General features: G+C 40.9%; 6 protein-coding genes, 2 long non-coding RNA genes and 3 pseudogenes across 10 annotated transcripts; 6 read left to right on the top strand and 5 right to left on the bottom strand.

Moving 5' to 3' along the window:
* Positions 1-8339: 8339 nt before the first annotated feature.
* LOC143138529 (histone H4-like) lies at positions 8340-8651 on the top strand. The gene has a single exon (XM_076299009.1). The coding sequence runs from the start codon at positions 8340-8342 to the stop codon at positions 8649-8651; it is 312 nt and encodes a 103-aa protein (XP_076155124.1).
* Positions 8652-11675: 3024 nt separating this feature from the next.
* On the bottom strand, positions 11676-28516 carry LOC143118805 (cytosolic phospholipase A2 zeta-like; annotated as a pseudogene).
* A 1921-nt stretch (positions 28517-30437) lies between these two features.
* LOC143138275 (hydroperoxide isomerase ALOXE3-like) lies at positions 30438-42266 on the top strand. 3 transcript variants are annotated; one of them, XM_076298916.1, is made up of 15 exons: positions 30438-30532; positions 31334-31488; positions 32094-32295; positions 32784-32865; positions 32960-33082; positions 33278-33381; positions 33474-33643; positions 34045-34188; positions 36247-36453; positions 37228-37314; positions 37546-37715; positions 37907-38028; positions 38371-38471; positions 41436-41606; positions 42004-42266. In XM_076298916.1, the coding sequence occupies exons 2-15, from the start codon at positions 31336-31338 to the stop codon at positions 42181-42183; spliced, it is 2016 nt and encodes a 671-aa protein (XP_076155031.1). In that variant the 5' UTR covers positions 30438-30532; positions 31334-31335; the 3' UTR covers positions 42184-42266. The 3 variants fall into 3 exon arrangements, with proteins under 3 accessions (XP_076155031.1, XP_076154921.1, XP_076154979.1); XM_076298806.1 differs by having other exon boundaries at positions 31329-31488; XM_076298864.1 differs by having other exon boundaries at positions 30438-30536; positions 31329-31488.
* Positions 42267-44646: 2380 nt separating this feature from the next.
* On the top strand, positions 44647-46927 carry LOC143118796 (polyunsaturated fatty acid lipoxygenase ALOX15B-like). The gene is made up of 5 exons (XM_076279909.1): positions 44647-44851; positions 45131-45217; positions 45939-46108; positions 46301-46422; positions 46752-46927. Exons 1-5 carry the CDS (start codon positions 44654-44656, stop codon positions 46925-46927), a joined length of 753 nt encoding a protein of 250 aa, XP_076136024.1. The 5' UTR covers positions 44647-44653.
* Positions 46928-55512: 8585 nt separating this feature from the next.
* LOC143118788 (hydroperoxide isomerase ALOXE3-like) lies at positions 55513-66601 on the bottom strand. The gene is made up of 15 exons (XM_076279896.1): positions 66483-66601; positions 65548-65707; positions 64730-64931; positions 64160-64241; positions 63943-64065; positions 63638-63741; positions 63374-63543; positions 62829-62972; positions 60606-60812; positions 60240-60326; positions 59839-60008; positions 59521-59642; positions 59078-59178; positions 55942-56112; positions 55513-55551 (listed from the first exon to the last, which is right to left on the bottom strand). Exons 2-15 carry the CDS (start codon positions 65698-65700, stop codon positions 55513-55515), a joined length of 1875 nt encoding a protein of 624 aa, XP_076136011.1. The 5' UTR covers positions 65701-65707; positions 66483-66601.
* Positions 66602-68502: 1901 nt separating this feature from the next.
* Positions 68503-82342, top strand: LOC143118781 (cytosolic phospholipase A2 zeta-like; annotated as a pseudogene).
* Positions 82343-83013: 671 nt separating this feature from the next.
* LOC143127631 (uncharacterized) lies at positions 83014-83755 on the bottom strand. Its single transcript, XR_012987662.1, has 3 exons — positions 83712-83755; positions 83508-83559; positions 83014-83076 (listed from the first exon to the last, which is right to left on the bottom strand). It is a non-coding gene; the product is annotated as an uncharacterized LOC143127631 (long non-coding RNA).
* A 1434-nt stretch (positions 83756-85189) lies between these two features.
* On the bottom strand, positions 85190-91836 carry LOC143118773 (polyunsaturated fatty acid lipoxygenase ALOX15B-like). The gene is made up of 8 exons (XM_076279873.1): positions 91729-91836; positions 90509-90662; positions 90103-90225; positions 88176-88298; positions 87594-87779; positions 86979-87118; positions 85538-85741; positions 85190-85419 (listed from the first exon to the last, which is right to left on the bottom strand). The coding sequence occupies exons 1-8, from the start codon at positions 91834-91836 to the stop codon at positions 85267-85269; spliced, it is 1191 nt and encodes a 396-aa protein (XP_076135988.1). The 3' UTR covers positions 85190-85266.
* A 5687-nt stretch (positions 91837-97523) lies between these two features.
* Positions 97524-108674, bottom strand: LOC143118764 (polyunsaturated fatty acid lipoxygenase ALOX15B-like). Its single transcript, XM_076279861.1, has 14 exons — positions 108522-108674; positions 107220-107421; positions 106664-106745; positions 106080-106202; positions 105789-105892; positions 105526-105695; positions 104962-105105; positions 103832-104038; positions 103481-103567; positions 103008-103177; positions 102692-102813; positions 102250-102350; positions 98463-98633; positions 97524-98072 (listed from the first exon to the last, which is right to left on the bottom strand). Exons 1-14 carry the CDS (start codon positions 108672-108674, stop codon positions 97893-97895), a joined length of 2016 nt encoding a protein of 671 aa, XP_076135976.1. The 3' UTR covers positions 97524-97892.
* Positions 108675-114224: 5550 nt separating this feature from the next.
* LOC143118757 (cytosolic phospholipase A2 zeta-like) overlaps positions 114225-120135 on the top strand; it is a 10865-nt pseudogene continuing 4954 nt past the window's right edge.
* Positions 116319-117233, top strand: LOC143138205 (uncharacterized). Its single transcript, XR_012990168.1, has 3 exons — positions 116319-116359; positions 116867-116909; positions 117127-117233. It is a non-coding gene; the product is annotated as an uncharacterized LOC143138205 (long non-coding RNA).

Raw genomic sequence — 120135 nt, 5'->3', positions numbered from 1 at the left:
ATAACTTGAGAATCCAAATTATTCCTAAACACTGAACATTTTTATCCTCCAAAAATCCGTCTAAATCGCCCCCAAAAACTCAGCAAAATCAGCTTAATGAGAGTAAAAACGTGACCAAACCAAGTTTAAATAGTGATTTTGAATCTTGAAAATGTCAGATATGGACTCAGCATCTCCAGTAACCCCTAAAAACATACTAACATGGTCCATTTTGGCCAAGCAGCTCTTATAATATGATCAATATAGGTGATTATGCTAATTTATGCTAATTAGCTCAATTACACAAATTGCCCAACATATGCAAATTAGCATCCCGCAGTTTCTGCATGCTGGGAACCCATACTATATATTTCCATTCCAAAACTTTGATGTACTCAACATTTCCGGTTTCACCTTTCTGTCCACTGGACTAATGTGGAGACACAGCAGAGACTTTCTAATGTGGAGACACAGCACTCAAAAAATACTCGATAGAAATGCATGGGGCTAGTTTGTCACGCCAATATGGCCGTTGTCTACATATCCCACCCCTTCCTCGGCAAAACGTCGACATGTGAATACATTGAGCCAATCATGTGGTGTGATGTGAATACATTGAGCCAATAATATGGTGTGTTGTGAAGACATCGTGCCAATCATGTGTTGTGATCTCGCCGCTGGAGCAAGATTGGTGTCGTGAAGCCTTGCGCACGCGCAGTTCGACCCAAAGACTGTGCCCGATGAGTGCCCATAAAACGTTGGTATATGGCCGCCGAGTGGAGGGACTTGCCTAAAAGGACTTTGACACTGCTTCGAAACGTGGTTCAAAACAGCCATGTCATGTGACCACTGCTTCGAAACATCGTTCAAAATCCCCATGTCATGTGACCAAAGTCAGAGACTTTCTAATGAGGAGACACAGCACTCAAAAAATACTCCATAGAAATGCATGGGGATAGTTTGTCACGCCAATATGGCCGTTGTCTACACATATCCTATCCCTTCCTTGGCAAAACGTCGACATGTGAATACATTGAGCCAATCACGTGGTGTGATGTGAATACATTGAGCCAACCATATGGTTTGTTGTGAAGACATCGTGCCAATCATGTGTTGTGATCTCGCCGCTGGAGCAAGATTGGTGTCGTGAAGCCTTGCGCACGCGCAGTTCGACCCAAAGACTGTGCCCGATGAGTGCCCAAAAAACGTTGGTATATGGCCGCCCAGTGGAGGGACTTGCCTAAAAGGACTTTGCCAAAGTTAAGTGAACCGTCGGTGCATTTCACCGGTGTCGGCAGGCGTGCCCGCGCGTTCAATTAACAGTGTAGCTTTCTCTTAAACTATAACCATGATGGTGTAGTGGTTAGTGAGGGTGTTTTTTGCACGGTAGCCCAGGCTGCTCAAATGTGGTTCGATCCCCGTTTGATTTGTAAGGTATTGTTTCAGATCGTATCTGTTTATGTTTTCTTACTTCACCAACCACTCAGTTTCAACTAAACTCTAAGAGTTTTTATAAGAAGAAAGTGATTTAGAGAATACATAGTGGCAGCAATAAGATTCTCTTTATTGTGACTTCATGTGGTCTCCCATCCAGTAATTGACCAAGGGCATGCTGCTTAGTTTTTGACAAAGACTGAACACAGGTAACACAACGAGCCACGAACTTTAAAGACTACATCTCCAATACGAAGCATTTGACAGATTTGTTTCACCCTAAACAGCTCTGAGGTGTCGGAATTGTTTCAAAGCTTCGGAACAATTCGGCACAATTGCTTCGAACGTTTCAGTGTTTCATAAAGCCTCGCTTTGCCCATCCCTAGATGAAGACTGCACTATAAGCGTTTCATGAGATGGCAATGCCTAGCCTATTCTTTAAAATCGTGTGACTACTTACTGGTTGCAGTCAGGCAACTGCATGGAAGTGGTTTGTGTATAGCTTTTTCAATATTCAAATTACCCTATACAGGAACACAACCTTTTTATGAGAATCTGGGAGGCTCTTAAAAGAGCCTTTGAGTATTTAAGTCAAGAGAGAGATTTGATCTTTAACCACCAAAACCGTACAGTGTACGACCCTGGCGTTTCAGAGCATAGACGACGTCCATGGCGGTCACAGTCTTTCTCTTGGCGTGCTCGGTGTAGGTGACGGCATCGCGAATCACGTTCTCCAGGAAAACCTTTAGCACACCACGGGTCTCCTTGTAGATGAGACCAGAGATACGCTTCACACCACCACGGCGGGCCAGACGCCTAATTGCAGGCTTGGTAATTCCCTGAATGTTATCACGAAGAACTTTACGGTGACGCTTTGCGCCTCCTTTTCTTTTTTTATTTTTATTTTATTTTATTTTAAATCAATCAGAATGGGATCATAGCGAGAATAAATTCACAATCTTAAAGCAAACCATTCATCATTTTGATACATATATTTTTTGTTTTTTGTTTTTTTTTTACCAAATTCAGAACCCCATATTTCTCTCTTTTTTTTCTTTCTTCTTTTCCTTTTTTTCAATAAAATACATGGGTACATGCAGATATATGTGAAGAGTAATATTCACCCACTATCACCAAAAAAAAATCAAGAAACAAGAACAAGACATACAAGAACATCTGGTTTTCCAAATTTGTGCATTTACTAAGAAAATAATTTGTTTGTACAATTTCCTTTGTTTGTTTGACATATTTCTTTTAATTTCACCAACAACTATTGTCTTACTATCTAAATATATCTGTACACCAATTGAGATAATTTTTGTCCATATTTCTTTTGATCTTCTACAACCTAATAATAAATGTTCAAGAGTTTCTTCTTCACTACAGTTTCTCATAGGGCGTTCTGTGGTGGTTACATAACAGCTCCACCTCACCACTGCTCTAACAGGGAGCCTCCTTACAGAAATTAACCAGGTTGTGTCTCTGATTTTCTCAGGTAAATTCTTTGACCATAGGAACTTGGCAAATTTTTCACATTCTTTCAAATTTAGATCCAAGACCTTTCCCTCCTTTGCCTCTGCCGGACATTTTTCAGACATCTTGTGGCTGGCTGAGTTGTACGAATATGAAGTAGTAATGGCTCGCAACTCGTACTTGTTTCCTCAGAGAGGACCTTGTTGAAAACTACTAAGCACTGCCCCTTTACTCCCTCCTTTTCCTTTCATGCATGGAGAGTGCGCGGGCATTTAATGCAAAAATACGTCACCAACAAACGCCCACATCTTAGCTTCACCCACCTCACAACGAAACAAAGTAGGACCGACATTGTTACTTTGCACAACTGTTTTCCTTTTTTTTTTTTTAAATCACAATTCGACACAGGACAGGCACTCTTAACCCTTGTATGATGTTCGGGTCATATTGACCCTTTTTAAAAAATAAATAAATAAATAAATAATAATTTGATAGGCATGCCAACATAGCCCTACACATTTACAACCTTCACAAGATGTTTGGGTCTTGAATTTCCCCTTGGGGATCAATAAAGTATCTATCTATCTATCTATCTATCTATCTATCTGGGTCAACACTAACACAAATATCTAAAGAAAGACACAACAATACAATAGTCACACACACACACACTCTCTCTCACTCACTCACTCACTTACATGCTACAATTTTTAAAACCTAGCCCAAGAAGTTCCTGTTGTCCTGCAGTCTTTACACTTTAGTCACTTTCTCACTCACTTTCACTCTCTTGTTGTTTCGAAGTTACCCTCAGTTTCTGAATAATCCTCTTCCACTTATCTCACTCTCGTCCAGTCCTTGCTCCATGGTTCTCTGAACAGATACTTGATATTTTCTCAATCTGTAGTCTCTTGCTCAAGATGGTGGTGAATTACTGCATTGAAGGGCCTGTATACAGGGAATTGATCTATACACTGTCAGGTAGAGCGATTATGCAGACTTGAGGGTGTTTAGAATGTTTTGAAATAACATTAGTCAGGGGGGCAATTCTGAAAAGGGCTCCTGTTAAGACTTTTGCGGACATGTTTTGGTACAAGCTGTCACCCTATTTTTTTTTTAGTTAGAAGACACCCACAGGTAAGATATTAGGGTGGTTGTCAAGCTGATTTTTCATCCGCACCAAATCGTATTCTTATTCATCTTCTCCACAACTTTGGTGCGGATGAAGTATCAAGTCCAGCTATTCTATCCTCAGCAGAACAGTTTGTTTGCAAACTGTATGATCCAAAAACGACCAGCACTTCAATCCATGATGTTTGCTGTGCCCTGTTTCGGAAAAGTGAAAGCCAATGTGGATACTTTACCACCAATTCAGGATGCCTTGTCTCTGCAACTCATGAGGGCCCATTATCAAACAAAGGTTTGGAGCTGACAATATGTGAACGCAAGGAAAGTGGAAGTCAGTGCAGAACCAGGCAGTGTCGATGTCAAAAAAGTGGAATATTTTGCAGTGGGGCCTGTGCAGCTTGGTGCAAGAATACTCAGGTACTCACATAATTATTATTGGCCGCGTTTACATGCACTTCGGTATCCCGGTTATTATCAGGATTTTAATTGATAATAATGGTCCCTTCTGTTGGCTGCCTAGGTGCCACTGCTTGGATGGGGGAAAACATATCCCTTCTACTGTCCTTATTGCTTAGTTGTGTTTTTTTTATATACTTGTATTACTTTACTGCTGTTAGTGAATGTTGTGTGTGATGTCTGTATGCTATTGAGACCTTGAATTAATCAATACAGTATCTATCTATCTATCTATCTATCTATCTATCTTTGCCATGGCTATTACATAGTTATTACTACTAACTAGTTACTAACCCCTAACCCTAAAGAAGTGAGAGAGTAGTTATGTAGGATGGAATTAATAATTATAGTGATATGTGAAATATAATTTGTGTTACAACCTGGTACATTAATGAACTCAAATAGCACCATAGACTACCAGTTCAACATTTCCGCCTGGACATTAAAGTATTATAACTTGTGCAGCATTGCACTCTCTCTCCTTACAAGCGTTACAGTTTTTCTCAGTCACTTTGGTGCTTTTCTCAGATCAGAATGAAAATTCTCATAGCTATTAGTTCAACCTCCACAACATTTAGTCATTTGTGCACATCATAGTAGCAATTTCTCCTTCCTCTGAACAAATTGCAAATGCTTTTGAACATGTATCAGTTGCTTTGTCATGTCAGTCAAAATGAACTGTACTTATGGATGCTGAATAGTCGTTCCCAATAAAACTAATAGTCTTCATTTCATTGCTTGAGTCATTACATACAAAATTTGTGAACTAGTTATCAAATTCTGTCACAATGCTGTAGAATTGCAAAGAGCATACAGTAAAACTGTGAAATGTACATATTCAGTGTCTTGTACTCACTTACTCCCCTAAATACAGCAATTTATAACTTTACTGTAGTTTTCAAATGGCTGTACAAGTATAGTGCTGTCTTGAGCATTTTCAGGTAGTGTCACCGAGTTCTGACCTTTTTTGCATGGGAAATCACTGAGAGCATAAACTGTCGTAATGAAAACATGACAAAGCCATTTGACTGTCTTGTTCATAAACGATGATGTCAAGACTTCTCATTTTGATGACACTGGCCGTTTCATTGACATAAATATTTGCTTTTGAGGAATGTACTATCCATTTTGAGCAAGTGACGTGCTTTTGCAGGTTATCCACTAGGTTTTGCAGTTTGCACTAATTGTTGGGAGAAATGCACTAACTGCTGTGCAAATGTTAATAGTGATGTGAGAAAATCACCAAAGCGACTGAGAAAAACTGTAAACTTGGCTTGACTCATTCCCATACATAGGGGTACTGATTGATAGAGGTTTTGGGATACATATGCTATGTTTCCAAGCTGATATTCACTTTGAGAGCTGGTTCTCTTTAGGCAGAGATTGTTTTTTTTTCATGTTCTAGTTCTGTTGTCTCTTACACTGTAATACAATTCTACAGACACCCCATGAATGTTAGCTTTCATTTGATACCATTTTTATATGGTCCTTGTGGTTGTGGATATACTCAACCTTTATTGTTGGCATGTCGTGTTGGGCAGGAAACTAAAAAAATGGCCTGAAATTGCTTGTACAAGTCACACACACACAAAAAAAAATCAGCTTGACCACCACCCTAATATCTTACCTGTGGGTGTCGTCTAACTAAAAAAATAGGGTGACAGCTTGTACCAAAACATGTCCGCAAAAGTCTTAACGGGACCTTTTCAGAATTGGCCCCACTAGTACTACTTGGGGGCAGCCGTGGCCTACTGGTTAGCGCTTTGGACTTCTAACCGGAGGGTTGCCGGTTCAAACCCCAACCAGTAGGCACGGCTGAAGTGCCTTTGAGCAAGGCACCTAACCCCTCACTGCTCCCCGAGCGCCGCTGTTGTTGCAGGCAGCTCACTGTGCCGGGATTAGTGTGTGCTTCACCTCACTGTGTGCTCACGGTGTGCTGAGTGTGTTTCACTAATATAATACTTTAATGTCCAGGCGGAAATGTTGAACTGGTAGTCTATGGTGCTATTTGAGTTCATTAATGTACCAGGTTGTAACACAAATTATATTTGACATATCACTATAATTATTAATTCCATCCTAACATAACTGCTCTCTCACTTCTTTAGGGTTAGGGGTTAGTAACTAGTTAGTAGTAATAACTATGTAATAGCCATGGCATAGATAGATAGATAGATAGATACTTTATTGATCCCCAAGGGGAAATTCAAGGTCTCAGTAGCATACAGACATCACACACAACATTCACTAACAGCAGTAAAGTAATAAAAGTATATAAAAAAAACACAACTAAGCAATAAGGACAGTAGAAGGGATATGTTTTCCCCCATCCAAGCAGTGGCACCTAGGCAGCCAACAGAAGGCACCCAGGGACCATTATTATCAATTAAAATCCTGATAATAACCGGGATACTGAAGTGCATGTAAACGCGGCCAATAATAATTATGTGAGTACCTGAGTATTCTTGCACCAAGCTGCACAGGCCCCACTGCAAAATATTCCACTTTTTTGACATCGACACTGCCTGGTTCTGCACTGACTTCCACTTTCCTTGCGTTCACATATTGTCAGCTCCAAACCTTTGTTTGATAATGGGCCCTCATGAGTTGCAGAGACAAGGCATCCTGAGTTGGTGGTAAAGTATCCACATTGGCTTTCACTTTTCCGAAACAGGGCACAGCAAATATCATGGATTGAAGTGCTGGTCGTTTTTGGATCATACAGTTTGCAAACAAACTGTTCTGCTGAGGATAGAATAGCTGGACTTGATACTTCATCCGCACCAAAGTTGTGGAGAAGATGAATAAGAATATGATTTGGTGCGGATGAAAAATCAGCTTGACAACCACCCTAATATCTTACCTGTGGGTGTCTTCTAACTAAAAAAAAAAATAGGGTGACAGAAACATGTCCGCAAAAGTCTTAACAGGAGCCCTTTTCAGAATTGCCCCCCTGACTAATGTTATTTCAAAACATTCTAAACACCCTCAAGTCTGCATAATCGCTCTACCTGACAGTGTATAGATCAATTCCCTGTATACAGGCCCTTCAATGCAGTAATTCACCACCATCTTGAGCAAGAGACTACAGATTGAGAAAATATCAAGTATCTGTTCAGAGAACCATGGAGCAAGGACTGGACGAGAGTGAGATAAGTGGAAGAGGATTATTCAGAAACTGAGGGTAACTTCGAAACAACAAGAGAGTGAAAGTGAGTGAGAAAGTGACTAAAGTGTAAAGACTGCAGGACAACAGGAACTTCTTGGGCTAGGTTTTAAAAATTGTAGCATGTAAGTGAGTGAGTGAGTGAGAGAGAGTGTGTGTGTGTGTGACTATTGTATTGTTGTGTCTTTCTTTAGATATTTGTGTTAGTGTTGACCCAGATAGATAGATAGATAGATAGATAGATAGATACTTTATTGATCCCCAAGGGGAAATTCAAGACCCAAACATCTTGTGAAGGTTGTAAATGTGTAGGGCTATGTTGGCATGCCTATCAAATTATTATTTATTTATTTATTTATTTTTTAAAAAGGGTCAATATGACCCGAACATCATACAAGGGTTAAGAGTGCCTGTCCTGTGTCGAATTGGGATTTAAAAAAAAAAGGAAAACAGTTGTGCAAAGTAACAATGTCGGTCCTACTTTGTTTCGTTGTGAGGTGGGTGAAGCTAAGATGTGGGCGTTTCTTGGTGACGTATTTTTGCATTAAATGCCCGCGCACTCTCCATGCATGAAAGGAAAAGGAGGGAGTAAAGGGGCAGTGCTTAGTAGTTTTCAACAAGGTCCTCTCTGAGGAAACAATTACGAGTTGCGAGCCATTACTACTTCATATTCGTACAACTCAGCCAGCCACAAGAAGTCTGAAAGATGTCCGGCAGAGGCAAAGGAGGGAAAGGTCTTGGAAAAGGAGGCGCAAAGCGTCACCGTAAAGTTCTTCGTGATAACATTCAGGGAATTACCAAGCCTGCAATTAGGCGTCTGGCCCGCCGTGGTGGTGTGAAGCGTATATCTGGTCTCATCTACGAGGAGACCCGTGGTGTGCTGAAGGTTTTCCTGGAGAACGTGATTCGCGATACCGTCACCTACACCGAGCACGCCAAGAGAAAGACTGTGACCGCCATGGACGTCGTCTATGCTCTGAAACGCCAGGGTCGTACACTGTACGGTTTTGGTGGTTAAAGATCAAATCTCTCTCTTGACTTAAATACTCAGACTCTTTTAAAGGAGAATTCCGGTGTGATATTGACCTAAAGTGTGTTGAAACATGATACCGAGTGTGAAGGTATGTCTCATAGCCCATCTCGGCTTGTCCCCTGCACTCCAAAAGTAGCAGCTGGTAGCATCGGCTAACTAGCGCCATATTTTGGAGTGCAGGGGACAAGCCGAGATGGGCTATGAGACATACGTTCACACTCGGTATCATGTTTCAACACACTTTAGGTCAATATCACACCGGAATTCTCCTTTAAGAGACACCCAGATTCTCATAAAAAGGTTGTGTTCCTGTATAGGGTAATTTGAATATTGAAAAAGCTATACCAAAGTCCTTTTAGGCAAGTCCCTCCACTCGGCGGCCATATACCAACGTTTTATGGGCACTCATCGGGCACAGTCTTTGGGTCGAACTGCGCGTGCGCTAGGCTTCACGACACCAATCTTGCTCCAGCGGCGAGATCACAACACATGATTGGCACGATGTCCTCACAACACACCATATGATTGGCTCAATGTATTTACATCACACCACATGATTGGCTCAATGTATTCACATGTCGACGTTTTGCCGAGGAAGGGGTGGGATATGTGTAGACAACGGCCATATTGGCGTTACAAACTAGCCCCATGCATTTCTATGGAGTATTTTTTGAGTGCTGTGTCTCCACATTAGAAAGTCTCTGGCTATACACAAACCACTTCCATACAGTTGCCTGACCGCAACAAGTAGTCACACGATTTTAAAGAAGAGGCATTGCCATCTCATGAAACGCTTATAGTGCAGTCTTCATCTAGGGATGGGCAAAGCGAGGCTTTATGAAACACTGAAACGTTCGAAGCAATTGTGCCGAATTGTTCCGAAACTTTGGAACAATTCCGACACCTCAGAGCTGTTTAGGGTGAAACAAATCTGTCAAATGCTTCGTATTGGAGATGTAGTCTTTAAAGTTCGTGGCTCGTTGTGATACCTGTGTTCAGTCTTTGTCAAAAGCTAAGCAGCATGCCCTTGGTCAATTACTGGATGGGAGACCACATGAAGTCACAATAAAGAGAATCTTATTGCTGCCACTATGTATTCTCTAAATCACTTTCTTCTTATAAAAACTCTCGATTTTTGACCATTCTGAGAGTTTAGTTGAAACTGAGTGGTTGGTGAAGTAAGAAAACATAAACAGATACGATCTGAAACAATACCTTACAAACCAAACGGGATCGAACCACATTTGAGCAGCCTGGGCTACCGTGCAAAAAACACCCTCACTAACCACTACACCATCATGGTTATTGCTTTAAGCCAGAGACTTTCTAATGTATAGACACAGCACTCAAAAAATACTCCATAGAAATGCATGGGGCTAGTTTGTCACGCCAATATGGCCGTTGTCTACACATATCCCACCCCTTCCTCGGCAAAACGTCGACATGTGAATAAATTGAGCCAATCATGTGGTGTGATGTGAATACATTGAGCCAATCATATGGTGTGTTGTGAAGACATCGTGCCAATCATGTGTTGTGATCTCGCCGCTGGAGCAAGATTGGAATCGTGAAGCCTTGCACACGCGCAGTTCGACCCAAAGACTGTGCCCGATGAGTGCCCATAAAACGTTGGTATATGGCCGCCGAGTGGAGGGACTTGCCTAAAAGGACTTTGTTTAAGCTACACTGTTAATTGAACGCGCGGGCACACCTGCCGACACCGGTGAAATGCACCGAAGGTTCACTTAACTTTGGTCACATGACATGGGGATTTTGAACGATGTTTCGAAGCAGTGGTCACATGACATGGCTGTTTTGAACCACGTTTCGAAGCAGTGTCAAAGTCCTTTTAGGCAAGTCCCTCCACTCGGCGGCCATATACCAACGTTTTATGGGCACTCATCGGGCACAGTCTTTGGGTCGAACTGCGCGTGCGCAAGGCTTCACGACACCAATCTTGCTCCAGCGGCGAGATCACAACATATGATTGGCACGATGTCTTCACAACACACCATATTATTGGCTCAATGTATTCACATCACACCACATGATTGGCTCAATGTATTCACATGTCGACGTTTTGCCGAGGAAGGGGTGGGATATGTGTAGAAAACGGCCATACTGGCGTGACAAACTAGCCCCATGCATTTCTATGGAGTATTTTTTGAGTGCTGTGTCTCCACATTAGTCCAGTGGACAGAAAGGTGAACCCGGAAATGTTGAGTACACCAAAGTTTTATGATGGAAATATATAGTATGGGTTCCCAGCATGCAGAAACTGCCGGATGCTAATTTGCATATGTTGGGCAATTTGTGTAAATGAGCTAATTAGCATAAATTAGCATAATCACCTATATTGATCGTATTATAAGAGCTGCTTGGCCAAAATGGACCATGTTAGTATGTTTTTAGGGGTTACTGGAGATGCTGAGTCCATATCTGACACTTCAAGATTCAAAATCACTATTTAAACTTGGTTTGGTCACGTTTTTACTCTCATTAAGCTGATTTTGCTGAGTTTTTGGGGGCGATTTAGACGGATTTTTGGAGGATAAAAATGTTCAGTGTTTAGGAATAATTTGGATTCTCAAGTTATTTCTGAATTACACAATCATTTTAGAAATAGCTATTCACTGGCCCTCTGCTGTGACTCACAATTGAGTAACAAAGGGAAGAACTAGCCTCTACTACTCCTCACTGTCCTCATCCGTTGTCCTGTCGCCATCTTCTCCAGACTCTTCATCCCTGTCCTTCTGCTGTTTTTGCTGTGTAAATATATTGCCACATGTAACATTACTGCCTTTGCAGAAACAATAATTAGTACAGGCCAGGCCTGCAGCTGCACAGCTGCACTTTCCAGATACATGTATACACAGTTTTAACCCAGCTTTGCAGTTACAGCTGATAACATCTAACAAATCAGGAGGAGCAACAGGACAGGACAGAATCAAGGGTGGGCAAGTTCCTCTCCTTTCTTCATACCTTTCTTCTTACTCCCTCCAAACGCGGTTATATCCACAGCCGGTGGATCAGTACGGTCTGCTGCTTTCCAAAGCAGCACCTGTAGATGGGCACGTTTTCCACGGAGGAGCAAGACCTCACCGCCAGGGATGAATTACTGCACAGGCCTACCGGGCCAGGCCCAGGGGCCCAAGGGGTCAGAGGACCCTGAAGCCCAAGCCTTTGCATGAAATCATTGCCTCAATATCAACACATCAGGATGTAGGCTATGAATCTGATTGAATTTAGAATTGGCCACCCCCAAAATGCACCAGAATACAGGAAATCACATCAAACAGATTAAAACATTTCTGAGGAAGGACCCCCAAACCCCCCTTCCACATATGCGACAATTATGGGGGGCCCTTAATACATCTGGGCCCAGGGGCCCGAAAGTTCATAATCCGTCCATGCTCACCGCTAGGTGGAGGCCCAAGCAAAAGGATCCGAAGAGAACCCTTGTAAGGGGTACTGAAAAGCTTACAGAGGCCTTCAGACCTTGAGCCCCTGCCCCCGCCGGACAGCTTTAGGCTGGAGTTGGCGGTGGCCCTGGCTGCGGAGCAGAGCAGAGGTGGAGCGGCAAGGAGGTGGTGCCTTGAGGACGGACGGTTGGCGGAGCCTGTTCGAGTCGGCCTGTTCGCCGGTGCTTTTTAGAAAAATAAGGGGGAAAAAAGTTTGTTGTGTGAAATCCGATGGCACGAGCCAGAGAGAAGGTCTAGGCCTTGGCGCGATCGTGGCGGTGTGGAGCGGCCGGAACAGCGGAGGACAGCTCTGCGACAAGGCAGCAGAGGAGGGACGCCAACGTCGGTAGCTGTAGCCTGATTGCGCAGCGTGGTCCGGCTGCGATGGAACTGGAGTCTGCTGCCCCGACTGGCGAGACGACGGAGTGGAGCATCGGAGGTGCAGTGCCAGTTACGGTGCTCAGCGCCGGGGAGTCTGTGGCAGTGGAGCTAGGCCCCGCCAGGTGTTGGAGGAACGTTGCGGTGGCGCACACTGCGAAAGTGCGACCTGAGGGCGTTCTCTGAAGGGAGCTGGGGACGAGAGGCGATAGACCAGGTGACTGCTAGCACGCCCCGCATTGGGCCGCTGGTGGTTGTGGTTCCCCAGGGTGAGTAGGGCTCTTGCGGTGTGTGCACCTCACCTGCTGTGTGACATTGAGCCCAGCCCCGATCTGCAAGCTGCAGCCAGGGGTACTTGTTTCTATGGAGTATTTTTTGAGTGCTGTGTCTCCTCATTAGAAAGTCTCTGGCACAGCCTACACGTTAAAATGAATATATGGGGGCCTGTGGTTGCCCTTTATAACTTTTGCAACGAACTGAGAACGTCGGACATCTAGGTGGAGAGGTTGCAGTCAGTCTTAGTTTTGTGAGGAAAACATGCAGACAATCATAGTAAAACCGTGCAATGCGTCGACAAAGAAGTGCCTTAGACCAAAACATGAGTCTCTGTCACTGCTTTAACGTGTTACAATGTGGTTTTTGCGAATGTGTACTTTCCAATCGGGAGCTTTTTGGACACTGCGAAACACAATTGACCAACACGAAACACACGGATACATACCACATTAAATACCACTAAATTATAGTACAAAGTTATGGGAGCATAAGTGGTGTGGCAATATTAGCTAAGGCTGCTTATGCAGACATATGACCAAGAATGAATTATAATATAATATATGTTTCTAACACACTGGCTGGCATAGACTATTCTTTGGACTGCCCATATGCTGTAAGTGATTGTGGGGAGGACATTACGCAGTTGCATTTTGCCTGCTCATTATGAGTAGGCAATCTATTTATCGGGTTTAGATAACATCTTGTACCATCTCTACTGGACCCAAAGTAACTCTTTCATTACCGAAGAACTCCTGATACAATATATGTGTGTGTGGGTGTGAGAGAGAGAATGTGTGTGAATGTACAGAAGCACAGATACTGTCCATCTGATCAATAGGTATGTGACTGGAGTCAATTATATACACTGACCAATTTCTCACCCATTAATTTCTAATGGCTGGCCATTTTTGGCCAGGAATACACATGGGTGTTCTGAACTTAAACAAAACACCAACATTGTTATTAAAATGATCAAAATTGTGTTGTGTGTTCAGATGCCCTGTGTTAACAGAGTCATGGAGCCTCATGATAGTCAGAATAAATTAACAATATTTCTGAGTATGAGTCTCTGGTCATTATGAGTAGGCAATCTATTTATCGGGTTTAGATAACATCTTGTACCATCTCTCCTGGACCCAAAGTAACTCTTTCATTACCGAAGAACTCCTAGCTGGTACAATATTTTCAATTTCAATTTCAATTTAATTTCACTTATAGAGCGCCAAAACATTACACATGTTTATGGCGCTTTACAGAGAGACTTTAGAGATACATATAGAAAGAAACCTCGAGGAGATCCACGACTCAAGGGCCTGACCCATCTGCCTAGGGTAAGTTACAGAACAGTAAGGTCTGTACACATGATAAATGCAAAAGTTAGTCAGATGTAGAGAATAGAACATGGTGTTTAAAGCCACCTGAGGTGTATGTTACAAGAGGTGGGATGGTTGCATATCCGGTATGATAATGCATGAATCCTATTTAGTGTCAAAATTCAAATAGTCCATGGTAGGAAATGGAATTGTTCAGGGGGATTAGGAGTTGTTATAGGGCAAGTGGTGGGTCGCTAGGCTGTACGAGCCAGGAATCCGGGCAGGGTTGTCATAGGGCAAGTGGTGGGTCGTAAAAGTCATAAATGAGAGACTATGAACTCATTCCTGATGATTCATAAGATATAAAAGAATGAAGTAATGCACAAATCAAATTAATTCATGCATGAATTCATGATAATTCATGTACCGTTACCGTAAAGTGTTACCGAAGTCTGTTTAGAGGTTTCATTGTAATGTAAAGAACATAAAGAACAGTTGAATGAGTCTCACCTCCTGAGAACAACATACAACTATTTGGTGTTTGCATATTACATTTTGTTGTTATATATTCAGGTAAGATTGAGTTATGACTGAGATCTATGAAATATATCAGAAAAAAAAAAACTTGCAGCATATCTCTGTAATTGTTCACAGTTGCTCCAAAGATCACCATAGCATCAATCATTCCCACTTCTGAAGTGGGAAGTTTGGTGATTTTGACCTGCAGCAGTGATGCCAACCCACCTGTGCCTGTGAGGAATGAAGCTGGCTCTCAGAAATCGACGACAGTGGAATTAACTTGAGCAGGTTGGTCTAAATGGGAAGATGAGGTGGTTCTTACACCTTCCCATGTTTCCCTAATAAAACCATCCCGGTGGACCACAGGAGAACTCGCAGCGATTATAATTGTACCCGTATGGGCTCTCCTGGTTTTGGCAACTGTGGTCGTTATGTGCTGGTTGTGAGTGACAATCAGAAGCACTTAATGCATTTGTCCACCTCAACAAAAATGAAAGTAACACATCCAAAATAAGTAGATTGTCTTCTATATCGAGTGATTTTAATGTCACCACCTCACACATTATTGCTGTCTTTTTGTGGGTTTCCTTAAACAGGAGGAAGAAGGCAATTGTAAATGAGGACCATGTGATTAAAGAGGATGTCAAGGTATTTGAAATCATTTAGTGTGTAACATGACAAATATGTATTTGATATATAATTTCTATTATTCCTTTTATACATAAGCCTGTAAACCAGAGTTACTTATCTGTTCTATTGACATGTAGTGGTGGCTTTTATAGAGGTTATTCTAGTTCTATTTATTTGACTAGCCACTGTAATGCTACTTTTTAAAGGTTTCACAGGATAGGTGGCATGTTTTTTTCCCTTTAATAATACTTTTAATAAAACAAAATTATAAGTGGTTGTCAACTCTTTATAAGGGAATCCACATTGTAAAGTAGTAGGCTACAATAACAATGAATCAATAAAAAAAGCATACACAGATATCAGAGTAACATAACCAAGGTAAAACCAGCAACAAATCAATCGAGTACAGGCCACACCTCACTTCAGACATATGTGATCTCCCCTCACCATCAATGCACTAGTAATGTTTACTGCAGCACTGTAGCAACCATCTCTGACCCTGCATGCTTCAAGATGACCCCTGACCCCCATGTCAGCGTTCAACATGATGAACACTACGCCACCCTTCACTTCACTCCCAGCTGGCAAGAGGCGTCTCTGAGCAGCAGCATAGTGAAGGAGCATCAGTTCAAATAGCCATAGGAGGAGTGGTTCGACACCTTTTCCAAACAACAATCATATCACTAGCAAAAAAATGAGCACTAATCACAAGCACGAGTGTGAATGTTTATTTGAAGTATATTTTATTAATGTGCAAGCAAATGCTACATGTACACCACCCGAGAAAAACACATGAAGAGTAGTCAATTAATTTTTAGTTTGTATGCATTTTTTTATATATTGATACTGTAACATCGGTGTGTTGGACTAGCGCTATTGGTTCCCACAATGCATTGCGGCTGGGGTTCAGGGGGGGGTTATTGTGTGTGTGTCTTTACCTTTGTTTACTGATTATGGATGTGTTTTAGTGTAGCTTGTATCCCTCTTTAGTTTTGCCTCTTGTGTGACCCTTCTTGCTCGAGTCATTGCAATACATTTTCTGACACAATGGGGGGCAACATTCTAATTTCAAAGCCTTTCAGTAGAACAGACTGTTTTTCACTCACCCTGTCATGTAGTATTGTGTGAAGTAAGTGTGAATCCTCTGTTTTTTTATTTTCTTTTTTCATATGCATGTACACGATAAACATGCTTGAATAAGTATATCACGATTATAAACATGCAATTAAAGTAAATGAGATACAGTATGCTTAACCCACCTTGGTCTCCATAAAAACATGCTTATCATTTTATATTCTCAGAGAGTATGTCTGGCTCCAAATAATCAAAATGAAAACAAAGAGGGATCCATTAAGGCAGTGATTCTTAAACTAGGGGTCGCGACCCCAAATGGGGTCGCCAAAAACTTCCGTGGGGTCGCCAATTATTTTCTGTATTCAGTCTGAAATTATTATTAGGTGAAACAAAGGAAAATAATATTGCCCTTTTCTGCCTTTTTCTTATTTACACGCAGTTAAGAGAAGAGAGAGATTTTTTTTTGTCTTTCAACGAGATCTGGTTCAGCCTATGGGCTACTGGTCCGCTGATAGAAACAATGTAACTATCTGCTCCCACTATGCAAACTCAACTTGTTCCCGCTATTTTAAGTAAAACAAAACAAAAGACATAGGTAGCCTACTAGCCAAAATGGACAGGTGGCTGCTTAAAAAATTGAACAAAAGCTCGGAAGTGCCATCTACCAGTGCGTCTACTCCTCCGTGATCCTCAGATGGGACAAGTCTAACGGCCGGTGAGAATAAAAAAGAACAAACGGCGCGTCGGCTTTATCAGAAAGAATTTCTGAAATATGCATTCACTTGCCAAGTTAAAGATAACCTCAACCACCCACAATGTGTGATTTGCGTCGATGTTCTGGCGAATGAGATCTTAAAACCTGTCAAAATGAAACGACATCTCAAAATACAGATGTCGGCTCAGCACCGTGGAGGAAAATCTCTGTGTCGCCGTATGCAGTATTCCTCCTAGAATTAACTTGCTATGTTCAGCATGCCCACCCTTCCCATTGAAATTGTTAAAGATAGTAAACCAGAAAAGGGAAATAAAAAAAATATTGTTATTGTTATCGCCATAAATATAATTAATGTAACGTTGTAGGCCTAATGCTGTATGTGTATGTGTGTGTGCGTGCTTGTGTGTGCGCGCGCTACGCACATATCGCTCTGATCTGATATGGCGGCAGCCTACACTTGTTTAATCGTGATTGTTTGGTTTTCTCGGTTCTTGTTCACATGGAGTAAATAAAACAAATGACTTTGCTTTTTAGTTTTTGCTTGATTTAGTTGTTAACGTTTGAGGGGGGTATTTGAGTAAGGCAAAAAGTTTAAGAACCACTGCATTAAGGGACAGGAGTGTTCGTCCTCGTGTTCGTCCTCGTCTTCGTGGACTCTCTCTCTCTCTAACGCCCGACGCAAAGCCGACAGGAGTGTGTCGCGGTTGTTCAGGATGTTGTAGTGCATGAGATCCATCAGCTTCTGGAAGTCCTCCGGCTGATAGGCCAGGTTGCTAGTGACGTACGGCGAGTCTTTGGTGCTGACATCCACGTCCCCTTGTTTCAGTTCCTCCACCCCCTCGCGCCTGACACCTTAGTGCAACAACAAACAGGAAGTATAGGGTTGATAACAATATGCGATTTTCCCCGCAGGATTGTTGAGGCAAAAATAATTAAAATGAAATCACCACAATGTCTGTAAAACTTGATACTATATAATATATAATATCATTATAATTTGATGTATTATTAATAGTGAAATTAATTTATATTTGATTGCTTGGTGCTTTTTAACTAATTTGGGAAAATAAATTACACTCAAAATACGAGTGAAGTGGTGGTGAGTATGTAACCACACCCAAAAGCATTCAAATGGAACAATGGATGACTGAAAAGATGGTTAATATGTTTTATCAATATGACATTAATTATTGCATTTATAAACATCACAATATTGACGGTTAATGCCTGTATTCTGTGACACATCCTGGCCCCTGGGATTTGAAACGATGAAAGGACTGAGCTGAAATAATCACAAGCATGGCGTATTGTGGAGAATGAAAGATTTCTGAGGGGTCGGGGCTTGCACCTACTCACCTGGGGCTTTGAACTCCCTGAAGGTGAGATTGACCATGGGGAAGTGAACCACGATGGGTGCTTTGGGGTTCTCCTCGTCCTCGAAGACGTACACCTCTTTCATGGGCTCGTTCTCCACGTGGCAGAAATCGATGTGGGGGAACGGGATCCTGTGGTCAGCACAGTGCTGCTGGGTTTCCTTTAACACCTGAGGAGTACATTGACAGGGCAAACAGGTCAAACGTGCCTCAGAGAAGATGAGTAATGTACCTGGCTTAGTGCTCAAGCTCAAGCATGACCATGATAAATGGATAGGTTGTGGTTTAGTGTCAAGCATGACCACCATGATAACTAGGTAGGTCATTGTTTAGTGTCAAGCATGACCGTGATAACTAGGTAGGTATTGTTTATCCACAACTACATTTATTGGGGTCAGAAGAGTGTCAAGAGAAAAGGCAGTTTGCTCTATTTTAATCAATAAGAAATGGTGTCAGGCATGACAGGTGCACGGTCCCTTCAAATTAAGAGCCTCAGATATGAGCACCATGCTGGCCAGGGTGTCACAACATGGCTGATTTGAGAATAACATACATTGCTCACACTGATGTACTACCTCATGTAAAACAATTATTAATACATAGCATAACATAACATAACATAACATAGTAAACCTTAAACTGATCCAAATCCCAGGAGTAGTTGAGGGACAGGACGAGGTCCATGCACCTGTGGGCTTGCAGCACTGGGATGAAACCTGTGTTACAGGCGAAGCCCGCGTCCACCAGGTTCAGGGTGGCGTCCGCTGGGGTCAGCTGGTTTGGGAACGCATCAGGGTGAGTGTCTGGACAGGAAGCCCAAAGGTTGGATTTATTATAACAATGGCAGCTGGTTCCAAATCGTGTCATATTTCACACACAGACACACACACACACACACACTCATACGGTTATTCAGTATATCACACATACTGTATATGACACACGTGTGTGACATATGTAATAAGCAGAACATATACAACATATATAATTGATTATGTAAATATATTAAGATATATAATAAACATGTGATACAACAGCATAATACACAACAGCTGTATAATATGTGACATGAAGTGGCATTATTCTTACCATTTCCCGCAATGAATCCACTTGTCTTGTTGTAGTCCCAGTGTAAATTTAGGCCTCGCATGAAGTTGTAAATGTGGCTGGAGATCGGTCGGCTGGTGAAGAAGCCGGTAATCCTTTGTGCCATGTCGGTGGCCGGCTTGATGATGACGGTGTCGAGCGTGGACGGCCTGTTGTCCGACTCTGTGGGGGACAGAACACCTCACGAATCTCACAGGGTCCAACATGACAACACACACCAACAGCACAGTCATCAGACAGCTGGTTGAAGCTGCTGGGGCAAACTACTGGACTGATACTGTAGTTTGTCAAAATTGCTAAGAATGTGCCTACCCACTTTTAAGATGCTTGACTTCCACATTTCCCTGTGCTACCAATTACATACACGTTAGAAATCATAGGAAGAGTTTGGTTCCAAAAGGCTATATCCTCCATTTTAATGAATTTTCATTAATCTTATTTTTATTATTATTTTGTTTTACATGTAATTTTAGTGGATCTTTATTGGGTTATTGTTATTCAATTAATCTGTACTCAATCAAAACGACACATTTGCAATTTTGTTGATATTATCTGAAATACACAATGACATAACATTACTTATTAATGTTTTTAAAAATGGAGATATAGTGTTTTGGAACCAAACTCTTCATATGCATGTACTGTATACAACATGTATGGATGCATTTATGTGTACAATATATAGCCTACATATTTAATCATGTATGGATGCATTTATGTGTACAATATATAGCCTACATATTTAATCATGTATGGATGCATTTATGTGTACAATATATAGCCTACATATTTATCATGTATGGATGCATTTATGTGTACAATATATAGCCTACATATTTATCATGTATGGATGCATTTATGTGTACAATATACAACCAGCCAGGTATTGAAAGCACAACTTTTAGGCTCCTGCAGTGTAGTGGTAACTTTCCTTACCACTACACTTACACAGTGCTGTCTTCAGAGCACCAATACCTGTCTTGATGACATCACCAGGAAGCCAGGCTGGTTTGTTGCCAGTGACATAGTTCCACACATCGTTAAGGCTGATGGACATGGCACTGCTCCAGATTCCTACAGAACACACACACAGGATGGATGGATGGAGAGGGGGCTGTACTGCATGATCAGGGATCCCCTCACACATACCCTCACACACACACACACACACACACACACATTCACATTCAAACACACACACACACACACACACACTCAAACACACACTTATACACTCAAACACACACACACACACACACACACACACACACTCCTTCTCTCTTGCTTCCTTCATCTCTTACCTATCAGGAATGGCAGCCGAGCCTCTGGAAGGTTCTTGACCATGCACCCCAGGAAGTACTCGCTACCAAAGTTCTCCGTGGGGATGGACGCACCGTATTTTGGAATGCCCACCTCATAGGGGCTGAACTCACACCACTCTGCAAACACAACAAAGGAACAATCTGAAGCTATGACCCAAACATGCTTTAGTCTGTAGAATCACAACATCTTAGCTACACCGGATACAGTAACATTCACTGACTACAATTAGCAAATTCCACTTTAATCAGTAGAGCTGGACGAATGTGTATGCACTGCAGTGTGTATGCTCTATTTTTTTTTTTTTTTGCACAGCACTTGCCATGTGCTCCATTTTGTACGGGATTTGAGTTTAATATCTTAATTTAATTAATAGAAGAAGAAAGGGATGTTTGGAATAAAACTGAAAACTCTTACCAGCATCAGTGACGTTGCCCTTCTGGCTGGTCTTCATGTTCACTGCTGTGTAGATGGGCAGAGGATTTTGTCCCTCAGATACTGCCCTCCTCTGGTCAGACAGGGTACTGTCCCATTTCTGCACAGGCAAAAGTGCACATTCAGCAATTGGCTCTGCAGAATCTATTGCTTACGTGTAATATGCAATCTGATTGCAGTTTGCAAATACATTTTGAACAAAGTTAAGGGTGTGTGTATATGTCTGTGTGTGTTGTATTGCTTGTGTGAGAGATGAACAAGAGAGAGATTAAGAGAAAGAGAGATGTGTGCGTGTGTGTGTGCGTGCGTGCGTGCGTGCATGTGTGTGTGTGTCTGTGTGAGTATGCATGTGTGTGTGTGTGTGTGTGTGTGTGTGTGTGTGTGTAATGTAAAACCGTGCCTTTTATGGTTTTGTTGCTTTCTGTTTCTGTGTCCATTTCTGTGCTTTTATGTACTATTTCTCTGGGCCATTGCTTATGCAGCACACTGAATGACCCCTGTGCTATTTAAATAAACTTGACTTGAATTGACTTGACTGTATTCAGCACCTTGCCATAGATGAGGTGTTCGATGGCCAGACCCCACTTGTCGATGTAGGTGACTGGGACCCCCTCCTTCTCCCTCAGATCCATCTCCTCCCTGTAGCCACGGAGCTGCTCAGTGGACATAATGTCCTGGTACCTCTTAATCATCTCAACCTTCATGGGCTCGGCGACCACACTTATGTCCTTTTGCGACCAATCGGAAGTATCATAGAGTGTGGATATGGCCCTGTAACATGCAATAATGCCATGTTATATGAGACAGAACATTATATGGAAATCATACAGGTAAGACTGGTTATGATGTGGTATATTCACACTATATATTATCTCTCTCTCTCTCTCTCTCTCTCATACACACACACACACACAGAGCATTTCAGAAAAGGTCACACTGCACTGAAAGTCAGATGTGTGAGTGAGGTGTGTGTGTGTGTGTGTGTGTGTGTGTGTGTGTGTGTGTCGTCTAATCTTGTCTGAGGGGCTGGTCTCTCACCATGTGGCTCCTGAGACTCCCGTGATGTAGCTGACAGCATCCAGGATGCCCAGAGCTTGGAGACCCTTCAGACTCCCAAAGGTGCCAGTCATCGCCCTGGTCCCGCCCCCCGAGCAAACCACACCCACCAGCGGGACCTGGAAGGAGATGTGTCAATAGCAAAGATCCTAGAGCGGAGCTCTGTTCTAGAATCTTTGGTCAATAAGCTTCCAAAACGGTTCTAAACAGTACAGCCATTACCATGAAATAGGAACAATGCAGCAAAATTACTTTTGTATTGTTGTACATTTTTGTCGGCATATTTGTACATCTGCCATTGTCAGTCCTGGAGACAAGTGTAATAACTACACACCTGTTGTCCTTTATCATCTCTCTATCTCTCTCTCTTTCTAGACCCTTTCAATCTGTTCCTAGATTGTTTCCGTTTTCTGTATTGAAACATTCAAAACCACATATACTTTGAAATTAAAATGTAAAATCTATTGGACTTTAGCGTAATGCTCTACAAATTGTTGATTTTAACTTTTTTTGTGTCCCCAAGTTACTATAAAAACTACTAAATGTTGTTTTATGTGCCACCAGAAATGCCTTATGTTAGTTTATGCAGTTGAAATGGTCAATAATGAGTACAACTGTTTATGAACATTATGCCTTCAATAGGGAGTGATTCAGAATGTAGCATCATGTACGAGCATTCTGGGAAATGTAGGCAGTGGAGGTACTGTATGTATTGTGTTACTGTATGTCTGAGTGTGTCTGGCCCAGGCCTTCACTCTCTCTATTTGCATCCCAGGTCATTAGCCAAGGAGCTGGCCAATGTAGTGGAACACATATTTGGACCAAATTTGTACATTGAGGTGAGTCATCTCTCCGTGGGCATGTTTGTGTGTGTGCGTGTGTGTGTGTGCGTGCGTGCATGTGTGCGTGCGTGCCTTTCCCCCTTCCTTAGCCCCCAAAAGAGCATTCTTGTTTTTAATGTTCCACTTGGTTTGTAGAGTTGGAAAAATTAAAGCCTCTATCCACTGATGAACAAAAGTGATTATCAAGCAAAATGAAATACCATCTCTGGCTAATTTGATCTACACAAACAAGACAAATTCCTTGTATGCAAAAAACCTGCTTGGCAAGAAACCAAACTCTGATCTGTATCTTCCCTTCAATGCACCCCCCACCCCCCTATCCCTCTGGTTTACTCCCTTATCTATCTATTTCTCTCTCTCTCACACACACACACACACACACACACACACACCACACATACACACCACACATACACACCACACACACACACACACACACATACACACTGAGTGTGAGCTGAGTCCTAGCAGCTTTTGCAGAGCATGCCCCACCACCGCCTTCCTCTTCTCCAGGAAGTCCCTCTCAGCCGACGGGATGTTAAAGTCCAGACGCAACGCCAGATTCTCCTCTGAGCTGCAGTGTCACAGTCACCAAACAACAGTGAAGAGGGAAACAGTAACAGCATATTTATGTCAGTTACACTTTGATCACGAAAAGGACCTCAAGAAATGTAATCGATCAAATAAAATAATAGAAACTATTACACAGAGCCTTACTCACCGTGGCGATATGGCTCATTTAAAATCATAATGTCGTACTGTGATGAATAGCTGGTGGTAATGGCACATGTGTTCATGTCTCCTTCACGTAACCATACACCATAGACATAATAGAAACCGTACACTACCAGAATGTGAAAATGATGACCAAAACATCTGTTGTCTCGTGTTAATTGTTGGATTTAGGTCAGAGGTTGGATTTAGCCTAAATCATTTAGGTCAGAGGTCATGATGGTGTGTGTATGCGTTACCCCAACCAGAGTGTGCTTTGCAGTTCTAGTTTAAAACAAGACTATGAAACAATTTGCTACTTTCTTTGAGGTTTTTTTTTTATCAAGGAAGACATTTTGGTTATCATCTTCAAATTCTGGTTGTGTACGTTTACATGAAGGACAGATGAACACATGTGCCATTACCACCAGCCATTCATCACAGTACGACATTCCTGTCTTCAAAGGACACAGTTAGCATGTTAGCAAGCTTCTAGCAGTGCCAACAAGGCTCTGAATCAGGGCTGTATGTTAACTTTTTTTGCTGAGGTTGACTTTCTAACATCGGTATCTAGTTACAAACACCTCATTAAAATAATGTGTCACCGGTGCTAAGCTGGATAATCATCCAAAACTGTTTTTTTTGTAGCATGTGCTACCTTATACGTTGCACTGTGCACTCCTGCTCTGGGTGGTGACTGCAAGGTTTTGTATGTCTTTGGTTAGCTCACTAGGAAATGTTGAATAAGGAGTGGACCTACAATGTATACCGGTAAGTGATTTACATACAGTTACAAACATGTTGTGTATACAATGAAGCACATTACCAAGGTATGCCTGTGTGGAGAATTGAGAGTGTATTAAGTTTTTAGGTAGAGGGAGGTTTTACCTTTCCCTTGTTTTCAGTTCCAGGTTAACAAAATCCTGTGGGAAATAAAATGGTGTTGTTTGATAACTGGGCATTTACTTTTTTATTATTCAAATGTGTTCAAATTGAGCAATAGATGAATGTTAGAGTTTGTGTACTACCTCTCCAAGAGGCACTTTCATTTCCTGATTAGCACTGACTGGCCGCAAAGAATCTGGTGAAAGATTGATTGACTGAATGGCATCGTCAACCTGTTGACAGCAGATTATGAAATAATAAAATTAATGAAAAATAAATAGAAATAAAATGTATGGCATAGTCTCAAATTCTCAATAGTATAGTCTATTGGTTTGCAATGAGTATCTTCCTTTTTGTTACCTGAAAATTATTGTCTTTTCTAAATGAATCAGTAGTTTTTAAAATGTCAAAAAAGGTGGAGGATGTCAATCTGTGCTTTTCCTGAGACAACAATGACATCTTCCAATGCTTTGCTTTGTCTACACCCAAAAGATTATTCAGAATGTGGTTTGACAATACTGAAGATTATAACAATTCCCTATCAAAATAGTTCACAATTAATTCATATATAAATTGCTGCAGTTCTAGTTGAGTCCACCACACCTAAAATGAGAACATGTTCCTTCAGGACTAAGTGTGTGTGTGTGTGTGTGTGTGTGTGTGTGTGCCTGCGTGTATGCATGCATGCATTTATGTGTGTGTGTGTGTGTGTGTGTGTGTGTGTGTGTGTGTGTGTGTGTGTGTGTGTGCGTGTGTGTGTGTGTGTGTGTGTGTGTGTGTGTGTACCTGCACAGAGAGTTCTGTCTCCAAGTCTCTGTTGATGTAGTAACGTAAAGAGTCCATCAGGTCCGAGGTGAGAACATGTTCCTCTCTATAAGCTCCTTTCAGCTTCAGTATTAAGCTCTGTATTTCTGCAACACACACACACACACACACACACACACACACACACACACACACAGAGAGAGAGAACATATACCTAAGTGAACTGAAAAAGTGTTTCCCCCCTGAACAAAAATTGACAGCTGTACTAAAGCTGGTGATTTATTTTCTTTCTTTGATCCTTCAATGTGTTCTACTGCTTACCTGGGTGTTTTACCGTGATGTCAAGAGTTGAGAATGGTGGTGCCTAGAAGCAGAAGAATCAGGACGAATGTGAGCCATAATTCATAATTTATCCTTTATCTCGACTGAAAGTGTTACGCTTTACTTGACGGTATCGATATAAGAGTGACATGACACTGTCATGAACGTGTCATAAACATTATAAACAACCCATAAAAGTTTATGACATAACGCTTCTGTTATTAAGTGTCATTCGGTTTTTGTCACGACAAGTTAGGGTTAGGTTTAGGGTAAGGGTTAGGGTCAGAGTTATGGTTCATGTGTCATGACAGTGTCATGTCACTCCTATGTAGATAGCGTCAAGTATTACCAAAGTGATATTTTATTACATGTTTATGCTAACATTTTTTATAGAATTGACACTGCCTATTTATAAATTGCAATTATTACGTATACTACATATTAATATCACTGCAATATGCACACTGCAAACAGAATTCTGTAACATCATACTCATATCAACAAATATTATTCTGAATCATTTAAGTAGACTACACAAAGTGACACCTACCACCAAGATTCCATTGGACAGGTAAGAACCTGGTGCTTCAGCGCTAAAAACAAGAAGGACAAGTGTGAGGCGTTTAATAGGCATCTGATGGTTATGCAGTCTATAGAGCTACTGTAACACTCTAAAAAACACAGATGAAAAAAAGGAGCATATGATAAAATATGCAGGGCAGCAATCAGCCTATTATAAATAATTGAAGCCAATGCTTTTTTCAACCTACAGTTGCTTTCACAGTCCTAACAGTTCAATGTTTCCAGGACAACAGTTTATCTTTTCCATTTCAGTGTTTTAATGCAATAAAAGTGTATGTATGTATGTACGTATGTATTCAGTTATGTATTTATTTATTAACTTGTCTGTTCTCTTACCTCTCAACCATCTCAAATTCGACCCATAACTTATCACTTGTCTGAGCATAGACAAAAAACAAAACAAAAAAAAGATGTCAGTTGACCACATTTTGTTATTAACATGGTAAAATGTCATAATGTCTCTTCAAGAGAGCTTTACCTGTGCATTTGTTAAGAACACTTTGGTCTGTTTTTGGCCCATGGTGAGGTTACTTAGATCAAACAAGATAGCCGTGCAAATATCATCTCCAAAGGATGTGTCATCATCGAACATTTGCAATTCTAGAACATTCTGTAAGAGAAGGATAGTTGTGTAAAAAAGGATAGATTGAGAAAGGAAAGCACTTTTAAAAGTTATTCAACTTTGAGTAGGTGGACCCTCAAACTGATGAATTTGAGACACACCAACCTGGTATCTTAACCAAGGGGGAGGCAATAAGTATAGTTGATAACATCAACAGTTAATAACAATTTGTCTGTAAAGTTTTACATCAGATGTTTGTAAATATGGTTTTAAAGGGTCTATAAGCAGGATCAGCACAACATTGAGACGTCTGTGTGGGTCAGACCTTGACATGGCTGTTCACGCGGAAGTGGAACGTTTCGTTCCACTCAGGGCTGTCGCTGTTGGGAACTGTCCTGGTGCGGTGCAGGCGGGCGGAAGACGTGGGGAGCTTCAGAGTCACATAGCAGTCCGACTTCGACCCTGAAGAGAACCACCAAGAGGGGGTTAGGGTTAGTACTAGCAATCAGTTCAGTTCAATTCATTTCAGTTTCTCTGCCGCTATCTGGGAAAAAAGTTGTTTTATCTTCAAGAACAACTGTGTACACATTGAATTCATGCACATATTGTACAAAACTCTGCACATTATTTAGTTAGTTAGAGGATTTCAATTCCATCCACATATTTTCTGCTATACCTAACAATAGTTGAAGCATGGCAATAGAAGACACTGAAATATCTTCCATATCTGGCAATCTATTGCGTTAGTAAAAAAAAACAGAAAAAAAAACAGTGAAAAGAGACAATTAACAGTCAAGCGGACAGAACACAGATTGATTGAAGGGACTTACAGTAGTCATGGGAGTGCTGAAGTTCTGCTCGCAGGACGGTAACAGAGAGCTTCCAATAGGGGACCAATTCCAGCTGAGAAAGATAAATAAACAAATAACATTAATCACAGCAGCACCAGTCTCATCACCATTATTGTCAAATTATCTTCTCAGTATCTTCACATTATCTCCACAATATCTTCTCATTATCTTCACATTGTCTTCTCAAAATCTTCTCAATGTTTGATCAATATCTTCACATTATCTTCTCAATATCTTCTCAATGTTTTATCAATATCTTCACATTATCTTCACATTATCTCCATCCTCCATATAACAGCTTGCTATAGTACACCATCCAGAGTGAGGTCTGTTTTTTTTCTGCTTTCATTTGAGCTTTGAGGTGTTTTCATAAAACAGAACATGGAATTCACCATGTAATTTATTCACACATTGTCCTGTAATATAAGGCACGCAATCTGATGAGACACAAGCATGAGTTGTAAACTTTTGACAGTTTTAAAATTGTGATGACCTAGAAAACAAGACTGGACAAAATTATGTTTTCAGAAAAAAATGGGTTAAAATAAGGACCAGCTGCATTAAAACTGAAGTAATACATTGCCCATATCGGACCAGACTGACCAGTGGTCCTGAGGAAATTATTTATACAACCCAACACATTTAGAACGTAACAGTTTGCTTACCTTGGCCATGGTTGTTTCTGCAGTGAGCTCAGCTCAGTCAACTTGAAGGCAAATATCTTGAGTGACTGAGGGCGGAGCAGTTTTTGCTTTTGTGGACTTTAGAATGTGTTCTGTTTTCATGCTGACCCATGGAACTGGACAGCACCAGGTAGGCCATTCCACTGTTCCAGTTCAACTGGTTATTGTAGTTCAGTTGGTTATTGGAGGAGTATCATGAAATAATTTGGTCTCACTTACCACATGTCCTGCCAATTGCCTGAATGCTCCACCAAAGACAAACAAAAATAAAAATCACCAACAGCTTTCGTGCACCAATAACATCACCAACAAAACAGCCTTTGAGAGCATTTCATTATCACTGGTTAGCAAGCAGGCATCCGTCATCATCTTCAATGTCCCCCCACCCTACACACGCACACACACAGACGCCACGTCGTCTTCAATGCGATGCAATCAAAAACATAATCAGACACACCACAAGCCCTTGATAAAGGCACCAACAAATACCAAGAACCAGCAACAAATTCTTTGGTCATTCTTCTTAGTTTATGATCCGATCAGCAAAATATAACAATAGCAGTGCATGTGAGACATGCTAAGATTCTCACAAAGCTACAAACATGGGATGTTCGATATAAGCTCCACCATTGGTCCACAGAGCCATCTGAGAGGGATAACCGGAAGCAGTTGGACGTCTAATTATCCTCAAAACGGTTTTGACAAGACCAACAAGGGGCCTGCAGGGTATGGAACTGCCAGACTATAAAACCATGCAAATTATGATTCTTTATACAAACGAACATCCTCTGTGCTCCTTCCAGCAAATTGCAAAATTCCTGTTTCACTTCCCCAATGACACATTTGAAAACAATCTTTTTGAGACTTCATTAAAACTGATGTTAAGGCAACTGGCCGATAATCATTTAAAACTGGGACGCCAGATACCTGTTGAGGTTTCTGGAGAAGCCGTGGGCCTATGAAACACCTGAAGGAAGGTGCCTGCCTGATAACTCCAGTTAAATGGTCTTAGAGGCTGTTCTGTTGGTGGGTTAGCTTGTTAAGTGCTTTGTGATTTGTTATTGATTTTGGCTTTGATAGTAAATAGGCTTGGTTGTTGATTGGCCGCTGTGTGAAATCCCCTACCTATAGCACTTGGATTTAATATCTCTCCTGTGTATATGAAAAAAAATAAAACAGTACCCATACTGGTACTACGAGTGAGGGGTTTCAATGCCCTGGAAATATAATGTGTAGACTGCAGTGACATGAAACAAACAAACAAACAAACAAAAAAACTTTGCAACACAAAGACAAATCCTGGTATTGTTGATTGGCTCTGGCTCTGTATAAGGGGCCGTGCACACGACGCCGGTTTTTGTGAAACCGGTGAGGTTTTGTTAACGGTTACGCCTTACACGACGCCGGCAGTTTAGGAGACTGAAATCGATAGCTTTTGAAACCGGCTTCCGAAGTGGGAACTTTTGAGACCGCCGGCTAGACAGTGCCGTGTAGACGGCCTGTAGGTGCGAAGCCGGCAACTTTATGACGACATAGACCCACCTCTCAACTCAGCCACAGCACTTGACCTGACATGCTGCTTGTCAAAACAAACCAAACCATTTATTTATCATATTAAAATGTCTTTCTTTCCCACTATGCACTACAGCACACTTAGCCGGTTACACCTCTGTGTGTACACGCAAGGTTTTTTCTTGCCGGAGTCGTTAAAGGTGTGAAAGCGGTAAGAGAAAATCCACCCGGCGGTTTCGTGTACACGGCCCCTAAGTATATTAACATAATGAGGGGGGTCTGGCTTGGCAAGATGGTACAAAGGCTCAATCCTGTTCAACCGGTTGAAGAACTGTCATGAAGTTGTATATTACGCAATCGTTGAGAGGTAGTTATGTGTGGCATCTGAGTATTTAAGAAGGAAAGCTACATGTGATTGTGCAGAGCTCTTCTCAGACGGCATCTCTTCCTCTTGGTCTGTGTGTACTCCACAACAGCACACATTATTTTTTAAAGGTAGGTGAGTCTCTTCCTCTGTCTCTGTCTGTCCGCCTGCCTGCCTGTACTGAAACAAAGTCAAGACATCTAATTGCTTATCAAACACCGTGGTATGATGCATGTGAATGATGAGTACCCGGCACCATTTTTCCCACTTCAAGCACTGGTTTCACCTTGTAGTGGCGCTCGACCGACCTTAATACAGCCCTCTGGAGCGCGTAGCTGAAAAGGTGCTTAGTCCAGTGCTTAAGCCAGTGGCAGAATGCTCGCAAGAGTTGTATAGCCTACATAAGAATCAGCTAGATTGGGTTTGCACCTCTCAAAACGTGTAACTCCCTCGCGCAAAAAATGATGGGAGAATTCCTGAAGTTTGAAAAGCGCTTAGTTACACGTTTTTTTTTTTTTTACTTACACAGCTTACGCACATGGGAGAATTCCTCCCATTGTGCACACACAGCACAATACCGTCAGGATATCCATGGTGGGAAATCCTCCCATCCCATTGCAAATGTATTTTGTGAATGTGAGAAAATATTTGTTTTGGCAACCACAGATTACTCTTTCTTTACTGCTCAATTTAGCAACAAAGATCATCATGCATCTTACAACAGCAACATTGTGAAAGAATGAGAATAGAGACTCACACCAACACACACACACAAACATAAATACTCACTCTCTCTCTCTCTCTCTCTCTCTCTCTCTCTCTCTCTCTCTCTAATTCTCTTTGGACTTTAATGTGGGGTTCTGTTTGGTGTTTCCATCACATCTGTATTTTCTCTAAGTAGGCTAATCTGTGTCCACTCATTTGCAGAATAGCCATGGCGAGCTACACAGTGACGACACACACAGGAACCCGCCTCTTTTCTGGCACCACAAGCTACGTTTACATCCAGCTGCGTGGTGCTGATGCTGAGAGCCAGGAGGAGAATCTACACAAGCGCTTTTTCTCTCATGACTTTTGCAATGGATCGGTAAGTGCATTTAAAGCAACAGAAAAACAGAAAATCCAGAGGCATGATTTTAAAGATGTCCCCATATAGTGTCACACTGTAGCTATCTGGATGCTAGCTGTTAGCCGCAACAACTAACTGGGTAGCACAGATTTTGTTTGTTCATTTTGAGAGAATGAAATAAATTAATTTTCTGAAATTATTTTTTTTTAATTGTGAATTTCAAGCAATATCAACCAATGTGAAGTTATTATGACCGCCGCGCAGCGAAGCGTATAGGTTTAGTCAGAATGTTTTTTTTTTTTTTTTTTTTTCTCGCATGCCCAAATTTCCGTCAATGATTCCCGGGACACTGAAAGACCGGGGTACACGAAACTTAGCTAGCTGGATAGCATGGAACCATCGTTTTTCGTTTTGATTTTTGTGGAAAAAATGTGCTGGACTGGGCGGCGGTCATATTTTGTACCGCTCTGCGGTACATCTAGTTTTGATTAGATTAATTCTGCCTATTCAAAAAATCCATGGTTTATTGTTTATCTGTATCTGTGTATGTGTTTTTGCAAGCAAACTCATAAATCAAACTTAATATATTTACTTCAAAACTCCATCTCCATATGTTTATACAGGAGCGGACATTTACATTGGAGTGTGAAGCGTCCCTAGGCGAACTCATCTATTTAAAGCTCCGCACCCAGGCATTTTTGGGCCTTGACAACCAATGGTTTTGTGATAAGATCACTGTGAAGACGCCTGAGGGGGATGCCATTTTGTTTCCTTGTTACCGCTGGCTTGGCAGTGGTGAGACTGTTGTGTTAAGACCTGCCAAAGGTAGGCACTCCTGTTTCAGGGCATGGCCTCAATTCACATATTACTGGTGCACCTGAAAGTTCAGTGGTGAAATCTTGGAAATGTTCTGTGTAAACACATTTTATATACTTTATTTGATTCCACTTTACTAGTCAAGTTACATTAGGAATCAAATCTTCGGAATAATCCAGTAGATTAAAGCAGTTCTATCTATCTATCATGAGTTTACAGATTCAGGGGTACACACACACACACACACACACACACACACACACACACAGAGACACACATTTTGTGTGTTACACACGTTGGTGTATTGTTTGGAAGAAAACAGACTTCTGTATAAAAACAAAAAGAAGGGGGGAAAAGCACAATAGTGAGTACTTACTCTTTCTGGCTCTAGTCTATGTCATTCACACACATGTAACACCTTCATTCAGTCAAAATTTGGACAAAGCAGTCAGTCAGTTAATATTGACCTGTATACTGAGATTACATTTCTATTTCAGCTTCGCTTGTGTTCCAGGACACCAACCCAGTTGCCCAAAAGACAAGGGAGAGTCAGTTAGAAGGACGACAGAAATTAATTAGGTATGTGGGCAACACACCAAAACTAACTGTGTGTGACAGCAAAGTGTCTAAGTTAAAATACCCTTTGCATTTCTCCTGTATATTCTTTTTACAGGTGGAGTGTGTATGCTGAAAGCCTGCCCCGGATTAGCAATTATGAATCTGCCCTTCTTCTGCCAGAGGAACTCCAATTCTCTTTCTCGAAGGAAACAGAGTTATCTTATACGGCAGGAAAGCAGTAAGTGTCTAAGTGTTTTTTTTTACCTTTTCTATATTTTTATATTTTTCTTACATTTTGATTGTGGATGGGTGTGCTGCCTCCTTCAACATTAGTAATAATATATATTTTATAACTACAAAGACGCTCACAATTGTCAATTGTAATTATGGATCATTATTGTTTGTGTGTGTGTGTGTTTGTGTGTATGTATAGGTTAATTTATCTGAAGCTCAATGGATTAGCTGACAACAGAGAATCCTGGGAAAGCATCGACCAGCTGCATATGGTCCTTTGTGACATCACAAACAAAACCATTGGTACTCGTCGTTATTCAGAATTGCATAATGAGAACATAGCACTGGCTGTAGGCCTACCTGTTTCAAATGTTCTGACATGGAATGCATTGCAGAATACGTTGAGGACCACTGGGACGAGGACGAGTTCTTTGGCTACCAGTTCCTGAATGGCCTAAACCCCATGCTGATCCAGCGCTGCTCAAAGCTACCCGAGAATTTCCTCGTCACAGAGGAGATGGTCAAAGGCCTTCTAGGAGAAACCACCTTGGAGGCGGAGATAGCGGTAGGCAACGCATTGGTCAACAGTCTTGCTTAGGAAAGAATCAGTAGATTTGAGCACAGTATAGCCTTGTGCAAATTAACTGAGAATACTATCTAATTACATTTAATTTGCTGAAAAGCCCATTGATAGGAAACATTTCTCTTTCTTTAAAATGTACAGGCCATGAATAAAAAGAACATTGGTCCAATATTCATTAAAGTTGGTGGAAAGGTAGCATGGCCCAATAAAGACCCCATTATACTTTGGACTGGACTGATTGAAGTGTAGCTTCAGTCATGAATTGAAGATCAACACAAATATGTTTTTTTTTCATCTGTGTGAAGTTAGTTCATGTTATGTCTGATGCTAAACTCTTTTCTGTCTATGTATTGTTTGCCCTCCACTTCACCTAAACCACTCAGAAAGGGAACATCTTCCTGTGTGACTACAAGATCTTGGATGGGCTTGTGGGAAATGTAGTTGCTGGCAGGCAGCAGTACCTCACCGCTCCCCTGGTCCTGCTCTACTGCAACCCTCAGGGTCTGATGCTGCCCATAGCCATACAGGTAAACACATTACACTTTTGAAATGTAGCAAAATAAAAAGAAAATGTATCATTTCAAAATGTTGTGATGTTTTTCTAGTGACCAAAATGGAGGAATGCATACATGCACTAGAAATAGAAGTGGACACTGATATAAATTGTTATTCATTTTAATTCATGTTACAGTCAAAGCCTGTCTTGATTTGGTTTCCATTGAGCTCAATTGTTTAGGAGAAACTGAGCTCAGTTATATTTAGGCAAGACCAACAAAACATCTTATTTTTCAATTGATCTTTTCCTCTGGAACACACTTATGCTAGGGGGCCTGTCTCACACTTCAGGAGCCTAAATAACTAAACATGCCACAGTGATTATCATACACATCTGGCTTCATGACCTGAGGGGTATTTCACAAAGGCAGAAATCCAAGATAAGTGATAAAGCAAGGCTTGACATATACGTTGTCTAGTCATCCTATAGCTCAACTAATTTCATTAACACCAATCCAGGATGAGTAGGAGCGACTATGTTAAGCCAGGTGCCAAATAATTCAGATGCTAATTCAAGCGTCATTCAGACAAAGTGAACAACCGCTTTTGATATAGACTAACAAGTAAAGTTCTCCTTTTTTGAATGGGGAAACATGGCTTCATATTGTCATATTAAGGCATAATATTATCATATTAATTCATATTGTCTTAATAACCGAGTTTGTTGAAAAAATTGCCCTGCATTTGCAATCATCTACTACAGTAGGCTATATATCAAACGTATATCAACAAAAGAAGCAAACAATGAGTATGTTAATAATTATAAGGCTATCACAATTAAAGTAACTAGATGTACCGCAGAGCGGTACAAAATATGACCGCCGCCCAGTCCAGCACATTTTTTCCACAAAAATAAATCACGCTGAAAGGCCTATATGATTCTAACTGTCTCACTAAATTGCATTATCCACACTCAATTCTCACTGGTATCTGCTAGACAACAAGTACCAAAACATGATTAGTTCATAGATTTCACATGTAAAATTCATTTTACACAACCCCACCTCCATCTTGCCTGTTCATAATTCTGAGAAATTCTTGAATTTTGTGCATGTGTGCATGTACATGTTTATGTTATGTGTGTGTGTGTGTGTGTGTGTGTGTGTGTGTGTGTGTGTGTGTGTGTGTGTGTGTGTGTGTGTGTGTGTGTGTGTGCTTGTGTGTGTGCCTGCGTATGTGCCTGTGCATGCAAGCGTACATATGTCTACTTTGTGAGTATGTGTCATACGTATGATTACTGTGAATGTATGTTTGTGTGTGTGTATCTGTTTGTGCACATGTGTGCACATGAAATGGGTTAACATGACCCCTGGAGGCAAACATACGGAAAAAAATGGTCATCCTATTCCCTACAGTTCTCAAGATATTCACAGAGAACTGTGTCTGCCCTACCCTCATTTCGGGGGGTCCAGTCCAGCGGGGGGGCTACAGATCAAAACGAAAAACGATGATTCCATGCTATCTATATGGGGTTACATGCCCACCAAGTTTCGTGTACCCCGGCCTTTCAGTGTCCCGGGAATCCTTGACGGAAATTTGGGCATGCGAAAAAGAAAAAAAAAAAAATCTGACTAAACCTTCGCTGCGCGGCGGTTATAATAACCATACAGTATGGTAGTAGGTAGACAGTCTCTTTTGTTTTGCAAGCAAATACATTTAACAAATAGTATATAAATGGAATAAAGCTCCTTAAAAATTCACACAGAGGTCTGATTTGAATGACAGCTAGCCAAACCAATAAGACAACATAATTACCATTAGAATTAACTTGCTGAACAGCTTGGCTGTTAGCCTAGTCGGGAGCAGGCTAGGTGCAGAGAATAAATCCCCATGGTAACTTATGTGCCACCTCTTGTCTTTTGTGAAACCAAGTCAATGCTAAATTCATCCAGGATAGTCAAAAATCCCAGCTTAATCCCTTTTCTAGGTTTTGTGAAATACCCCTGTTAGTTTAGAGTTTAAAACAGTTTTTTGCACTGTGTATAAATGTCTCCCTGTTCTAGTTTCATGGATTTGTCATTTCTCCACAGTTAGGGCAAAACGCTGGACCCCATCAAAACCCCATCTTCCTGCCCACCGACCCCAAGCATGACTGGCTGCTGGCTAAGATCTTTGTGCGGGCCGCAGAGTTCAGCATGCAAGCGCTCGACTCTCACCTGCTGAGAACTCACATGCTGTCTGAGGTGTTTGCCATGGCAACGTTGCGGAACCTCCCATCCCCGCACCCTCTTTTCAAGGTATTGAATCTGCGGGTGTAATCTCACATGCATTAGCTGGTGTGAGGCCTATTACCAAACAATTCAGTGTTCCAGGAAGAACAAAAAATATCCAAGAATGATTAGAAAAATAGAGCATCACATGGGCTGATCATTTGAATTTGGAGATACAAGGATACAAGGATACAAGGAAGTTTATTGTCACATGCATATAGTTACTGGAAGTAAGAAATGCAGTGAAATTAAGTATGGTGTCAGCCTATTTGTGCATTTATGGGGGGGTAAAAAGTGCAGTAGAAGAGGGGTTTAGTAGATTAAGTGGCAAGGGCTGCATAAGAAAGGTGGGGGAGGATTGCGATTGGGGGGGGGGCACCAACAAGGAGCACCCAAGAGCAACAGGGGCAAGGAAAAACTCCCTTACCAAGGAAGAAACCTTGGGCATATCCACGGCTCAAGGGGCTAACCCAACTGCCAAGGGTCTTGGTGTGTGTGTTGGGGGGATGACAAGGGAGATGGGATAGTGTGCTGTGTATGTGGGGAGAGGGCAGTGTGCAATATGTGTGTTGGAGAAGCTTCCTCATGAGACAATGTGCTGTGTATTGGGGGGCGGGGGCAGTGTGCTGTAAGTATGTTGGGGATGTGTGTTGGAGAAGCTTCTGAAGATGCTGTCTATACTGTCTGAATCTATCTATCTAATTAGTTCCAAGTATATTATTATTTTAATTTGTCTTTAGGAACTGTCCGTATACCACATGCTGAACTTTCTCTTTACTGTTTTTACTGTTTTCCTTGTAGCTCCTCATTCCCCACACCCGCTACACACTCCACATCAACATCCTGGCAAGAAGTGGCTTGATTTCCGACGATGGATCCATTACCTTGGTACTCATACAGCTTTACATAATGAAACCGTAAAAAATGGATGTTGATATGATTCCTACTGTCAGGTAATGAGTAAGGAGTTACTAGGTTTCCATCCGACAGCAGCAATATTATAGAGATATACTATACAAGTATATTTGTATACAAGGACCATTTTAATTTGATTATGATTTCAGATAAACTGTGGTATTTTATACTTTATCCTTATGAATTCATTATGTATAATCCTAGTATGCCGGCATTGGTGGAGAGTCATTGCCTGAGTTGCTGAAGCGTGGAACCTCCTCCCTGACCTACAGCTCCCTCTGTCTGCCTGAGAACATCTCTGAGAGAGGCCTGGAGGACGTCCCCAACTACTACTACAGAGATGATGGCACACAACTGTGGAACATCATCAACAAGTATGCTTACCGTTTGAGTCAGAGTAGGGTTGCCAATTGTACCCCCCCCCCCCTCTTTATTTGTGTGTGTGTGTGTGTGCGTGTTTAAAAAAGAGTCAAACTATTTAAATATGATTTCACTGTTCACTTTCACAATGACTTCATGTATACAGACAACTATATAAGACACTGAATCATGTGGTCATTTGCAGGTATGTAAAAGGAGTCTTGCAACATTACTACACATCTGATGAGCATGTGCAGAAGGACACAGAACTGCAGAGCTGGATCAGAGAGATCTTCACCAATGGATTCCTGGAAAGGAGCAGCACAGGTGTGTGCAGTAATACTGTCTTTTAGGAATAAAAAAAAGAATTACCAATAAAAAAGACCAAACTCTAAAATATATTTTCAAATATATTTTAGTAAATGTCACCCAACACTTTCATGGGAAAATTTGGGGAATTTTTATGGTATTTCATGAGGAATTTAGAATGTCAGAACACACACGGATCAATGGCCGCCAATTCCTTGTGCTGTCATGACTGCATGGTGTTCAGTTCATTTTGTCGTCATCTGATGTTTCACAGATGTGAATGCACTTTTATGCTGATGCAGTTGTTTTGTGTTTTGTGCAGATTTTTTATTTACATGTCGATGTCTTATTCCTCCACAGGCGTGCCTGAGTCTTTTCAGACAGTGAGCGATCTCATCAAGTTTGTTACCATGGTGATCTTCACTGCATCCGCTCAACATGCTGCTGTCAACAATGGACAGGTAAACTTTTAAAAAAGGGTCTGTGTATCTATTTGGTTCAGATTCTAAAATGATCGCCCCTTTTAAAGTGAACTGAGATTTAGTAGACACTTTTATCCAAAAGCGCCATGGGCTCTCATCAGTGTGTTCAGAATCAAACCCAGGCCGACCCTTTTCAGTTTAACACTAGCAGTTGGATGCCCAGAATCAAACCCAGGCCGACCCTTTTCAGTTAAACACTAGCAGTTGGATGCCTAGTTAATCTATTGCATTCAGAAAGCCCCCATTGACTTGAGATAGAGCAGACCATTGCCTTGTTGTCTTTTATTGTCAGGGCCAGTTGGCCAGGATAGCAGATTGGACCCAAACGCAGATTCAGTGGAACCAAAGTGGTATTAAACTAGATTTTAACGTGTCTTCTTTCACACATAAACTTTACAGAAAACTTAACGAGAATACAAACTCTTAGACTGACAATAGACAAGAACATGGCACGAACCTGACAAGAGACGAAATAATCCAGCAAAGCACACAAGACTTAACAAGACTAACAAGGCACAGGTGGAAAGCAATGAAGGCAATAATTAGGGATGCATGCAGGCATTGTCAAGAGTGTGCAGATTAGCTTTGGCATGTTAGCATACGCCATTTTCAAGTATGGCGCCGCATGGAACATTTGGAACCAGCTCCGTGCACAAAAGTCTGTGTTGAGCACTTGCTCTCATGCCCGTACATGTTGGTGGGTGGGTACCTATCCGGCGGCTACAGCAGAGACTTTCTAATGAGAAGACACAGCACTCAAAAAATCCTCCATAGAAATGCATGGGGTTAGTTTGTAACACAGTTGTCTACACATATCACACCCTTTCTGCGGCAAAACGTTGACATGTGAATACATTGAGCCAATCACGTGCTGTGTTATGAATACATTGAGCCAATAATGTGGTGTGTTGTGAAGACATCGTGCCAATCATATGTTGTGATCTTGCCGCTGGAGCGAGATTAGTGTCGTGAAGCCTTGCGCAAGTGCATTTCTGCCGAAATAGATGCCCAATAAGTGCCCAAAAAGTGTTGCAATATGGCCGCCGAGAGGAGGGACTTGCCTAAAAAGACTTTGGCTTCAGCCAAACGGGTGACTCCACTCGGACTCCAAGCGTTCCCAAGCAACTTTTTCTTCTTCTTGTTAGGTGGCAAGCAAGGTATGTGCATTATCGCCACCCTGTGAACTAGAGGACGATTCTCTTTTCACAGAACATCCAATAAAAATCAACGTTGGTCCATGCGTCATTTCCAGCTTTGGAACTTGCCGCATCGTCAGAGCCGACTGGCGCTGGATCCTAGCCCCATTGTTCAATATGGTGTTGACTATGAAATGGCTGGATTTACTAGCCTAGCCTCCGCCATTCATTTGTATGGAGGGCGGGACTTAATCCTTAAATACCTCCACATTGTATAATAACTATTCATCCATGTCTCCAGAACTATCAAACATTATCTCATTATCAGGGTCAATAAGTAGGAAGAGTCTATGTACATTTTTAGGCTTTGGTATAAGCTCATATTCTCTGCAATTTGCGTGTCTGTTTATTCTAGCCTAAGAGGTGCTGCGCCGTATCATCAGTAATTGATATCTCTTAAAAGTGATGTGTGAGTGAGCAGGACATCTCAACCATAGATATTAGAAAGCTAGATAGCGCATTGGGCTCGAGTTCTATTAGGTGGCATACGTAAACGCGGCCGCCATATTGCGGGGGCAACACGTTCACTGTCTATGGACAACACTTGCCAGCAATCAGAGACACCTGTTTGATTTCCTGTTAGAGTTAGAGAAGGAAGGAAGGAAGGGAGGATAGACAAAAAGACAGATGAGAACCTCATAGAAGCCTACAGGACACAGGAAGTGACAAGGAGCAGGAGACATGACAAAATCCAAAGACATCAATACAGGGCAGGAACATAATACAGTACACATGATACACAAGAAACATGAACGTGGATCTAGAGATCCAGGGCAGGATTGTGACATTTATGAATCAACATTATGCGAAGATGCTCTACACATAAGCTCAGAGGCCACAATGGAAATTCTGAAACGGATTGTTCCGGTCCTTGATTATGATTGGCTGAATCGCGTTTGATGCCGTTGTAAAATCCAGCACCAACATACACCATGACCGAATTTTGTTCTATTCTTTCACACAAACTCGCGTCACAGACCTACGTCACCGTCCATTTGGAGGTGCAAACAATTTTTGGTTATTTAGCCATCAGTTAACTTTAGGAGTGATTAACGTCAAATAATGTAGACTGGAGTAACTCAACATTTGACATGTTTAGTGTTCTAAAGACGTCAAATAGCCCGTTATCGTTACCAAATTGATAGCCAAGGAGCCAAAAGTGAACACGCATGTATGGCTATAAAAACTGTGCCTTCATTTTCATTAGATAGATAGATAGATACTTTTTTGATCCCCAAGGGGAAATTCAAGAACAGCTTTATTAGAATATAATATATTAATTAGAACAGCTAAGGGGGGTTTTAGGCACTCTGCTTGCGTGTCGTGACTAACAACGCTACTACAGTAAGCTTTTCTAAAGTCAGTGTAACCTACGGCCTCTAGGGGCTTACTGCTGAAATGGAAAACCTCCCTTTATGCTTCCTGACCACTCTCCAAACCAAGCAATGTTATTTTATGAATCAACATTTTGCAAAGATGATCAACACCTTAGTCCATAACACATGAGCTCAGAGACCCCAATGGGCAAAGGAAAACCTCCCTACCATAAACACAGGCCATACACACTGTCCATGTTATAACTTAGGATAGTGGTGCACTGGACTTCCTTGTTTTAAATATCTGACCCAAATGTGACATGTACGCCTCATTTGGACTTAGGCGGACAGGTAATTTAACAACGTCCACATTCCATTTTTCTTTTTTTAACTCGTGTCTAAACGCTCTTGCGTCCAATTGGCCCATGCAGTTTGACTTTGGCGGCTGGATGCCCAACTACCCCACTGCCCTCAGAAAGCCCCCTCCCAAGGAGAAAGGCCAGACCACAATGGACACCATTCTGGAGACTTTACCTGATATAGGTACGACAGTGAATGCCATGGCTGGCCAGAGCCTGCTGAGCCAAACATTTTCAGATCAGGTGAGTTTTTGTTCATAATCAAACTGCATGTTTTCACTGAAACTGCAAATTCAATTTAACAAAAGTGAAAAAAATCCATCTTTTTAAAATTCTGAATATCTTTCTTGTGTGTTCCATTTTATTATACTGCTTGACTGTGTTTTCCATTGTCTTATTGTTACATGATAACAAAAACAAACTATGTTAATTATGTTCCAAGAAAATCTTCAAAAAAAATTCATGTCAGACATTTTGCAAACTGTTGCCTTAGTGCCATATAGTGTTGCTGCTGGGACTGATATAATATTAACTATTGCCTACATTTTTATGTCTGTTGCTTTTTATGTCATACATGTCATTATCAACTTTTTTATTAGTAACTTTTTTTTTGTTTTACACCACACTCTAAACATTCCAGCACATATTGGGAAGTTTCCCAGAAGATCTGTTTGATGAAGAAGTCCCTTGCAAGATCATTGCAGATTTTCAGAAGGATCTGAGAGAGCTCTCTGATCTTATTGAGGAGCGGAACAAGAAGCAGGAGTTTCCGTACACCTCTCTGAGCCCCCGAAATGTGGAAAATAGTGTTGCCATTTAAAAAGATGTATTTTTTATAACTGTAATAGCCTTATCAATACATAGTAAGTGAATACCAAATCATAAGTAAATATAACTGAAAGTGAGGTCATGGATAAAGCCGTTCAATACCTTTCAAAATGAAAAGCTTGTATGCATAATATGCCTTATCATATAATGTGGTTACACATGAATATTGTGAAGAATTTTGGGAAGATGTCCTAGAGTGACTATGATTTGTCTTTGTGCTGCTTGTGTTGATACAAGTCACTGCGTAAGGATTGTGTAAAGTGATGCAAGTGGTGTGTGTGTAATGTACACCGTTGAAGTTGGTCAAGTAAAGGCGTGTGTGTGTGTGCTAACCTGAGAGTGGACATTCTTTATTATCCATGAGAAGGATTACTAATATGTGTGGAGAGATTATACTGAGATTCCGATGTATACTGTAAACTGTAAACAAGATGTACCGCAGAGCGGTACAAAATATGACCGCCGCCCAGTCCAGCACATTTTTTCCACAAAAAGAAATCACGCTGAAAGGCCTATATGATTCTAACTGTCTCACTAAATTGCATTATCCACACTCAATTCTCACTGGTATCTGCTAGACAACAAGTACCAAAACATGATTAGTTCATAGATTTCACATGTAAAATTAATTTTATACAACCCCACCTCCATCTTGCCTGTTCATAATTCTGAGAAATTCTTGATTATTTGTGTTATGTTTATGTTATGTGTGTGGGTGTGTGTTTGTGTGAGTGTGTGTGTGTGTGTGTGGGTGTGTGTGTGTGTGTGTGTGCTTGCTTATGTGTGTGCCTGCGTATGTGCCTGTGCATGCAAGCGTACATATGTCTACTGTGTGAGTATGTGTCATATGATTACTGTGAATGTATGTGTGTGTGTGTGTGTATCTGTTTGTGCACATGTGTGCACATGAAATGGGTTAACATGACCCCTGGAGGCAAACATACGGAAAAAAATGGTCATCCTAGGCCCTACAGTTCTCAAGATATTCACAGAGAACTGTGTCTGCCCTACCCTCCTTTCGGGGGGTCCAGTCCAACGGGGGGGCTACAGATCAAAACGAAAAATGACGGTTCCATGCTATCCATGTGGGGTTACATGCCCACCAAGTTTTGTGTACCCCGGTCTTTCAGTGTCCCGGGAATCCTTGTTGGTGTACGTCACTAAATGTACACATACATTATTTTATTGTAAGGCCCCCCATGAACGAAAGTACACAAAACTTGGCATGCATTCGGAGGGTGTCATAATGATCCTACACTTTTAATTTCGTGCAGTTTTGACCTTGTCAGCCAGAGATATTGTGATGAAAACACCTAATTTTTTGCTTTTTAATTTTTAACTAGGTGGCGCTATACATGAAATAAGTGGAAATGGTATGGGTTGACATGCCCCCTTAAGACCAACATACATAAAAAAGGTGGACCTCATAGGCCCTACGGTTATCGAGATATTCACAGAAAACTGTCTCCGGCCACCTACAGGCCAGTTGGTGTATAGTAACATAAATGAATTTATTGTGTGGCCCCCCATGAACGGAATTCCACGAAACTTGGCGTGCATACAGAGGGTGTCATAATGATCCTACACTTCCAATTTTGTACAGTTTTGACTTTGTTAGGTCACAGATACCTTCAATTACAACACCTCATTTTTACTTTTTTGTGTTTAACTAGGTGGCGCTATACATGAAATGAGTGGTTATGGAATGGGTTGACATGACATGGCCCCTTGAGATCAACATACCAAAAAATGGTCCTCCTAAACCCTACGGTTTTCGAGATATTCACAGAAAACTGTGTCTGCCCTACCCTCCTTTCGGGGGGTCCAGTCCAGCGGGGGGGCTACAGATCAAAACGAAAAACGATGGTTCCATGCTATCCATGTGGGGTTACATGCCCACCAAGTTTCGTGTACCCCGGTCTTTCAGTGTCCCGGGAATCATTGACAGAAATTTGGGCATGCGAAAAATAAATTAAAAAAAAAAAAAAAAAAAAAATCTGACTAAACCTATATGACCGCCGCTTCGCTGCGCGGCGGTCATAATAAATTAACACTCCCCTCAATGTCAACACTATTTCTTTGCATTGATGTGTGACTTTAGAGTTGACAAACTCTGGTAAAATGCAAATTCCTTGCTGCAGACATTGCAGAGGACTTTATTTTAATCAACACTTTATTTTTATCAACACCATCAGACCGTTTTTTAAAAGCAAATGTTCCAATCTATGATCTAGGGCAGCACATTTTCTTCTCTCTCCTTCATTTTACAGGGTAATGGTTACTGACTAGAATGGCTCGGGGTCAAAGGTCATACGGAATCGATTAATCTGCGCTATTTTTTTTAATCAGTTATTTTTTCTCAAATTAATTAATCAAAATTAATCAGTTATTTTGACAGCTCTAGTATAAACGTCACACTGTTCTAGTTTCATGGATTTGTCATTTCTCCACAGTTAGGGCAAATGGCTGGACCCCATCAAACCCCCATCTTCCTGCCCACTGACCCCAAGCATGACTGGCTGCTGGCTAAGATCTTTGTGCGGGCAGCAGAGTTCAGCATGCAAGAGCTCGACTCTCACCTGCTGAGAACTCACTTTCTGTCTGAGGTGTTTGCCATGGCAACATTGCGGAACCTCCCATCCCCGCACCCTCTTTTCAAGGTATTGAATCTGCGGGTGTAATCTCACATGCATTAGCTGGTGTGAGGCCTATTACCAAACAATTCAGTGTTCCAGGAAGAACAAAAAATATCCAAGAATGATTAGAAAAATAGAGCATCACATGGGCTGATCATTTGAATTTGGAGATGCTGTCTATACTGTCTGAATCTATCTATCTAATTAGTTCCAAGTATATTATTATTTTAATTTGTCTTTAGGAACTGTCCGTATACCACATGCTGAACTTTCTCTTTACTGTTTTTACTGTTTTTCTTGTAGCTCCTCATTCCCCACACCCGCTACACACTTCACATCAACATCCTGGCAAGAAGTCGCTTGATTTCCGACGATGGATCCATTACCTTGGTACTCATTAGGGATGTCCGATATTGGCTTTTTTGCCGATATCTGATATGCCGATATTGTCCAACTCTCAAATTTCGATTCCGATATCAGCCGATACCGATGTCGATATGTGGGTTATTTTTCCTCAAAACTAATTTAGGTAACATCACATATCTCCTGTTGTGGAATTAACACAACATGCTTAATGTTATTGTGATGCCCCACTGGATGCATTCTTGAATGCAACAAGGCTTTCCAAATGTTAACATTGTCTGTGCAAAATAAGAAAAATACTTCAACTTAATTTAGGGAAAAAGTGCCACGTTTATTTTTTATTTTTTAATTGTCTCAAACAACAGTTTGGATTACACTCTCCCTGAGATAATCTTGACAATGCCCACAACAAATAGGGCAAATTTGACTTCTTCACAAATGATAAAACATTGTACCTGAACAACTATGTGCAACATAGCAGAATGTAAAGCCAACTAAAATAACAGGCATAGTGTATGACAGCCTACAGCTTTACATAATGAAACCGTAACAAATGGATGTTGATATGATCCCTACTGTCAGGTAATGAGTAAGAAGTTACTAGGTTTCCATCCGACAGCAGCAATATTATAGAGATATACTATACAAGTATATTTGTATACAAGGACCATTTTAATTTGATTATGATTTCAGATAAACTGTGGTATTTTATACTTTATCCTTATGAATTCATTATGTATAATCCTAGTATGCCGGCATTGGTGGAGAGTCATTGCCTGAGTTGCTGAAGCGTGGAACCTCCTCCCTGACCTACAGCTCCCTCTGTCTGCCTGAGAACATCTCTGAGAGAGGCCTGGAGGACATCCCCAACTACTACTACAGAGATGATGGCACACAACTGTGGAACATCATCAACAAGTATGCTTACCATTTGAGTCAGAGTAGGGTTGCCAATTGTACCCCCCCCCCCCCCCTTTATTTGTGTGTGTGTGTGTGTGCGTGTTTAAAAAAGAGTCAAACTATTTAAATATGATTTCACTGTTCACTTTCACAATGACTTCATGTATACAGACAACTATATAAGACACTGAATCATGTGGTCATTTGCAGGTATGTAACAGGAGTCTTGCAACATTACTACACATCTGATGAGCATGTGCAGAAGGACACAGAACTGCAGAGCTGGATCAGAGAGATCTTCACCAATGGATTCCTAGGAAGGAGCAACACAGGTGTGTGCAGTAATACTGTCTTTTAGGAATAAAAAAAAATGGAATTACAAATAAAAAAGACCTAACTCTAAAATCTATTTTAAGACACTTTAATAAATGTCACCCAACAGTTCCCTGGGAACAACAGGATTTCATGAGGAATTTAGAATGTCAGAACACACACGGATCAATGGCCGCCAATTCCTTGTGCTGTCATGACTGCATGGAGTTCAGTTCATTTTGTCGTCATCTGATGTTTCACAGATGTGAATGCACTTTTATGCTGATGGAGTTGTTTTGTGTTTTGTGCAGATTTTTTATTTACATGTCGATGTCTTATTCCTCCACAGGCGTACCTGAGTCTTTTCAGACAGTGAGCGATCTCATCAAGTTTGTTACCATGGTGATCTTCACTGCATCCGCTCAACATGCTGCTGTCAACAACGGACAGGTAAACTTTTATAAAGGGTCTGTGTATCTATTTGGTTCAGAATCTAAAATGATCGCCCCTTTTAAAGTGAACTGAGATTTAGCAGACGCTTTTATCCAAAAGCGCCATGGGCTCTCATCAGTGTGTTCAGAATCAAACCCAGGCCGACTCTTTTCAGTTTAACACTAGCAGTTGGATGCCCAGAATCAAACCCAGGCCGACCCTTTTCAGTTAAACACTAGCAGTTGGATGCTTAGTTAATCTATTGCATTCAGAAAGCCCCCATTGACTTGAGATAGAGCAGACCATTGCCTTGTTGTCTTTTATGAATCAACATTATCTGAAGTTGCTCTACACATAACATAAGCTCATAGTTCCGGTCCTTCATTATGATTGGCTGAATCGCATTTGATGCCGTTGTAAAATCCAGCACCAACATACTAGAGGGAGAGCAGATAGCTAACAAACGTTCAGAAAAAGTCCTGTTGGCAAATTTGAGGAAAAGTCGGTAAAGGGGCTATTTCACACAATTTGAGGGTGCTGAATTCAAATATTTTGTTCACCAAGCTCAATTTTGAGTTTTAAGCTTGCTAATTAGCATAATTAGCATAATTCACATACTTTTTGGTTTTGCCATCAGATATCATAGGAATTGCCAAAAATAAGGCATTAATATACTCTTTATGTATCAGATATGTTGTAGGACAGGACAGGAATTACCCCAATGACCCTCAAGTAGCAAATGAAAATAAGATAAAATTAAAATATAAATTGAAAATATAGCCGCAAGCGGCAATGGCGGGCCCGAGCACCTGCGGGCCGCAAACCCGTGACATGTCGGAATCCAACAAAGCACCGACGTGGTGCGTTTGTGAAATGTACATATTTGATGCGTGTGCTATTTGTTTTCGTATTTTATTTTCTGCCACATTTACTCGCTTGGCCAGGTGGGGGCGTAATGCAAGGCAGGCCCATTGGGTGTCATCATAATCATAATATATATTAACCTGAGAAATTTCAGACCATTCATTTTAAGCAAAGAACATTTCTGATACACTTTTTGGTTGGCCAGATGGTGGCGCTATGTTAGGCATGAAAATTACACATGTGAATATCATCACAATAATGATATCCAAAATGTTTGTAAACTTTCAGATCAATCACTTAAGGCATTGTCCATTTCTGGCACATTTCCTGCTTGACCAGGTGGTGGCGCTATGCCAGGCAGGCCCATTGGGTGTCTGGATATCATCATAATCATAATATCTAACTCTTACTGTTTCTCTGTACAAGCCAATAAGGTAAAATTGTGTACCTGACAAGTTTCGGCTACCTTGCCTCTGTAGCCTTCATCAGAGGTGTCACGTGATGTTGGTGTGACGTCGTCTGAGCTGTGTTATATGGAGTTTTCCATCCCACCTGATGTGGTGGGATGGCCTTGTCCCCTGGGGTGCTCCAGGGGTGGGGGGGTGGGGCGCCCTCTGCTGTCTGGTGGTTTTTCATACAGCCGGGGGCGGCCCTGCAAGACTGTGTCCCAGGTGTGGGATAGCTGGTAGGCTCCTTCATCCCGGTTCACAGTCTTTGGGGCCCGCTTCCTGATTTCAACCGCCTCTTTGATCCATCGATGGAATTTGTTGCTTTCCGTTCTGATGACCTTGGCTTCGTCCCAGTTCATAAGATGGTTTTCCCTCTTACAGTGGTCTGAAATGGCAGATTTCAGATTCTCCTGTGTTGCTTTCATTCTTGTTGCACGGGTGAGCGTTCCAGATGTTTCCTTTTCACATTCTTTCTGGTGTTCCTTTTTTCGTGTGCTGAATTGCCGGCCTGTCTCTCCTATATACGTTTTATTGCATGTTAGGCAAGGGATCTCGTATATCACATCACACTTTTTCTCAGGGGGAATCTGATCCTTAGGGTGTACTAGGATTTGGCGAAGCTTGATGTGTGGCTTCACTGGTGTGATGATGTGGTGTTTTCTCATCGCTCGCTGTACGCGTTCTGTGACCCCCCTGACGTATGGGAGGGTGACCATGCCTAGGTTCTCAGGCCTAGAACCTTTTTTCTTTTTCTCCTCCTTGTTATTTCTCTGGACCTCTCTCTTGCCTTTGTTGATGGCCCAGTTTGGTATATAATATCTATTAACCTGAAAAGTTTCAGACCATTTATTCAAAGCATAGAGCATTTCTGGCACATTTCCAACTTGGCCAGAAGGTGGCGCTATGTTAGGCCTGTGAATTACGCATGTGAATATCATCACAATAATGATATCCGATATTTTATAAAGTTTCAGATCAATCACTTAAGGCATTGTCCATTGTCCATTTCACATTTCCTGCTTGGCCAGGTGGTGGCGCTATGTCAGGCACCATGGGGTGTCTGGATATCATCATAATCATGATATCTATTAACCTGAGAAGTTTCAGACAATTCATTCAATGCACTGTGATTTATGACACATTTCCTGTTTATCTGGTGAGATATTAAAATAATATCAAATATATGAGTTATCAAAAATCCCTTTACAATTTAACATCAGCGACATCTTGGCATAATATTTGCCAAATTTCAAATGAATCTGACAAACCGTCTAGGAGGAGTATGTTCAAATTGATCATATGGCATCAGTATAATTGTCATTCTTTCTGTTGCCAGTTGGTGGCGCTATGCCAAACATGCATTATGGGCATGTGAATATTATCATTAACATGGTCTTCAATGACCTGTGAAATTTAAAACATTTCAAGCCATGCATGGTGAATTATGACACATTTATTGTTTATGTGGAAGGGTATTAAAATTAATAATTTCGCCATTTCGTCAAATTACAACATATAAAAAAAAAGCTTCACAATTTATAATCAGGAACATCTCGGCGTCATGTATACCAACTTTGACATGAATCGGATCAACCGTCTAGGAGGAGTATGTTAAAATTGATCATGTCCACAACGCACAAAATCTCAATTACCTCACTTCCTGTGGGCGTGGCTAATGGCATGTTAATACAAAAGTTTTTTTTTTTTGGGAGTTACATACACCCACACCCAACCACAAGTCACAGTGACATAAGGGGGCGCTATGGAGTTCCTGGGCAACGCCCGGTGCCAAGCTTTTATCCCTGTCTATTCACTGTATCACTTAATGTGTGTGCCAAATTTCATGCGTTTTCACCCATGGGAAGAACCTCTTTTGGCATCATGATTCATCACATATTTCATCACATATTAGTCTGCACAAAATCCCAAATACCTCACTTCCTGTTGGGCATGCATTGTACATACGAAAGTCGTTCATCTTGGGGAGATACAGACACCTACCAAACAGAATACAGGGGATGGCTTGTGTCTTGATATATTTGTATCGCTTTGTTGAACACCTGCTTATTAAAATATTCGGTGAGACTAACAAACTTCACTCCCACTATCTTACTGGCCATATTTACAATCTTGGAAAGTGCATTTTTGTCTCTGATGGTGACATTTCCATACCAGCAGATAATGGAGAATGTGAGGAGTGACTCAATAAAAGCTTTGTAAAACAATGGCATCAATGTTTTGTCCACCTGAAACTTAGCCAGTTTCCTAAGTGCAGAGAGTCTTTGTTGCCCTCTCTTGCACACCGAGGTGGTGTTCAGGTCAAATTTAAGCCGGTCATCAACAGAGATGGCAAAAGTACTCACTTCCCATACTCAAGTAGAAGTATAAATATTTGTGTTAAAAAATACTCTGGTAAAAGTAGAAGTACTGATTTAACTTCTTTACTCAAGTAAAAGTAACAAAGTATAGGCTTAGAAATGTACATAAAGTATAAAAGTAAAAGTAGAGAATTGTGAATAACAGCCATTTTATTTTTTATGCAACGGTACCTAGACCATACAAATGTTACTACAGTGCAAGAGTGCCAGTGTCTCTTTTTAAATCTTCCCGTAACATGTTGGGGCATTTCTGGGTTTTGCCAGACAAATAGGTCCAACACCACAGTATGAGAAACATCCCAATAACATGCACCACCATGCTTTACTGTCTTCAGTGTACTGTGGCTTGAATACAGTGCATGTGCAAGGGTCCGGTGCCATGTGATCCTTTGTTTGTTCCCCATGTGCTTTGTGTTTACCTGCCTGTCACCTGTCTTTGTCTCCGCCCCATCTCCTTATTTGGTCTGTGCTTAATTTTCCCTCCTTTTCTGTTTTCACACCTGTTTTCTGTTATTGTCTTGTTGGTCTCGTCCAGTCCTTTGTCTTTCTGTTAATTAGTCTGTTAGTTTAATTATGGTTTCCACCTGTCTTGTTTTACCCTGATCATTGTCCTGTACCCTGTTACCCCTGTGTATGTAAACCCTCTGTCTCCTCTCAGTCTCAGTCTTTGTCGGTTATTAGTCTTATTGTGTTGTATTACACACGGTTTGTCCAAGTACAGAATAAAGAATCTTGTAAATTCCAAGGTTGTGGTGCCTTGCATTGCGTTTCGGCTCAGCTCTCCCCAGCTTACCGTGACAGCATGCGGGTCGTTGGACAAACTGTCTGCGGCCAGAACGCTATACAGTTGAGAAGAGAGAGAGAGAGAGAGAGAGAGAGAGAGAGAGAGAGAGAGAGAGGGAGAGGAGAGAGGAGGGGTTGTATGGTGTGGCAGATGAAAAGTCCATGACAGCACTATGCTATAGCATAAGGCATGGTGAAGGGTAGTCAACACTAGCACAGGTATGGTCAGTGACCACCGTCACACGCATGACTGGGGTGCCAGTCACAAGAGGACACAGCAGGGTGGTACATTCCAAAAATCCCTGAGGTGGTTGAAGTTTTTGAGATTCTTGGGATTACAAGAAGTCCAATATTCTGTGATCGTAGCGGTCTAGGTGGGTTGTATGGGACTAGGAGACCTTTAATATATTCAGGTGTCCGGCCATTCATGGCTTTGTATATTGAAAGTAATATTTTTAAGTCAATGTGACTTTTAACAGGTAGCCAGTTTAAAGATGCTAGGATGGGGGAAGTATGTTGTAATATGTCTAATCATGCAGGTGACTCCATGTCATATCCATTGCACTGCTTCACTGGGGGACCTTGTCATGGTGGAAGTGCACTCTGACGACAGGCTCTTTGAAGACCAGTGGTTCTGTGACAAGATCTCTGTTAAGGCACCAGAGGGTGAAGAACTTCTGTTCCCGTGTTACCGCTGGCTTAGCTCCAAGGCAGGGCTGAGACCCATGTTTATTCTTTATTGCCATGTTATCATGTTATGGTATTTTGTTGCACTATAGAATATAGTGCTGAATCACTGCTGAATGTTCCATATAAGATGATGTGCTTAACCCTTGTAAGGTACACCCCCCCCCCCCCCAACACATATTACATATGAGGTCAGGTCTGCAAGTGTAATAATTGTAGGTGCTATCTTAACTGTGTCCTCATCCTAACTGGGCCTGGTATGTGTGTGTGTGTGTGTCTGTGTGCGGAAGTGTTCTCTTTCTGCACCTGCTATTCCCACACAAAGTCACAAAATTGTTACATTTAAATCACTTTCACCTGTTCTGATTAAGTTCTAAGAAATAGTCACCCATAATTATCAATCAAGTTTTCTATTTTTTCACCTTTTTATAATGGAATTTCCTAATTGTCTCTCAAAAAACAAAAATGATCATATGATAATAAATGTGATTATTACCATATGTAAATGGCAAATACGAACCATAAATGATGTCTATATCATTGGTAATTGAGGTAAAGTAAACATATGTTAAGTATTTTTACATGCATTCTTATCCACCAGACCTGGGAACATGTGCTGTGTAACAAAAATAATATTTTATAACATGTTATGAACACCATACAAGGGTTAAAATTCTACCTGGCACAGAACACATTTCTTTTCATCACCATCATTTTATTGCATTCTACCTTGAGAAAGCGACTCGCAAACACATTTCTGGCTCGATTTTAGGACTTTCCAGAATATTATGGGTGCCACTCAATAACTCAATGTGTCCAGTAATCAGTGAATAAGCTTGTCATTCACACATAGAGACCTTGAACTTAAAAACCGAAAAGCAGACCTAGCGACGTGACTGAAATTATGTGTCCTTTCATAACCAGTAAAAAACAGCATGATTTCTAAAATCATCCCTGTGTCTTTGACCTTCAAGGCAAATTGCCATTCCAGGATACTCACCCGATAGCCTATAAACAGAGGCAGAGACAACTGGACGAGGCTCACAACAACTTCAGGTCAGTCTATTGAGAGATCTCTTTAATAAATGGAAAAGGCTTGCTCTCTGAAGTGCTAAACCAACATATACTTTGCACACTGTTCTTTAAATGGTGAAATCTATTTAGTGAAGGGAAAGGGCTGTGATTGTTCTCTGTTTCCCTGAGTACAGAACACTCACAGAGCTCATGTCTCTATTAGAATTGGAAACGGTCAAGGCCGGTGAGGCCAGGTATAGACTGCGGACCCAAAAGAAGACTCAGAGACAGAGGGTAGATTAAATGTAGACAAACACAAACTCTGCAGATCAGGGAGAATCATTTGGTAACAGAAAAGACAAATAGGCAACTCAAAAAATGTCAAAAACCACAGCGGATGTACAGGCAGGGTCCAGTCAGACTGCCAAAGACAGAGAGGCAGAGAGGTCTGTGTATAGTTAGGCAGATAAATACACAGGTACCTGTAGCCTTTGGCCATAAAAATAGTTACTACAACAGGAGCAGGACCATTTGCAAGAATCCGCTCTGTTGTCAGCTAATCCATTGAGCTTCAGATAAATTAACCTACATTTTTTTTTGTATGTTGATCTCAAGGGGCCATGTCAAGCCATTCCATAACCACTCATTTCATGTATAGCGCCACCTAGTTAAACACAAAAAAGTAAAAATGAGGTGTTGTAATCGCAGGTATCTGTGACCTAACATATTCAAAACTGCACGAAATTGGAAGTGTAGGATCATTATGACACCCTCTGTATGCACGCCAAGTTTCATGGAATTCCGTTCATGGGGGGCCACACAATAAATTAATTTATGTTACTATACACCAACTGGCCTGTAGGTGGCCGGAGACAGTTTTCTGTGAATATCTCGAGAACCATAGGGCCTAGGAGGTCCACCTTTTTTATGTATGTTGGTCTTAAGGGGGCATGTCAACCCATCCCATTACCACTTATTTCATGTATAGCGCCACCTAGTTTAAAATTAAAAAGCAAAATATTTGGTGTTTTCATCACAATATCTCTGGCTGACAAGGTCAAAACTGCACGGAATTAAAAGTTTAGCATCATTATGACACCCTCCGAATGCATGCCAAGTTTTGTGTACTTTCGTTCATGGGGGGCCTTACAATAAAATAATGTATGTGTACATTTAGTGACGTACACCAACAAGGATTCCCGGGACACTGAAAGACCGGGGTACACAAAACTTGGTGGGCATGTAACCCCACATGGATAGCATGGAACCGTCATTTTTCGTTTTGATCTGTAGCCCCCCCGCTGGACTGGACCCCCCGAAAGGAGGGTAGGGCAGACACAGTTCTCTGTGAATATCTTGAGAACTGTAGGGCCTAGGATGACCATTTTTTTCCGTATGTTTGCCTCCAGGGGTCATGTTAATCCATTTCATGTGCACACATGTGCACAAACAGATACACACACACACACACATACATTCACAGTAATCATATGACACATACTCACACAGTAGACATATGTACGCTTGCATGCACAGGCACATACGCAGGCACACACACAAGCACGCACACACACACACACACACCCACACACACACACACACTCACACACACACACACCCACACACATAACATAAACATAACACAAATAATCAAGAATTTCTCAGAATTATGAACAGGCAAGATGGAGGTGGGGTTGTATAAAATTAATTTTACATGTGAAATCTATGAACTAATCATGTTTTGGTACTTGTTGTCTAGCAGATACCAGTGAGAATTGAGTGTGGATAATGCAATTTAGTGAGACAGTTAGAATCATATAGGCCTTTCAGCGTGATTTCTTTTTGTGGAAAAAATGTGCTGGACTGTGCGGCGGTCATATTTTGTACCGCTCTGCGGTACATCTAGTTTACAGTATACATCGGAATCTCAGTATAATCTCTCCACACATATTAGTAATCCTTCTCATGGATAATAAAGAATGTCCACTCTCAGGTTAGCACACACACACACGCCTTTACTTGACCAACTTCAACGGTGTACATTACACACACACCACTTGCATCACTTTACACAATCCTTACGCAGTGACTTGTATCAACAGAAGCAGCACAAAGACAAATCATAGTCACTCTAGGACATCTTCCCAAAATTCTTCACAATATTCATGTGTAACCACATTATATGATAAGGCATATTATGCATACAAGCTTTTCATTTTGAAAGGCATTGAACGGCTTTATCCATGACCTCACTTTCAGTTATATTTACTTTGGTCTTCAGTTATATGTACTTATGATTTGGTATTCACCAAACTATGTATTGATAAGGCTATTACAGTTATAAAAAAATACATCTTTTTAAATGGCAACACTATTTTCCACATTTCGGGGGCTCAGAGAGGTGTACGGAAACTCCTGCTTTTTGTTCCGCTCCTCAATAAGATCAGAGAGCTCTCTCAGATCCTTCTGAAAATCTGCAATGATCTTGCAAGGGACTTCTTCATCAAACAGATCGATCTTCTGGGAAACTTCCCAATATGTGCTGGAATGTTTAGAGTGTGGTGTAAAACAAAAAAAAAGTTACTAATAAAAAAGTTGATAATGACATGTATGACATAAAAAGCAACAGACATAAAAATGTAGGCAATAGTTAATATTATATCAGTCCCAGCAGCAACACTATATGGCACTAAGGCAACAGTTTGCAAAATGTCTGACATGAATAAAGATTTTCTTGGAACATAATTAACATAGTTTGTTTTTGTTATCATGTAACAATAAGACAATGGAAACCACCGTCAAGCAGTATAATAAAATGGAACACACAAGAAAGATATTCAGAATTTTAAAAAGATGGATTTTTTTCACTTTTGTTAAATTGAATTTGCAGTTTCAGTGAAAACATGCAGTTTGATTATGAACAAAAACTCACCTGATCTGAAAATGTTTGGCTCAGCAGGCTCTGGCCAGCCATGGCATTCACTGTCGTACCTATATCAGGTAAAGTCTCCAGAATGGTGTCCATTGTGGTCTGGCCTTTCTCCTTGGGAGGGGGCTTTCTGAGGGCAGTGGGGTAGTTGGGCATCCAGCCGCCAAAGTCAAACTGCATGGGTCAATTGGACGCAAGAGCGTTTAGACACGAGTTAAAAAAAAGAAAAATGGAATGTGGACGTTGTTAAATTACCTGTCCGCCTAAGTCCAAATGAGGCGTACATGTCACATTTGGGTCAGATATTTAAAACAAGGAAGTCCAGTGCACCATTATCCTAAGTTATAACATGGACAGTGTGTATGGCCTGTGTTTATGGTAGGGAGGTTTTCCTTTGCCCATTGGGGTCTCTGAGCTCATGTGTTATGGACTAAGGTGTTGATCATCTTTGCATAATGTTGATTCATAAAATAACATTGCTTGGTTTGGAGAGTGGTCAGGAAGCATAAAGGGAGGTTTTCCATTTCAGCAGTAAGCCCCTAGAGGCCGTAGGTTACACTGACTTTAGAAAAGCTTACTGTAGTAGCGTTGTTAGTCACGACACGCAAGCAGAGTGCCTAAAACCCCCCTTAGCTGTTCTAATTAATATATTATATTCTAATAAAGCTGTTCTTGAATTTCCCCTTGGGGATCAAAAAAGTATCTATCTATCTATCTAATGAAAATGAAGGCACAGTTTTTATAGCCATACATGCGTGTTCACTTTTGGCTCCTTGGCTATCAATTTGGTAACGATAACGGGCTATTTGACGTCTTTAGAACACTAAACATGTCAAATGTTGAGTTACTCCAGTCTACATTATTTGACGTTAATCACTCCTAAAGTTAACTGATGGCTAAATAACCAAAAATTGTTTGCACCTCCAAATGGACGGTGACGTAGGTCTGTGACGCGAGTTTGTGTGAAAGAATAGAACAAAATTCGGTCATGGTGTATGTTGGTGCTGGATTTTACAATGGCATCAAACGCGATTCAGCCAATCATAATCAAGGACCGGAACAATCCGTTTTAGAATTTCCATTGTAGCCTCTGAGCTTATGTGTAGAGCATCTTCGCATAATGTTGATTCATAAATGTCACAATCCTGCCCTGGATCTCTAGATCCACGTTCATGTTTCTTGTGTATCATGTGTACTGTATTATGTTCCTGCCCTGTATTGATGTCTTTGGATTTTGTCATGTCTCCTGCTCCTTGTCACTTCCTGTGTCCTGTAGGCTTCTATGAGGTTCTCATCTGTCTTTTTGTCTATCCTCCCTTCCTTCCTTCCTTCTCTAACTCTAACAGGAAATCAAACAGGTGTCTCTGATTGCTGGCAAGTGTTGTCCATAGACAGTAAACGTGTTGCCTCCCGCAATATGGCGGCCGCGTTTACGTATGCCACCTAATAGAACTCGAGCCCAATGCGCTATCTAGCTTTCTAATATCTATGGTTGAGATGTCCTGCTCACTCACACATCACTTTTAAGAGATATCAATTACTGATGATACGGCGCAGCACCTCTTAGGCTAGAATAAACAGACACGCAAATTGCAGAGAATATGAGCTTATACCAAAGCCTAAAAATGTACATAGACTCTTCCTACTTATTGACCCTGATAATGAGATAATGTTTGATAGTTCTGGAGACATGGATGAATAGTTATTATACAATGTGGAGGTATTTAAGGATTAAGTCCCGCCCTCCATACAAATGAATGGCGGAGGCTAGGCTAGTAAATCCAGCCATTTCATAGTCAACACCATATTGAACAATGGGGCTAGGATCCAGCGCCAGTCGGCTCTGACGATGCGGCAAGTTCCAAAGCTGGAAATGACGCATGGACCAACGTTGATTTTTATTGGATGTTCTGTGAAAAGAGAATCGTCCTCCAGTTCACAGGGTGGCGATAATGCACATACCTTGCTTGCCACCTAACAAGAAGAAGAAAAAGTTGCTTGGGAACGCTTGGAGTCCGAGTGGAGTCACCCGTTTGGCTGTAGCCAAAGTCTTTTTAGGCAAGTCCCTCCTCTCAGCGGCCATATTGCAACACTTTTTGGGCACTTATTGGGCATCTATTTCGGCAGAAATGCACTTGCGCAAGGCTTCACGACACTAATTTCGCTCCAGCGGCAAGATCACAACATATGATTGGCACGATGTCTTCACAACACACCACATTATTGGCTCAATGTATTCATAACACAGCACGTGATTGGCTCAATGTATTCACATGTCGACGTTTTGCCGCAGAAAGGGTGTGATATGTGTAGACAACTGTGTTACAAACTAACCCCATGCATTTCTATGGAGGATTTTTTGAGTGCTGTGTCTCCTCATTAGAAAGTCTCTGCTGTAGCCGCCGGATAGGTACCCACCCACCAACATGTACGGGCATGAGAGCAAGTGCTCAACACAGACTTTTGTGCACGGAGCTGGTTCCAAATGTTCCATGCGGCGCCATACTTGAAAATGGCGTATGCTAACATGCCAAAGCTAATCTGCACACTCTTGACAATGCCTGCATGCATCCCTAATTATTGCCTTCATTGCTTTCCACCTGTGCCTTGTTAGTCTTGTTAAGTCTTGTGTGCTTTGCTGGATTATTTCGTCTCTTGTCAGGTTCGTGCCATGTTCTTGTCTATTGTCAGTCTAAGAGTTTGTATTCTCGTTAAGTTTTCTGTAAAGTTTATGTGTGAAAGAAGACACGTTAAAATCTAGTTTAATACCACTTCGGTTCCACTGAATCTGCGTTTGGGTCCAATCTGCTATCCTGGCCAACTGGCCCTGACAATAAAAGACAACAAGGCAATGGTCTGCTCTATCTCAAGTCAATGGGGGCTTTCTGAATGCAATAGATTAACTAGGCATCCAACTGCTAGTGTTTAACTGAAAAGGGTCGACCTGGGTTTGATTCTGGCATCCAACTGCTAGTGTTAAACTGAAAAGGGTCGGCCTGGGTTTGATTCTGAACACACTGATGAGAGCCCATGGCGCTTTTGGATAAAAGTGTCTACTAAATCTCAGTTCACTTTAAAAGGGGCGATCATTTTAGAATCTGAACCAAATAGATACACAGACCCTTTTTTAAAAGTTTACCTGTCCATTGTTGACAGCAGCATGTTGAGCGGATGCAGTGAAGATCACCATGGTAACAAACTTGATGAGATCGCTCACTGTCTGAAAAGACTCAGGCACGCCTGTGGAGGAATAAGACATCGACATGTAAATAAAAAATCTGCACAAAACACAAAACAACTGCATCAGCATAAAAGTGCATTCACATCTGTGAAACATCAGATGACGACAAAATGAACTGAACACCATGCAGTCATGACAGCACAAGGAATTGGCGGCCATTGATCCGTGTGTGTTCTGACATTCTAAATTCCTCATGAAATACCATAAAAATTCCCCAAATTTTCCCATGAAAGTGTTGGGTGACATTTACTAAAATATATTTGAAAATATATTTTAGAGTTTGGTCTTTTTTATTGGTAATTCTTTTTTTTATTCCTAAAAGACAGTATTACTGCACACACCTGTGCTGCTCCTTTCCAGGAATCCATTGGTGAAGATCTCTCTGATCCAGCTCTGCAGTTCTGTGTCCTTCTGCACATGCTCATCAGATGTGTAGTAATGTTGCAAGACTCCTGTTACATACCTGCAAATGACCACATGATTCAGTGTCTTATATAGTTGTCTGTATACATGAAGTCATTGTGAAAGTGAACAGTGAAATCATATTTAAATAGTTTGACTCTTTTTTAAACACGCACACACACACACACAAATAAAGAGGGGGGGGGGGGGGGGGGGTACAATTGGCAACCCTACTCTGACTCAAACGGTAAGCATACTTGTTGATGATGTTCCACAGTTGTGTGCCATCATCTCTGTAGTAGTAGTTGGGGACGTCCTCCAGGCCTCTCTCAGAGATGTTCTCAGGCAGACAGAGGGAGCTGTAGGTCAGGGAGGAGGTTCCACGCTTCAGCAACTCAGGCAATGACTCTCCACCAATGCCGGCATACTAGGATTATACATAATGAATTCATAAGGATAAAGTATAAAATACCACAGTTTATCTGAAATCATAATCAAATTAAAATGGTCCTTGTATACAAATATACTTGTATAGTATATCTCTATAATATTGCTGCTGTCGGATGGAAACCTAGTAACTCCTTACTCATTACCTGACAGTAGGAATCATATCAACATCCATTTTTTACGGTTTCATTATGTAAAGCTGTATGAGTACCAAGGTAATGGATCCATCGTCGGAAATCAAGCCACTTCTTGCCAGGATGTTGATGTGGAGTGTGTAGCGGGTGTGGGGAATGAGGAGCTACAAGGAAAACAGTAAAAACAGTAAAGAGAAAGTTCAGCATGTGGTATACGGACAGTTCCTAAAGACAAATTAAAATAATAATATACTTGGAACTAATTAGATAGATAGATTCAGACAGTATAGACAGCATCTCCAAATTCAAATGATCAGCCCATGTGATGCTCTATTTTTCTAATCATTCTTGGATATTTTTTGTTCTTCCTGGAACACTGAATTGTTTGGTAATAGGCCTCACACCAGCTAATGCATGTGAGATTACACCCGCAGATTCAATACCTTGAAAAGAGGGTGCGGGGATGGGAGGTTCCGCAACGTTGCCATGGCAAACACCTCAGACAGCATGTGAGTTCTCAGCAGGTGAGAGTCGAGCGCTTGCATGCTGAACTCTGCGGCCCGCACAAAGATCTTAGCCAGCAGCCAGTCATGCTTGGGGTCGGTGGGCAGGAAGATGGGGTTTTGATGGGGTCCAGCGTTTTGCCCTAACTGTGGAGAAATGACAAATCCATGAAACTAGAACAGGGTGACATTTATACACAGTGCAAAAAACTGTTTTAAACTCTAAACTAACAGGGGTATTTCACAAAACCTAGAAAAGGGATTAAGCTGGGATTTTTGACTATCCTGGATGAATTTAGCATTGACTTGGTTTCACAAAAGACAAGAGGTGGCACATAAGTTACCATGGGGATTTATTCTCTGCACCTAGCCTGCTCCCGACTAGGCTAACAGCCAAGCTGTTCAGCAAGTTAATTCTAATGGTAATTATGTTGTCTTATTGGTTTGGCTAGCTGTCATTCAAATCAGACCTCTGTGTGAATTTTTAAGGAGCTTTATTCCATTTATATACTATTTGTTAAATGTATTTGCTTGCAAAACAAAAGAGACTGTCTACCTACTACCATACTGTATGGTTATTATTACCGCCGCGCAGCGAAGGTTTAGTCAGATTTTTTTTCTTTTCTTTTTCGCATGCCCAAATTTCCGTCAAGGATTCCCGGGACACTGAAAGACCGGGGTACACGAAACTTGGTGGGCATGTAACCCCATATAGATAGCATGGAATCATCGTTTTTCGTTTTGATCTGTAGCCCCCCCGCTGGACTGGACCCCCCGAAAGGAGGGTAGGGCAGACACAGTTTTCTGTGAATATCTTGAGAACTGTAGGGACTAGGATGACCATTTTTTTCCGTATGTTTGCCTCCAGGGGTCATGTTAACCCATTTCATGTGCACACATGTGCACAAACAGATACACACACACAAATATACATTCACAGTAATCATACGTATGACACATACTCACACAGTAGACATATGTACGCTTGCATGCACAGGCACATACGCAGGCACACACACAAGCACACACACACACACACACACACACACACACACACATAACATAAACATGTACATGCACACATGCACACAATTCAAGAATTTCTCAGAATTATGAACAGGCAAGATGGAGGTGGGGTTGTGTAAAATGAATTTTACATGTGAAATCTATGAACTAATCATGTTTTGGTACTTGTTGTCTAGCAGATACCAGTGAGAATTGAGTGTGGATAATGCAATTTAGTGAGACAGTTAGAATCATATAGGCCTTTCAGCGTGATTTATTTTTGTGGAAAAAATGTGCTGGACTGGGCGGCGGTCATATTTTGTACCGCTCTGCGGTACATCTAGTTACTTTAATTGTGATAGCCTTATAATTATTAACATACTCATTGTTTGCTTCTTTTGTTGATATACGTTTGATATATAGTCTACTGTAGTAGATGATTGCAAATGCAGGGCAATTTTTTCAACAAACTCGGTTATTAAGACAATATGAATTAATATGATAATATTATGCCTTAATATGACAATATGAAGCCATGTTTCCCCATTCAAAAAAGGAGAACTTTACTTGTTAGTCTATATCAAAAGCGGTTGTTCACTTTGTCTGAATGACGCTTGAATTAGCATCTGAATTATTTGGCACCTGGCTTAACATAGTCGCTCCTACTCATCCTGGATTGGTGTTAATGAAATTAGTTGAGCTATAGGATGACTAGACAACGTATATGTCAAGCCTTGCTTTATCACTTATCTTGGATTTCTGCCTTTGTGAAATACCCCTCAGGTCATGAAGCCAGATGTGTATGATAATCACTGTGGCATGTTTAGTTATTTAGGCTCCTGAAGTGTGAGACAGGCCCCCTAGCATAAGTGTGTTCCAGAGGAAAAGATAAATTGAAAAATAAGATGTTTTGTTGGTCTTGCCTAAATATAACTGAGCTCAGTTTCTCCTAAACAATTGAGCTCAATGGAAACCAAATCAAGACAGGCTTTGACTGTAACATGAATTAAAATGAATAACAATTTAAATCAGTGTCCACTTCTATTTCTAGTGCATGTATGCATTCCTCCATTTTGGTCACTAGAAAAACATCACAACATTTTGAAATGATACATTTTCTTTTTATTTTGCTACATTTCAAAAGTGTAATGTGTTTACCTGTATGGCTATGGGCAGCATCAGACCCTGAGGGTTGCAGTAGAGCAGGACCAGGGGAGCGGTGAGGTACTGCTGCCTGCCAGCAACTACATTTCCCACAAGCCCATCCAAGATCTTGTAGTCACACAGGAAGATGTTCCCTTTCTGAGTGGTTTAGGTGAAGTGGAGGGCAAACAATACATAGACAGAAAAGAGTTTAGCATCAGACATAACATGAACTAACTTCACACAGATGAAAAAAAAACATATTTGTGTTGATCTTCAATTCATGATTGAAGCTACACTTCAATCAGTCCAGTCCAAAGTATAATGGGGTCTTTATTGGGCCATGCTACCTTTCCACCAACTTTAATGAATATTGGACCAATGTTCTTTTTATTCATGGCCTGTACATTTTAAAGAAAGAGAAATGTTTACTATCAATGGGCTTTTCAGCAAATTAAATGTAATTAGATAGTATTCTCAGTTAATTTGCACAAGGCTATACTGTGCTCAAATCTACTGATTCTTTCCTAAGCAAGACTGTTGACCAATGCGTTGCCTACCGCTATCTCCGCCTCCAAGGTGGTTTCTCCTAGAAGGCCTTTGACCATCTCCTCTGTGACGAGGAAATTCTCGGGTAGCTTTGAGCAGCGCTGGATCAGCATGGGGTTTAGGCCATTCAGGAACTGGTAGCCAAAGAACTCGTCCTCGTCCCAGTGGTCCTCAACGTATTCTGCAATGCATTCCATGTCAGAACATTTGAAACAGGTAGGCACAGCCAGTGCTATGTTCTCATTATGCAATTCTGTATAACGACGAGTAGCTACCAATGGTTTTGTTTGTGATGTCACAAAGGACCATATGCAGCTGGTCGATGCTTTCCCAGGATTCTCTGTTGTCAGCTAATCCATTGAGCTTCAGATAAATTAACCTATACATACACACACACACACACACACACACACACAAACAATAATGATCCATAATTACAATTGACAATTGTGAGCGTCTTTGTAGTTATAAAATATATATTATTACTAATGTTGAAGGAGGCAGCACACCCATCCACAATCAAAATGTAAGAAAAATATAAAAATATAGAAAAGGTAAAAAAAAACACTTAGACACTTACTGCTTTCCTGCCGTATAAGATAACTCTGTTTCCTTCGAGAAAGAGAATTGGAGTTCCTCTGGCAGAAGAAGGGCAGATTCATAATTGCTAATCCGGGGCAGGCTTTCAGCATACACACTCCACCTGTAAAAAGAATATACAGGAGAAATGCAAAGGGTATTTTAACTTAGACACTTTGCTGTCACACACAGTTAGTTTTGGTGTGTTGCCCACATACCTAATTAATTTCTGTCGTCCTTCTAACTGACTCTCCCTTGTCTTTTGGGCAACTGGGTTGGTGTCCTGGAACACAAGCGAAGCTGAAATAGAAATGTAATCTCAGTATACAGGTCAATATTAACTGACTGACTGCTTTGTCCAAATTTTGACTGAATGAAGGTGTTACATGTGTGTGAATGACATAGACTAGAGCCAGAAAGAGTAAGTACTCACTATTGTGCTTTTCCCCCCTTCTTTTTGTTTTTATACAGAAGTCTGTTTTCTTCCAAACAATACACCAACGTGTGTAACACACAAAATGTGTGTCTCTGTGTGTGTGTGTGTGTGTGTGTGTGTGTGTGTGTGTGTACCCCTGAATCTGTAAACTCATGATAGATAGATAGAACTGCTTTAATCTACTGGATTATTCAGAAGATTTGATTCCTAATGTAACTTGACTAGTAAAGTGGAATCAAATAAAGTATATAAAATGTGTTTACACAGAACATTTCCAAGATTTCACCACTGAACTTTCAGGTGCACCAGTAATATGTGAATTGAGGCCATGCCCTGAAACAGGAGTGCCTACCTTTGGCAGGTCTTAACACAACAGTCTCACCGCTGCCAAGCCAGCGGTAACAAGGAAACAAAATGGCATCCCCCTCAGGCGTCTTCACAGTGATCTTATCACAAAACCATTGGTTGTCAAGGCCCAAAAATGCCTGGGTGCGGAGCTTTAAATAGATGAGTTCGCCTAGGGACGCTTCACACTCCAATGTAAATGTCCGCTCCTGTATAAACATATGGAGATGGAGTTTTGAAGTAAATATATTAAGTTTGATTTATGAGTTTGCTTGCAAAAACACATACACAGATACAGATAAACAATAAACCATGGATTTTTTGATTAGGCAGAATTAATCTAATCAAAACTAGATGTACCGCAGAGCGATACAAAATATGACCGCCGCCCAGTCCAGCACATTTTTTCCACAAAAATCAAAACGAAAAACGATGGTTCCATGCTATCCATGTGGGGTTACATGCCCACCAAGTTTCGTGTACCCCGGTCTTTCAGTGTCCCGGGAATCATTGACGGAAATTTGGGCATGCGAGAAAAAACAAAAAAAAAAAAACATTCTGACTAAACTATATGCTTCGCTGCGCAGCGGTCATAATAACTTCACATTGGTTGATATTGCTTGAAATTAACAATTTAAAAAAAATAATTTCAGAAAATTAATTTATTTCATTCTCTCAAAATGAACAAACAAAATCTGTGCTACCCAGTTAGTTGTTGCGGCTAACAGCTAGCATCCAGATAGCTACAGTGTGACACTATATGGGGACATCTTTAAAATCATGCCTCTGGATTTTCTGTTTTTCTGTTGCTTTAAATGCACTTACCGATCCATTGCAAAAGTCATGAGAGAAAAAGCGCTTGTGTAGATTCTCCTCCTGGCTCTCAGCATCAGCACCACGCAGCTGGATGTAAACGTAGCTTGTGGTGCCAGAAAAGAGGCGGGTTCCTGTGTGTGTCGTCACTGTGTAGCTCGCCATGGCTATTCTGCAAAGGAGTGGACACAGATTAGCCTACTTAGAGAAAATACAGATGTGATGGAAACACCAAACAGAACCCCACATTAAAGTCCAAAGAGAATTAGAGAGAGAGAGAGAGAGAGAGAGAGTATTTATGTTTGTGTGTGTGTGTTGGTGTGAGTCTCTATTCTCATTCTTTCACAATGTTGCTGTTGTAAGATGCATGATGATCTTTGTTGCTAAATTGAGCAGTAAAGAAAGAGTAATCTGTGGTTGCCAAAACAAAAATTTTCTCACATTCACAAAATACATTTGCAATGGGATGGGAGGATTTCCCACCATGGATATCCTGACGGTATTGTGCTGTGTGTGCACAATGGGGGGAATTCTCCCATGTGCGTAAGCTATGTAAGTAAAAAAAAAAAAAAACGTGTAACTAAGCGCTTTTCAAACTGCAGGAATTCTCCCATCATTTTTTGCGCGAGGGAGTTACACGTTTTGAGAGGTGCAAACCCAATCTAGCTGATTCTTATGTAGGCTATACAACTCTTGCGCGCATTCTGCCACTGGCTTAAGCACTGGACTAAGCACCTTTTCAGCTACGCGCTCCAGAGGGCTGTATTAAGGTCGGTCGAGCGCCACTACAAGGTGAAACCAGTGCTTGAAGTGGGAAAAATGGTGCCGGGTACTCATCATTCACATGCATCATACCACGGTGTTTGATAAGCAATTAGATGTCTTGATTTTGTTTCAGTACAGGCAGGCAGGCGGACAGACAGAGACAGAGGAAGAGACTCACCTACCTTTAAAAAATAATGTGTGCTGTTGTGGAGTACACACAGACCAAGAGGAAGAGATGCCGTCTGAGAAGAGCTCTGCACAATCACATGTAGCTTTCCTTCTTAAATACTCAGATGCCACACATACCTAACTACCTCTCAACGATTGCGTAATATACAACTTCATGACAGTTCTTCAACCGGTTGAACAGGATTGAGCCTTTGTACCATCTTGCCAAGCCAGACCCCCCTCATTATGTTAATATACTTAGGGGCCGTGTACACGAAACCGCCGGGTGGATTTTCTCTTACCGCTTTCACACCTTTAACGACTCCGGCAAGAAACAACCTTGCGTGTACACACAGAGGTGTAACCGGCTAAGTGTGCTGTAGTGCATAGTGGGAAAGAAAGACATTTTAATATGATAAATAAATGGTTTGGTTTGTTTTGACAAGCAGCATGTCAGGTCAAGTGCTGTGGCTGAGTTGAGAGGTGGGGCTATGTCGTCATAAAGTTGCCGGCTTCGCACCTACAGGCCGTCTACACGGCACTGTCTAGCCGGCGGTCTCAAAAGTTCCCACTTCGGAAGCCGGTTTCAAAAGCTATCGGTTTCAGTCTCCTAAACTGCCGGCGTCGTGTAAGGCGTAACCGTTAACAAAACCTCACCGGTTTCACAAAAACCGGCGTCGTGTGCACGGCCCCTTATACAGAGCCAGAGCCAATCAACAATACCAGGATTTGTCTTTGTGTTGCAAAGTTTTTTTGTTTGTTTGTTTGTTTGTTTCATGTCACTGCAGTCTACACATTATATTTCCAGGGCATTGAAACCCCTCACTCGTAGTACCAGTATGGGTACTGTTTTATTTTTTTTCATATACACAGGAGAGATATTAAATCCAAGTGCTATAGGTAGGGGATTTCACACAGCGGCCAATCAACAACCAAGCCTATTTACTATCAAAGCCAAAATCAATAACAAATCACAAAGCACTTAACAAGCTAACCCACCAACAGAACAGCCTCTAAGACCATTTAACTGGAGTTATCAGGCAGGCACCTTCCTTCAGGTGTTTCATAGGCCCACGGCTTCTCCAGAAACCTCAACAGGTATCTGGCGTCCCAGTTTTAAATGATTATCGGCCAGTTGCCTTAACATCAGTTTTAATGAAGTCTCAAAAAGATTGTTTTCAAATGTGTCATTAGGGAAGTGCAAGAGGAATTTTGCAATTTGCTGGAAGGAGCACAGAGGATGTTCGTTTGTATAAAGAATCATAATTTGCATGGTTTTATAGTCTGGCAGTTCCATACCCTGCAGGCCCCTTGTTGGTCTTGTCAAAACCGTTTTGAGGATAATTAGACGTCCAACTGCTTCCGGTTATCCCACTCAGATGGCTCTGTGGACCAATGGTGGAGCTTATATCGAACATCCCATGTTTGTAGCTTTGTGAGAATCTTAGCATGTCTCACATGCACTGCTATTGTTATATTTTGCTGATCGGATCATAAACTAAGAAGAATGACCAAAGAATTTGTTGCTGGTTCTTGGTATTTGTTGGTGCCTTTATCAAGGGCTTGTGGTGTGTCTGATTATGTTTTTGATTGCATCGCATTGAAGACGACGTGGCGTCTGTGTGTGTGCGTGTGTAGGGTGGGGGGACATTGAAGATGATGACGGATGCCTGCTTGCTAACCAGTGATAATGAAATGCTCTCAAAGGCTGTTTTGTTGGTGATGTTATTGGTGCACGAAAGCTGTTGGTGATTTTTATTTTTGTTTGTCTTTGGTGGAGCATTCAGGCAATTGGCAGGGCATGTGGTAAGTGAGACCAAATGATTTCATGATACTCCTCCAATAACCAACTGAACTACAATAACCAGTTGAACTGGAACAGTGGAATGGCCTACCTGGTGCTGTCCAGTTCCATGGGTCAGCATGAAAACAGAACACATTCTAAAGTCCACAAAAGCAAAAACTGCTCCGCCCTCAGTCACTCAAGATATTTGCCTTCAAGTTGACTGAGCTGAGCTCACTGCAGAAACAACCATGGCCAAGGTAAGCAAACTGTTACGTTCTAAATGTGTTGGGTTGTATAAATAATTTCCTCAGGACCACTGGTCAGTCTGGTCCGATATGGGCAATGTATTACTTCAGTTTTAATGCAGCTGGTCCTTATTTTAACCCATTTTTTTCTGAAAACATAATTTTGTCCAGTCTTGTTTTCTAGGTCATCACAATTTTAAAACTGTCAAAAGTTTACAACTCATGCTTGTGTCTCATCAGATTGCGTGCCTTATATTACAGGACAATGTGTGAATAAATTACATGGTGAATTCCATGTTCTGTTTTATGAAAACACCTCAAAGCTCAAATGAAAGCAGAAAAAAAACAGACCTCACTCTGGATGGTGTACTATAGCAAGCTGTTATATGCAGGATGGTTAAAGATAATGTGAAGATAATGTGAAGATATTGATAAAACATTGAGAAGATATTGAGAAGATAATGTGAAGATATTGATCAAACATTGAGAAGATTTTGAGAAGACAATGTGAAGATAATGAGAAGATATTGTGGAGATAATGTGAAGATACTGAGAAGATAATTTGACAATAATGGTGATGAGACTGGTGCTGCTGTGATTAATGTTATTTGTTTATTTATCTTTCTCAGCTGGAATTGGTCCCCTATTGGAAGCTCTCTGTTACCGTCCTGCGAGCAGAACTTCAGCACTCCCATGACTACTGTAAGTCCCGTCAATCAATCTGTGTTCTGTCCGCTTGACTGTTAATTGTCTCTTTTCACTGTTTTTTTTTCTGTTTTTTTTTACTAACGCAATAGATTGCCAGATATGGAAGATATTTCAGTGTCTTCTATTGCCATGCTTCAACTATTGTTAGGTATAGCAGAAAATATGTGGATGGAATTGAAATCCTCTAACTAATTAAATAATGTGCGGAGTTTTGTACAATATGTGCATGAATTCAATGTGTACACAGTTGTTCTTGAAGATAAAACAACTTTTTTCCCAGATAGCGGCAGAGAAACTGAAATGAATTGAACTGAACTGATTGCTAGTACTAACCCTAACCCCCTCTTGGTGGTTCTCTTCAGGGTCGAAGTCGGACTGCTATGTGACTCTGAAGCTCCCCACGTCTTCCGCCCGCCTGCACCGCACCAGGATAGTTCCCAACAGCGACAGCCCTGAGTGGAACGAAACGTTCCACTTCCGCGTGAACAGCCATGTCAAGGTCTGACCCACACAGACGTCTCAATGTTGTGCTGATCCTGCTTATAGACCCTTTAAAACCATATTTACAAACATCTGATGTAAAACTTTACAGACAAATTGTTATTAACTGTTGATGTTATCCACTATACTTATTGCCTCCCCCTTGGTTAAGATACCAGGTTGGTGTGTCTCAAATTCATCAGTTTGAGGGTCCACCTACTCAAAGTTGAATAACTTTTAAAAGTGCTTTCCTTTCTCAATCTATCCTTTTTTACACAACTATCCTTCTCTTACAGAATGTTCTAGAATTGCAAATGTTCGATGATGACACATCCTTTGGAGATGATATTTGCACGGCTATCTTGTTTGATCTAAGTAACCTCACCATGGGCCAAAAACAGACCAAAGTGTTCATAACAAATGCACAGGTAAAGCTCTCTTGAAGAGACATTATGACATTTTACCATGTTAATAACAAAATGTGGTCAACTGACATCTTTTTTTTGTTTTGTTTTTTGTCTATGCTCAGACAAGTGATAAGTTATGGGTCGAATTTGAGATGGTTGAGAGGTAAGAGAACAGACAAGTTAATAAATAAATACATAACTGAATACATACGTACATACATACATACACTTTTATTGCATTAAAACACTGAAATGGAAAAGATAAACTGTTGTCCTGGAAACATTGAACTGTTAGGACTGTGTAAGCAACTGTAGGTTGAAAAAAGCATTGGCTTCAATTATTTATAATAGGCTGATTGCTGCCCTGCATATTTTATCATATGCTCCTTTTTTTCATCTGTGTTTTTTAGAGTGTTACAGTAGCTCTATAGACTGCATAACCATCAGATGCCTATTAAACGCCTCACACTTGTCCTTCTTGTTTTTAGCGCTGAAGCACCAGGTTCTTACCTGTCCAATGGAATCTTGGTGGTAGGTGTCACTTTGTGTAGTCTACTTAAATGATTCAGAATAATATTTGTTGATATGAGTATGATGTTACAGAATTCTGTTTGCAGTGTGCATATTGCAGTGATATTAATATGTAGTATACGTAATAATTGCAATTTATAAATAGGCAGTGTCAATGCTATAAAAAATGTTAGCATAAACATGTAATAAAATATCACTTTGGTAATACTTGACGCTATCTACATAGGAGTGACATGACACTGTCATGACACATGAACCACAACTCTGACCCTAACCCTTACCCTAAACCTAACCCTAACTTGTCGTGACAAAAACCGAATGACACTTAATAACAGAAGCGTTATGTCATAAACTTTTATGGGTTGTTTATAATGTTTATGACACGTTCATGACAGTGTCATGTCACTCTTATATCGATACCGTCAAGTAAAGCGTAACACTTTCAGTCGAGATAAAGGATAAATTATGAATTATGGCTCACATTCGTCCTGATTCTTCTGCTTCTAGGCACCACCATTCTCAACTCTTGACATCACGGTAAAACACCCAGGTAAGCAGTAGAACACATTGAAGGATCAAAGAAAGAAAATAAATCACCAGCTTTAGTACAGCTGTCAATTTTTGTTCAGGGGGGAAACACTTTTTCAGTTCACTTAGGTATATGTTCTCTCTCTCTGTGTGTGTGTGTGTGTGTGTGTGTGTGTGTGTGTGTGTGTGTGTGTGTGTGTGTGTGTGTGTGTTGCAGAAATACAGAGCTTAATACTGAAGCTGAAAGGAGCTTATAGAGAGGAACATGTTCTCACCTCGGACCTGATGGACTCTTTACGTTACTACATCAACAGAGACTTGGAGACAGAACTCTCTGTGCAGGTACACACACAGACACACACACACACACACACACACGCACACACACACACACACACACACACACACACACACACACACACACACACACACACACACACACACACACACACATAAATGCATGCATGCATACACGCAGGCACACACACACACACACACACACACACACACTTAGTCCTGAAGGAACATGTTCTCATTTTAGGTGTGGTGGACTCAACTAGAACTGCAGCAATTTATATATGAATTAATTGTGAACTATTTTGATAGGGAATTGTTATAATCTTCAGTATTGTCAAACCACATTCTGAATAATCTTTTGGGTGTAGACAAAGCAAAGCATTGGAAGATGTCATTGTTGTCTCAGGAAAAGCACAGATTGACATCCTCCACCTTTTTTGACATTTTAAAAACTACTGATTCATTTAGAAAAGACAATAATTTTCAGGTAACAAAAAGGAAGATACTCATTGCAAACCAATAGACTATACTATTGAGAATTTGAGACTATGCCATACATTTTATTTCTATTTATTTTTCATTCATTTTATTATTTCATAATCTGCTGTCAACAGGTTGACGATGCCATTCAGTCAATCAATCTTTCACCAGATTCTTTGCGGCCAGTCAGTGCTAATCAGGAAATGAAAGTGCCTCTTGGAGAGGTAGTACACAAACTCTAACATTCATCTATTGCTCAATTTGAACACATTTGAATAATAAAAAAGAAAATGCCCAGTTATCAAACAACACCATTTTATTTCCCACAGGATTTTGTTAACCTGGAACTGAAAACAAGGGAAAGGTAAAACCTCCCTCTACCTAAAAACTTAATACACTCTCAATTCTCCACACAGGCATACCTTGGTAATGTGCTTCATTGTATACACAACATGTTTGTAACTGTATGTAAATCACTTACCGGTATACATTGTAGGTCCACTCCTTATTCAACATTTCCTAGTGAGCTAACCAAAGACATACAAAACCTTGCAGTCACCACCCAGAGCAGGAGTGCACAGTGCAACGTATAAGGTAGCACATGCTACAAAAAAAACAGTTTTGGATGATTATCCAGCTTAGCACCGGTGACACATTATTTTAATGAGGTGTTTGTAACTAGATACCGATGTTAGAAAGTCAACCTCAGCAAAAAAAGTTAACATACAGCCCTGATTCAGAGCCTTGTTGGCACTGCTAGAAGCTTGCTAACATGCTAACTGTGTCCTTTGAAGACAGGAATGTCGTACTGTGATGAATGGCTGGTGGTAATGGCACATGTGTTCATCTGTCCTTCATGTAAACGTACACAACCAGAATTTGAAGATGATAACCAAAATGTCTTCCTTGATAAAAAAAAAACCTCAAAGAAAGTAGCAAATTGTTTCATAGTCTTGTTTTAAACTAGAACTGCAAAGCACACTCTGGTTGGGGTAACGCATACACACACCATCATGACCTCTGACCTAAATGATTTAGGCTAAATCCAACCTCTGACCTAAATCCAACAATTAACACGAGACAACAGATGTTTTGGTCATCATTTTCACATTCTGGTAGTGTACGGTTTCTATTATGTCTATGGTGTATGGTTACGTGAAGGAGACATGAACACATGTGCCATTACCACCAGCTATTCATCACAGTACGACATTATGATTTTAAATGAGCCATATCGCCACGGTGAGTAAGGCTCTGTGTAATAGTTTCTATTATTTTATTTGATCGATTACATTTCTTGAGGTCCTTTTCGTGATCAAAGTGTAACTGACATAAATATGCTGTTACTGTTTCCCTCTTCACTGTTGTTTGGTGACTGTGACACTGCAGCTCAGAGGAGAATCTGGCGTTGCGTCTGGACTTTAACATCCCGTCGGCTGAGAGGGACTTCCTGGAGAAGAGGAAGGCGGTGGTGGGGCATGCTCTCCAAAAGCTGCTAGGACTCAGCTCACCTCCTCAGACAGATAAGGTAGTGTGTGTGTGTGTGTATGTGTGTGTGTGTGTGTGTGTGGTGTGTATGTGTGGTGTGTATGTGTGGTGTGTGTGTGTGTGTGTGTGTGTGTGTGTGAGAGAGAGAGAAATAGATAGATAAGGGAGTAAACCAGAGGGATAGGGGGGTGGGGGGTGCATTGAAGGGAAGATACAGATCAGAGTTTGGTTTCTTGCCAAGCAGGTTTTTTGCATACAAGGAATTTGTCTTGTTTGTGTAGATCAAATTAGCCAGAGATGGTATTTCATTTTGCTTGATAATCACTTTTGTTCATCAGTGGATAGAGGCTTTAATTTTTCCAACTCTACAAACCAAGTGGAACATTAAAAACAAGAATGCTCTTTTGGGGGCTAAGGAAGGGGGAAAGGCACGCACGCACACATGCACGCACGCACACACACACACGCACACACACAAACATGCCCACGGAGAGATGACTCACCTCAATGTACAAATTTGGTCCAAATATGTGTTCCACTACATTGGCCAGCTCCTTGGCTAATGACCTGGGATGCAAATAGAGAGAGTGAAGGCCTGGGCCAGACACACTCAGACATACAGTAACACAATACATACAGTACCTCCACTGCCTACATTTCCCAGAATGCTCGTACATGATGCTACATTCTGAATCACTCCCTATTGAAGGCATAATGTTCATAAACAGTTGTACTCATTATTGACCATTTCAACTGCATAAACTAACATAAGGCATTTCTGGTGGCACATAAAACAACATTTAGTAGTTTTTATAGTAACTTGGGGACACAAAAAAAGTTAAAATCAACAATTTGGACTTAAAATTGGTAAAATATGTCTTGTCTCCACCGTGGGATAGTGAGAAACGTAATTTCGATCTCTTTGTATGTCTGGAACATGTGAAGAAATTGACAATAAAGCTGACTTTGACTTTGACTTTGACTTTGAATTTGTAGAGCATTACGCTAAAGTCCAATAGATTTTACATTTTAATTTCAAAGTATATGTGGTTTTGAATGTTTCAATACAGAAAACGGAAACAATCTAGGAACAGATTGAAAGGGTCTAGAAAGAGAGAGAGATAGAGAGATGATAAAGGACAACAGGTGTGTAGTTATTACACTTGTCTCCAGGACTGACAATGGCAGATGTACAAATATGCCGACAAAAATGTACAACAGTACAAAAGTAATTTTGCTGCACTGTTCCTATTTCATGGTAATGGCTGTACTGTTTAGAACCGTTTTGGAAGCTTATTGACCAAAGATTCTAGAACAGAGCTCCGCTCTAGGATCTTTGCTATTGACACATCTCCTTCCAGGTCCCGCTGGTGGGTGTGGTTTGCTCGGGGGGCGGGACCAGGGCGATGACTGGCACCTTTGGGAGTCTGAAGGGTCTCCAAGCTCTGGGCATCCTGGATGCTGTCAGCTACATCACGGGAGTCTCAGGAGCCACATGGTGAGAGACCAGCCCCTCAGACAAGATTAGACGACACACACACACACACACACACACACACACACCTCACTCACACATCTGACTTTCAGTGCAGTGTGACCTTTTCTGAAATGCTCTGTGTGTGTGTGTGTGTATGAGAGAGAGAGAGAGAGAGAGAGATAATATATAGTGTGAATATACCACATCATAACCAGTCTTACCTGTATGATTTCCATATAATGTTCTGTCTCATATAACATGGCATTATTGCATGTTACAGGGCCATATCCACACTCTATGATACTTCCGATTGGTCGCAAAAGGACATAAGTGTGGTCGCCGAGCCCATGAAGGTTGAGATGATTAAGAGGTACCAGGACATTATGTCCACTGAGCAGCTCCGTGGCTACAGGGAGGAGATGGATCTGAGGGAGAAGGAGGGGGTCCCAGTCACCTACATCGACAAGTGGGGTCTGGCCATCGAACACCTCATCTATGGCAAGGTGCTGAATACAGTCAAGTCAATTCAAGTCAAGTTTATTTAAATAGCACAGGGGTCATTCAGTGTGCTGCATAAGCAATGGCCCAGAGAAATAGTACATAAAAGCACAGAAATGGACACAGAAACAGAAAGCAACAAAACCATAAAAGGCACGGTTTTACATTACACACACACACACACACACACACACACACACACACATGCATACTCACACAGACACACACACACATGCACACACGCACGCACACACACACGCACACATCTCTCTTTCTCTTAATCTCTCTCTTGTTCATCTCTCACACAAGCAATACAACACACACAGACATATACACACACCCATACATATACACACACCCTTAACTTTGTTCAAAATGTATTTGCAAACTGCAATCAGATTGCATATTACACGTAAGCAATAGATTCTGCAGAGCCAATTGCTGAATGTGCACTTTTGCCTGTGCAGAAATGGGACAGTACCCTGTCTGACCAGAGGAGGGCAGTATCTGAGGGACAAAATCCTCTGCCCATCTACACAGCAGTGAACATGAAGACCAGCCAGAAGGGCAACGTCACTGATGCTGGTAAGAGTTTTCAGTTTTATTCCAAACATCCCTTTCTTCTTCTATTAATTAAATTAAGATATTAAACTCAGATCCCGTACAAAATGGAGCACATGGCAAGTGCTGTGCAAAAAAAAAAATTTTTTTTAAATATAATTCAGGGCAATGTCTGCAGTGCATACACATTCGTCCAGCTCTACTGATTAAAGTGGAATTTGCTAATTGTAGTCAGTGAATGTTACTGTATCCGGTGTAGCTAAGATGTTGTGATTCTACAGACTAAAGCATGTTTGGGTCATAGCTTCAGATTGTTCCTTTGTTGTGTTTGCAGAGTGGTGTGAGTTCAGCCCCTATGAGGTGGGCATTCCAAAATACGGTGCGTCCATCCCCACGGAGAACTTTGGTAGCGAGTACTTCCTGGGGTGCATGGTCAAGAACCTTCCAGAGGCTCGGCTGCCATTCCTGATAGGTAAGAGATGAAGGAAGCAAGAGAGAAGGAGTGTGTGTGTGTGTGTGTGTGTGTGTGTGTGTTTGAGTGTATAAGTGTGTGTTTGAGTGTGTGTGTGTGTGTGTGTGTGTTTGAATGTGAATGTGTGTGTGTGTGTGTGTGTGTGTGTGTGAGGGTATGTGTGAGGGGATCCCTGATCATGCAGTACAGCCCCCTCTCCATCCATCCATCCTGTGTGTGTGTTCTGTAGGAATCTGGAGCAGTGCCATGTCCATCAGCCTTAACGATGTGTGGAACTATGTCACTGGCAACAAACCAGCCTGGCTTCCTGGTGATGTCATCAAGACAGGTATTGGTGCTCTGAAGACAGCACTGTGTAAGTGTAGTGGTAAGGAAAGTTACCACTACACTGCAGGAGCCTAAAAGTTGTGCTTTCAATACCTGGCTGGTTGTATATTGTACACATAAATGCATCCATACATGATTAAATATGTAGGCTATATATTGTACACATAAATGCATCCATACATGATAAATATGTAGGCTATATATTGTACACATAAATGCATCCATACATGATTAAATATGTAGGCTATATATTGTACACATAAATGCATCCATACATGTTGTATACAGTACATGCATATGAAGAGTTTGGTTCCAAAACACTATATCTCCATTTTTAAAAACATTAATAAGTAATGTTATGTCATTGTGTATTTCAGATAATATCAACAAAATTGCAAATGTGTCGTTTTGATTGAGTACAGATTAATTGAATAACAATAACCCAATAAAGATCCACTAAAATTACATGTAAAACAAAATAATAATAAAAATAAGATTAATGAAAATTCATTAAAATGGAGGATATAGCCTTTTGGAACCAAACTCTTCCTATGATTTGTAACGTGTATGTAATTGGTAGCACAGGGAAATGTGGAAGTCAAGCATCTTAAAAGTGGGTAGGCACATTCTTAGCAATTTTGACAAACTACAGTATCAGTCCAGTAGTTTGCCCCAGCAGCTTCAACCAGCTGTCTGATGACTGTGCTGTTGGTGTGTGTTGTCATGTTGGACCCTGTGAGATTCGTGAGGTGTTCTGTCCCCCACAGAGTCGGACAACAGGCCGTCCACGCTCGACACCGTCATCATCAAGCCGGCCACCGACATGGCACAAAGGATTACCGGCTTCTTCACCAGCCGACCGATCTCCAGCCACATTTACAACTTCATGCGAGGCCTAAATTTACACTGGGACTACAACAAGACAAGTGGATTCATTGCGGGAAATGGTAAGAATAATGCCACTTCATGTCACATATTATACAGCTGTTGTGTATTATGCTGTTGTATCACATGTTTATTATATATCTTAATATATTTACATAATCAATTATATATGTTGTATATGTTCTGCTTATTACATATGTCACACACGTGTGTCATATACAGTATGTGTGATATACTGAATAACCGTATGAGTGTGTGTGTGTGTGTGTGTCTGTGTGTGAAATATGACACGATTTGGAACCAGCTGCCATTGTTATAATAAATCCAACCTTTGGGCTTCCTGTCCAGACACTCACCCTGATGCGTTCCCAAACCAGCTGACCCCAGCGGACGCCACCCTGAACCTGGTGGACGCGGGCTTCGCCTGTAACACAGGTTTCATCCCAGTGCTGCAAGCCCACAGGTGCATGGACCTCGTCCTGTCCCTCAACTACTCCTGGGATTTGGATCAGTTTAAGGTTTACTATGTTATGTTATGTTATGTTATGCTATGTATTAATAATTGTTTTACATGAGGTAGTACATCAGTGTGAGCAATGTATGTTATTCTCAAATCAGCCATGTTGTGACACCCTGGCCAGCATGGTGCTCATATCTGAGGCTCTTAATTTGAAGGGACCGTGCACCTGTCATGCCTGACACCATTTCTTATTGATTAAAATAGAGCAAACTGCCTTTTCTCTTGACACTCTTCTGACCCCAATAAATGTAGTTGTGGATAAACAATGACCTACCTAACGACACTAAACCACGACCTATCCATTTATCATGGTCATGCTTGAGCTTGAGCACTAAGCCAGGTACATTACTCATCTTCTCTGAGGCACGTTTGACCTGTTTGCCCTGTCAATGTACTCCTCAGGTGTTAAAGGAAACCCAGCAGCACTGTGCTGACCACAGGATCCCGTTCCCCCACATCGATTTCTGCCACGTGGAGAACGAGCCCATGAAAGAGGTGTACGTCTTCGAGGACGAGGAGAACCCCAAAGCACCCATCGTGGTTCACTTCCCCATGGTCAATCTCACCTTCAGGGAGTTCAAAGCCCCAGGTGAGTAGGTGCAAGCCCCGACCCCTCAGAAATCTTTCATTCTCCACAATACGCCATGCTTGTGATTATTTCAGCTCAGTCCTTTCATCGTTTCAAATCCAAGGGGCCAGGATGTGTCACAGAATACAGGCATTAACCGTCAATATTGTGATGATGATAAATGCAATAATTAATGTCATATTGATAAAACATATTAACCATCTTTTCAGTCATCCATTGTTCCATTTGAATGCTTTTGGGTGTGGTTACATACTCACCACCACTTCACTCGTATTTTGAGTGTAATTTATTTTCCCAAATTAGTTAAAAAGCACAAAGCAATCAAATAAAAAAATAATTTCACTATTAATAATCCATCAAATTATAATGATATTATATATTATATACTTCAGCAAAAGAGGCTGGTAGCTCTTGATTGTAAAGCGTAGACTTTATCCTCGTATTGGGTGCTCTTGGAAAATGGGAACAGTTCATGAAAAGGAAAGCAATTCCAGGCAGTCCAGGGAAGGTGACTGAGGAAGGTATATTTAAAAAGCCTTTATTTGTTACTGGCTAATCCATAGTTTAAAACGCCAACATGTTTCGACCACACTTGGTCTTCATCAGGGCATGTACAAGTTAATGAGGACTTACCTATATAGGGTCAAGAGGTCATATGACCAGAAAAGACATTCTACAACAGGTGATCCTTTGCACATTAATACAGCAGAAAGAAAAATAAGAAAAGAAATGTAAAATAAAAAATTATTATATAAAAGAAATATACAGTGACATTCACATCAGTAGGCCTACATCACTATAAAAAACAAGTGAAATCGATGTCTTCATTTAGACCAGGATATTCCATAGCATTCAGGCGATGTATCCAGAACGACTCACGTTGGTTCAACCTCTGTAACCTATTGCCCCCCCTCGCCAAAGGTCTGACATGCTCAATGCCCTGTATAGTTAACAAGGAGTCGTTCTTGTTATGGTACTCGTTAAAGTGTCTAGCCATGGGGTAATCTTTATTCACCACTCTGATGGCATATTTGTGCTCAGCAAGACGGTCCCTTAACCGTCTTTTTGTGCGGCCGACATAAAAGAACCCCTCCTCACAAGGATGCCAAACGATAAATTACAAATGTTGTGTTACAATTAATAAAATCCCTTAATTCATATGTTCTGTTGGTTCTTGCGTCCAAAAAACATTTGGATTGGTTGACATTGGCACAATGGGGGCAATGCATACATTTAAAAGTACCTATAGGTTTTTTGAGCCAGGAGTCTTTTCGCTCAGGTGGGAGGTATGAGCGCATTAACTTATCCCTAAGAGTAGGCGCGCATCTGAATGATATTACTGGAGGTTCAGGAAACACTTCTCGTAATTGGCTATCACTCTCAATGATCGACCAGTTTTTCCTTACAATGTTTTTAATCCGTGCCGCGTGACTACTGTAAGTAGTGACGAAGTATGGTGGTGATTTATTAGTCCGTTTATGTGTATTCTTCTCAAGTAGAACGCTACGTTGAAGTGCCTGCACTTTACTGTTAGCTTGGGAAATAACTTCTGGCCTATACGCCCTATCCGAAAACCTCCTAGCCATTGACTCAGCCTGTTCATTGAAGTCGTTGTCTTTGTCACAGATACGTCTCAAACGTTGGATTTGGCCGTAAAAGATATTCCGTATAAGGTGCGGGGGGTGAAACGAGTCTGCTCTAAGGATGGTATTACGGGAGGTGCTTTTCCTGAAAAGAGTAGTGTGTAGCTGGCCCTCCAAGCCCTTATAGATATTCAAATCCAAGAAATTGACTTTATCAAGTGAGTAGTCTAATGACAATTTAATATTGGGATTAATGCCATTAACATAAGTATGAAAGTCCAACAGTTGACTTTCAGACCCATTGAAAATCAAAAGAACATCGTCTATGTAGCGACCATACCACGTAATACATTCAAAAAAAGGATTGCATGAGTTCAATATGTGTTCCTTTTCCCACAGGCCCAAATACAAACATGCGTAATTAGGTGAAAAACTTGATCCAATGGGTACCCCAATTTTTTGTACATACATCTCATCCATGAATATGAAAAAATTGTTGTGAATAACCCAGTCCGTCAATTTCAATAGAAATTCACTTGAGTCAATTCTTCCTGTGATATAGTGACTCAGCGCAAACAAGCCCTGCTGGTGGTCAATGTTCGTGTATAGACTTTCAACATCCATGATGACTAGAAAATGTGTGCGTACATTGGGCAATGTTTTTAATCTGTTTAATACGTCGGTGGTGTCCTCTATGTATGATGGGAGCTCCCTTACCAACGGTTTAATAAAGGAATCAATATATTTCGATGCAGGCTCAGTGAGTGTACCATTGCCTGATATGATAGGCCGACCAGGGGGATTGTCCCTGGGTTCTTTGTGCACCTTAGGGAGTAAATAAAAAGCTGCCACAAGTGGGTACTCAACAGTTAAAAAACCAAGTTCGTTTGATGTTATGTAGCCTTCATCAAATGCCCCTTTTAACAGCGCATTAAATTCTTTTTTCATAACGGGTTAGTATACAGTCTCTGATAGTATTTGGTGTCTAGCTGACGATGAGCTTCCTTGATGTATTTATCCTTAGACAGTACCTTTGTCCGCAGGACGAATAATGAGGTCATGGTTGTTGGAAAGTTTGTTAAGGGCGATGCGCTCGTTTTTGGATAGATTTGTTCTGTGCGTAACTGGGTCCATATTCAACAACCGGTTAACCTCAAAGTCTACTTTCTTAGAAAAAGTTACAAGTGCTGGGTTGGTCACTTTAGGGGAGAATCGGGATTTAGGTTTAAACACAGTGGGCAGGTCAGAAGTGTCAGAGGTGTCATCAAGTGTGGTTGCACTCAGGGAGCTCTGAGTGTGGCCAAAAGTCTGAGAGTGCCATACTTTCAGGTGTAGGCTACGATAGAACCGAAATAAATCCACTCGAGTGGCAAATGTAGTTACATCGTGAGTGGGGGCAAAGGATAACCCCTTAGACAAGACTGACAATTGTGCAACACTTAACTCAGAATCAGACAATTAATTACCGCGGATAGTGTATGCGTGTCTTATATAGTATCAAGTTTTACAGACATTGTGGTGATTTCATTTTAATTATTTTTGCCTCAACAATCCTGCCGTGAAAATCGCATATTGTTATCAACCCTATACTTCCTGTTTGTTGTTGCACTAAGGTGTCAGGCGCGAGGGGGTGGAGGAACTGAAACAAGGGGACGTGGATGTCAGCACCAAAGACTCGCCGTACGTCACTACCAACCTGGCCTATCAGCCGGAGAACTTCCAGAAGCTGATGGATCTCATGCACTACAACATCCTGAACAACCGCGACACACTCCTGTCGGCTTTGCGTCGGGCGTTAGAGAGAGAGAGTCCACAAAGACGAGGATGAACACGAAGACCACTCCTGTCCCTGAATGGATCCCTATTTGTTTTCATTTTGATTATTTGGAGCCAGACATAGTCTGTGAGAATATAGAATTATAAGCATGTTCTTATGGAGACCAAGGTGGGATACTGTATCTCATTTACTTTAATTGCATGTTTATAATCATGATATACTTATTCAAGCATGCTTATTGTGTACATTCATATGAAAATAGAAAATAAAAAAAGGATTCACACTTACTTCACACAATACTGCATGATGATATATGTTGTACTTGTGAAAAACAGTCTGTTCTACTGAAAGGCTTTAAGGTTAGAATGTTGCCCCCATAGTGTCAGAAAATGTATTGCAATGACTCGAGCAAGAAGGGTCACACAAGAGGGATACACACTACACTAAAACACATCCATAAACAGTAAACAAAGGTAAAGACACACACAATAACCCCCCCTGAACCCCAGCCGCAATGCATTGTGGGAACCAATAGCGCTAGTCCAACACACCAACGTTACAGTATCAATATATAAACTAAACTAAAATTGCATACAAACTAAAAATTGGTTGACTACTCTTCATGTGTTGGTCTCGGGTGGTGTACAGTACATAGCATTTGCTTTCACATTTAAAAAATATACTTCAAATAAACATTCAGACTCGTGCTTGTGATTAGTGCTCATTTTTTTGCTAGTGATATGATTGTTGTTTGAAAAAGGTGTCGAGCCACTCCTCCCATGGCTATTTGAACTGATGCTTCTTCTCTATGCTGCTGCTCAGAGACACCTCTTGCCAGCTGGGAGTGAAGTGAAGGGTGGCGTAGTGTTCGTCATGTTGAACGCTGACATGGGGGCCAGAGGTCATCTTGAAGCATGCAGGGTCAGAGATGGTTGCTACGGTGCTGCAGTAAACATTACTAGTGCATTGCTGGTGAGGGGAGATCACATACAGTATATTGTCTGAAGTGAGGTGTGGCCTGTACTTGATTGATTTGTTGCTGGTTCTACCTTGGATATGTTACTCTGATATCTTTGTACGCATTTATTCTTAATTCATTGGTAGCCTAGTACTTTACAATGAGGATTCCCTTATAAAGAGTTGACAACCACTTATAATTTTGTTATTAAAGTATTATTATAGGGGAAAAAAACATACTTATCCTGTGAAGCCTTTAAAAAGTAGCATTACAGTGGCTAGTCAAATAACAAGAACTAGAATAACCTCTAAAAGCCATCATTACATGTCATAGAGCAGATAAGTAACTCTGGTTTGCAGGCTTATGTATGAAAGGAATGATAGTAATATACGATATATCAAATACGTATTTGTTATGTTCAATGCTAAATGATTTCAAATACCTTGACATCCGCTTTAATCACGCTGTCCTCATTTACAATCGCCTTCTTCCTCCTGTTTGAGGACGCCCACAAAAAGACAGCAATAATGTGTGAGGTGGTGATATTAAAATCACTCGATAGAATATAATCTACTTCTTTTGGATGTGTTACTTTCATTTTTGTTGAGATGGACAAATTGATTAAGTGCTTCTGATTGACACTCACAACCAGCACGTAACGACCACAGTTGCCAAACCAGGAGTGCCAAGATGGGTAGGCTACAATGATAATCGCTGCGAGTTCTCCTTTGGTCCACCGGGATGGCACTATTAGGGAGAAATAGGGAGGCATAAGAACCATTACACCAACTTGGAAAGACGGGAATTGTGCTTGGTCAAGAAATTAATACACGCGTCCATAGTGTTCACCCAGCAAACAATTTTCGATTCAGGGAACGTTCTGCGGACGTTTGCGGAAGGATGTGGGAACGTTCGCTGCTAACGTTCCCTCGCGGTCATTCAGGGGCTCGTTTCTAGAAAGCGTTGTTTGCTAACTTGCGTCGCAACCTTGGAAGTTCGCTCCATCGTTCTTGGATTTGGTGTTCCTAGAAAAGGTAGTTCGAACTCTCAATCGCAAACAAGTATGCAAAGTTTGGTCATTTGAACTACTGCCCCTGGGCAGTCGCACTTGTGTTGTTCCTTGGTAGTTCCAGTTGGTGTCCTGAGCGCCTAACCAAAAATCACAACCGCCTAACCAAAAATTCCGAAGTGGATGTTTATTTCGTGACTCAATGATTTATCTATCCTTTAGCTTAATTTTGATTAAGAGACTGACTCCCCTACTTGGCTCATTCTTGCTGTTAATAATATTCTCCTTGCTTTTTGTTAGGCTAGTATTATAATCTTCAGACTCTTAAAACCAGCATAGTGATACATGTTAGTGGCTAAAGCAGGTGACTTGTTATCCCAGCGTTGTAGGTTCGACTCACCGAGTGGTTAGTGGTGTTGGTTGATGTTCCAAAACAAGTAGTGTAGCGAAATACAGTTTCTGTCGTGTTTTATTTGGCATTTTGTAAAATCCCATTGATTTCTGTTGGAAGACTCATTGCACGTTGATAGCTGCGCAGTCTATGCTTCAGATTCCAATATTGAGCGGTTGTGAATAGTTCCACAATAGCAAATAAGACGGCTGGAAATCATACATTGCGCCGATATATTTGCTTTTAATAATCAACGAACACCACTAACCACTCTGTGAGTTGCACAGTTTTGAAAACGAACGTTAGGGGTTGTTTTAGGACATGTTTGAGTAGCCTACTACAGTATGCCCATTGCCAGCCACCCTGAGAAGTCAAAGGTGATTCAAAACGAGTCAGAAAAGTCGAGACCGGACCAATCGTCAAAATTTCGGTGTCCACCATTCTAGTTCATCCAAAACAAACCAGAAAAGGGCCTTAAAGTGCTAAAAACCGGAATTTTCCTTTAAGCCACAAACCAGTTGAGACAATTAGCGATACCCAGAAATTCGTCCAGGCTATATATTTTTTCCAACATAGATATTTAACACAAATAATGACTCATATTGTTTGGCTTAAGTTAACTGTTTTATATGCTTGCAATAGGTTTAGGTTTTTGCTGATGGCAATGGCAATGCCAGTCGGTTTAAATTAGAAAAATGTCGACATAGGCCGTGACAGAAAATTCACATCACATCATACCATACCATCACATTTTATTGGTGTTATGGATGTTACAAAAATGTAATTTTCCATGGAATTGCCCTATATTGGATTAAACGTAAGGACGGTATCGTTAATGCCTGTTGAAAAATGCTGTATGTACATACCTTGGTTAAGGACCCCATTTTCAGATATCAGCTGATTCCGGGCCAGGATGTTGATGTGAAGCGTGTACCGGATATGCGGAAAGATGAGCTGCAAAGGGGGGGGGGAATCCATAAATGCACATATGAATATGTTCTACAATTACCGATAGTCTTTCAATGATTAGATTGTTTCCCATGATTCCCCACCCGTTTTCCAGGTGTTATACCTTATAGAGCGGGTGTATGGAGGGTATGTTCCGTAATGTTGCCATGGTGAACACCTCACATAGCAGGTGAGTTCTCAGCAGGTGGAAGTCGGACTCGTGCATGCTGAACTCTGCGGCCCGCACAAAGATTTTAGCCAGCAGCCAGTCATGATTGGGATCGGTGGGCAGGAAGATGGGGTTCTCAGGTCCAGGGGTTTGCCCTAACTGTGTAGGGGAGACATACATGTTAGTGGTGAAAGTATGAAGTTGGAACCAACATTCTGATGAATGAATGCGACCCTAAAAAGATCTTAATCGCATAGAAGAATAGTTGTGTGCAAATCCCGCCTGTTGTTAGACCAGTTGCAGGACAAAGGTACAGCTAGGATGAAAAGAAGATAAATGTCCACGCACACTGGAGCTCTCAATATTTAATTGGACTAAAAAACTACAACATTTTGTCCCAACAGGGTCTTCTCGATCTTGAAGACACTGTTGGGTCGAATTGTTGCCATTTTTAGTCCAATTAAATATTGGCAGCTACTCCAGTTTTAGCCTACATACAGTATACCTATCATACCAAAGTCCTTTTAGGCAATTCGCTCCACTCGGCGGCCATATTGCAACGCTTTTTGGGCACTCATCAGGCATCCATTTCAGTAGAAATGTGCGTGCGCAAGGCTTCCCGACACCAATCTTCCTCCAGCGGCAAGATCACAACACATGATTGGCACGATGTCTTCACAACACACCATATGATTGGCTCAATGTATTCACATGTCAACGTTTTGCCAAGGAAGGGGTGTGATATGTGTAGACAATTGCCATATTGGCGTTACAAACTAACCCCATGCATTTCTATGGAGGATTTATTGAGTGCTGTGTCTCCTCATTAGAAAGTCTCTGATCATACTTTGAATAACAGCAGAACAGTCAAGTGGACAAAAGGAATGCATGAGAATGAAATCCTGCAAGATTGTCATGATGAATTGCAATTAGAAGTAAAGTACGGTAATTCTCTCTACAAAAATGGTCTGTTATACATGGCACCAAATACTTACCAGTGGGGAGAGAGACAGTAAAGAAAAAAAAGTATAAAAGACAGTCAGATGCTCAATTCTCGTCAGATGCTCAAGCACCATATTCGTAAGTGATCTACAGTATGTGCACCGCCATGACAACCAATATTGTTTTAAACTTTCGGTAACATTAACAGCTGTCGACAGTGACTGCTGTGGAAATGAGTAAAAATTAGTTCAGGTTCAACTTTTTCCATGGCTGGTTGTACAAACAACTCAAATAAGTTAAAGGAATTTTTTTAAGGCAGGAGTGTTTTATACATGGAGTCGGAAGTTGTAAATAGTGAAGAGTATAGAGTAATTTGTACGTTATGAATCATGGGAAATGTGTCGGTTGATGAATATCATGGATAAGGAAGGTAAAATAAATGCAAACTGTTTACCTGTATGGCGATGGGCAGCATCAGACCCTGAGGGTTGCAGTAGAGCAGGACCAAGGGAGCGGTGTGGTACTGCTGCCTGTCATGGACTACATTTCCCACAAGCCCATCCAACATCTTGTAGTCACACAGGAAGATGTTCCCTTTCTATAGGATTGTGAGGCCGATTAAAATGGGAAATATATTAATACATCCACCAATTCTCACTCTATTCTGTTAATCCTAATTCATTCTGAATATGTTGTAAATTGATTCACCAAAACAATCATGGAGTGAACAATATTGTGTGTGATTAATTATATCTGAAATGTAGAATTGAGTGTTTGTGACCAGTGTAATGGTTACAATTGTATGTGTTTGCCTTGGAGAGTCCTATAGGGATGTTTAAACACCCTTAAGATTTTTTTTAGGAACTGTGAATGTATAAACTCTTAGTAACACCTTAAAGGAAAAAGATGCTATGTGCATGATTACATGCACTGCTAAAGCACTGAAACCTTTAGAGGTCATGACTGTAACCTGCTGAGAAACGCATACCATCATCTCCTGCTCCAACCTTCTACATCTCACAGTCTTGCAAATATCTTTAATATTTTGCTTGTTGATACAGTATATAACCTACCTCAATCTCATGCTCCAGGTTGCTCCCATTCAGAGAGTCTTTTACCATCTCCTCTGTGACGAGGAAGTTCTCGGGCAGTTTTGAGCAGCGCTGGATCATCATGGGGTTTAGACCATTCAGGAGCTGGTAGCCAAAGAATTCATCCTTTTTCCAGTGCTTCAGGACGTATTCTGCAAGACATGCTGTGTCAGAAAAAAAACACACTACAGTGCTTTTGATGTGCAAAAAAAGCAACTCAGCTGCCCTTCTTGTTATGGTGAGTACCGTAGGTTTGGCTGGGTGAAAAGGATTCTGACATCATTTTTTCCAGCTTGCTCAAGCTTGTCCACGATTTGGTACAATGAGCATACTCTGAACAATGGCAAAGAAGTATTTAGAATGGCAGGGTAAAATATAAATATTTTGTGACTATAGGGGGACAGTTTGCAAACAGAGTGCATTACCGCCATCTGCTGGACTGAGGTGTAATGGCAAGTGTCCCCTGTAGCCTCGTTCTGGCCGCCGGGTGAACAAGGCAAAGGTTACATGAGTCTTGGTTACACGAGTGAGAAAAAGTATGACTTAGGATGGTTTCTTACTCGAGGGCTGCAGTGGAGAAAAACTCAACAAATTTTGTGAATGACAACTGGACCTCTGCAGGAAGTTGGCAGAATGAATCAGCGTCGACTGTCTGAGGCAAACCTTCAGTGTATACACGCCATCTGTGGACACACAACAGAGACATGTCACAAACCTGTAATTACAATACCCAATATTAGTGCACAAGTGAATGTACATGTGCACTAATATTAGGTATTGTAAGTACAGAAGTATGCGATTTAAGACATATGTCACAGCGACTTAAACCGGACAGAAAGCTATTGTGGATTTTAACATTTCAACACAGAAACATTCATCACACACACACACCTTCATGCACGGACATAGCTATTCATGCACACACACACGCCCCTCCTCCACCCCCATTGTAATCTGTCCCCTGTAGCGTATTGTCTTGTCAAATACTGTCTTTATTTGTTTCATGTTGTTTGTGTTCACATGCTCTATCTATAATTTCAATAATCTCAAATAGTCTTTGTGTACTGTACGATCCATGTCTGTTACACTTTGGTGATGTTAACAAAATGCGGCGTAATATCCACTTGCAGGTTACAATGTTGTAGAAAATATAAAAAGAGTAAATCCACAAAAGAGAGTACAATAAAAATAGTAATCCACAGATGGAGAAGAGAATATAATAGTAAATCCACAAATGGAGAAAAAGGTATATAAGAAAAAAGTAAGTCCTCAAAAAGGGAAAAATCCGCTGATAGTCGTTCTGCAGTCTCTCACTGTCGGAGTAGCAGTGCGATCCCGGCAACAGGTGGTGCGGAGTTACGATCCGCGGCTTCAGCCTGGCACGAAGTTCCAACACTTGGCTTCTCAACGAAGTACGGACAACGAATCCTAACAATCAAGCGTAACAGCAAAAAGCACGTAGCAGTAGAAGAAAAAAGAAGAAGCAGCCCCGATCGTTTAGTTCGGCCCCTATACTAGGTGGACTTGACCTCCCCCACACATTCCTGAGACAATCAATCCTATTTTCCCACGACAGTTTAGAACCTTCTAGAAGTTCCCACGATGGCTGGGAATATTCTCACGTAAGCTGAGAATATTCTCACCGGGTTCTGGGAAAATTCTCACGATAGCTAATACATTCTAGAAGTCACTGATCTTAACCAACAATTTAAGATGACACGCATTAACATACTTCTCCGGGTTACATTTCGGAGATGATACATTACATTCAGGTTTACAGATAGTTTCCAAAGGTTAGCCTACACAAACAGTTTACATTCAATGGCAATTATAACCATGTGACACATTACATTTAGCAACATACACTTTTACAGTCATCAAGAGAGATCGGTTACATTCTTACAGGTTACAAACACTTATGGCATTAACTCTTCACACAATGCAATCTGAATACATTCATTTAAACAGTTTAAGGCACTTTACCCATTTCACAGTTTGAGACATACAATTCTTTACATGCATAATTCCCTAGACTTTACAAGGTCAGGCTACTAAAATACTTGTAATGATACATTTCATTCATCGCACTTTATTATTTATTATGAGGTCATTGTTTGCAGTTATGGTTCATTTTCCATTCTTTTATTCACATTCAATAATCATCAACTATTTCTGAGGTCAGGGTGATCTGGTTTAGTAATCCTGCACATTGTTCAACATCTGCTTCAACACATTCATTCACTTCCACGCTTTCAGGTGAACTTAATTCAAGAGTAGGTTGCAAGGTCATTGGTTTAACATTACGATTCAATTCCTGGTCAGTTTCTATCTAATTTGTCTAATCATATTTTCTAGATCAGAGAGATTACCTTGATAGCTAGCGCTGAATCTAGCCTTTCTGCGTTTTCGCCTTGTAAGACGTATTGATTTTGTGCTACCGCTCTGTGGTCCATACGGTTGGTGTTCAGGCAACACGTCACCCCCTACTTGGAGCACAGGGCGTAGCACAGAAGTAGGCACTGCGTAAGGAACTTCGAAGGATACTGGACCCCACAAGATGCCAATCCGGGCTCCAGTATGATACTGCAAAGAAGCCCAAGGGGCTCGCGTCTGATAATCATAAAAACACATTAATACTACACGGGTCACTGGATAACTGTACAGGATTGGAATTTGTCGATATTCCATGCATGCAAGACAGAAGAACTGATCAAATCAAATATATTGTCAGGATATACTCCAATCATTATCAAGGGTTCTGGGCTGTGTGTTATTGCTACTACCTGTACCCAGCACTCGGGTCTAGCAGAAACGCAGGTTCCGCACAGGAGGTAGGTATTATTCTGTCGTCCGAGGTCACGGTCAGCCTGGAGCAGAAGAAATAATGCTATACCTGCCCGGGAACAACTGACGTTGCTACACACCTGCTCTGAGGCAAGGCTAGTTCCAGCAACACATCGGCCCAATCCGCCCGATATTCCGGGGTCTGTAGTGGGGAAGTCGGAGTCTCGGTCGGGACTATCCGATCGGTCTCCATCACATCCTGGCTACATGAGGGAATAAATAAACATTTATCCAGTGCCCCTTTCTCTGATATATGGATCGCTTTTCCAAATGTTTGTAAAGGTATCGAGTAGGCAAAATAATCACATGACAGTGAACAAGAGACTAAAGGCCTAGGATGTCTTATTGCTGATTCTATGTACACCTCGTCTCGCTTCATAATTTGGATTCCAGGGATATTCCCCAAAATGCCTGCCAATTGTCCTCGTAGGGGTAACATTCCATAAACTAACTGACACAATGGCTTCACTTCCCGCAAATTCAACTCTTGAATAAAGTATTGCACCTGATCCAGTGACATTTCACGCATGCATTCAACACACACTTGCACCATGGTTTCAAAAGCATTGTTCAAATAGTCCATGTCACAAAACGAGCATGCAGACTCTTTGATCATTAGAATTTGTCCCCTATAAAGTCGTTGAGTGGGTCGGAGTCTCCCGATCCCCTGCTTCCAGATGTGGAAGTCCTAGGGTAACATTTACAGAACTCAGTTAGGTACAAACTCGTGAGGAAAGCAGCAGCGTAGCCTGGTATAAACCAGACGGCGTGACATACTTACAAAATTAAGATTATTACTCCATATATCACAGACTTCAGGACATTCAATCTATATATCCTACTTATCTCAGGATCAGTAAGTCTGTCCCATATGGCCTGTAGAGGCGTCATACAAGCTAAATAGGTTAAGAGGACAACTGTAATTTGAATGCCATGACTGTAATTGGCCGCCAGGTGATATCTCTCCATTAACAACACTTGTCTTACTATTCCCATGCAGGTGACAACCCATCCTGTGATGGCCAGTATCAATTGAATTTGTTTAAGTTCATTATAGGTTCCTAATGGTGCATAAGGTTTAAACAATCCAACTCTATTCGGTAGTATAGCAAATATAATTGTCACCACTATGTCCTGTGACTGCTGTACTAAAATTATGGTTAAACGCATCATATTAATGATGATTATCAGAATGCCATATGGTGTCAAATCCATACTTTGCACAAGCATGTATCTGACCAAGATGATTGTAAATATCATGTAACTTACGTGAGTAGTGGTAGAATCCACCCCAGAAAAGGAAGCAATAGATGGAGTAGGTGAGGAGTTAGAACTAGCAGACGAGATATCCTGATAGGTCAACATATCTTGAGCCATGATTTCGTGGTTTGGTAGACTAAAAGTCGAAGTGAGTTTGGAAACTTCTTCTAGGCCTTAATGTATCTGTCTAACAGACACCCCACATCCCGCCTTTCTTTAAGCGGGTGGAGTTATCGATGTGCTTGACTACTCGTTATCCAGACTGTATCTGAATTCTGTTTGGCCTGACGAGTTTGTAGCATTTTTAACTTCTGAGACTTATATCTGTGTTGCATATCCAAATAACAACCTCTTAATTTCATTAAAATCCCTAACATGAAAGCTATGCCCAAAACTAATGCTATAATCCACCAGGCTTCTAAGAACCATTTTATCCCTTTCCAGATGCTTGTAATGGCCCCAGTGAAATTGTCATATACGTTCTTCGCTCCTTCCGCTACAGCTTGTACTATAGTTTTAAAATCTTCCCCAACCTCTGTCCAATATTTCTCCCAAGTTAGATCTTTATCAGCTCGTTCACAAGTAATGTTAGAAAATGTTGGACTTTTTAACCATCCATAGTAGCCTAATGTATGGCCTTGCCTTTACACCATACAAACTTCTTCCAATTGAGTATTAAGTTCATTAACTTTGGATGGGGCATAATTGGAGGAAATATATATGACCCATGCAATCGTCTTGTGTTACCATCTAGTGTTCCCACATTATCATATCCTAATCTTTAATACTCGACACCAATCTTTTTGCCCACACCGTCGGTACAGATTATGACACATGCTGGGCAAAGCATTTCGTACTCCAGGACCTCCTGGTGGTGTGTTTAGAATCCACCTGGATTGAACCTTATACCAAATTCTATAAAGATACTCCCAGGTTGGTTTAGCTTGCTGAAATGTATAATTCCCCGCTGCTATAGCCACCCACATTTGCGTATCATTCCGCACTAGAACATACATCGGTTGTATCATAAAATGTTTATAAGTCCAAGACTTAGGATTTTGGCCCCCTCCTACGGAGACATGCAATGAAGTTCGGGTTCCTGCGAAGAAATGAGTTAATCCGTCATACGTAGGATCCTTATTATACAATTCTAAACTTCGCAGACTAGGTTGATAATATGTGGCGACATAGAGATATTTAGCCCAGTATGAATCTTCCTTTTTTAAACAAGGAATAATATAATCATGAGTTTGCTGTTTCGAGAATCCATATATGATATCCCTGTTCCATTTTATTTCACCAATTCTACCATTAACAGGCACATGTTGCGCATACAATTTCGCACTCTTCATGTCCATCAATGGTGTACAGTTATATACTCGAGCGTATTTTGCAGTTATTGTAATTGTGGCTCCCTCCCCGGATTCTTCTGCGCAAAGATCTGTAACCCACTCGCCCATTCCTCGATCGGTTTGAGTGAGCACAGTTTGTCCATGCAATTTGTCATATATCAGTTTTATCACACAACTTTCTATTTTACGAAAATCTTGAGCTATACGTTGGTTCTGTTCAAATTGTTGAGGGGAAGGTAAAGGACTCGACCATACGCAAACATCTATTAATTCACTAGCCTGCTTCTCATCAGACCAGTACATAATTTGTACTATCTCGACAGATAACCAATTCAATGTTTTATTTAATTCTTGGTCAAACTCCACGTTCTTTGTTTTACAGTCACCTTTACTAGGAAATGAATAATGCAAGGGATATCTAGCGTTGCTTACTTGAAATCCCCATCCAAAAAATCACTTAGTGTTTAGTCGCACCTTCTCCTCGATACGCTGCACACACTTATCCACATTCCTACACCTGTCGCTTCACCTCTAAGTTCTTCCCCGGAGTTGTATTTCTCAAAATTTCCCGTTGATTTATAAGAATTCCTACTTTACTCAAATCCCAACGTTCAATATACAAATTTTCCACCAGCATAGGAATACCCTCTTCTCTCATATTAGCTTTTGCCATCCAAGTAACCTTTCCGCCAGGATAAACGTATGTGTTATTATTTCGCCCTAGTTCAAAGCTACAGTTCCATTGTTTAATCAGTCGGGTCTCTAAGACATAGAGTACAAGTAAGCATGTGACATTCTCTTTTTTATGCCATACGCGGCCTTCTAACCATATTTGTTTCGTGTCCCTATCATAATGCAATTATGTCCGGTTCCGCCCCGTGCATAGCCTAGAAATCTAGACGCACCCTAGCGGCGGCAAATTAATTTGCTCAGCCTGTACGTCTAGTAGCAAACCATAGGGATTTCTATTGGCTTAACACCGTGGATGTTCTCCAATCACAGCGCTCTATTTCGTTAGAGAGTCTTAAGGCGGGCTTAACAGGATAACGACAGTCCTGTGATGGTGAACAACAAGGAAGGTGGCTATGGCGAACGAAGAGCGGTTGTTTGAATCGGCGTTGGCGTCAACTTTGGAGGAGTTGGACTTGTGCTTTTCTTTGAAAGTTGAGCAACACAATGCACTTAAGTCATTCCTTTCGAAGAAGGATGTATTTGCCGTTTTGCCTACCGGATACGGATATGGTCGTAGCGCTGGCCTATTGCATGCCTAGACAGTTTGAAAGACAATTCTCTGCCCGCCCCTTGGATTAAGCGAGGTGAATGATTCGATGCCAGACTATACATTTCAATGATATAGGATGGCCCGCCAGGCTACCCCGTGCATCCATATAACTCCATTATCATACGTTCATAAGTCGCACATGGTATCTCATGTAAGTTGGATTCTGATCTATATTGCCATAGAACAGAGGTAAGTTGGGAGGATATATTTTGACCAAATGATTCCCTTTCCAGCTGAGTCTCATTACAATCAGCGAATACACTTTGACTAGCCCAATAAGATGGCAAATGAGCCATTCTGGTGTGTAAATTCACAGCGATGACACTTACAAGGATATACTTTTCTTTCATTAAAGTTATTCCTATAAAGTATAATAATATTAGGATTGATATGAACAAAATTATACTCAAAGTTCCTTCGGCCCCGCGCTTCAATTTCATGATGGATGTTGTTGAAGGATTTATTTCATACGATCAGGATTTCTGTAAGGACCAATAAAAGGATAATGAAGATTTATAATTTTCCAAGATTAGTGTATTACAACTAAGTATCATTGTCTTTATTTCAGTTTGTTACAATATAGTACTAGTTATTGGCATCCTAAGTAACTTCCCCCCTTCTGTTCAACCTCGAATTTAGTTCCCACCTACTACTGCAACTCATCCGTGAGAAAATAACCATTTTTGGCAACCAGGTTTTCTTCAACTCTCGTCTTGACATGTATAATGGCATTCTTTCACACTTTTATTGTCCCTATCAGCATTCAATCAAGATCGGTCAAGCGCGACAACCATATGTCCCAATTCTGCGCTAACAAGCTGTTGGTCTATTTGTTGTTCCCTTCCAGCCTCTGAGTTTTTCCAGAAACAACTGTCACCCTTAATTGCTATTCTTTTGCACATCGTAAAACGTCCCCGGGGGTCATTTAGTGGGTTAGGTTGGTTTAAACGAAGTGTGAACTCGTATGCTATTCCTTTCCCGCTCTATTTTAACAGAGTTGACTTGTTTAATTTAAACTAACGCGTATACATTGTATTTATTCTATTTGTATGGTAATTTGAGATGATTTCCTTTAGTTGTCCTGATATCTTTATTGGGTGGATGTTTTTCTAATGATCTGCCGTAATCTACCCAGCGGGGTCCAACGCTTTCTTCGGACGGCTGCTCGCTCATTACTTTTCACTTCTTGCATCTCTGCTTGTTTAAGACCCTCACTTACAGTAAAGTATACTGATGCTAAGCCCTGATCTTCCATGTATACTGCATGCAATGTACATAATAATGGTTGTCCATTTCCACCAGCCGGACCTTCATGTTTACCGACATTTGGGAGATGGGCTGGCAACAGTCCATCCCAGAGATTCGGGGTCACAACTCTTGTTACACCAGCAACATTTCGTCTTATAGTTTCGGGTGCACAAATTAATATAGCGGTCTTTTGATATTGTCGCAAGCGGTCATCGCCCCACATGGATAATTCTGTTAGGTAATATCTGTGTCGGTTATTGTTATCTCTATCTCCAGCCTCCTTCGGTACATCTCCAATTAAATGCCATGGTATCTGTTTTGCGTTTAACATTCCTACGGCAATTCCCTGCCAATTCGTAGGCAACCAGTCCAGTTCTCTTTCTACAACATCTCTCCCTATTAGATTTCCCTCCATAATCTGTTTTGTCCCGAATATGGCTTGGGCTACAGTTTCATCTTTAACTTTTACTCGCAATAATGCCGGTTGCTGCTGCTCACCAGGCCATGGTAACTGTGCCTTCTGGCTCACACGTATGCCTGGAAAATGCCCCTGAATTTGCTCTATATATTGACTACACATTGATAAATCGGGTCTTAGATCCCCCGTATGCGCTGGATACTGCACAGAAGGTTTAACCCAATACGCCTTTCGTATTAGATATCCATCACAACTTGTTACATTTGTTATAAGCCCCTGGCTATTCTTATCAGCGCAATTAACACACGTATTAAGACTCACACAATCCCATTGACACTCACAGATTAAATCTCCACTCTCGGTTTGCGTACTCTTCTCTATTATTATCAAGGAGATGCCCGTGTTTTCCTACAAAGTTTACAAAATATTGCATCTTAGGCTTGACAAGGCCCTGCTTCACGTATATCCCCAAAATATGTAACATTCCCTGGCACACTCCTCGGTTTATCAGCCCCAATCCCAGACCAGGTTACATTACATACGAAACTATGACAACTTACGCAGTTCCCTGCTTGCCATTTCTGATGCCTAAGGAGACTACCATAAGTTTGCAGGCAATGCATTTTAGCTCGATCCAGGGCTTCATATGAGGTAGACAAGATACAATCTTGTGTCCCTCTATGAATGCGACAATAGCCTTTAATAGCAACAACACTCCACCACTTATCACTCATTTTGCTGGGGTTATTTGAGTTGTGTGTACTACTCCCTTTCGCTGTAGTCTCGCCGTATTATTACCCAAAATCTCGACCACGGTATCCTTCGTCAAGGTCTTAGGGACAACCGGCTTCGCTTTGACGGGTTGGTTTTCACGATTATGGACCCAAACAGTGTCACCAACCTGCAACGAGTTAAGACCGGAATTATCGGGTTGCTCATCCAATAATGAAGTATCTAATGCAGGTCGTAAACTCCTTCCTAACAACTGTTGGGCGTGAGGAATTTTACCTATAGTATCATTCAGGAAAACATGCATATCTATCATGTTCTCATCCCATACACGATTATTTGTATTTGACGCAATGAATCTTTTACATAAACCCACAGCTCTCTCAGCTATTCCATTGGATTGAGGTCTATAAGGGACACTATATATATTCCTTATGCCATGCTGTTGACACACTTCTTCTACTATTTTATTTTTAAAATGTGTAGCATTATCAGACCGTAATACCCGCGGTATTCCTAGTTTTGAGAATGTGTCATCCATGGCTTTACGGATCTGGGTATCTTTCTCTCGTTCAAAAAGAATGTGTGCTGTTGTGGAGTACACGCAGACCAAGCGGAAGAGATGCCGTCTGAGAAGAGCACTGGACATGCAGCTTATCATGGTGTGTTCATTGGGAAATTTGGCTTTGTGTAAACCACATAGGAAGTTGTGCAATAAACTGCCCTCTTGACTTACAGCAGTGAGAGTGTGTGGAGTCTAATAAAGAATGTCCACTCTCAGGTTAGCACACACACACACACCTTTACTTGACCAACTTCAACGGTGTACATTACACACACACCACTTGCATCACTTTACACAATCCTTACGCAGTGACTTGTATCAACACAAGCAGCACAAAGACAAATCATAGTCACTCTAGGACATCTTCCCAAAATTCTTCACAATATTCATGTGTAACCACATTATATGATAAGGCATATTATGCATACAAGCTTTTCATTTTGAAAGGCATTGAACGGCTTTATCCATGACCTCACTTTCAGTTATATTTACTTTGGTCTTCATTTATATGTACTTATGATTTGGTATTCACTTACTATGTATTGATAAGGCTATTACAGTTATAAAAAATACATCTTTTTAAATGGCAACACTATTTTCCACATTTCGGGGGCTCAGATAGGTGTACGGAAACTCCAGCTTCTTGTTCCGCTCCTCAATAAGATCAGAGAGCTCTCTCAGATCCTTCTGAAAATCTGCAATGATCTTGCAAGGGACTTCTTCATCAAACAGATCTTCTGGGAAACTTCCCAATATGTGCTGGAATGTTTAGAGTGTGGTGTAAAACAAAAAAAAAGTTACTAATAAAAAAGTTGATAATGACATGTATGACATAAAAAGCAACAGACATAAAAATGTAGGCAATAGTTAATATTATATCAGTCCCAGCAGCAACACTATATGGCACTAAGGCAACAGTTTGCAAAATGTCTGACATGAATAAAGATTTTCTCGGAACATAATTAACATAGTTTGTTTTTGTTATCATGTAACAATAAGACAATGGAAACCACCGTCAAGCAGTATAATAAAATGGAACACACAAGAAAGATATTCAGAATTTTAAAAAGATGGATTTTTTTCACTTTTGTTAAATTGAATTTGCAGTTTCAGTGAAAACATGCAGTTTGATTATGAACAGAAACTCACCTGATCTGAAAATGTTTTGCTCAGCAGGCTCAGGACAGCCATGGCATTCACTGTCGTACCTATATCAGGTAAAGTCTCCAGAATGGTGTCCATTGTGGTCTGGCCTTTCTCCTTGGGAGGGGGCTTTCTGAGGGCAGTGGGGTAGTTGGGCATCCAGCCGCCAAAGTCAAACTGCATGGGGCAATTGGACACAAGAGTGTTTAGACACGAGTTAAAAAAAGAAAAATGGAATGTGGACGTTGTTAAATTACCTGTCCGCCAAAGTCCAAATGAGGCGTACATGTCACATTTGGGTCAGATATTTAAAACAAGGAAGTCCAGTGCACCACTATCCTAAGTTATAACATGGACAGTGTGTATGGCCTGTGTTTATGGTAGGGAGGTTTTCCTTTGCCCATTGGGGTCTCTGAGCTCATGTGTTATGGACAAAGGTGTTGATCATCTTTGCATAATGTTGATTCATAAAATAACATTGCTTGGTTTGGAGAGTGGTCAGGAAGCATAAAGGGAGGTTTTCCATTTCAGCAGTAAGCCCCTAGAGGCCGTAGGTTACACTGACTTTAGAAAAGGTTACTGTAGTAGCGTTGTTAGTCACGACACGCAAGCAGAGTGCCTAAAACCCCCCTTAGCTGTTCTAATTAATATATTATATTCTAATAAAGCTGTTCTTGAATTTCCCCTTGGGGATCAAAAAAGTATCTATCTATCTATCTAATGAAAATGAAGGCACAGTTTTTATAGCCATACATGCGTGTTCACTTTTGGCTCCTTGGCTATCAATTTGGTAACGATAACGGGCTATTTGACGTCTTTAGAACACTAAATATGTCAAATGTTGAGTTAGTCTACATTATTTGACGTTAATCACTCCTAAAGTTAACTGATGGCTAAATAACCAAAAATTGTTTGCACCTTCAAATGGACGGTGACGTAGGTCTGTGACGCGAGTTTGTGTGAAAGAATAGAACAAAATTCGGTCATGGTGTATGTTGGTGCTGGATTTTACAACGGCATCAAACGCGATTCAGCCAATCATAATCAAGGACCGGAACAATCCGTTTCAGAATTTCCATTGTGACCTCTGAGCTTATGTGTAGAGCATCTTCGCATAATGTTGATTCATAAATGTCACAATCCTGCCCTGGATCTCTAGATCCACGTTCATGTTTCTTGTGTATCATGTGTACTGTATTATGTTCCTGCCCTGTATTGATGTCTTTGGATTTTGTCATGTCTCCTGCTCCTTGTCACTTCCTGTGTCCTGTAGGCTTCTATGAGGTTCTCATCTGTCTTTTTGTCTATCCTCCCTTCCTTCCCTCCTTCTCTAACTCTAACAGGAAATCAAACAGGTGTCTCTGATTGCTGGCAAGTGTTGCCCATAGACAGTAAACGTGTTGCCCCCCGCAATATGGCGGCCGCGTTTACGTATGCCACCTAATAGAACTCGAGCCCAATGCGCTATCTAGCTTTCTAATATCTATGGTTGAGATGTCCTGCTCACTCACGCATCACTTTTAAGAGATATCAATTACTGATGATACGGCGCAGCACCTCTTAGGCTAGCATAAACAGACACGCAAATTGCAGAGAATATGAGCTTATACAAAAGCCTAAAAATGTACATAGACTATTCCTACTTATTGACCCTGATAATGAGATAATGTTTGATAGTTCTGGAGACATGGATGAATAGTTATTATACAATGTGGAGGTATTTAAGGATTAAGTCCCGCCCTCCATACAAATGAATGGCGGAGGCTAGGCTAGTAAATCCAGCCATTACATAGTCAACACCATATTGAACAATGGGGCTAGGATCCAGCGCCAGTCGGCTCTGACGATGCGGCAAGTTCCAAAGCTGGAAATGACGCATGGACCAACGTTGATTTTTATTGGATGTTCTGTGAAAAAAGAATCGTCCTCCAGTTCACAGGGTGGCAATAATGCACATACCTTGCTTGCCACCTAACAAGAAGAAGAAAAAGTTGCTTGGGAATAGGCCTGTCACGATAACAAATTTTACTGGACGATAAATTGTCTCAGAAATTATTGCGATAAGCGATAATATTGTCGTTCTGAGAATTTTCCTCGGGAAGAGGAAGACGGCCCACTTGTTGTGTTTTTTTTTCCCCAACTGGGAAAACTGCAGTGGATGATTGTGTTTTAGATGCATATGCATGTTTGTTGTGTTGCCGCTTTTAATTGCGACTGTTTTCCAACAAATGCGACACACCGACTCGCACACGTTCAGTGGTTCACCACGGGCATTCGGTTTAAATCCGAAATGCTCCCACACTGCAGCTGTCGCGTTAGGCTTAGAAACCAATTCCATCTTTTTTGTCTCGAACTCGCAACTAGCTTTCTCTCTGCCTAGTGCCTACCGGATACTTCTCATGCGGCTCTTTAGCTGCACTCTGTGGTAGGCTACGCCAGTAGTCCCGCCTCCCCACACACCATGCGACTGATAAGTGACTGACATGAGGGTTCACTCATCGTTACTCTAAGGACCCGAGAGAGAGAGGGAGAGAGAGAGACGAGGAACACAAACAAGCATGCAAATGGCATTTATCGCGGCCAGAAAAATTATCGAGCTAATTTTAATTATCATGCGATTAATTGATTTATTGAATATCGCGACAGGCCTACTTGGGAACGCTTGGAGTCCGAGTGGAGTCGCCCGTTTGGCTGTAGCCAAAGTACTTTTAGGCAAGTCCCTCCTCTCGGCGGCCATATTGCAACACTTTTTGGGCACTTATTGGGCATCTATTTCGGCAGAAATGCACTTGCGCAAGGCTTCACGACACTAATCTCGCTCAGCGGCATGATCACAACATATGATTGGCACGATGTCTTCACAACACACCACATTATTGGCTCAATGTATTCATAACACAGCACGTGAGTGGCTCAATGTATTCACATGACGACGTTTTGCCGCAGAAAGGGTGTGATATGTGTAGACAACTGCGTTACAAACTAACCCCATGCATTTCTATGGAGGATTTTTTGAGTGCTGTGTCTCCTCATTAGAAAGTCTCTGCTGTAGCCGCCGGATAGGTACCCACCCACCAACATGTACGGGCATGAGAGCAAGTGCTCAACACAGACTTTTGTGCACGGAGCTGGTTCCAAATGTTCCATGCGGCGCCATACTTGAAAATGGCGTATGCTAACATGCCAAAGCTAATCTGCACACTCTTGAAAATGCCTGCATGCATCCCTAATTATTGCCTTCATTGCTTTCCACCTGTGCCTTGTTAGTCTTGTTAAGTCTTGTGTGCTTTGCTGGATTATTTCGTCTCTTGTCAGGTTCGTGCCATGTTCTTGTCTATTGTCAGTCTAAGAGTTTGTATTCTCGTTAAGTTTTCTGTAAAGTTTATGTGTGAAAAAAGACACGTTAAAATCTAGTTTAATACCACTTTGGTTCCACTGAATCTGCGTTTGGGTCCAATCTGCTATCCTGGCCTACTGGCCCTGACAATAAAAGACAACAAGGCAATGGTCTGCTCTATTTCAAGTCAATGGGGGCTTTCTGAATGCAATAGATTAACTAGGCATCCAACTGCTAGTGTTTAACTGAAAAGGGTCGGCCTGGGTTTGATTCTGGGCATCCAACTGCTAGTGTTAAACTGAAAAGGGTCGGCCTGGGTTTGATTCTGAACACACTGATGAGAGCCCATGGCGCTTTTGGATAAAAGTGTCTACTAAATCTCAGTTCACTTTAAAAGGGGCGATCATTTTAGAATCTGAACCAAATAGATACACAGACCCTTTTTTAAAAGTTTACCTGTCCATTGTTGACAGCAGCATGTTGAGCGGATGCAGTGAAAATCACCATGGTAACAAACTTGATGAGATCGCTCACTGTCTGAAAAGACTCAGGTACGCCTGTGGAGGAATAAGACATCGACATGTAAATAAAAAATCTGCACAAAACACAAAACAACTCCATCAGCATAAAAGTGCATTCACATCTGTGAAACATCAGATGACGACAAAATGAACTGAACACCATGCAGTCATGACAGCACAAGGAATTTTAGCGACCATTGATCCGTGTGTGTTCTGACATTCTAAATTCCTCATGAAATACCATGAAATTCCCCAGATTTTCCCATGAAAGTGTTGGGTGACATTTACTAAAATATATTTGAAAATATATTTTAGAGTTTGGTCTTTTTTATTGGTAATTTTTTTTTATTCCTAAAAGACAGTATTACTGCACACACCTGTGCTGCTCCTTTCCAGGAATCCATTGGTGAAGATCTCTCTGATCCAGCTCTGCAGTTCTGTGTCCTTCTGCACATGCTCATCAGATGTGTAGTAATGTTGCAAGACTCCTGTTACATACCTGCAAATGACCACATGATTCAGTGTCTTATATAGTTGTCTGTATACATGAAGTCATTGTGAAAGTGAACAGTGAAATCATATTTAAATAGTTTGACTCTTTTTTAAACACGCGCGCACACACACACACACAAATAAAGGGGGGGGGGGGGGGTACAATTGGCAACCCTACTCTGACTCAAACGGTAAGCATACTTGTTGATGATGTTCCACAGTTGTGTGCCATCATCTCTGTAGTAGTAGTTGGGGACGTCCTCCAGGCCTCTCTCAGAGATGTTCTCAGGCAGACAGAGGGAGCTGTAGGTCAGGGAGGAGGTTCCACGCTTCAGCAACTCAGGCAATGACTTTCCGCCAATGCCGGCATTCTAGGATTATACATAATGAATTCATAAGGATAAAGTAAAAAATACTGCAGTTTACCTAACATCATGATCAAATATTAGATGAAACTAAAATGATCCTTGTATACAAATATACTTGTATAGTTTATCTCTATTGCTGCTGTCCTTGTGTTTTTTGTTTTGTTTTTTCGATGCATTGTTGAAATATTTTTTAAAGTTTTTTTTCTGAAAATGAATGAATTTGGACATACAAGGTTTCCACCCGACAGCAGGGATCATATCAACATCTGTTTTTTACGGTTTCATTATGTAAAGCTGTATGAGTACCAAGGTAATGGCGCCATCGTCGGAAATCAAGCGACTTCTTGCCAGGATGTTGATGTGGAGTGTGTAGCGGGTGTGGGGAATGAGGAGCTACAAGGAAAACAGTAAAAACAGTAAAGAGAAAGTTCAGCATGTGGTATACAGACAGTTCCTAAAGGCAAATTAAAATAATAATATACTTGGAACTAATTAGATAGATAGATTCAGAGAGTACTAACAGCATTTCCAAATTCAAATGATCAGCCCATGTGATGCTCTATTTTTCTAATCATTCTTGGATATTTTTTGTTCTTCTTTTGGTAATAGGCCTCACACCAGCTAATGCATGTGAGATTACACCTGCAGATTCAATACCTTGAAAAGAGGGTGCGGGGATGGGAGGTTCCGCAATGTTGCCATGGCAAACACCTCAGACAGAAAGTGAGTTCTCAGCAGGTGAGAGTCAAGCTCTTGCATGCTGAACTCTGCTGCCCGCACAAAGATCTTAGCCAGCAGCCAGTCATGCTTGGGGTCAGTGGGCAGGAAGATGGGGGTTTGATGGGGTCCAGCCATTTGCCCTAACTGTGGAGAAATGACAAATCCATGAAACTAGAACAGTGTGACGTTTATACTAGAGCTGTCAAAATAACTGATTAATTTTGATTAATTAATTTGAGAAAAAATAACTGATTAAAAAAAATAGCGCAGATTAATCGATTCCGTATGACCTTTGACCCCAAGCCATTCTAGTCAGTAACCATTACCCTGTAAAATGAAGGAGAGAGAAGAAAATGTGCTGCCTAGATCATAGATTGGAACATTTGCTTTTAAAAAACGGTCTGATGGTGTTGATAAAAATAAAGTGTTGATTAAAAAAAAGTCCTCTGCAATGTCTGCAGCAAGGAATTTGCATATCACCAGAGTTTGTTAACTCTAAAGTCGCACATCAATGCAAAGAAATAGTGTTGACATTGAGGGGAGTGTTAATTTATTTTCATTGTGTCCTCAGGTGTGGCCTGAAATGCCTTGTATGTGAAAAAAAACGTCTTCTATGATATTAGGTCATATCATAGATTATTATGAACATTATTTGAACAGTGAAAATAATAATAAAAGAGTTTTTGAACTTTAATGTCACTAATGCTGATTATTCAATGATTCATTTGAATTTAAATATTTAAAATACTTTCACAGCAAAAATGATATATGTGATTAATTTAGATTAATTAATCACAGAGTATGTAATTAATTTGATTACAATTTTTAATCGATTGACAGCCCTAGTTCATACACAGTGCAAACAAACTGTTTTAAACTCTAAAAGATTAGATGTTTTTTTGGTCTTGACTATTTCTCCTAAACATACTTGAGGTCAATTTCTCCTAAACAATTGAGCTCAGCTAGGCTTTGACTGTAACATGAATTAAAATGAATAACAATTTAATTCAGTGTCCACCTACATTTTCTTTTTATTTTGCTACATTTCAAAAGTGTAATGTGTTTACCTGTATGGCGAGGGGCAGCATCAGACCCTGAGGGTTGCAGTAGAGCAGGACCAGGGGAGCGGTGTGATACTGCTGCCTGCCAGCAACTACATTTCCCACAAGCCCATCCAACATCTTGTAGTCACACAGGAAGATGTTCCCTTTCTGAGTGGTTTAGTGTAGTGGAGGGCAAACAATACATAGTCAGTAAATATAGAAAAAGAGTTTAGCATCAGACATAACATGAACTAGCTTCACACAGATGAAAAAACAACATATTTATGTTGGTCTCTTTTTTCTACAAACATTCATGATTGAAGCTACACTTCAATCAGTCCAGTCAAAGGGGCCTTTGTTGGCCATGCTACCTTTCCAGCAACTTGGATTAATCATTGGATTATTGGATTCATGCTTTTTATGCTTATGCTTTTATGCTTAAAAAAAGAGAAATATGTCTTATCAAAAAGCCTTTTAGCAAATTAAATGTAATTAGATATTTTCAGTTTATTTGCATAATGCTATATACTGTGCTCAAATCTACTGATTTTTTCCCCAAGCTAGACTGTTGACCAATGCGTTGCCTACCGCTATCTCTGCCTTCAAGGTGGTTTCTCCTAGAAGGCCTTTGACCATCTCCTCTGTGACGAGGAAGTTCTCGGGCACCTTTGAGCAGCGCTGGATCAGCATGGGGTTTAGGCCATTCAGGAACTGGTAGCCAAAGAACTCGTCCTTGTCCCAGTGGTCCTCAACGTATTCTGCAAAGCATTCCATGTAAGAACATTTGCAACAGATACAGCCAGTGCTATGTTCTCATTATGCAATTATGCACATCCAAGTACGATGATTACCAATGGTTTTGTTTGTGATGTCACTATGGATCATGTGCAGCTGGTCGATGCTTTCCCAGGATTCTCTGTTGTCAGCTAATCCATTGAGCTTCAGATAAATTAACCTACACACACACACACACACACACACACACACACACACACAATAATGATCTATAATTATAATTGTGAGCGTCTTTGAGGTAATATAAAATATATATTATTACTAATGTAGAAGGAGGCAGCACACCCATCCACAATCAGAATGTAAGAAAAAGATGGGTTAACAAAACACAACACTTAGACACTTACTGTGTTCTTGCCGTGTAGGAGAACTCTGTCTCCTTCGAGAAAGAGAATTGGAGTTCCTCTGGCAGAAGCATGGCAGATTCGTAATTGATAATCCGGGGCAGGTTCTCAGCATACACACTCCACCTGTAAAAGGAATATACAGGAGAAATGCAAAGGGTGCTTTAAAGGAACCTGTAAGATTGTGGCCAAAACTGGTACTGCAATCACTTTCAAATTACTCTAGAACGGTGTATCCCCTCCCCACCCCCCCTGACTCGAGGTTGCTAACCCGGATGCCGAAACACTATTGACTTAGTGTGATTAGTAGATAGGTGGAGGGTGGCGCATCAGGCCAAAACACAACATCAGTTGAGGGCTGCAACTTTTTAAATGACAATATCCTGGCCGGACTACTGTTGTCAGTGATATAAGTATTTGAAATGAACATGATTTCTTAATGTCTAATGTCATATCAGGGCCATTTTATGATTAATTGAAATACATTTCTTACATACGGTTCCTTTAACTTAACACCACACAGACACTTAACACCACACAGACACTTAATGTCACACACAGTTAGTTTTGGTGTGTTGCCCACATACCTAATTAACTTCTGTCGTCCTTCTAGCTGACTCGTCCTTGTCTTTTGGGCAACTGGGTTGGTGTCCTGGAACACAAGCGAAGCTGAAATAGAAATGTAATCTCAGTATACATGTCAATATTAACTGACGGACTGCTTTGTCCAAATTTTGAATGAATGAAGGTGTTACATGTGTGTGAATGACATAGACTAGAGCCAGAAAGAGTAAGGACTCACTATTGTGCTTTTCCCCCCTTCTTTTTGTTTTTATACAGAAGTCTGTTTTCTTCCAAACAATACACCAACGTGTGTAACACACAAAATGTGTGTCTGTGTGTGTGTGTGTGTGTGTGTGTGTACCCCTGAATCTGTAAACTCATGATAGATAGATAGAACTGCTTTAATCTACTGGATTATTCAGAAGATTTGATTCCTAATGTAACTTGACTAGTAAAGTGGAATCAAATAAAGTATATAAAATGTGTTTACACAGAACATTTCCAAGATTTCACCACTGAACTTTCAGGTGCACCAGTAATATGTGAATTGAGGCCATGCCCTGAAACAGGAGTGCCTACCTTTGGCAGGTCTTAACACAACAGTCTCACCGCTGCCAAGCCAGCGGTAACAAGGAAACAAAATGGCATCCCCCTCAGGCGTCTTCACAGTGATCTTATCACAAAACCATTGGTTGTCAAGGCCCAAAAATGCCTGGGTGCGGAGCTTTAAATAGATGAGTTCGCCTAGGGACGCTTCACACTCCAACGTAAATGTCCGCTCCTGTATAAACATATGGAGATGGAGTTTTGAAGTAAATATATTAAGTTTGATTTATGAGTTTGCTTGCAAAAACACATACACAGATACAGATAAACAATAAACCATGGATTTTTTGATTAGGCAGAATTAATCTAATCAAAACTAGATGTACCGCAGAGCGGTACAAAATATGACCGCCGCCCAGTCCAGCACATTTTTTCCACAAAAATAAATCACGCTGAAAGGCCTATATGGTTCTAACTGTCTCACTAAATTGCATTATCCACACTCAATTCTCAATGATATCTGCTAGACCAGTGTTTCTCAAAGTGTGGTCCGGGGACCACTGGTGGTCCGCAAGCTATCCCAAGTGGTCCGCGAGCAGACGTGGTAAAAAACAATATAGATGAGTTGTTTGCAATATTGAACCAACTTCCAAACAGTTCTGCAACACTGCCTATGTAAGCTATGCCAATTTAAATCATATGAATCCTCTAAAACAATAAGCAAGGTGCAAAGACAATTAGCAAGGTGGTTCAGTGAGTAGGCCTATTGTGTCTATCAGCTAGGTGGTCCATGAGTTTTTTTTTACTGGTTAAGTGGTCCTTGGTCTGAAAAAGTTTGAGAAACACTGTGCTAGACAACAAGTACCAAAACATGATTGATCAAAGATCAAAGATCTTATAGATCAAAGATCATAGATCAAAACGAAAAACGATGGTTCCATGCTATCCATGTGGGGTTACATGCCCACCAAGTTTCGTGTACGACGGTCTTTCAGTGTCCCGGGAATCATTGACGGAAATTTGGGCATGCGAAAAAGAAAAAAAAGAAAAAAAAAAAAAATTCTAACTAAACCTATATGACCTCCGCTTCGCTGCGCGGCGGTCATAATAACTTCACATTGGTTGATATTGCTTGAAATTCACAATTTAAAAAAATTAATTTCAGAAAATTAAATTATTTCATTCTCTCAAAATGAACAAACACAATCTGTGCTACCCAGTTAGTTGTTGCGGCTAACAGCTAGCATCCAGATAGCTACAGTGTGACACTATGGGGACATCTTTAAAATCATCCCTCTGGATTTTCTGTTTTTCTGTTGCTTTAAATGCACTTACCGATCCATTGCAAAAGTCATGAGAGAAAAAGCGCTTGTGTAGATTCTCCTCCTGGCTCTCAGCATCAGCACCACGCAGCTGGATGTAAACGTAGCTTGTGGTGCCAGACAAGAGGCGGGTTCCTGTGTGTGTCGTCACTGTGTAGCTCGCCATGGCTATTCTGCAAAGGAGTGGACACAGATTAGCCTACTTAGAGAAAATACAGATGTGATGGAAACACCAAACAGAACCCCACATTAAAGTCCAAAGAGAATTAGAGAGAGAGAGAGAGAGAGAGAGAGAGTCAGTATTTGTGTTTGTGTGTGTGTTGGTGTGAGAGTCTCTATTCTTTCACAATGTTGCTGTTGTAAAATGCATGATGATCTTTGTTGCTAAATTGAGCAGTAAAGAAAGAGTAATCTGTGGTTGCCAAAACAAATATTTTCTCACATTCACAAAATACATTTGCAATGGGATGGGAGGATTTCCCACCATGGATATCCTGACGGTATTGTGCTGTGTGTGCACAATGGGAGGAATTCTCCCATGTGCGTAAGCTGTGTAAGTAAAAAAAAAAAAAAAACGTGTAACTAAGCGCTTTTCAAACTGCAGAAATTCTCCCATCATTTTTTGCGCGATAGAGGGAGTTACACGTTTTGGGAGGTGCATACCCAATCTAGGTGATTCTTAGGCCTCTAGGCCTATAGCCTACAACTCTTGCGCGCATTCTGCCACTGGCTTAAGCACTGGACTAAGCATTTTTTCAGCTACGCGCTCCAGAGGGCTGTATTAAGGTCGGTCGAGCGCCACTACAAGGTGAAACCAGTGCTTGAAGTGGGAAAAATGGTGCCGGTACTCATCATTCACATGCATCATACCACGGTGTTTGATAAGCAGTGATGCCAGTAACGCGTTACTTAGTAACGCGTTAGTCTATTTTTACCACTTTTTTCAGTAACGAGTAGGCCTAATCTAACGCGCTACTATTTACAAACCAGTAATCAGATTAAAGTTACTTATCTAAGTTACTGTGCGTTACTATTTTTGTCATGTTCCTTAATAAAAATATATATTATTTGCTTTCTTCTTGTCTTGGGTATTAATGTCATGTAGAGGCTATGCTCACGTTTTCAGCATGAGGACAATTCACGTGCAGCGACACAAACGTAAACAACAATGGAGGGAGAGAGAGAGATGCACATTTCATCAGTCATTACTTTGAGTTTGTGTCAGTTAAACATGACAACATTAAGGTACATTGTACATTCTGTGCTGGCGACAAAGTGCTGTCTAGACATCCCAAGTCTCCCGAAGTTTTGGGAGTCTCCCACATATTGATAGCGGCTTCCTGACGCCCGCAAAATACATAAAATCTCCCGGAACCTAGAGCGAACAAGAGCACGCAAGCCAGACCGGACTTCAAATCAAAGATTCTAGAATCTTTGCTTCAAATCGCGTGTGCATAGCTTAATGCGCACACAACGGAGAGGGAGAGAGAGAGAGGAGTGGTGCGTTTGTGCCTGAAGCGCATCCAAGACAGAGAGCATCCTGGTCTGTTTTGCTAAATCAACCAATCCGTTTTCAGTGTAAGTGCTTATATCTCTTTTCTCCCAAACATAATTAATCAGTTCAGTCAGTGTATCTAGGAAGCGTCATGGCAGCGTCAGTGCCCCTCAAAAAGGAAGATTTAAGACCCATTTCATATCAGACTACACAAAAGTGTACCCAATTGTCTCAAAAGATTAAAACATAATGATCATCTTGCACACTGCACTGTTTGTAACAGCAACTTTAGCATTGCTCACGGTGGGTTAAATGATTGCAAAAGACTTGTTGAGGTGAGTTTAACAAGTGTAATTTCATTTGCATATTATAGGCTACAAGATGGCTAGTTGCCAAGGCTACATGAAAAAAAATCTACATATTTTACTATAACAGTTTCTATCAGTAGGCCTTCCTTATTTGGTGTACTTAGACATTATTGAACAAACATCTGAATTTCAGTATCTAAGTAGGTTAGGTTGGGATGTCTGCTATACATTGCTGTTAAAATGCACTTCCAGTATATTGAGTATTGACAAAACCGTTATAATTTTTATGTTGAGGCGTTGGGGGTGTTGTCGGCAGCTGCTGAAAGTAACTAATAAAGTAACTTGTAATCTAACTTAGTTACTTTTAAAATCAAGTAATCAGTAAAGTAACTAAGTTACTTTTTAAAGGAGTAATCAGTAATCAGTAATCAGATTACTTTTTCAATGTAACTGTGGCAACACTGTTGATAAGCAATTAGATGTCTTGTCTTTGTTTCAGTACAGGCAGGCAGGCGGACAGACAGAGACAGAGGATCACCTACCTTTAAAAAATAATGTGTGCTGTTGTGGAGTACACACGGACCAAGAGGAAGAGATGCCGTCTGAGAAGAGCTCTGCACAATCACATGTAGCTTTCCTTCTTAAATACTCAGATGCCACACATAGGCTACCTACCTGCCTAACTACCTCTCAACGATTGCGTAATACAACTTCATGACAGTTCTTCAACAGGTTGAACAGGATTGAGCCTTTGTACCATCTTGCCAAGCCAGACCCCCCTCATTATGTTAATATACTTTTAGGGGCCGTTTACACGAAACCGCTGGGTGGATTTTATCTTACCGCTTTCACACCTTTAACGACTCCGGCAAGAAAAAACCTTGCGTGTACACACAGAGGTGTAACCGGCTAAGTGTGCTGTAGTGCATATGCCAGACCAGTCGATGGCGCCGCTGTGCATGATAGTTTCGCGTGAATCGCGTAGAAGAAAACATTGTTGAAACTGTTTGTTAAGCCAGAGAATGTCTAATAAGTGCAAGCCAACAGTTGCATGAAATAAGGAGACTAATTAAGTTAAACTAATAAAGTTCATTTTCAAGGTATGTGACTGCTATGTGAAATTTCAAATGCTTAGCCTACGCATTGCATTAGGTCTGAGCACCACTGGAGAAAACACTAACAAGCAGTAAGCTAATGTTTAACTAAGTTAAGCTAACGTGTGCTTCTAACTTACCACTAAAGGCTGATAGGCTACATTGTGCACATAAATCATGACAGGGGAAAGAAAGACATTTTAATATGATAAATAAATGGTTTGGTTTGTTTTGACAAGCAGCATGTCAGGTCGAGTGCCGTGGCTGAGTTGAGAGGTGGGGCTATGTCGTCATAAAGTTGCCGGCTTCGCACCTACAGGCCGTCTACACGGCACTGTCTAGCCCAGGGATGTCAAACTCAGGAAATGGCCCGCGGGCTGCTTATTTGTGGCCCGCGAGGTCATTATTCAATCTGTATTAGAAGTGGCCCGCCGCGTAGTTTATACAGCGCATCCATATCTGAGCTGGCCCGACAGTATTCTCTTCAGCGCATCCGCGTTAGAGCTGACCCCGCACGCTATTCTATTCAGCGCATGAGCGCAGCCCAGGGCAACGCAGCCATCAAGTTGCTACATACTGTACATCGATAACACTTCAAATCCCAAAATGCGTTGCATCGTTAATGTCGCCTTTTCTGTTCATAAACAAAACACGTATCCATGCAACCAGACAAACTATCAACAAAAATGGCGAAGCGAAAGATTGATAATCAGAGCTTTCAAGATAGGTGGGAAAACGATTATACGTTCATATTATTCAAGGACAAACCCGTTTGCTTGGTATGTGGATTCACCGTAGCTGTCACTAAAGAGTACAACATAAAACGGCACTACGAAACTAAACATGAAGACAAATACAAAGATCTGGATGCGAAGCTTAAGCTACAGAAGGTGGAAGAATTGAAAGCAAGTCTGCTTTCAAGGCAGACTACCCAAGCCAAGTTACAAGTGATGATGCTGCAAAAGCAAGTTTTACTGTTGCACAGGAGCTCTGCAAACAGCACGGCCATTCTCAGAGGGAGAGTTTGTTAACTGTTAATAGTTACAATTACAATTTTGATAATTGTTAAATGTTATTTACAATTGTTATAGTTCACCTGCAAAAAATAGGCCAATATATTTTTTCTATTCAGATATTCAATATATTTTTTCTATTAGGCTATATTCAGAAATGCCTGCATTCTATTTTTTTCTTGTGTGTATAGTTTTAATTCAATAAAAACATCGGTTATTCAATAAATGTTGCGCTTGGCCCGCGACATACTCCCAGTTCTTAATTTTGGCCCCCTGTGAATTTGAGTTTGACACCCCTGCCTAGCCGGCGGTCTCAAAAGTTCCCACTTCGGAAGCCGGTTTCAAAAGCTATTGGTTTCAGTCTCCTAAACTGCCGGCGTCGTGTACACGCAAGGCGTAACCGTTAACAAAACCTCACCGGTTTCACAAAAACCGGCGTCGTGTGCACGGCCCCTTATACAGAGCCAGAGCCAAGCAACAATACCAGGATTTGTCTTTGTGTTGCAAAGTTTTTTTTGTTTGTTTCATGTCACTGCAGTCTACACATTATATTTCCAGGGCATTGAAACCCCTCACTCGTAGTACCAGTATGGGTAGGCCTAGGCTACTGTTTTATTTTTTTTTCATATACACAGGAGAGATATTAAATCCAAGTGCTTTAGGTAGGGGATTTCACACAGCGGCCAATCAACAACCAAGCCTATTTACTATCAAAGCCAAAATCACTAACAAATCACAAAGCACTTAACAAGCTAACCCACCAACAGAACAGCCTCTAAGACCATTTCACTGGAGTTATCAAGCAGGCACCTTCCTTCAGGTGTTTCATAGGCCCACGGCTTCTCCAGAAACCTCAACAGGTATCTGGCGTCCCAGTTTTAAATGATTATCGGCCAGTTGCCTTAACATCAGTTTTAATGAAGTCTCAAAAAGATTGTTTTCAAATGTGTCATTAGGGAAGTGCAAGAGGAATTTTGCAATTTGCTGGAAGGAGCACAGAGGATGTTCGTTTGTAAAAAGAATCTTTATTTGCATGGTTTTATAGTCTGGCAGTTCCATACCCTGCAGGCCCCTTGTTGGTCTTGTCAAAACCGTTTTGAGGATAATTAGACGTCAAACTGCTTCCGGTTATCCCACTCAGATGGCTCTGAGGACCAATGGTGGAGCTTATATCGAACATCCCATGTTTGTAGCTCTGTGAGAATCTTAGCATGTCTCACATGCACTGCTATTGTTATATTTTGCTGATCTGATCATAAACTAAGAAGAATGACCAAAGAATTTGTTGCTGGTTCTTGGTATTTGTTGGTGCCTTTATCAAGGGCTTGTGGTGTGTCTGATTATGTTTTTGATTGCATCGCATTGAAGACGACGTGGCGTCTGTGTGTGTGTGTGTGTGTGCGTGTGTAGGGTGGGGGGACATTGAAGATGATGACGGATGCCTGCTTGTTAACCAGTAATAATGAAATGCTCTCAAAGGCTGTTTTGTTGGTGATGTTATTGGTGCACGAAAGCTGTTGGTGATTTTTATTTTTGTTTGTCTTTGGTGGAGCATTCAGGCAATTGGCAGGACATGTGGTAAGTGAGACCAAATGATTTCATGATACTCCTCCAATAACCAACTGAACTACAATAACCAGTTTAACTGGAACAGTGGAATGGCCTACCTGGTGCTGTCCAGTTTCATGGGTCAGCATGAAAACAGAACACATTCTAAAGTCCACAAAAGCAAAAACTGCTCCGCCCTCAGTCACTCAAGATATTTGCCTTCAAGTTGACTGAGCTGAGCTCACTGCAGAAACAACCATGGCCAAGGTAAGCAAACTGTTACGTTCTAAATGTGTTGGGTTGTATAAATAATTTCCTCAGGACCACTGGTCAGTCTGGTCCGATATGGGCAATGTATTACTTCAGTTTTAATGCAGCTGGTCCTTATTTTAACCCATTTTTTTCTGAAAACATAATTTTGTCCAGTCTTGTTTTCTAGGTCATCACAATTTTAAAACTGTCAAAAGTTTACAACTCATGCTTGTGTCTCAACAGATTGTGTGCCTTATATTACAGGACAATGTGTGAATAAATTACATGGTGAATTCCATGTTCTGTTTTATGAAAACACCTCAAAGCTCAAATGAAAGCAGAAAAAAAACAGACCTCACTCTGGATGGTGTACTATAGCAAGCTGTTATATGCAGGATGGTTAAAGATAATGTGAAGATAATGTGAAGATATTGATAAAACATTGAGAAGATATTGAGAAGATAATGTGAAGATATTGATCAAACATTGAGAAGATTTTGAGAAGACAATGTGAAGATAATGAGAAGATATTGTGGAGATAATGTGAAGATACTGAGAAGATAATTTGACAATAATGGTGATGAGACTGGTGCTGCTGTGATTAATGTTATTTGTTTATTTATCTTTCTCAGCTGGAATTGGTCCCCTATTGGAAGCTCTCTGTTACCGTCCTGCGAGCAGAACTTCAGCACTCCCATGACTACTGTAAGTCCCGTCAATCAATCTGTGTTCTGTCCGCTTGACTGTTAATTGTCTCTTTTCACTGTTTTTTTTCCTGTTTTTTTTTCTGTTTTTTTTTACTAACGCAATAGATTGCCAGATATGGAAGATATTTCAGTGTCTTCTATTGCCATGCTTCAACTATTGTTAGGTATAGCAGAAAATATGTGGATGGAATTGAAATCCTCTAACTAATTAAATAATGTGCGGAGTTTTGTACAATATGTGCATGAATTCAATGTGTACACAGTTGTTCTTGAAGATAAAACAACTTTTTTCCCAGATAGCGGCAGAGAAACTGAAATGAATTGAACTGAACTGATTGCTAGTACTAACCCTAACCCCCTCTTGGTGGTTCTCTTCAGGGTCGAAGTCGGACTGCTATGTGACTCTGAAGCTCCCCACGTCTTCCGCCCGCCTGCACCGCACCAGGACAGTTCCTAACAGCGACAGCCCTGAGTGGAACGAAACGTTCCACTTCCGCGTGAACAGCCATGTCAAGGTCTGACCCACACAGACGTCTCAATGTTGTGCTGATCCTGCTTATAGACCCTTTAAAACCATATTTACAAACATCTGATGTAAAACTTTACAGACAAATTGTTATTAACTGTTGATGTTATCAACTATACTTATTGCCTCCCCCTTGGTTAAGATACCAGGTTGGTGTGTCTCAAATTCATCAGTTTGAGGGTCCACCTACTCAAAGTTGAATAACTTTTAAAAGTGCTTTCCTTTCTCAATCTATCCTTTTTAACACAACTATCCTTCTCTTACAGAATGTTCTAGAATTGCAAATGTTCGATGAGGACACATTCTTTGGAGATGATATTTGCACGGCTATCTTGTTTGATCTAAGTAACCTCACCATGGGCCAAAAACAGACCAAAGTGTTCATAACAAATGCACAGGTAAAGCTCTCTTGAAGAGACATTATGACATTTTACCATGTTAATAACAAAATGTGGTCAACTGACATCTTTTTTTTGTTTTGTTTTTTGTCTATGCTCAGACAAATGATAAGTTATGGGTCGAATTTGAGATGGTTGAGAGGTAAGAGAACAGACAAGTTAATAAATAAATACATAACTGAATACATACGTACATACATACATACACTTTTATTGCATTAAAACACTGAAATGGAAAAGATAAACTGTTGTCCTGGAAACATTGAACTGTTAGGACTGTGAAAGCAACTGTAGGTTGAAAAAAGCATTGGCTTCAATTATTTATAATAGGCTGATTGCTGCCCTGCATATTTTATCATATGCTCCTTTTTTTCATCTGTGTTTTTTAGAGTGTTACAGTAGCTCTATAGACTGCATAACCATCAGATGCCTATTAAACGCCTCACACTTGTCCTTCTTGTTTTTAGCGCTGAAGCACCAGGTTCTTACCTGTCCAATGGAATCTTGGTGGTAGGTGTCACTTTGTGTAGTCTACTTAAATGATTCAGAATAATATTTGTTGATATGAGTATGATGTTACAGAATTCTGTTTGCAGTGTGCATATTGCAGTGATATTAATATGTAGTATACGTAATAATTGCAATTTATAAATATGCAGTGTCAATTCTATAAAAAATGTTAGCATAAACATGTAATAAAATATCACTTTGGTAATACTTGACGCTATCTACATAGGAGTGACATGACACTGTCATGACACATGAACCATAACTCTGACCCTAACCCTTACCCTAAACCTAACCCTAACTTGTCGTGACAAAAACCGAATGACACTTAATAACAGAAGCGTTATGTCATAAACTTTTATGGGTTGTTTATACTGTTTATGACACGTTCATGACAGTGTCATGTCACTCTTATATCGATACCGTCAAGTAAAGCGTAACACTTTCAGTCGAGATAAAGGATAAATTATGTATTATGGCTCACATTCGTCCTGATTCTTCTGCTTCTAGGCACCACCATTCTCAACTCTTGACATCACGGTAAAACACCCAGGTAAGCAGTAGAACACATTGAAGGATCAAAGAAAGAAAATAAATCACCAGCTTTAGTACAGCTGTCAATTTTTGTTCAGGGGGGAAACACTTTTTCAGTTCACTTAGGTATATGTTCTCTCTCTCTGTGTGTGTGTGTGTGTGTGTGTGTGTGTGTGTGTGTGTGTGTGTGTGTGTGTGTGTGTGTGTGTGTGTGTGTGTGTGTGTGTGTGTTGCAGAAATACAGAGCTTAATACTGAAGCTGAAAGGAGCTTATAGAGAGGAACATGTTCTCACCTCGGACCTGATGGACTCTTTACGTTACTACATCAACAGAGACTTGGAGACAGAACTCTCTGTGCAGGTACACACACACACATCAACACAAAAACACACACACACACACACACACACACACACATCAACACATAAACACATACACACACACACACACACACACACACACACACACACATAAATGCATGCATGCATACACGCAGGCACACACACACACACACACACACACACACACACACACACACACACACACTTAGTCCTGAAGGAACATGTTCTCATTTTAGGTGTGGTGGACTCAACTAGAACTGCAGCAATTTATATATTAATTAATTGTGAACTATTTTGATAGGAAATTGTTATAATCTTCAGTATTGTCAAACCACATTCTGAATAATCTTTTGGGTGTAGACAAAGCAAAGCATTGGAAGATGTCATTGTTGTCTCAGGAAAAGCACAGATTGACATCCTCCACCTTTTTTGACATTTTAAAAACTACTGATTCATTTAGAAAATACAATAATTTTCAGGTAACAAAAAGGAAGATACTCATTGCAAACCAATAGACTATACTATTTAGAATTTGAGACTATGCCATACATTTTATTTCTATTTATTTTTCATTCATTTTATTATTTCATAATCTGCTGTCAACAGGTTGACGATGCCATTCAGTCAATCAATCTTTCACCAGATTCTTTGCGGCCAGTCATTGCTAATCAGGAAATGAAAGTGCCTCTTGGAGAGGTAGTACACAAACTCTAACATTCATCTATTGCTCAATTTGAACACATTTGAATAATAAAAAAGAAAATGCCCAGTTATCAAACAACACCATTTTATTTCCCACAGGATTTTGTTAACCTGGAACTGAAAACAGGGGAAAGGTAAAACATCCCTCTACCTAAAAACTTAATACACTCTCAATTCTCCACACAGGCATACCTTGGTAATGTGCTTCATTGTATACACAACATGTACAACATGTCACAACATGACATACATTGTAGGTCCACTCCTTATTCAACATTTCCTAGTGAGCTAACCAAAGACATACAAAACCTTGCAGTCACCACCCAGAGCAGGAGTGCACAGTGCAACATATAATGTAGCACATGCTACAAAAAAAACAGTTTTGGATGATTTACCAGCTTAGCACCGGTGACACATTATTTTAATGAGGTGTTTGTAACTAGATACCGATGTTACAAAGTCAACCTCGGCAAAAAAAGTTAACATACAGCCCTGATTCAGAGCCTTGTTGGCACTGCTAGAAGCTTGCTAACATGCTAACTGTGTCCTTTGAAGACAGGAATGTCGTACTGTGATGAATGGCTGGTGGTAATGGCACATGTGTTCATCTGTCCTTCATGTAAACGTACACAACCAGAATTTGAAGATGATAACCAAAATGTCTTCCTTGATAAAAAAAAAAACCTCAAAGAAAGTAGCAAATTGTTTCATAGTCTTGTTTTAAACTAGAACTGCAAAGCACACTCTGGTTGGGGTAACGCATACACACACCATCATGACCTCTGACCTAAATGATTTAGGCTAAATCCAACCTCTGACCTAAATCCAACAATTAACACGAGACAACAGATGTTTTGGTCATCATTTTCAAATTCTGGTAGTGTACGATTTCTATTATGTCTATGGTGTATGGTTACGTGAAGGAGACATGAACACATGTGCCATTACCACCAGCTATTCATCACAGTACGACATTATGATTTTAAATGAGCCATATCGCCACGGTGAGTAAGGCTCTGTGTAATAGTTTCTATTATTTTATTTGATCGATTACATTTCTTGAGGTCCTTTTCGTGATCAAAGTGTAACTGACATAAATATGCTGTTACTGTTGCCCTCTTCACTGTTGTTTGGTGACTGTGACACTGCAGCTCAGAGGAGAATCTGGCGTTGCGTCTGGACTTTAACATCCCGTTGGCTGAGAGGGACTTCCTGGAGAAGAGGAAGGCGGTGGTGGGGCATGCTCTGCAAAAGCTGCTAGGACTCAGCTCACCTCCTCAGACAGATAAGGTAGTGTGTGTGTGTGTATGTGTGTGTGTGTGTGTGTGTGTGTGTGTGTGTGGTGTGTATGTGTGGTGTGTATGTGTGGTGTGTGTGTGTGTGTGTGTGTGTGAGAGAGAGAGAAATAGATAGATAAGGGAGTAAACCAGAGGGATAGGGGGGTGGGGGGTGCATTGAAGGGAAGATACAGATCAGAGTTTGGTTTCTTGCCAAGCAGGTTTTTTGCATACAAGGAATTTGTCTTGTTTGTGTAGATCAAATTAGCCAGAGATGGTATTTCATTTTGCTTGATAATCCCTTTTGTTCATCAGTGGATAGAGGCCAACTCTACAAACCAAGTGGAACATTAAAAACAAGAATGCTCTTTTGGGGGCTAAGGAAGGGGGAAAGGCACGCACGCACACATGCACGCACGTACACACACACACGCACACACACAAACATGCCCACGGAGAGATGACTCACCTCAATGTACAAATTTGGTCCAAATATGTGTTCCACTACATTGGCCAGCTCCTTGGCTAATGACCTGGGATGCAAATAGAGAGAGTGAAGGCCTGGGCCAGACACACTCAGACATACAGTAACACAATACATACAGTACCTCCACTGCCTACATTTCCCAGAATGCTCGTACATGCTACATTCTGAATCACTCCCTATTGAAGGCATAATGTTCATAAACAGTTGTACTCATTATTGACCATTTCAACTGCATAAACTAACATAAGGCATTTCTGGTGGCACATAAAACAACATTTAGTAGTTTTTATAGTAACTTGGGGACACAAAAAAGTTAAAATCAACAATTTGTAGAGCATTACGCTAAAGTCCAATAGATTTTACATTTTAATTTCAAAGTATATGTGGTTTTGAATGTTTCAATACAGAAACCGGAAACAATCTAGGAACAGATTGAA

This window comes from Alosa pseudoharengus, unplaced genomic scaffold (assembly GCF_046254945.1).
Source record: "Alosa pseudoharengus isolate Yale_2024_CS ecotype anadromous, Long Island Sound unplaced genomic scaffold, YU_APseudo_1.1 YU_APseudo_1.1_scf_1, whole genome shotgun sequence".
Lineage (NCBI taxonomy): Eukaryota > Metazoa > Chordata > Actinopteri > Clupeiformes > Clupeidae > Alosa > Alosa pseudoharengus.
Note: the sequence above shows the minus strand (reverse complement) of the source record. Positions and strands in the feature narration are given on the sequence as shown.

What these genes read in the sequence shown, in the direction of transcription:
- LOC143138529 (XM_076299009.1), top strand. Translation starts at nt 8,340, where the DNA reads ATGTCCGGCAGAGGCAAAGGAGGGAAAGGTCTTGGAAAAGGAGGCGCA.
- LOC143138275 (XM_076298916.1), top strand. Translation starts at nt 31,336, where the DNA reads ATGGCGAGCTACACAGTGACGACACACACAGGAACCCGCCTCTTTTCT. An exon ending in CATCACAAACAAAACCATTG is followed by an intron (nt 33,382 to 33,473) that starts GTACTCGTCGTT and finishes AATGCATTGCAG; the next exon opens with AATACGTTGAGGACCACTGG. An exon ending in ACGATGGATCCATTACCTTG is followed by an intron (nt 37,315 to 37,545) that starts GTACTCATACAG and finishes GTATAATCCTAG; the next exon opens with TATGCCGGCATTGGTGGAGA.
- LOC143118796 (XM_076279909.1), top strand. Translation starts at nt 44,654, where the DNA reads ATGGCTGGACCCCATCAAACCCCCATCTTCCTGCCCACTGACCCCAAG. An exon ending in ACGATGGATCCATTACCTTG is followed by an intron (nt 45,218 to 45,938) that starts GTACTCATTAGG and finishes GTATAATCCTAG; the next exon opens with TATGCCGGCATTGGTGGAGA. An exon ending in CTGTGGAACATCATCAACAA is followed by an intron (nt 46,109 to 46,300) that starts GTATGCTTACCA and finishes GGTCATTTGCAG; the next exon opens with GTATGTAACAGGAGTCTTGC.
- LOC143118788 (XM_076279896.1), bottom strand. Translation starts at nt 65,700, where the DNA reads ATGGCGAGCTACACAGTGACGACACACACAGGAACCCGCCTCTTTTCT. An exon ending in ATGACTTTTGCAATGGATCG is followed by an intron (nt 64,932 to 65,547) that starts GTAAGTGCATTT and finishes ATGTTTATACAG; the next exon opens with GAGCGGACATTTACATTGGA. An exon ending in ACGATGGATCCATTACCTTG is followed by an intron (nt 60,009 to 60,239) that starts GTACTCATACAG and finishes GTATAATCCTAG; the next exon opens with TATGCCGGCATTGGTGGAGA.
- LOC143118773 (XM_076279873.1), bottom strand. Translation starts at nt 91,836, where the DNA reads ATGGCTCAAGATATGTTGACCTATCAGGATATCTCGTCTGCTAGTTCT. An exon ending in TGGATTCTACCACTACTCAC is followed by an intron (nt 90,663 to 91,728) that starts GTAAGTTACATG and finishes TCCCTCATGTAG; the next exon opens with CCAGGATGTGATGGAGACCG. An exon ending in CCATACACCCGCTCTATAAG is followed by an intron (nt 85,420 to 85,537) that starts GTATAACACCTG and finishes CCCCCTTTGCAG; the next exon opens with CTCATCTTTCCGCATATCCG.
- LOC143118764 (XM_076279861.1), bottom strand. Translation starts at nt 108,674, where the DNA reads ATGGCGAGCTACACAGTGACGACACACACAGGAACCCGCCTCTTGTCT. An exon ending in CATCACAAACAAAACCATTG is followed by an intron (nt 105,696 to 105,788) that starts GTAATCATCGTA and finishes AATGCTTTGCAG; the next exon opens with AATACGTTGAGGACCACTGG. An exon ending in CCTTGAAGGCAGAGATAGCG is followed by an intron (nt 105,106 to 105,525) that starts GTAGGCAACGCA and finishes TAAACCACTCAG; the next exon opens with AAAGGGAACATCTTCCTGTG.